General features: G+C 44.8%; 1 protein-coding gene and 2 long non-coding RNA genes across 3 annotated transcripts; 2 read left to right on the top strand and 1 right to left on the bottom strand.

The window, feature by feature from the left end:
• Positions 1 to 14,265: 14,265 nt before the first annotated feature.
• Positions 14,266 to 78,516, top strand: LOC128345392 (uncharacterized). The gene is made up of 3 exons (XR_008316430.1): positions 14,266 to 14,335; positions 77,668 to 77,724; positions 78,362 to 78,516. It is a non-coding gene; the product is annotated as an uncharacterized LOC128345392 (long non-coding RNA).
• LOC128345391 (uncharacterized) lies at positions 22,628 to 48,648 on the bottom strand. Its single transcript, XR_008316429.1, has 4 exons — positions 48,504 to 48,648; positions 47,697 to 47,783; positions 38,984 to 39,084; positions 22,628 to 22,726 (listed from the first exon to the last, which is right to left on the bottom strand). It is a non-coding gene; the product is annotated as an uncharacterized LOC128345391 (long non-coding RNA).
• Positions 78,517 to 108,302: 29,786 nt separating the features above from the next.
• Positions 108,303 to 112,160, top strand: LOC128337189 (uncharacterized). The gene is made up of 2 exons (XM_053277958.1): positions 108,303 to 109,214; positions 111,601 to 112,160. Exons 1-2 carry the CDS (start codon positions 108,776 to 108,778, stop codon positions 112,158 to 112,160), a joined length of 999 nt encoding a protein of 332 aa, XP_053133933.1. The 5' UTR covers positions 108,303 to 108,775.
• Positions 112,161 to 132,670: the final 20,510 nt, after the last annotated feature.

The following is a 132,670-nucleotide window of genomic DNA, read 5'->3' as shown; positions in this document are numbered from 1 at the left end:
TCCCAATTAGCCCTCTGCTCACTGCCTCCCATATGAACCTGCCAGGGCCCTTCATTCAGTAATTCAGGACTTGGTCATGGCCCAGCTACTAACAGAGATCCAGCTGGTGGGGACAAGAAGCAGGGCCTTTTCAGTTGTGCCCCTTTGGTTTGGAAAGCCCTCCCCGAGAAACTTTGTCATGCTACCTTCCTCTGTTTTTAAAGAAACAATTGAAGACATGTCTTGTTAGAGAAGCTTTTAAATATTTTAATCACTGCTATATTTGATAGGTTTCTTTGTTTTTAGCTTTTTACTTATAACTTTTAATTTGAAGCTTTTAAAATTTGTAACAAGCCGACCTGAGGAGTAGTGTAGTGGATGGGCAAGGTATAAATATTTTTAATAATAATAAATTTGTAGGCACCATGGCTCCAGATGTAGGCTCCATGGCACCATTTCACATGCTAACAAAATAATACTCAGGATCATCCAACACAGATTAGAGCCCTATGTGGAAATGGAAATGCTGGATGTTCAAGCTGGTTTCAGAAAAGGCCGAAGAACAAGAGACATCATTGCTGATGCACGCTGGATAATTGAGAAAGCCAAAGAATACCAGAAAGAAGTCAATATGTGCTTTACGACCAGCAGCAAGGTGGATGGACTCAATTATGACAAAAATGAATGCACCACTAAGAGACCTTAAAGAACTAGTTGAAGATAGATCATCCTGGAGAGAATCTATCTATGTGGTCGCTAAGAGTCGACACCGACTTGACGGCACTTAATCAATCACTCAATGGCTCCCTGGTGCCTGAAATTTTTCAAGCTCTGTCTTAAATGATCACCTTTAGACACACAGCAAGGCTATTCACATGACTGGAGGGTGTGCTGGCTGGGTGGGAGAAGGTTGCGCTGAACTTCTCTCACCCCCAGACAATTACTGGCTTGCTTGAGCTGTGCAGCATGGGCATTCACACGCACAGCTCTCCCAGGAGCTGTGCAGCATTGGGTATCCCAGAATGCACCACGCAATGAGCACGGTGCATTGATGGAATCCCCTGGGAGATGAGTGCTCTAGGCAGCCATCTCTGTGTTTACTTCAGCTGCAAGCAGCCCAGGCAGTCACATGAGCAGTTAGCCGGGGTTAAGGGTGAATTCACACCCTTACCTTCATTTACTGTAAAAGCCAGGGCAGAAAGCTGGGTTTGGCGACACAGCACCACCGGGATTGGGCTTGATCTCAGTGGTTCTCAAGCGCAGCCTAACCCAGGCTGGGTTTCAATAGGCTGGGTTAGGCTGCGTGTGAGAACAGCCTCCAAATCTGATGTACAATCTGATGTAGGTCGTTCACAAGATAACAGTAGGTAACTGCAAGGCATGCTTGTTTCAGCAGTTTCCAGAAAGGGTATTCATGAGCAATGTTAATACAACCATTTTGAAGGAAATGCATGTGCAACTATGCATATGTTTCATTAAAAGGCACATGGAATATTGCATCGTATGTCAGCCAGGGTCTTTTCAGTCATGGAACCTTTTGTTGTGTAATTCTCTTTAGGGAGGCCTGTCTGGCTTCCTCATGGATTACCTTCAGCTGCATAGAGCAGGTGTGAGTCTTCCAGAAGACAAAGCATTGTCTCACAATCTGACTTTCCTCACAGCCCATTGTGAAGCTACAATACTGTTCTGAGCTCCTCAGAGGAAGGGTAGGATATAAATCTAACATTTAAACCTAGAAATAGGCCACACCAAAATAAAAAATAAAAAATCCCAACAGTGCTAAACGGACTGTTGCAACATTGTTTCTGGGATCCTTGGGGAAAACTTGTCATTGATCCATCCATCGAACATATCTGGTAAGAATCACTGCAAGGCTAATCCTGTGACTCTTGTATGAAGGAGCCTTCAAGGTGGTGCATTTGAGATGAGAAAAAAGGAGACATTCTTAGTTGGACAGCTGCATACTGTAACTTGTGTCTGCCATGCTACTCTCAGGATAAAGATTGCTTGCACTCCACACTTTATTATTTCTGCCTATCAAATCTTCATGTGCAGATGTAACTGGAATAATAAACAGGATGAACCTTCTTCCTAACATATGGTTTCATAATGAGGTTCTGAATTTTATTTTTTTAACATGATTATAAAAGCACAGACTTCATCTGCAGATTTAGTGTGGCATCCATTGCCTTAGTTTTCTAGCAGGAATGTAAATCTCGGATGGAGGTCTCACTATTGCACATGAGATCATATACAATAATTGCTGTGTGACTATATTTCAGCAAAAGCCTGTAAGGATGAAATACTATGCTATTTTTGCAGTTCTTACTGTTAAGAAATTAACAGTTAGTTTGTTAAGTCAAAAATGCATGATCTGATATGGCAGTCTCTTGATAATTCTGAGAAATTGGAATTGTATTTCATAGTCATCAGTTTGGCCATAGCCATTTCTGATTGAATTCAGGCTGCTGATTTCTCCATTGAGGCAATGCCCGAGAACTTCAATCGCTTCTTGTAAATGTTGAAGCATTCTAGAATTTAATTTCCAGGATCTTTCAATTATTTTTGCATCACCCAAAAAGTCTGCAAGAGAATATGGGGTGTAATTACAAGAAATGGTAAATTCTAAGAACAATCTACCAAATTAACTATAGGAACTATTAGTAACCATTCATAGCTGGTCATTTTATGATTATTATCCTCACACTGTCTCCCCCCCCCACCCTTTATAGCTCCCTCCACTTCATTTGGCCAGCCGCCTTCATGCTCCTCCTTCTAGATGCCTCTTGTTTTCCTCAGTCTGCTATTCGCCAGCTCTTTCTCTGTACTCCACTCCTCTGTATTCACAGACAACCACCACCAGAGGTTTTATATTGCAGCACACCAGTTTTGTGGTAGTAATAAAGTTCCATACATCTTATTCACATCTATGCACATCTATTCAGATTGTAAAAGATAAGAGTTTGTGGGGAGGAGGCCAGTATACCTCGGCAATCTCCATGCAGCAAAGCCATTCCCCCATCTATTATATCAGGATATTGCCACTTTCAGTGACATGTTTTGACCGATCACTTATGTTGTTTCTTTAAACTCGATACAAGAAAATTGGAAAGAGTCACCTGGAGTAGTTTCTCTGCCTAAAAGCTGGGGAAAAGAAATTGTGTGTGTACTTATTTCTTTACTCTGAGCTGCAAACTCCCACAGGAGGGGCTAAGTATCAAAAACCATTTTTACAACCTCTGAAACTTCCCAAGAAAATATGTGTGAAAAAATGGAACATTCCTCATCTCCATTATGTAGGTCACATTCTGATAATATTAAATTAGCGAGGGGGAAAACAAACATACGAGTTACCAATTATTCAGTTAAATTAAAGAGCCCCTACTGCTGTGAGAGTATAAAGAGAAATTGGATAGGTTTTCATTTTTTACAGCCCCTTCAGCGAATGGTCAATTAATCTTGATGATGATAAAACTGCTAAAGTGTAACACATAAGAGTCCTTGCTCAGTGATGTGTGTATTTCACGCGAACCCAGTTCAAACACAGGCTGTTTTGTGACTGATAACTCTGTCCGTTTGTGATTAGGGCCAGATACATCATCACATACTCAATGACAAGTTATCTAGTTCAGTCACAGACAAAACAAACATTTCAGATTAGTCTAAACCAAAATCCTATCAAAGAAGAAAAATACACAAATGTGAGGAAACTGTTTAAAAATAAAAGCATGGAAATCTTGGGAAATGGCTATGATGTCCACCCCACCCCACCCCCGCGATGTAGCAGTAGCTCATTGGCTACCCTGTGTGGAAATTTCAGCAAATGTAACACAGAGAACATTACAGTATAGAAAAATGTGCTTTCATGACAAGCCATGTGCTGGACAGGTTGCACCTCTCTTTGGAAATGGGTGCATTCCATGCAAATAGAAAGCAAACTGCTAGCACATTGGGCTCTGGGCATGCCAATTTTCCATAGGCGAGGAATGTTTATGATGCGGAAGTATTCATGCATACAATACTTCAGGTGGATTCAGAAATGGCCCAGGAGCTTTCCCAGACAGCAAGCTTTACCACAGGTTTACTGAGAGGCCTTCCTGCGAGTTTGAAGTTGCAAAAACCAAACCAAACAAAAAACACCCGATGCAAAAAGTGATTATTTAAACCCTGGATATAAATTGGGCTACACTCTAATCCACAATTTTAAAAAACCTGGATTGTGTGTGAAGTGCTCCTCAATAGCAAACAGGGACTTCAGGGTAAATTTGGCAGATAAGTGAACACACCTGCTCCATCCGGAGGAGATGCAAACTAAAAGTCGGATGTGAAAAACTTCCTGGTGGGCTGTAGCTTACACATTCTTCACTTCCCTGACTGGTGAGAAGTTCTAGGGGCAGCATAATGGATTTTTCTTTCCTTTGAAGGAGAGATTACTGGAGTTTTGTGGTGCCTTTGTAATACTTGGTTTATTTACAAATATACAAGCTGAACACCAGATTAAGATGAACAGCATGCAGGACTTTCAAGCAGCAAGCCTACTATCTCTTATCAGATTGCCAGAGATACACTCATGAAACCCCAAAGGTGTCTTCAGTCAGCTCCTAGCTCAGGCTTTTTGTCTCACATTCAGCCTCAACTCCCTCTGTAAGTAGATGTTTTTGTTCTTTTTTCACACAACCCCTCATATCAGCCCCTTCCCTCAGTTTGGGGATTTACCCCTTCCAAACTCTGATGGATTTCGACATTCTCCTGGATATCTTCCATTAAGGAATTCATCAACAGTGATTAAGAAACATTATCTGAGCCTCCTGGATTAACAAGGAATCACCCTGACAAAGAAATAGTATTCACAACTAATTATATTTCTATATAGTTGATCTTTGTGGTCTTTCACCCCATCACTTTTATACAGTTTCACCAGTAAGCTGTGGATAATTACTTCTTAGTGAGAGCCTAGCCCTGTTCAGGCATGCAGAAGAATAATCAATGAATGCATGTACAGGGCCTGAAATGGGTCGGAAGTCTTGCTCCTTGCCCATCATTCACCTTCCCTGCCCCACTCATCATACTTACTGTAGCATTCATCCAAAGAGACAAACATTGTACACTTGATTGTGAGCCTTGCAATGTTTCCGGTTTCCATGCACCCCTGTCTCCTGATAATGGGAAGGTGCATAATCACGCTTACAGTATTCATCTCTTCAGACAAACTCTGCAGTAAGGGTCAAAAGTGGAGTCAGGAGGGTGAGTGATGGGCAGGAGGTGAGAATTCTGATCCGTTTCAAGCTTCGAAAGCATGTTCAGCGGGCATTCTACTGGAGCCTACAGAGCTCCTGTCCTAGTTATACCAATTCTTCTAGCCAGGTAACTCAGCTACTCTGCCAAACACTTCTGATGGGTGTTGTATATTTAATTTAACTTTTTATTTGCAATGAGTTGGTTTTAGTTTGGTTGAACTCATGACCCTCCTATTTGACCTCCTCCTTGCACATCTATATATATATTTCTCCTGGGTGTGCCAGGGGAAATGAGTCTGATTGGCTGGCACACCCAGGAGGAGGAGAATTGGCCGGCTGCGAGCCATGGCCACTGGTGGGCCCAGCCTGGTGATGGGTGGTGGCTGCTGCGAAGTGGTGGTGGGCCCAGCTGAGGGCTGAGGTGGTGAGGCGGCTAGCCGGCCCTGATAACGGGGCAGAAGGTGGGGGTGGGGGGAGAGGTGGCTGGCCTGCTGCTGGCCACAAAAACTGTCACGCGGCAGCAGCGGCACGGCAGGCCGTGGAGGCAGCACTTGGTGTGGCGGGCCCACCGGCGGGACAGGCCGCAGAGGCGGCTCTTGGCCAGGTGCACTGGCCAGGCCAGGAGGAGCCCGTGGGAGACTGGGGTGGGAGGGAACCGGGTGGTGGGACTTTCCTGTTCGCCGCCCAGGAGGAGGAGTGGTGGTGGCGGCCCGGTAAGTAGAACTTTTAAAAATGCAGGGGGAGGGGGAGGGCAAGAGGGAGGGGGCAGGGGGAGGGCAAAAGAGAGTGGGGCAGGGGGAGGGGGAGGGCAAGAGGGAGTGGGGCAGGGGGGAGGGCAAGAGGGAGTGGGGCGGGGGAGGGCAGGAGAGAGGAGCAGGGGGAGGGGAGGGAGGGCAGGAGAGACTGGGGCAGGAGGGTGAGAGGGAGGGGAGGGTGAGAGAGAAGGGTGGGAGGGGGAGGGAGGGAGGGCAAGAGAGAGTGGGGTGGGAGAGAGGGGAAGAGAGGCAAGAGTGTGGGGCAGAAGGGAGGGAGGGAGAGTGGGGCAGGAGGGAGAAAGGAAGCCAGCCCCAAAGAGCGCACAGATGTTCTGTGCGGGTTGGCTAGTTCTATTTAAGTGCAAAGCAATGGCAGCCTATACAGAGAGGGAGTGAGCGAGCATGGTGCACTAGAAAGAATGAGAGGGAACACGTTTTCCCATTTGTCTGTAGATTTGAGAGATACTAGCTGCCATTGGGCTATATAGAACTCCCCTATCAAACCATTGATTCTGCAGGACCTACTTTTTACTATATTCTGAAATGCAAAAGCAAGGATTATGTAACAACTACACAAAGAGAAAGCAAGCAGTTCATAAAATCTCAGCCAGAACCAAAGATTGCCAAAGTTAACCACATGGCTTACAATGACTAGATGAACTTCACACTCCTAGTCAGGAAAAACTAACAACACTATGTTCCTTTGCTTGTCATATTGATGCCAGATAGTAATCGCAGACCACATTCACACATAACGTGAAACTGGAGGTGGATGGACTCGTGGTTTCAATTTGAAACCGTGAATCACATTGCAGATGTTCGTCCACCCATGGTTTGTCAGCTTCCAGTTTCAGGGAAGGGTGGCTTCTCCCTGTTCTTGGCTGGCAAGGCTGTTTCTCAGGCAGCTGTGAGCCATTCGTGTTCCCAGACTGAGAACAAGGTGTCAGCACGTCATCCGGTTGGCTGCCATTGGCCACAATTCCAAAGGGTGTGTTGATCGCATTTGGCTCCCTCCGGTTTTGCTGGCCAGCTTCCTCTGGCCGATGACAGTTTAACCCCTTTCTAACTGTACTCCCTGCTGAGTGTACAGAATCACTTTGGCTGGCTGGGTCTGGCTTTGGGCTCAACCTAAATGGGTTCAGACTGGTTCGTCCATCAAACTGGTCCGAACTGGTTTGCAGGCTGGCTTGGTGGGTATTCTTGTAAAGGGGAATCCAGCGTGGATTCCCCTTTACCAGTACAGGGCATTCCCTAGAGTAAAGTGGAGGGGGGAAAGGTACTTTTTGCCTTTAAAAGGAGGCAGCAGTGGTGACATTGGTGGTGGCAGGGGCTCCTCCAAACTCCCCACTGGCTTTCCAAATGACAGCCTGGGCTGGCTGCGGCCCACTTTGGGCCTCTGTGCTCACATGGACCCCAATCTCCACGCAGTGCAGAAGCCATTTGCATCACCACATGATTTTCATGGTGACACAGATGAAAATGGTGTCTGCAAGTGTGCAGAGGCCTGAACCAGCTGTCATTTGGGAAGCCAGGGTGGGGTTGGGGTTGGAGGAGCCCCTTCTGCCACTACCAATTTTGCCACTGCCCCCACCACCTGAAATATAAAGGTTAAAAGTACCTTTTCTCCTCTCCTCTTCTGCTTTACTCTAGGGAATGCCCTGTACATGTAAAGAGGAACTCTCACTGGATTCATCTTGACAAGTATACTCCCCGAACTGGCCTGCAAGCCGGTTCTTAGGTGTCAGTCTGGTTCAAACTCAGACTGCCCAAACTGGGCCAGTTCGATGTCAAGCCCAGCTTGAATTGAGCTGACTCACACATCCTTACTTCTTATGTTATCTCAACCCCCCCCCCAAAACCCAGCAGATCATGGGGTCATGCACTAATAACTTGGCATCAGAGGGGCGCATCCCCTTCCCCTAGGGGGTGGGATGGGCACTCATTTGTGTGGGGGCGCTGTATTTTTCAAATCTCCATCCATTTTGCTGCATGTGGGTGGTGTTGAGGTGGAGGGACCCAGGAGAGGGCCGCTTGCCATTACCCTCTCTGTGGTTGCCCAATAACTTGGTTTTCCCTCCACTCTCTCCTGCTCTCTGAACCTGACACACTTCCAGCTGAAATAAAAGAAAGCCCTCTGCACACCATGTTCCCCAAGTGCTGTCCATGCTCTACGCAGTGAGTCTTGGGATGTTGTGTGGGATCCCATGTCCTCCCCTGCCCCATCCTACCCCCCAAACCATTCATCACCCCGCCACTGGTCAGGAAGCTCTCACGCCTGCCCCACTCCATCCAATCCCCCAAAGTGCTTGTCACCCTCCCTGCCACTGTGCAAGTGTGAGGAGGGAGCATAGCACTTGCATTTGAAAAGAGACAGGACGGTTTGATAAAGTATGCTTTCACTTTCTTTGACAGTGATATGGTGCTTGCAATCTCTGATCCTGCTGCTGCCACAGGTACAGGTGATGACCCCGTGCTATCATGACCAACTAAAAGGGTGGCTCTCTGCCTCCCCATGCAACTTCCTGCAGGGAGAGTGCACATCCCAAATAACCTGCACATAGGTGCCATTTGCATGATCAGCAGCACCATTCTGACCACACAAATGGTGCTCGCGCATGCACAGATGCCATGTGCATGCTGGCGCCATGCAGGGTTTACTGGGATGCATGCTGCCCCAGCAGGAAGCTGCATCGGTTGGCGGAGAGCAAGTAAGGACCTGCTCTTTTTCTCAAAGTTCTGTCCCATTTCCCAAAGAGTGCCTGAACTGCAGTGTCTTGCCTTAGCCTTATGCATTTCAAGACAAGCTCTTATGAAGCAAATATTGTGAGGATATGTTTTTTCAGAGACTCTGAAGGAATAACTTTCTCTCTCACTAAAGAAGCACCTTCCTTAATACAGAGAGATCAGTGGGATAGATTCAGCCTCTCCCACTTTTGCTTCTCAGCCAAACAGCAGACCAGTGCTATCCTGAGATAATTATGTGGTACGATGGTGGAATACACAGATGAGCTTCACATGCTGCTCTCCCACTGTAAAATCTAGGTCAGGGATCTGAAAAGTGGGGTGTCAGAAGCAGCTGAGCTCCCACAGCAGGAAAGTGCTTTTGTAATATAGGTTAATTGATAAAGGAGAGTCCAGACTCTTCTATAGGCCCCGATGGCAGTGGTGGCATGTGGTTCCTGGGACTGGGGGGCGGGGAGCAATAGACAGGGCAGGTGATGGGTGGAGCCACAGGTAGTGAGAGGTGGAGCCAATTGTAGGCAGCTGTGGACCTGGAGCCAGGGCTAGGTGGGTGCTTTGGCAATAACTGGTCAAGTGTTGATTTGTAGCTAACATGTGGAATCAAAATACAAAGACACACACACACACACACACACACACACACACACACACAGAGCTCAGTTGCTCAGCAGAGATACAGAGAAATATTGAAAATGTCATTTGCTTTATAGTGCTTAACAGGACTACAGTCATGTGTAGATTTGTCTCAGACACAGCAGGATCAAAACAGAAGCACACGCACAGGGGAAAAATTGTACAAGCCACCAGTAAAAGCACAGATCAGCTACAAAACGCTGCTTCTGTGGAGAGTAAATGCATTCTGAGGTCACCAGGGCAGCTCTGTCTGCCTGATTTAATAAAATGAATACTAATAACAACAAGGAAGAACTCTGAGCCAGAGTGGTACAGTGGTTAGTGTGCTGAACTAGACTGGGGAAATCCAAGTTCAACTCCTCATTCAGCCATGAAACTCACTGGGTGACTCTGGGACAGTCACATATCTCTCAGCATAAACTTCCACATAGGGCTGTTGGGAGGATAAATGTAACTATGTGCACCACTCTGGGTTTCTTGGAGGAAGCACAGGCTATACATGTAAAAGTAAATACAGCTATATAAGCAACAGGTAAAGCAGAGGCCAGCTACAAAAGTGGAAAACAAATACATTCTGAAGTTACAATGCCTATTCAAAAATGCATACTGTACATAAATAATAGAAAAATCACAGCTTTCTCAATGATGCTTGCTGCAGCTATGAACCATCGCCTGTACCTTGGAGGACAACATGAGAAACAAAGATGTATGAGGACACCCTTTCCCTACTCCATACCTGCTGAACAGCTGGGTACCACTCTCTGTCCACATTGGGTGCCCACCGCTTGGCCTGGGTGTCCATCTTAGCAAGCAACACATGTTTTTGGTTTTTTTTTTAAAATGGAGATCACTTCCTTAATCCTTGCCCAATGAACCATAACCCCCAGTGGACATATTAATGTGTTACTAGCAATGCTTTTTCGCAGGCTCCCAGACCACCCCCCCTTGTCTTTTGCAGGCTCCCAGAAACACGGTCCCCACCCTTCATTGTTGACATGCTCAAGAGCCTTGTGAACTCTCTGCTTGCGGCACATGGGGACAGATCACTTAGTTGACAATGGGCCAGTTGCCCCTAGATTTGGCTACTAACAAGCCAGTTGGAAAGAGGAGCAGATACATGCCCTCCCTATGTTGGGATATCCTAAGTAGACCCCAGAAGTTAACTAAAGCAGGTTAACTTCCAGGCAAGTCCACTCTGCATTTGGAGTAAACTGCCTCAGCCCCTCCTCTCCTTTTGCAAAAGATAGCCACCAGCTAATGTGTTGATTAACTCACCAAGAAGAACACAGATAAGGCTCACAGACAGTGGCGTAACTAGGGAAAACGGCGCCCAGGGCAAGCACTGAAATTGCACCCCCCTGCCGCCGCCCCTGCCGCCCCCCCAACATACATCTGACTGACACACATGTTTCAGAAAACTTTTATTTAAAATTTTTAAAAAATTACAAAAATTACCAATATCATACATGTGGTCAAGCTCCTATCTACCACTTCAGATTTATTTTTTAAAACTATCCAAATTGTGGGGCTATCATTAATTTGTTTGGATAGCTCAGGTTAAAATGCTGGAAAACGACAAATTTCAGTATGCTGGGGCTCATGAAACCCCCAAATATTATGCGGAGTTGTACTTGGAAAAACTAAAAGAAGTGCCTGTCTAATTCTCTACTATGCATTGTAGCATCACCATTACATAAGTTTTAAAAATAAATGGAGAATTTGACTTTTCCCAGATACTCTGAAAATAATTAAATGATATGCAGAGTAAACTGTGTCACTGCTTGGAATATATTCTAGTATTTCAGAAAGACAGTAAAAATGAGAGAAAGAGCAAGAAACTCCCAGTGGGCCTTAATACTAAGGATTTCACATTGATTCAAAGACAAACTGACCATTAATAGCCATATTATTAAGACATCACATTTAACTCACTTATCACAAGAAGCAAAGTAAGAGCAAATGGATACAATCTTAGCTCATAAACTTCAGCTTAGTATTCACAAGCCCTTATTCTCTGTACATAGTGCCAATCTGAATATGTGTACAGTGACATATTATATTAATTTTTTTTAATTAAAAAAAATTACCTGTAGCCCCTTCGGGGGACATCTTAAAGGCTGTGGGGGGTCTGCAAAGTTTCCCCCTCCTCCCACTGGCCTCTAGGGCCTCACAGGCACCATTTGAGCATGTGCGATGGTCATTTTTAAAAATATTTTTTTTAAAAAATGGCCGCTGAAAACAAAATGGCCACTGTGAATGCTCAAATGGCCTCTGTGAGGCGTGGCATGCCCTAGGGCCTCACAGAGGCCATTTGAGCACGCCCAGTGGTCATTTTGTTTTTGGTGGCCATTTTAAAAAATTATTTAATTTTAAGAAATTGTGCCCCCCTTCAAGTGGCTCCTGGGGCACGTGCCCCCCTGCCCCCCCTATAGATATGCCCCTGCTCACAGAGGTAACTCTCCCCCCTCACAAAATAGGTTGAGTCAGTAATAAGGATCTTGAGAATGCACCCATTAAAAGTACTGATTGGATTACTGGACCTTCCATCCATGCAGATTTCCCCTTCGCATGTCTATGCACTCTAATCAGCCTTGGTGTGTCTCGGCAATTCTCACATTGTTACACTCAGGAAGAGCGACCAGCAGCAATGGAATCATTGCAGGTTCCACCTGGCACACCTATTCAGCATAGAAAGGCAACAAAAATGTGGCCCCAGGACATGTTTTTGGGTATATCAAGCCCTAATGCCATGATCAAGTGTATCCTTTCAGTACCATCTACCTTGGAGTCACCAACTGCTTGGGCGATTTACTGTTCACGGGCCATCACACCAGGCTGTGCAGTTCTTTGTGACACTTTCCACATCGGCTTTCTTGCATAGCCTGATCTGTCCAGTCTTCCATGCTAACATAGGAAGTTGGTTCCACGGAGGAAGCACCCTCGTGGATTCACCTCTGTCAAATAACTCCTCTGGACTTCGTACCCCTGCCTCTGACTGAGCCATCCCCGAGGAACAAGGTTTTTTGGTTGTTCCAGGAGCCCCGAGGTTTCTTTTAGGGGTGTGCACCGGACCGCGGACCTGCGGTACGGCACTGGGGTGGGGGGTTCCATTAAGGGCGGGGGGCTTTACTCACCCCTCCCATGCTTTGCTGCTTTGGCGCCATAATTCGTTTAAAAAATGCGCCGCAGAATCGCTCTCCGCCCGCTCCGATGGCTCCGGGGCTCCTTCTTGTTTTAAGAATCGGGCGGCAGGATACTTCCCTGCCGCCCCCGAAGCCCCCTCAAGCCATTTTAGCTCTTTAAATCTCGCCCGGACTGAGTCCTATAGCGCTCGGGCGGGCGGCGGGGAGATGTCCGGCCGTCCGCCCGCCCCCTTCCCTGCCTTCTGTGAAGTGCAGGGAGCCTTCTGCGTGCGCGTGCGCAGAAGGCTACCTGCTTCTGCGCACGCGCGCGCAGGAGGCTCCCTGCACCTCGCAGAAGGCAGGGAAGGGGGCGGGCAGATGGACGGACATCTCCCCGCCGCCCGCCCGTGCGCTATAGGACTCGGTCTGGGGCGAGATTTAAAGAGCTAAAATGGCTTGAGGGGGCTTCGGGGGCGGCAGAGAAGTATCCTGCCGCCCGATTTTGAAGACAAGAAGGAGCCCCGGAGCGGCGAGCGGGCGGAGAGCGATTCTGCGGCGCATTTTTTAAACGAATTATGGTGCCAAAGCAGCAAAGCGCAGGAGGGGTGAGTAAAGCACCCCCCACCCTTAATGGAACCCCCCACCCTAACCCTCCAGAACCAAAACCACCCCTTGTCCGGACCGGTTCGGAGGCCAGTAGAATGGCCTCCGAACCGGTCCGTGCACACTACTAGTTTCTTTGTCCAGATCAGTTTGCCCCTTGCTGGGCCCAACTCTATCCCTATTCCCTTTTCTTAAATCCAGCCGCCTCCCTCTCTAAAGCCTTTTTCTCTTGCCTGCCTGAGAATTTATACAATTAGGACTTGAAGCTAAAAAGCCTCTTTGCAGTTGAATGTATGTTTAATAGGAGGATTGCTTTAACCACACATTTCTTTCTGCTGTACCCCTCCCTCCAATAAAAACTCTTTTGATTTTGAAACTTCAACCTTGCCTCAGTCCAGTCATTTCCTGGGTCCACAACTTTGCATGAATGTAATCTAACATGGAACGGTTTCTTTCTGAGCTAATTTCCCCACACAAAGTCTGAACACAATTTTGGGTTCATAATTGTAGTCACACAATTACCAAATGTTACAGATATTGGCCACTATCCAGAGAAAAACCTGGTTCTCTGCATAGCAAATGAATTTTAAAAAACTATTTTCCTTCCAACAGAATCCATTCCTTCTCTACATACATCACACCACACCCACATGGAAAGCCACTTCTGCAATTATTTGAGAAGCAGTTTGGACTCAGAAATCCATGCATATGCCTTATAAGAACTTTTCAGCTTCTTTTGCCAGTTTTTCTAATCTAACTAGTCCAGTCTTACAGTTTGCTGTACCCTCTAATGTTTTATGGCATGTTATTTTGGGAACTAGCCATAATGTTTTGCATACAGATCAGAGCAGATCAGAAAGCAAAGGAGATAAAGCAGAGGTTGCATTCCTCCCCTCCAGACAAACACAAGGAAGCCAGCAAAGGATCAGACTTACTAACAGTGAGCCAGCCAGCCTACTTGCTGTCTAACCAAAACGGTGATTGGATTATTCTAAGAGAAAAAGACTCCCCCATCCTCTGGGCACTCTGATTGGTTGCCTGAGTGGTCAATCAGCCTAGTCCCTCTCTCATTGGTTTAAGGGTGGTCCTAGGACCACCTACTTTGCAAAACAAATGTGAGCATGCTTATTGGCTCCTGCCTTATTAATAATATTTTATAAGATCTGGGGCTTTTCAATTGTGTAGTGTTACTGTCAACAACAGAGGGAGCCAGCAGGCACACTAAAAGGAGTCAGAGACAACATGGCTGACTGAGAAATTTAAGGTGAGCGCTGCTGCCTTCTTTGCTCATAGATAAGATTCACCCCTGCCCAGTGGCTGACTGCAGAGCCTTGTTTGCTGTGTCTAGGGGCTGGAGCAGAGTTTAGCTGTGGAAGAGGTGCTGAGTCAAGCTGTGAAGAGCTAATGTGTGGAGAGAGAGCAAAAAAGAGTTGAGGTTCAGAGTGGAAGAGGCAGAGCCCTGAAGTGAGGTTCCAGTTCATTGCCACTCCATAATATTCATTAACTGTGTTTTATCAGTGTAACTGAAAGTTCACCATTTTGAATTTAATTACAGCCTGCCTCACTTTTGGAAACAACAAGCATCTAGATATATATAATTCTTTAAGGCATACCCGTGCCTAATCTGGTGTGTGGCAGCCCTCATGAGAGTTCGTGAGCAGAAGCACCGGGGTGACTGGGCAGTGGAAATTCCATATGCACATAGGGAGGAGGAGCCTGTGGCACTGTGGTGATTGGGCAATGGGGATTCTATATGCAGATAGGGAGGAGGAGCCTGTGATGGGTAAGGTCAGTTGGAATGCGACTGTTACTGGTTGGAAGATGTGCTTGATTGTAGAGGAGAGGAATATCTATCTATCTATCTATCTATCTATCTATCTATCTATCTAAAAGGACAGTGGGCAGGGGTCTGTGAAGAGAGGGCTCATGAGGGAGGAAAGAGCACCTTCAGGAGAAGGAGGATGCCGTTGTGTGAATTAGATGAGGAAACAAGATGAACAAGATCTGTTAACTCAGGAAGGGAGAGGGGAGGAGGGGAAGAAAGACAGAGGGGAAGAGCGAGTGGAGGAAAGAGAAAGAAAGAAAAAGAAGGGAGGAGAAGAGAGAAAGAAGGGCGAGGGATGGCCCCGAGCCTGTCCGTGGTCTGAGGGGAATGAGTGGCCATTGTGGAAGGGCCCAGACAACAACTACTGCTGTTTGAGGCTGCCGAGGCCATTGGCAGAGGGAGGCAGGCAGGCAATGGACGGGCCTGGGCCTGTCAGCGGCCTGAGGGGAACGAGCAGCCATGGCAGTGGCAGCAGCAAGGAAGGGCCTGGTTAACCACTCCTCCTGCTGCTCCTGTGGGGAGGAGCAGGAGCGGGGCTCAGATGAGATGGGAGCCAGCGTGGTGTAGTGGCTAGAGTGCCAGACTAGGGCCGGGGAGACCCGAGTTCAAATCCCCATTCAGCCATGAAACTAGCTGGGTGACTCTGGGCCAGTCAGTTCTCTCTCAGCCTAACCTACTTCACAGGGTTGTTGTTGTTAAGAGAAATCTAAGTATGTAGTACACCGCTCTGGGCTCCTTGGAGGAAAAGCAGGATATAAAATGTAATAAAATAAAATAAAATAAAATAAAATAAATGAGGGTGAGGAGGTCTCTGGGGGGAGGGGGCTACAGCTTGGCTAACAGGTGCCAGCAATGCTGCAGCTGTGACCAAGAGGGGTGAGGAGGGTGGAGTAAAGGGATGGAGGAGTGATCAAAAGGGGTGAGGGGGGTGAACGCAACCAGATGGAAGAGGAGGAGCAGGAGTATGGCTCAGGTGAGGGTAGAGAGATCGCTGAAGTGAGGGGGGCTGTGACAGGGGGTGCGTGCTAGTACAATCAAGTACTAGCACGCATATGCTCTGCACGGGTTAAGCTAGTATTATCTAACTACTCAATCTTATGCATGCTTGCTCAGAAGTAAGTCCCACTGTGTTCAAGGTGGGGGGCATACTCTCGGGTGTCCTGGTCTTGACCAGTGCTAGGTAAATTAATCTCTGCAGACTGAAGGGAAGCAAGGCAGGTACCAACTCTCCCACCCACTCCCCATTTTGGTATTAAAATCTATATAATTTGTAACACAAAAGCCTTTGATACTTTATCAGGAACGACTCTATAACAAGTAGTCTGGGGGAGCAACAGTGTAGCAAAGAACATTAATAGGCGAGCAAGGTGTAATGATTTAAGCGTTACTGTATCTTTAAATGGTATGGTATCTTAATGCAGGCAAGAGTTCTGTTATTTTAATTTTATTTTAATTGATCCCTTAAGATATGACTACATAGGTTCTGTTTGTTATCTTCAAATAAACATTATTTGCTTATATATATAACTTGTAAAGTTACAGTGACCAACACAAGGATTTTGCTAAAAATTAATGTAATTGAGTTTCCTACCTTCCTGGCTGCACTACATCTGCAGCTTGTTCTGAGGCAAAGCAAACAAGGCTTTTCTAAATAACTATGGCCTTAATATATTATGATCCTATTATTTGGAATTATTTTTAATTATGACTGTGCTGCCTGACACTTTTGCTGTAAAATTCCAGTCTGGTTGATGGGGGCGTGGGAATGTTTTAGGTGGCACAGTGGGGAAATGCTTGTCTAATAAGCAGAAGGTTGCCGGTTTGAATCACTGCTGCTACTATATCAGGCAGCAGCGATATAGGAAGATGCTGAAAGGCATCATCTCATACTGCACGGGAGGAGGCAAGGGTAACCCCCTCCTGTATTCTACCAAAAGAAAATCACAGGGCTCTGTGGGCACCAGGAGTCGAAAATAAACGATCCATTCATTCATTCAAAGTACAACATATAAAACAACAAGCTTGCTAGCCTCCTCTCTCAAGGCCTAGCATGTTCCAGTAGGACCAGCTCCCTCACTGCTACCTTCCCTAGCAGTTTCAGGCTGACTGTACCCTGCTGGTGTTTCAGCCTTCTGGCTCACACAACACTCAGCAGCACACTTTCTCACAGAGCTTTTCTCCCACAGCCCTTCTCCTCCTCCTGACTGTTCAAGCCTTCCTTTTATCCAGTTCCAAAGGGATACATTAGACTATTTGAGTTTCTTCCCTTAGGCAGCCAGAACCTTCTGTCTCTGCCTGGAGACAACCAATCACAACTCATTGTAACTTTTGCCCCAAAACTGTACAGCAGACAACTCATCCCTCACAGTTGTCTGTAAGAGGTTGCTACCCTTTAACCCCTGCAGAGCCTGTAGGGGACACCAAACAGGCCATAAAACATAATGGGAAGGAGTGATTCCTTCACAGATGCCCATTGTTGAAATGGCAAACTCTTTCATTCTCTTTGATACAGTAGCGTAGGGAGGCTGGCGGTGGCCCATGTGTGGCTGCTGCGGCCCCCCCTGCCCCCCGCCCCGTGTCTGAAGTCAGATGCAGGGGATGTGGTCTCCCTCCCAAATGTTGGGCAGAGTGGGCCGGAACAACTTTCCCTGCCTTAAAAGCAGGGAGAGCCATTCCGGCCACGCTGCCAATGCAGCATGAGCCGATCTCTCTCCTAAACGTGGCCACGTAGCCCCATTTGGGAGAGAGACTGATCGGCCCCGTTGTGTTGGCAGCGAGACCAGGAGCGGCTCTCCCTGCCTTTAAGGCAGGGAGAGTCACTCCAGCCGAGCTGCCAATGCAGCGTGGGCTGATTTTGGCTCTAAACGGGGCCGTGCAGCCCCATTTGGGACCAAATTAACGCGCCCCCCCGCTTCTGACATCAGATGCAGGGGGCGTGTCTGGGGCTGCGCTCACGGCCCCTGATTGTTGGCAGCCCGGGTTCTTTGAACCCATTCGCCCAATAGTGGCTTCGCCCCTGCTTTAATAGCACTGCCTTAGTGGAGTATAGAGAATTAATGAGGTTACAACCATCACTTAAAATGACTGCATGTTTGCTCAGATATAAAAATGAAACATGACCAAAACAACTCATTTATACAAGTGTAGGTCATCATCATAGTCACTACTGCTGGGTAAGAAGAGGCTTTTAGCTCTGATCTCTTGATCAGACAGATAAGGATGACACTAATTCAAATGAAATAATGATCCCTTATGTTGTATAGAAAATCTGTACACCAGAAAGTGTGATTTATGTACTGTTTCCAAAAGTTGTGATCTTTATGTATGGTGAAGTGGTGGAGCACCTGTGAGTGAGTGGGCAGTACTGGCAGACTTGGGGTAACCCACATTTATGTAGGTATTCAAAAATATCTGAAGAAAACTATGAAGTTTGCCAAAACTGCCCCCCCCCAACTGTTCCCATGTTAGTCGATAGGACAGAATGTTTGCCTTCAGTGTGCAGTTTAACGGACAAGCAGGTGGGCAGAGCCAATGGAACTCTGTGGTGAGGAGTGGAGGAAGGACGGCTTTAAGAAAAAGAATATTCCCTCAAGATAGTCACAAGGCATTCTGCTTCTGAGGAGGAAAGCTGTCCAACAGTTGCCACAGAAGAAAATGCGGAAACTCTGTGGTTCCCTCACCAATTGGGCAGCCCTGTTCTTTTTATGAAGGTGCAGTTTGTCAAAGTTAATCTCAAGGTATTATGTAGTACTGTCCTTCCAGGTACTGATGGGCAGGTTTTGAGGGAATTTCTTCACAACTCACCAGCTTTATGAAAACACTCTGGAAGTTCAGATAACTGCAGTAAGACTTAGCAGAAGAAATACCATAGACCACTCTCTGGCAGTTACACAAAACTGAAGAGCTCTACTACTTAACATCAACTGTTGAAGCATTAGAGCTGGATGGAAAGGATCATTGCCCTCCTCTCCCACAAAAAACAAACAAACCCAGGGGGAAAAAATTGCACATGAAGTAAGACCCAAGGGAGAGGAGAGACTCCTTTATTGCTAACTTTTGTTTTGTCACCATGGTCAGCCACAGGCTTGGGTAATACTTGCACACCATGGATATTCTCAGGGGTGGAGTCACCATTGTGCAAATGGGTTCAAAGAACCTGGGCCACCAATGGAAAAAGTCACCGAAGACCACAGGGGGGCATGGCTCGGGCTTCGGAAGAGCCCCGAGCGAACTCCCTCTGCCAACACCCAAGCTCTGGAGAGCCCCAAGCAAGCTGTCCCCTGTCCTTTTCGAGCAGCACTGGCACTGCCTGAAATGTCAGGGAGAGAGCTCGCTCGGGCTATCCCAAGCTCAGGTCACGCTGCCTTTGCACTTGATGTGGTGGAGGAAGAGAAAGGGAAATAAAGGCTGTCAGGTAGCAAATGCTGCCTGAAAAGGACAGAAGAGCTCGCTTGGGCTCTCTGGAGCCTGAGCCACGCCCCCATGCACATGACATCATGTGCATGGGACGTTGCTAGAGGAGCTGCCAGGTGGGGCTGGGCCCAGGCCGCCGTTTAGCTGGCTCCGTGCCTGAACATTCTGTAATATTTGTTGCAGGTCCATTCTTCTCTTTATTATGGTAGGACAGGTTGCAGTCAGGCCAGGATCCATTGTGCTAGGCCATGCTCAGGCATGGGAGATTGTACAAATAGTTAAAATGATGGTGGAACTTCAAATCGCATGAAGGTTAACAAAGGGCCAGTATGGATGGCACATTTTCTATACACATGATTTGAAATGTGCTCTGATAGCATGCCCACTGACATCTTCCATGGACATCCCAAAGACCTCGAGAAAATATCTTTATTGCATAGAGAGGCTGTTCATTTGCATGATCACTCTACATGTGCTCCAGATATTTAGAGCACATAGAGAGTGTCCATTTGGATGAACAGCCCACCCCCACGCCAGGATAAAGGGACATGCCTGGAGGACATCAAGATATACATGGAAGATATTATGATGGTCACTCACTCAGCACATTCTCTTTCTAATCACCTGTGTATGGAATGTATCCCCTGTGCTGGCCCATAATAAACATTATATGACATTACTATGAAGTTAGACTTAAAGTGCACTGATTAGAGCCATAGACACAATCCAGCCAAAGTTAAGCCCTTTTAACTTTCATTGATTCACCCTACTAAAATAATTGAGAATTAAAATGACTGGGTTATGCCCAACATGTTTAGTTTTATCTGTAGTATTTGTTCCAGTTCTTTGTAGAAGCAGATTGCAATTCTGATATGCATTATAATGGTAAACTTAGCTTTTTGTACAAGGTCACTCCGCTGTATATGAACTTAAGATGCCAGAAGCCTTACAAGAAATCAACAAACAATTAGTGTTTAAAAATTGCTGATAAGCTATTTTATATATTTTGTTGTTGTTGTTTTAATCTCATGCTGGTCGCTGACCAAAATAAAGAGTTTTGTATATAATTTTGTGAATATATTTTGTTTGAATGCATTCAGGATGTGGGTTACAGCGAGAATTTTACATAAAGAGAAAAAATTGTTCCTGTATTATTTCTTTGATGTGACTAATTGAGAATCCATATATACATACTAAATGCTTGCTGCCAAGCATTTGGCTGGTTATTTAAAATCACTTACTCCCCACCTCTGCATTGGATGGCCATGTAAAGCTCTTTCCATTTCCCTTCTCTTCTTTGGACTAGATGCATTGCAGAAGCAGCATTGACTGACCTATGTTTTCCTCCCCACATTGCCATGTCTGAAGCCTGAAGACCTTCTGAGAGAGATGCATGCTCCCCATATATCCTGAGATGTGGGAAGGCTATTCATGCCACCAGAAAAGATGCAAGCAAAAGCTTCAGTCAAGGCCTCGAAGCATGCACAAGGAAGCATGAGTCACATCAGAAGCCATCATCTGATTCTTCCTTCTGGCCTTCTTTTGTTCATCTAGACATCCACTTCTTGCATTTCAGTCTTCATTTTTTCTTTCCTTTTCCCTTTCCCAGGTCTGGTCTCTTTTCAGGCTCCTGCTTTCCTAACTGCATGCTTCTGCCTAGGCCCTTCTTCCTTTCCTGCCTCTTTCTAAGACCCGAGAAGCTCAGCTCAACCAGAGCTTATTAATCAATGGCATCCAGAGAGCCTTATGACTGTTCCACTTCTGAAGCATTAAAGCTAGGATTGTGCAGATTCAGATTTGAAAAATCAGATTTTATCCGAACGTGTGCAAAATCTGTAAAAATCAATAAAATCAAAATCTGGCTTTCCCCCCAAAATTGGATTGGTAAAGTCTGAATTAATTCCAAAATATAGAAATTAATTTTGGAAATACAACAGAATTTTGGAATTTGCAAAATGCTGCCCATGATGCATTTTGGCGGGATTGTCACCCAGGGTTCAATAAAGTGGCTAAAATAATGTTCTTTTGTGTATTTCCCCCCCTTTTTATTTTAAAAAAGGGGGAAACTTGAAAACATGCAAAAGTTTAAAAATTCAGTGCTTTAGCTTGTGTTTTTTGAAAGGCTGTGGATAACTCCTCTGAATTTTGGGGAGTTTTTTGGGGGGAAAATAGAGAAAATGGCTAACACCGGCTTGTTTCAAGCCAGAACTTTACAAAAATTTCTGGATCTGAAGCCCTCCCTAGCACCATCATTCCACCTCCATATGGAGAAAAAAGGATATTCCTTTGATTTTATATTGATTTTTGTCTTCCCCATTGCAGAAGCATATGGTGAAAGTACATTTTTGTGATTAGAAATAATTTATTTCCCTTCTAGACATTAAGGGATGAAAAGGTGTGAAGTCCTTTTAAACGCTTTAAAAAAGTCTACCTGTTCCTGCAATGGGGAAGAATTTTTTTTAAAACGAATGTCCTTTTTTCCTCCACATGGGGTGGAATGATGGTCCAAGGAGGTACTTTAGATCCAGAACATTTTGTAAAGTTCTGGCTTGAAACATGTCAGATTTCACAATTTTTAAAGAAAAAATCCAAAAATCTCCCCCAAATCATGGAATTGACCAATCACCTTCAAATTAACTAGAGGAGTCCCTGACCCCCTTCCACACATGTGGCAGGTTTCAAAGCTCTAGGTCCAACCAGTGATTTTTCCACTTTCTCCACTGACTGCTATGGGGAAAAATCTGAATTTACATCAGACTATGGATTTGAATTATGAATCTGATTTGATATCCGACATTGCCAGAGCCCATAGAATCTGAATCTGACATGATCAAATCCAGATTGGGTTGGATCCGAATTAGAATTTTCTGAATGTGTACAAGCCTAATTAAAGCAGTTCAGCTCATTATTGCCACAGGCTTCATCATCACCACAAAATCCCCTACTAACTACCTTCCAATAGAAATATAGCTACTTTGTGAACAATCTTTGTTCAGAGTGCCTAGTCAAACAAATACCCTATCCTTCTTGGTTTCCCTTTGCAGTTCATGTTTTTGGAAACAAGCTTTTGGCTTTTTGGAAAGTGAATAGGTGATCAATCTCTACTCACTGGAGGCATGAATAACAATTTTTCTGAAGGTTCGCTCGCATTCTCCAGATTTTCTCTCTCCCCCAATAAAATCACAATGCATAAGGCACTTGCACCAGCACATCTTATTGCTGTCAATGGACCAACTCCAGCATAAGGAATTGAAGATTAACAATCTCCACACCCTTTCACAGCTACACCAAGCACACAAAAATTGTAAAACTGTGAAATCCGATCACTTGCTGACGTATCTTCACTTTACTTTTGAGAAGGCTGTTGAGATCATGTTGCAGGAAGAGACTAATTGGTTCTCTCACCAATGAGTATTACTGTAAAAAGAGTAAGGTCAAACAATTAGATTATGTTATGAGTCACAATTTATGTGCTGGCTTCAGCATTTAGGAACATACATCTGTAGCTGTGAACTTATATAGATCACACACACACACACACACACACACACATACACACACACACACGGGCTTGCAGTTTGCAAGAATATGGACATCTTATCTCTCTGTGACTCTAGTCTTTGTCTATGAAGAATCATTCCCCATGCTTTCCAGTGGGAGAATTTTTCTGCATTTTTCCGGGACATTAATGCTTTTTTGTGGGGTTTTGGATTTTTGTGGTAATGTGGCTGAGGTATGAAAGCTACCTGCAAAAACAGCATCTTTCATAGTTTTACATGGAAGTTTCCTGGCAGTCAGCAAGTGAATCAGTGAGGGCTTGTACTTTGTAAGCATATGCAGGTTTTATCTTGCCGTGACTCTAGTCTTTTTCTAGCTCTATGAGGTCTCATTCCCCATATGTTTCAATGGGGGAGCAGGCCTTTAACCAGCCTAAAAGTCTTGGGGGGGGGGGGTGTCACAAAAGTGGGGATGGGCCAGGTTATATGTTAACAGCCGAAGAGCCAAGGCTGCCCTCCTCCCGTCCCCTCCAGAGCTCACGGGGAGCCCTATTCCTCCCCCAAAGGCCCACCCACACCAACCAGCAGGCAGCAGCTTGGGCAGTAGGCGGTGCAAGGCTGCAAGCCAGCCAACCACCAACAAGCAGCCAGCCTCCCACCACAGTGAAGATGATGAGCACAATGATGATGGTTGGAGTGGCACACTGAGGGCCTGACCCCACCACCCCTGTCTCACACACGCATGCACAGGTAGGCAATCGTGCACTAGTCTTTTTGCTCCCTTTCTCCCTTCCCCCCATTATATACTGCCTCCCCCATACTGCCAGTCACCTCCCAGCAACTCCACTGCCCGCCACGGGCAACACTGCCACCTTCCCCAGCCACGCCAAGTCCCCAGGTGTCCAAGCAATAGGAGGCAATGAAGCACCAACCCCAGATGGCCTTCCCTTTTGCCTAGCGTGGGGTGTGGGGGCAAAAAGAGAAATCCTATTTCTGGCACCTTAAGGAGCAGCAGCACATGGAGAGGCGGCTGTGGGAAGAGGGAACAGAGCAGGGGACAAGCTCAGCGTGGTGCATCCCTGGCAGGTTGGCAGCTAGCCCTTTTTGCTTGGATGGGGCCAGGCTGGCAGAACAGGATTTGTCTTCATCCTCACTTCCAGACCTGTGATCAGGTTCACCCATAGGAGCCTCATCTCTGGCAGTCAGTAGAATCATCCCCCAGCTTTGGGTCCAGCGTGTGAGCGAGGATGCGAAAGCCAGAGCCGCTGATTGGCAGGCTACTTGCTGCTGACACATGCACAGGAGCAGGCTAGCAGCCACTGCCAACCTGGTCAAATGGGGGAAAAGAAGAACCTGCATGCAGCGCTGACAAGGTCAGCCCATGCTGGCAGGGGATTTATGGCAGGGGGAGGACACCACAGGACACCCCCTGGCTACGAGCCTGTAGAGGAGTTTTCCCAGATTTTTCTGGGACATTAATTTTTCCAAGTTTTTGGATTTTTTGGGTACTTTGGGTGAGGCCTGGACTCTACCTGTGAAAATAGCATGGTTTTTTATTTTTCATGGTTTGGTTTGGGATTTCATGTGAGTCAGTCAGGGTGGCCCAAGCAGCTTTATATTACAGATATAATTTTGTTTTAACAACAACAACAAAGTTCTCAAAGTGTTTTGTGTAGCAAAAGGTATGAGAAAATAGTGAAGTGTGCCGTCGAGTCGATGTCGACTCCTGGCGACCACAGAGCCTTGGGGTTGTCTTTGGTAGAATACAGGAGGGCTTTATCATTGCCATCTCCTGCGCAGTTTGAGATGATGCCTTTCAGCATCTGCCTATATCACTGCTGCCCGATATAGGTGTTTCCCATAGTCTGGGAGACATATCAGCAGGGATTTGAACCGGCAACCTCTGGCTTGCTAATCAAGTCATTTCCCCACTGCGCCATTAAGTAGTATCCTGTCCCATAATCTAAAACAACAACAAAAAAGGAGACACCAGCAACATCCACTGGAGAGATCCTATGCTGGACTGAATAGGGATAGTTGCCCTTTCCCTTCTAAATATAAGAGGACCACCACTTTAAACAGGGCCTCTTTGCCCAGTTAGGATGGTTTTCTAAAAAAAGTTCTTCTCTATAATTTTTTTACCAGTTCTAAAGAACATTAGTGTCTATAGGATGATTATATACTTGAAGAGAATAAACAGGTAGATCAAACTGAGGGCCTTCAGGATAAAGAAGCGGACATCTACAGTTACCACACTATGCTAGGGTTAATTTCTAGATTTCAGAATCTGAAAGAGAGATTCTGTCAATTTAAAGTGGATAGGGAGAGATCCAGAATCATACTAGTAGCTCTGTTATCCCTGTGACAATTTATTTTGAAACATTATGTACATAAGCATTGGATTACCTGTATAACTACAGACAACTTCAGGCAAGGCCAAGTCCTTTAACCAAATCCCTTCAAAACAAGGCTAAGAGATTGGTTAATCAGTTGTGACTGTACCAACAACTTGTGTACCTTCCTTACAAAGCTACTTAGTAACACAAATCAGTGCCAAAACAGTGTAAACAGGGCCATCCATTCCCTGAGCTCCAATGAGGCAGTTACCTCAGAATGCAAACTAGAGGTAGTGGCGTTGGAGGCACCCTGAGGCACCTGTGCTGCCACTCCACTGCCTCACTGGGCTGCCATCAGTCAGCCCAGATCTGGCTCATCCTTGTCTTCCTTGCAGCTTCTAAATTTTTCTCTTTCCCTGCCTGTCTAGAGCAACAGGAAATAAGGACTCACATCTTCTGTTACTCCACCCCACACCCCCTGTAGTAGGGATATGCAGAACATTCCGAGCTCGGAATGTGCAGTTTCAAGTGTTCCAAGCTCAGAACAGAACACTCTTCAAATAAAAGGCCTGTTCTAAGCTCAGGATGGAACAACCCCATTCCAAGTCGGAATGTTCTGAGTGCTCCGATTGCCATTTTGGACTCCAAAATGGCATTCTTCTGGCTTCTGCGTATGTGCAGCAGCCATTTGCGTGGTCAGCACTGCCATGCATGTGCAGAGGGCAGAAGAGCACTATTTTGGAGTCCAAAATAGCGCTTGAAACATTTTGGGTATTCTGAACTCATTCTTTTGGAACAACTGGCTTGACTGGTGGTTCTACCAGAACATTCTGGACATTTGCATTCTGTTCTGACCTTGGAAGAAATGCTAATGTCTTTCCACACACATCCCTACCCTCTAGACAGGGAGAGTGGATGAATTAGATGCCAGTGAGGGAGAAGACGATGAGTCTAAGCAGTGGTGGCAGCTGTGGAGGCCTCCACACTAGTTAAGGTGGGGGTGATGACAAAGGCTTGAGGTTATATTGCGGGGCTGATGGGGAAGTGCTCCTCAGCATGTTGTGTGCCGAGGAGAAAAGAAATATCAGCTGGGCTTGCGGGGAGGGAATTGCGGCCATGAGATCGGGAGATGGTGGCTTGGTCTGTTGCTTCATTGGTTATATCATTTGTGTTCAAAGATTGGAACAATATTAATTCTGACAAATAACCCTTCTGGGAATCTTAACTACTCTAAAATGGAATAGTATTTTTCTTGATTTTAAAAGGAATGCTTAATGATATCAAATGGGTCCATTCTCACTATGTTTGGTCAGATGCAAGTCCCATTGATCTAACGAAAGAGACTTTAAGATGCTTAGGTTAAGCAATTCTGAAGTTAAATTATTCTGATGTCATGCAAGCAAGTGGATTAGCAAGCAGAAGATATTCAAGGAAATTATTCTGTGAATTATTTCAAAACAATGCCCTTTAGCCCTATATGGGTTTCACTTCAGCACTTGTGAAGCTTCCAAGGTTGGAGTGTAAGAACTTGTGCATTTTGACTTTGCTGCACATCAATTTACCTACCAAAGTATACTATAAGGATATTCACATGGGGAAGGATGGAGGACGGGGAGGCAAAATCCAGCTAACCTTCCCTCCAGAAACCGCCACACACCCACATGATTTGTTCTCAATGGAGCAGTGTGGATCAATAGAGGCTGGGACTCATTTTCCTGGCCTCCAGATATCCCACAAGGCACTGCACAACAAGTGTGGTGCTTTGGAGGAGTGCCCCATCAGATGGGTGCTCTAGGAGACCATCTCTGTGTCTCAAGCACACAGTCCCAGCACTGGGATTAAGGGTGCCCTTAACCTTGGCTAAGAGCTGGGACAAAAAGCAGGATTAGGCTGAGTGGGAGCCCTGGGATTGAGAGCAATGCCAGCATTCAGCATAAGCAGCCTAATCCAGGCTGGGTTTCCCTAGCCTGGGTTAGACTGCTCATGAGAAACACCTCTGTGAGTGACATTTTTCTAAAGAAAGGCAACTTTTTCTGATGCCTCTCTCAAGCAAAAGACATAATATATGCAAGTGTTTCATTTGTGCATGTTGGTGGGGCATTCTTGCTTTTGTTTTGTCAATAATGAATTCCATACTTTATAGGGTGTCTAAAGTGCTGTACTTTGGGTGACCCTTTGAATCCATGACATCTCATAATTTATTCCATAGAAAACTTTGAGCACACTGCCCCTGTGTCTCCCTGAAAAGTTGACCCTTGCCCTGTCCAAGCAAGAAGCTGACTAGCACAGTCTAATAATAATAATAATAGTCCACCTCTTCTGCCATCATGCACCTGCTTTTGAAAAGATCACATCAGTGATTAGACTATAATATTTTAAGATTCAGACCTTTCCGGAAGGTTGCAATTGCAAGCAAAAAAACAAAAACCTTGTTTGGATTCAGTAATATGTCACAATATCAAAAAAGGATCCAAATGATATAATACTGATGTTTAATAGAACAACTATATATGATACGGTATCCTGATTGGATATGATTCCTCAAAGTAAATATAATATGTTCATATCAAAATTGAGTTCATGAAAGATAATAGATGAGGTCTCATAAGAATATTCACTGTGTATCCAGTTGAGAAAATTAAATCCAAGAGTATATTCAATGATTCATTTCCAAACTATCATACTGTCAGCTTGTGGGAGAAGTGTGAACAAATATCCCCATATGATTACAGTGCCAATCTCAACTGGAAGACAGAGTATCCAGTCAGTCGTATGGTTTTGCCAGAGGGAGTTGACTGAATGCAGTCTTCCTTGGTGGCAATCTTGGAAAGATCATACCATAATAGCCACTCAAATATATATGCATAATTTTTATATTATAATATGTCCAACAAAAAGTCACTCTAGGGCTGACCAAAATATCCTTATCTCTAAAACGCTTGGTGTCCGTCCGTGGATGGACACCAAGCGTGTGTCCGTGCCTCCCTGGCCTCTTCTGGGCATGCGCGAAGCGCATGGCCAGAACAGAGCCAGGGAGCCAGGACCGCCAGCACCCAGCGGCCATCTTGGGCGGCCAGAAGCGGCCACCCCGAAGAAGCCGGGTAAGCGGCGGCGGGGGACACTGGCCGAGGTGGCGGCAAAGCCGCCGCCTCGGCCAGAGGAGACAGCGCGGCCAAGGAGGCAGCAGAGCCATGGCCGAGGCCTGGCCGTGCTGCCGCTTACCCGGCTTCTTCGGGGCGGCCACTTCTGGCCGCCCAGGATGGCCGCCGGACGAGGCGGCGGAGAAGAATGCGGCGGTGGGCCCGGGCAGCGGTGGACCAGGCCGGAGCCGCGGGCGGCGGTGGGTGGCGGGCCCGGCTGGAGCCTCGGGCGGCGGTGAGTGGCGGGCCCGGCCAGAGCCGCGGGTGGGAGGGGTAATGGCGGTGGTGGTCTGGAGCGCAGAGCTCCCCTAGGCCCGTTATCCAACGGGCTACAAAACCACTAGTATATTATAATATGCCACAATGAAGACTAATATCCCAAATAATATTATATGAGCATACATTTCAAATTCTAGTATCATCGAAGTCCACAACTCTAAAAATATGTAAATTCTCCTAAAGTGATCTGTAACACTGTCAAGAAGATTCTCACTTCCATTTGTGGACTTCTGTTCCTTCATAGGGATTGAACTAACAGATCCTTCAGTTCTCCTTGTGAACTGAATTCTAATGACTTAAATAGGTTCCATCTACCCTTCTTCATTAAGGTATTAAATACACCTGGATTCACAACTAAACTCCCCATAGCTAAGCAGGGTCTGCCCTGGTTGCATCTGAATGGGAGACTTGATTTGTGAGCACTGCAAGATATTCCCCTCAGGGGATGAAGCCACTCTGGGAAGAACAGAAGGTTCCAAGTCCCCTCTCTGGCTTCTCCAAGATAGGGCTGAGAGAGATTCCTGCCTGCAACCTTGGAGAAGCCGCTGCCAGTCTGTGAAGACAATACTGAGCTAGATAGACCAATGGTCTGACTCAGTATATGGCAGTTTCCTATGTTTCCTATGTTGACTTACTCCCATATATTGCAACACAATAAAATATATATTAAAACCATGTATTGTTCCTTTAAAAAAGTTAAAATGAAGCTAAATATCCAATGGGATTTGTAATTGCAACAATTCTATCACCATATATTATTTGCAAAAAAAAAAAATCTAACAGGTAGAGATGCTATAATTAAAACCAGCAAATTCATATAAACTAAAAATATCCATGTGCACATATAAAGGCAAGGCAACATGTTCACATTATTTGGGGAGATGGACAGAAAGGCATGCATGTGAAATATCTACCTCTCAACTGATGATGATTACATTTATATTCCAAGCTCTCTCAGAAGCTCAGGGCAGGACATGGTTCTCCCACACCCGCATGTTATCCCTCCAAAGAACCCAGTGAGATAGACTGAGATGAAAGAAAAGTCCTATTATGTTCAACACAAGTAAAATCTTGTGTACAGTGTATACGTGTACAGAATTGTACACATATACAGTTATTCACACACTATGTTCATCAAGGGCAGAGCCGCCACAGAACCCGAGCCGCCCCGAAGCAGGGACTGTGAGCGTGGCCTTAGACACGCCCCTCGCATTTGACGTCAGACGTGGGGGTGTTATTTCGGTCCCAAATGGGACCGTGTGACCCCGTTTGGAGCCGAAATCAGCCCGCGCTGCATTGGCAGCGTGGCTGGAGTGACTCTCCCTGCTCCTCCAGGCCCAAAGTCAGTCCAACAAGTTGTGAGTATGCCTAACAACTTTACCTAGGGGAAGATACTACGTATTTTAGCCTGGGTCTTCCTGCTAGAGATGTGCACAAACCACTTCGACATTCCATTCAAGGAATAGGTTTGGAACAGGTTCGGAACCCCCATGTTCGAACCGGTTCAAACGTAGGGGTGGGGTGACTTTAAGGCACGGGGAAGGTGCTCTTACCTCCCCTGCTGCGTTTTGCCCTCTGGCGCTGCTTTAAAAAATGCTGGTGCAGGGTGGCTGTCTTGTTGCCCCGGTCAGTGTAAAACCGGAAGTGGTGGGTGCGTATGTGCCACTTTCAGTTTTATGCTGACTGGGGCAGCAAGAGGGTATTCAGCCACCCTGTGCCAGCATTTTTTAAAGCAGTGCCAGAGGGCAAAACGTGGCGGGGGAGGTAAGAGCACCCTCCCTGCACCTTAAAGTCACCCCACCCCCCAGCCACCTGGGTTTGCACGGAACCAGTTCCATGCACAGCCCTACTTCCTGCTACTAGTCCAACATTCTAACCACTATACCATACTGTTTCTCAATGTATGTATAAAGTGCTAATTGCTTCAGGGCAGCTTACTTAAAAGAGATGGGAAACTGCAGTTTTGCATCCATGGGCTACAGGCCAACATTTCAGTCGCATCAGATTTGCTGACAGGGCACAATTCTGCCCAGAGCAATCCTAAGCAGGCATATTGAATGAGGTTTTTTGCTCTTGTCCAGGTTCCATTCATTTCAATTTGGCTCGCACATATGATTCTCCCCCTTAACACATTGTTTTAAATACTGTGAGATAGTTAAGAGTATCCCTTTAAAAATAAGGTTATTATATTTCCCAGCGTTTCAATATGGTTAACATGATTCTCGCCACCGCCACCATGCAAATAAACATGTTAATTCTGCATATTATAGATAAGAATTTCAAACACCTACTTCAAATAACTTCTGGCAAACCATTTCTGTATCCTTGCGAGTGCAAAAAGCACTGAGGGAATAAACTAGATTATTTATTCCCTCTGTGTCTCTCTATGTTTTGGATTAAGCATGCTTAAACTGGAGTCATTGCTAGTTTAGTGTCTCCATATTTGTGGCATGAGTGAACAAGAGGAGACGAGTCTTCAGCTTTGGAAAAAGCTGAGGAGTTATTCAAAAGGGCATTTTATTGTTCTGTATTCTGCAGAACGAAATCCAAGCTTACAAGGGTTCTGTTTTCCTTGAATTTAACTGCAGCTCAAATTTTCAGCCACAGTTAGGGCTACCTTCTGTCATGCTTAATATGGAGCTAATTCTATAATTGTAACTCAATGGTAGAGCCTGTACTTTGCATGACAAAGGCTGTGAGTTCAGTCTCTGGCATCTCCAGGGAAGGCAAGGAGGTTCCTTCTTTGAAATCCCAGAGACCTGGTGCCCAACAACACTGAGCTAGATGGACCAAAGGGTAAAAAGCAGCTGCATATGCTCAAAATTTGACCACATATACTTTTTCTTAGTAATTCTGATCCTTGATATGAAGTTATGGTCATCGTTTCTTGCAATGGAAAAAAAATCTGTTGCCCTGAATAATTCAGAAAAGGTTTCTGTGGGTGAGGTAATATATGTGAGTCTATTACTTGGTGGCTGTGACATCAAGGGATGATCTGGCTTGCAAAGCAAGCACAATGGATCAAGCACCTTTAGAGCTCAGTTTCTACTTAATCTTAGGCAATACATATAAATGGAGCCCATGATGAGTCACTGAGGAGATTGTCACGATTGGCCAAAAGTGGGCTAAGGGAGCCTAGCCCTCTTGTAGGCAAACGTGAGAACCACCGGGCTTGCAGGCGAGCCCAGTGTCCTCAAAGCAGGTAACCTGCTTAGGTAGCCCTCCCCTTAGATGAGGTGAACGCTCCGCTAACCCTATCTATTTGATTGTGTATTACTGCACCGTGGCAACACACGAGGAGACCCCCGTCGGGAGGCTGAAACAAGCCTCCCAGCTCTGGGGGTCTCTCCAGGATGCCCCCCGCACTTGCGCGGGGCATCCTGGAACTTCCAGTCCCCGATCCTCGCAGCCCCTGCCGGCTCCGCGATGGAGTTGGCAGTCATTTGGGCGGTCAATCTGGCCGCCTAGGGCTGCCGGCCTGCTAACCCCATCTGGCCCACTCTCCCTGCTAACCCCATTCAGGTGAGTATCATTGATCATGAGTCTCACCTCACTGAATGATCAGTCCTCCCTAGTGATTATGCTGTTTGTTGGGGGAAGGACTGTAACTCCGTGGAAGAACATCTGCTTTTCAGGCAAGGTCCCAAGTTCCATCTCTGGCACCTCCAGATAGGGTTGGGAAAGACTCGTGCCTGAAACCTTGGAGAATTGTTGCTTGCCAGTGTAGACAATACTTCACAATACTAAGCTAGATGGACCAGTGGTCTGACTCAGTATAAGGCAGCTTCCTATGTAGCCTGTGCATTGAGAAGAAAATGTATGCAGAAGGTTCCTTGATCATTTCTTCTGGTGGGCTGATGTCTCCCAGTACAGGATTGTGCAACCAGAATTACAATAACTTGTTAGGTTTGTGACCTAGGTCTAGAGTAGTAGTTTGGATGAATGAAATAATTTTATAACATTATTTAATAAAGGTATGAGCATAGGCAAAAAAAGAACAGATGTCTTAAAGTGCAGGATGCTGTTGTGGCGTTTTTGATTCATCCATTCCTTGATCCAGGGCAGCCTTTGAATGGGGCTTTAGTTACTTTTAACCCAGTCCTGGAGCAGAGGTGGGGCTAACAAACAGCCAGCAGCGAAAGCACAGAAAAGCAGGCTGCACTTGCCTCTCTGTACATAATATCTATTTCATTCAACTATTCATATTTCTGATTCCACTCCATGGCCTTGTCCTTGCATACCACAACTCTTTCCCTTGGATTCTGCAGTTGTGACCCTATGTTGGCAGAAAACTTGAAACAAACAATCCAGAGCCATTGTCTGCCTTATTTAATTTCACTTTAATTAAACAGTATAGTCCCGGTAACTGCTTTGCTGTTTGTCAAAACTCATGGAAAACATTAGAAAATATCTTTTACAAAGCACTGGCCTGTAAATGTTTCATTAGAGAAGTATCCACCACTGAAAATAATAGGTTTATAGGTGTATTTCAGCTGCATTAATGCCCCTATCTGATTGCCTCAGAGTATATGAAAGAACTTTTCTCCTTATTGGGATTCCTTGGTTTGAGGCTATGTTAAAATGAGACTGCAGTATTCGGTGGTAGTATTGTTTGCCCTTCTGGCTGAAGATAACTATATTTAATTTTGAACTGTTTTTCTTATATTTGAGCCTTTAATACATCGAGTCCTGAGGAGTGATTGCTGGTTTGGATTACTGGTTTGGGTACCTGTGTAAACTTACTTAGAATTACGTTGCATTGAAACCAGTGGGGCCGACATCTAAGTCAATGTGTTCAGAACTGAGGTGTTGAGGTTACTTGCCATGAAGTCCTTCCCCTTCCCCTCCCCCTGCCCCACCCCACCCCACTTCCTCTTGCTAGTGCACCAGCTTCCTGATTTCCAGAGTTTTTATTTAAAGGACACTGTGAAAACTAGTTTATTTTCAGAGAGTTACAATTTTCTTAACAAATGTAGTTCCTCAATAGCTGTTCTGAAAGGACATTGATCTGGAAAAGATGGCGGAGGGATCTGATATCTCCTTTAGTACAGACAGGTTAATGAGAAAATCATTACTCCAGCGCACTCCATGTTTTATATAGTCAGAGGCTTTGGGTGGTCAACAGCTGCATAAAAGATGTACAGCTCAACAGAAGGAACTGTTTTCTTTCACGCAGTTTCTGTGTCCACGATCAGAACAGTTCACCTGTTATGCAGCTCTCAATGGTTGATTTCTGTCCCTTTCTACCATTAAAGCCATGGAGCATCTGCTTATAAAATGCTGGCAACCTTTCACAAATGAGCACGTTCCTAAACCACTGTGACACTAAAGACCCTCACAAAACTGTACCTTTTACTCCACATTCTGCTAATGGGCAGTAGAATTCTGCCTATAAGCACGCATCACTCTTTGCCCACACCTTAATCATTGGACTATAATGACTTAAAAGATAAATGGAGAGAGGACTGATCCCCGAACAGCTTATATTATAGTTTGGGCAATGGATGATAAAGAAGCTGTTCCCACTCAGTGGTGTTGTGGCAGCAAGCCTGCTTACGGAGCCTGCTGCTTAACCCGGGTTTCGGGTGTGAGAGCCCCCAAAAAGCCCGTTAGAAGATTGTTTGTCTCTGCAGTACGGTGAAATGCCGTAGTGACTCACGAGTGAGTAGCCTCCCAAGCGGGGGGCTACAACAAGCATCCCAGCTTCAGGAGGCTCCCCACAAGGCACCACACACTCACATGGTGTCTTATGGAACTTCTATGGGCCAGGAGGCCCCGAACCTCACCACCCCAACCAGCTCCACAATGGAGCCGATAATCGTCTTGGCAGCCGATCTGGTCACCCCGGAAGGGCTGGCTGATAGTCTGCGGGGAGAACGGATCAAGTCCGCTCTCCCCGCAGACCCCATTTTGGTTCTACACACGGTGTAGGAGCCCTGTCAGGGAAGACGCACTTCTTCCCTTGGTGGAAGCAGAGGGGAGATGACAGCTGCTATCCTAGTCAGGTTCCCCTCCCCACACTGAACTCCCCTCCCAGTGTGAACTGCACCCATCCTGAGACTGAGGAGGAGGAGGAGGAAGTCATTCTGTAGCATCTGGACCTTCTCAGCCATGGACAATGGAGGGCAGTGGGGGTGCTGGTGGTGGCCAACCAGCAGGCCCAGTAGTACTGCCAGCACCCAAGCAGTCCAGTACCATTGGCAGCACTGTGTGGGACCACTTTGAGCACTGCCAACGTGAGCCTGCGCATGCTATCTGCACCCCCTGCAGGGCATAGGGCAGCAGGGGAAAGGACGCCAAGCATCTGGGGACGTCATTGATGTGGAGGCACATTGAATGGCGTCATCTGGGTGTCCTCGCTCCTGCTGGTGGTGCTAGGCCACCTGTTGTGCCCTTGACTAGCAGTGGCAAGGGATGTGCTCCTGCTCTCAAGCAGGGCACCTTGCCTGTCATGCAGTGGGTGTAGTCAGTGGGCAAGTGGTCTGGTCGCCCAGAGCATGCTGCATAACCCAGGATGTTGGAGAGATGATAGCTCTGGATGACCAGCTGTCCAAATGGTGGAGAATGCCAGCTTCCACTGGCTGCTCCAGCTGCTTGGCCCCAAGTACCACATCCCCATACGCACCACCTTCAGTAGGAGGGTGGTGCCCTCCCTATATTGGGCATGCAGGGAGCTTGTGTTGGGGCTGCTGAAGTCAGCAGGGGCCGTTACCAGTTTGCACTTCGCTACAGATGTTTGGATCAGCTTTAGTGGAGTGCAGAGACAGCTTTCCTGTCCCTCACTGCACACTGGTGGGGGTAGGAGAGGGAAGGGATGACACCTGATGAAGGGCAATCACCAGCCCTTGGTTTTCTCCAGTCTGTAAAGTTAGAAACATAGGAAGCTGCCACATACTGAGTCAGACCATAGGTCCATCTAGTTCAGTATTGTCTACAAACACAGACTGGCAGTGGCTTCTCCAAGGTTGCAGGCAGGAATCTCTCTCAGCCTTATCTTGGAGATGCCAGAGAGGGAACTTGAAACCTTCTGCTCTTCCCAGAGTGGCTCCATCCCCTAAGGAGAATATTTTTCAGTGCTCACACATCAAGTCTCTCATTCATATGCAACCAGGGCGGACCCTGCTTAGCTAAGGGGATAAGTCATGCTTGCTACCACAAAACCAGCTCTCCTCTCACAAGTTGTTTACTTGTGTCAACCAAAATCTTTATCATTCATACTAGCACTTGGCAGCTAGCTGTTAAGTGCTAAACACACCCCTCGTTTGTGGAAAGTAGCAATGCCCCCCTCCTGTCCCTAGGCCACTTCTTCCCCTTAGCAACTCCATCCCTTCTATCAGCGATGCCTCCATTTCTCCCCCTCCTTGCAGTCTCAGCCCTCTCCTCACTCCCCATGCAGGACTAGGCTAAGACCACCTGAAGAGAGAGAGAGAGAGCGTGAGAGAGAGTGAGTGTGTGTGTGTGTTTGATTCTTGAGTACCTTTTTGTAGTTTTACTGGGTTTTTTCCAAGTTTCACAGTGCTTGAAATTACTACAAGGTATTTGTCCCCACCCGCACACACAGGGCCAGACTAGGGGCACTGAGAGGGTGGTGGAATGTATGTGGGAAGGGTGCCGGGTTTGAGCAGAATAGTTAATTAAGTGTGGGGGTATTCATTGCTGCCGAGTGCAGCAAGGCATAGGGGCGCACCGGGAATATGCCCTGTTGCCCTGTGGGCCAGTCTGAGACTGCGTACACACAGAGCCCACCAGTTTCCTTTGTTCTCACAAATATGCACATGTATACTTTAAAAAACACACACACATACCCCAAGCCTTTTTTTCTCCCTCTCTCACAATATAAACATTTCTGGGATATGTCCTTAGGCTGCAATCCTGTGCACATAACAATTACTTGGGAGTAAGCCCCCATGACTTCATTAAGGCTTCACTTGGAAACTGTATAGAATTGGCTGCAATTCTATGCCACATTTTCTTTATGAGATTTGAAAATTAAGCCATATAGATCACAAAACTGATTACATTTCAGCAAATATTCTTGGCATCACTAAATTAAACTAAATCATACTATGCATTGCCAAGACACCTGCATACTTGTACAACACAGGCTTCCAAGATGCATGGTGCACCTGTATACCCTTCCAGTGGGGTACTCCTACACCGCTTGTCTTTTCTAATATGTATTTTCACGAAACCTGTGCAGTAGTGTTGAGAATTACCAATAACAAACCAGCCTTGGGGAACTGAGAGAACTGGTATAATTTGCTCTGACATTTTTACAAGTGACTACATAATATGTAGCTGTTGCATGCTTGTTTGATACAGGCAGGTATCTAGGGGAGGCAATTGTTTAATATAGAGTAATCAGGAGTGAATGTCACTTCTGTTTTGTTGAAGGAAAACATAAATACAAAATTAACTGGCTGAAACAGAATCTGATAAAGTACTCAGTGCTTTTCTGTTTGTTTGTTTTTGCTGAATATGATCCAGTTCAAAGTTTTAGGCAATGACTGTGGTATAACTGAGCAGAACCCTAATGATTTTGGAGAGAAGGAAAGTGTTGCACCTGTAAATGTGTCCCTCTGGAAATGCATGAGACAGAACAGACAAGTTTGGTGCTGGAGAGACAGCAGGAAAAAACAAATGAAGAAACTTGTGCCTGGGTAATGGCAATGGGAGACAGACAAGTGGCAAAGCTGGATGCATGCAGCCTGCAACAGCAAGAGCTGTGGTAGCAGCAGGAGGGCAGAGCATACCCCATAAGGGCGAGACTAGTGAGGGGGAGGAGGAACTATGTCAGCTCCAGGTTCCAGGCTAGAGGGTCAGCTGGTAAGGGGAAGAGAGGAAAAGGATCCCAGAACAGGGGCAGTGGCAGTGAAGAGGAGCAGGTGTGGCAACAGTGAGCCAAGAGCAGACTGATGTGGTGATGCCCACGATGCCACCTCATTTGGTCTCATGGGAGATCCGCCCTTGCTTACCACCCATGTAGTGTATGATCAGGGTCATCATTGCCCAGCAACTGAATGGCTCCATGCAATTTGATTTTGCTCTGATGTTTTTAGGAAACAACAATGACCACACTGGCAGAAATGATCATATAAACACACAAGAGCTAGTGATGAAAACCACGATAGCTTACTCCTCCTGATAGATCTGCTCCTTATGGTTTCACTTAGATCCTTTTCTTTCTCCAAGGAGCTCAGACCAGTTTATGCATTTCATATTGCTTCCTGGTTGTTTCCCATCCCGGGGCCAAACGTCCTTCGCTTCAGCAGCCAAACTGCATCAAGTGCCTTGAGACTATCCTCCAGGATGCTGACGGGAACATTCTGCATACCTACTGCCAGCAAAGTACAGAGCTTCTACTGTTCAGAAGACAGAATATAGCACTTGCAGAGACACACATTGTACTTGGGGAAAGATCTGCTGGTGTTTTTAATCACAGAGAGAATCTTGCTTTGCATGCAGTGGGGCATGGTTAAGGAGCACATCAGTGCAGGGTGGTGGGGCTTGCTATGTATGTACATATTTTATTTTATTTATTAGATTTATATACTGCCTTGCATTAAAGTAATCTCAAGGTGGTTTACAATAAAATTTTAAAAATACAAGACGATTAAACAGTTAAAACGATATTGAATTGGAATATAAGGGGAAAAAATACAAGTCTATTTATAAAGTTTAACAAAATAAACACAGCACAGAAGCAGCACCAGCAGTAAGAAAACACCACTCACATAAAAGCCTGGGTAAAAAGACATGATTTCTAAAAACTGTAATGGAGACTGAGGAGGAGTGGATGCCCACCAGGAGGGTATTCCAAAGTCGGGGGCAGTATAGTTAAAAGTGTTGGGAATTCTCTCTGGTAAGAGATACCCTGCTATTACAGCAGAGTGCACTGAGGCACAACACAGAGGAGTTTGCCTGGGCATGCATGTATGCTGAGAGTAAAATAACTTGGAGCCAGTTCATAGTTTCCAATCAATATAAGGATTCTTTATTAGTGAACTCCATTGTAGATAGTAAAGTGGAGAGATAGGATCTCTAATCTAGCTATCTAGCTGAATGCATATGGATTCTGCATCTCCGCACACACAGTGCAGGGAGAGATGAGCGTGGGTGTTGCAAGGGAGAAGAAAAGGAAAAGCAGAAGAGGAAGTGGCAGGAAGTAAGTAAGTTCCTAAGAGTAACAATCTACATACCAAAGGGATATTGTCAGAGCAGTAGAGACGGGATGGCCAATGTCCTGACCCCTCTAGCCCTCTGATTCACTAGTCTGTCCCCCTCTGTCATTGACATGAGACAGCACAGAGTCCTTCACTTCCAACAAAAAGGTCAATTTGACTAACAGCAATCTGCCAATTCTGGGCCAAGCTACAACAAAAACAGCTGCTAGCATGCTCTTCTCAAGCCTTGGCTACTCACAATGTTAGTGACCCTGATGTGCATCTCGTAGTTGTTCAGCTCGCCTTGTGTCACCTGTGTCACTTGTGTTTCTTCTTCCGTCTTTGCCGTCTTGGTGATCTCTGTGAAGTTATACATGATGGACTTGATGTCACCTTTCATCCTCTCATTATAGAACTGAAATGGTTAATATGCTGCTCTTGCTACTGCAACTGAGTGTACATAGTCCCATAAAGGCTGAAAAGAACTCTACTGAGGGCCAAACTACATGTTACACAAAGAGGTCCTTTGCTTGGTCTCCTGATTTTATTTAAATAAATGCAGCAGGGAGGGAATATTTTTTTTAAACAGAGACACTGAACAAGGACTCTGAATGCTTCACCCTTTCCCCTGTGCCATTCTCCTGATCCAAATAATCTAATTCACTCAGATTACATCAATATCCTTTCACTGTTGACAGCAAAAAAACACCAGTACTAATGGCGCAGCGGGGAAATGCTTGACTAACAAGCAGATGGTTGCTGGTTCGAATCACCGCTGGTATGTTTTCCAGACTATGGAAAATACCTATATCAGGCAGCAGCGATACAGTCTCATACTGTGCAGGAGGAGGCAATGGTAAACCCCTTCTGTATTCTACCAAAGAAAACCACAGGGCTCTGTGGGTGCCAGGAGTCGTAATCGACTTGATGGCACACTTTACCTTTTACTTTACTTGTATGTTGGCATATTTCAAGGCTGAATTGTGTATATATGCCCATTCCCTGCAGCTTCCATTGAGATTTGTTCGTGGTTCTAATCTTAAAGTGCAACTGAGTTTTAGCAAAACTTACTTGCGGCAAACAAGCTAACTTGCAGAGAAGCTGGACACTTGCAAGGAGTTGTGGTTTGATCCAGCAGCTGAGTTCTTGCAAAAACTCTTGTTTATCTTAATAACCAATAATATGTATCTTTTAACCTATTTTTATACCTCAGTTGAGACAAAAACTCTTGGTAGCACATCAGATTAAAATGACCAGAACAAAAGCAATACGCAACATGTTATATAAAACCCAGAAGAGCTAGAGAAGTTCAGTCATATTCATTTGATTGGAATTTGAATGATCTGGAAAGTATATTTAAAATGTTTTATGGCTCATTAGGGCTGATAGTTTTCTACAGTTGCAGTTTTTCGGCTTGAACCATGTGGTTCCCATTTCTTTTTCAGATGGAGCATAAAATCATATCTCTCTCTCTCTCTCTCTCTCTCTCTCTCTCTCTCTCTCTCTCTCTCTCTCTCTCACACTCACACACACACACACACACACACACACACACACACACACACACTCTCCCTCTCTCTCTCACACACACACACAGCTGTTTCTCAGGTATGGGGCATGTTATTTCTTTTTTATAATGTATTTCTGCTCATGGAATCTCTTCTGGGAGTTTTACTGAATGACTGACATCCACATTTTTTTAACACTTGAAGCTTAGTGAGATTTTTTTTAAAAAGCATCTCTAGAGCTTTTCCATTACCCTGTTCCCAGATCCATTCTAACATCTTTTAAAAAGCATTTCCCTTAGGAATGCTGCATGTTCTGATATATTATGTTTTCATAGGACAACTCGGCTAGAAACATATCCCATTTTCAGGGATGGTGCATCACGCTATTTATTTACTTACATTCATTATAGGATCAAATATACAACTGGATCATATCATTTTACTTCTTTAAAATTTATCCTCCATCTAGAATAGATTACAAGGCCTTTAATTCTTTGAAGAGAAAGGGAGATCCAGCAGCAGTGGTTGGTTGGTTGGTTGGTTGGTTGTTGTTGTTGATGGGTTAAGGGGAAGATATTGGGATTAAGAAATAGTAATGAGATCTAGATTAAATAAATAAATAAATAAATAAGTTTATAGATATTTGTATTTGGCTCTTAGGTTTTAAAAAGTTGGTGCTGTGCAACATTTTAACATTTTTAAAGTACATCTAATTTATCATCTAATCTTACCTAAGGCTGCAATCCTATGCTCACTGATTTGGGATTAAGTTGCCAAGAAACAGCAGATGTCAGGCACCCTGGGAAATTTAGTTTCCCAGGGATTCTGTAATGCTCAAGCCAGGTGCCCAAAAGAGATGGTGTAGGGGAAAGCAAGTGAGTTCCCTTCCTGCTGCCACTAAGGAAAAGAAACCCCTCATCAGCCACCAAGTCAGGGAATTAGGAAGCTCATCTTGGAGGAGGTTTTTAGATTTCATGTTGGGCAGCAATAAGAGAGAATTTAGGACTCCTGGGAAAAGGATCTCTTTTCTGAACATTGCCCATGTCTGCTTGCAATTGCTGGCTCTGACCCAAATTACCTCTGGGAGCGTGCATCCATTATAAAGACACACATTAGTATGTGAATGGAATGGAAGTCACTAATGGCTCACAGAAAACCAGTTAACATTTCTGGGCAAGAACAGGTGGGCCCATGGACCTGGCAATGACATACAGTAGGCTTGGGGCTGTACTCCTGCCAGCCTTTCCAGTGCTGTGTCCCTGCTGCCTGTTCCTTGTTTCAGTAGACTAGAGGCAAAACCTCGGAGACTGGAGGTAGTGGTGATGGGAGGGTTTTATGTACTACAGCACTCTCAAGAGTGGCGCTGTCTCAGAGTTTGGCCTTGTCTTGTTTTACACTTACCCACAGGTTGGTCACCACTGATACAGGAGGACTGCTGGGGAAATATCCTGCTGATTCAGTGATCATCTTATTCCAGGATTTTAAACCACAGAGATGAAACTGTTAAGCTTAATACCCTCCAGATCAAGGCTTGCTTAAAGGTTTTTAAGATCAAAGCAAGATCAAAGGAGGAGGCATCTTTATTGATTGAGAGTATTTGAGAATGTCTGTCCTGCATTTCCCATATACAGGGGGGCTATTCTGATGATCTTCAAGAATCGGGCTAGGAGAACCTAGCTCAATTTTTGCAGATCATCAGAACCACCGGGCTCGGCTGTAAGCCCGGTGGCTCTAGAGTGGTTAACCCGCTCAAGAACCCCTGCCCCAAAACCAGGTTTGTGGAGCGAGCGCTCCGCAAACCTGGTTTTCAAAATCATGAGTAGCCGCGGCACGGCGCGGATTCGTGCCATGCCTACTCACGAGTGGGCCCCCGGAGGGGAGGCGAAAAGCCGCCTCCCAACTCCGGGGGTCTCCCCAGTATGCCCTGTGCGCTCGTGCAGGGCATACTGGGGCTTCCGGGGGCTGCATGGCCCTTGAGCTCCCCAGTCCCTGCGGGCTCCATCGTGGAGCCAGCAATCATGTGGGCGGCTGATCCAGCCACCCAGGGCTCGTTCACCACCCCATTGTGAGACCTGGTCCAGGAAGTGCTTAAGGAAGTGTCTACCATTTAGCAAGAACACTATTTTTTTACTCGTGGTATGATTTCTCATTACCATATATTGCCAAATATGAGGGTTGAAAATTTAGTATTTTTTCCTTGAACAAAATGTAATCTAGAAATTACGTATGTAATTCATGCTCTTGGAGAGAGTACTATGGGTTTGGTGAGGCAGGGGGCAAACCTCTGTGCCACTCCAGAAGGAGTAGTGTGGGCAATGTGTGCTATGTGGGCAATGTGTCACCCTTGTTTTTGAGAGGAAAGAAAGAACTGCCCAGATACAGCATATGCTCCATTCCACTCATAATATAATGGCTGACATGTCCCACAGTGTCATGCAGGTGTGCCAGTTCTGCCCATGCTGTTGCAGGGCTATAACACATATGTACCAATACTGCTGACTCTTGTGCAATTGCTTCCATGGAGTTGTGCACCACTTCCATGGAGTACACCACATGTATTTACGCAAGAGTCAGCAGTACTGGTGCTGTCCTCTCGTGCAGCAGTGTGACTGTTCAACAGTGGTGCATGACTCCTTTGTCCCTTCATGCATGCAGAATTCTTTGTTCAGTGAATGTGCAAACTCACCCTTAGACTCCTGCAACAGCATTTTTCCTTTGCCCTATGACAATATGTTGCCTCTCTCACAATTGTTTGTATATTCTTGACACTGAGCCACATACAGACTGAATGATGAATCCCCTGCCTACTTTTTTCTTAGGGGTTCCTTTTCTTTGTTAACCACTGTTCCTTCCTTCCACAAGGAGGGAGAATAAACATTGCCTTCTGAAGCTGCAGATCTGTTTATTTAATAGTAGCAATACTGTCCAATAAATTCACAAACATGATAGACATGAAGGTCTACCAGACATTTATCCCCACTGGAGTTATTTGCAATAATTGCTCTTAACAGCAGTTATTCCCTCCATTGCACAATGCATCACTATGTCAAAAGATCTTCCCGTCTTCCTCTGAGCAGAACATAGACGTATATCTTTGACAAATAATTTGCCTGGAGTTATCCTCTTGGAGTCCTGGCACTTGAGTATGTTCCTTCATTATCCTCCTTGATTGCTGATTTCCCATGCACAGATCTGGTTTTTCTCTCCCCAGTCTGTTTGAGTTGAATGGTACTTGTCAACGTTGCACATCATTTGTATTTAACTTCAGGCAGGCCTTGCTGCCCTGGAGATGCTTATGGTTTATTCAAGGGTGAGAGGATTTTTTTTTAAAAAAGAGAGAGTCTCTTTGTGACAGACAATAGTGCTAAAAGTTGTTTGAATTATCACATATTGTGCAGTAATTCACAGCCATCCTTCACCTGATCACCACCTGGGTGCCTGGTTCAGGGTTACATGGACATTGATTTGGGGGACTGAGCCATGTCGAGAGCTGCCTTTTGCTGATGCAAAAGCTCCCTAGGAGTGACTGCCACTGCTGCTTTTGAAAAACACAAGCTTAATCGGCAGGGTGGGTGTTCCAAAGAGACTAGATTGCCTCTTCCTAACTTTCACACTACCGTGAACGATAGCCACGTTTTCAAAATTCTAGTCATGTCTGCAGAAGCATTTTTAGTTTTCCAGCACTCCATGTGTCGCTAAGGTGAGTTCACAAGATTCTTTGAAGGGCTGCAGCTTGCTGATTGGAGCCATGGAAATTCTCTTCTACCATTTTTTTAAAAAGCAGACACCTGAGTGTTTTTGATTAACTATGGAAAAGCTACATGTAAGCACTGGAGAGATTTTTTTTTTTTTTAAGGTAATCCACAGAAGATGGAAACAAGTGTCTGCAACAACTGATAAAAATAATATAAAGGCTGCCGGGTAACACATGAAGGTGCTCTTTTTTGATTATGTATGCGCACAACAAACTTTTGAATTTGGAAATTGTATGGCAGGTTTTATTGCATGCTTCCTTGTAAATATTCTATTTTTTTATGGTTGCATATTATAGTAATGACGTCTTGCTTTGTGGATGGGGTGTGTGTGTCTTCCAAGCATTTATTTTGGATTGAGAGAGCAGTTCTAGTGTGAATGTTTTATCTTTTAAAAATCTATATATTGTAGATGTGTTTTCTTTTATAGCATGTAAGTGTCAAATATATAAACCTTAGGGAAACTTAAACCACAGTGCCTTGAAGTACCGCTTAAAATGGGCAGTTAAAACTCCGCCTGTTGCAAGGCAGATTCTGTGATTCATATTTGCAAGAGAGATTTAATAAGAACAAGGCAGTCTCGCCGGCACAGAACAGTAAGAACAGTGGACCTAGTTCTAGGACTAGCATATTTTAAAATGAGCAAGAAAGCCATGTGTTCAAGCTCACTTGTCTTTGGCATGCCAGTGAGGTGCTTCACACAAGCAGTGTGTGGAGTGCCAAAAGGAGGTCTGCGGGGAGAGCGGGTTTTCCCGACCCTCCCCACAGACGATCTCTTACCCTTCCCTGGGTGGGCGGATTGCCCACCCAGACGAGCAGTGGCTCTCCTGCAGGCCGCCTGCGGCTCGCCCAGCAGCTCTGGGGGTCGGGTGCGGGGAAGTGCTGCTACGTGGCACCCTGCCCCCCCCGGAGCCCCAATAAAGTACTGCGTGAGTGTGTGGTGCGTTACTGGGAGCCCCCCTCCCCCTACAATCACGTAGCCCAGTTTGGGGGCATGCTTGCCCCCCAAATCTGGGTTAGGTGGCAGGCTACTTAAGACGGCTCACTGCCGCGCCACAGCTGGGAGCCATGCAGCTCCTGGCGGTTCTCATGGGCAGCGGAAACCAGGTTGGGCTTCCTTAGCCTGGTTTTTGCTGCTCGTGAGAATGGCTTCAGTGTTTGATTTTAAACTGACCACAGTGCCACATTTTTATTATTTATTTTTATTTATTTGATTTATCTACCGCCCTTCCAAAATGGCACACGTCATCTGAACTTGGAGAACTGGGAGTAGTTTGAACTTCGAGTTGTGTACACTACACTGTACACTGGGGGGGGGAGGAAAAAGCGTACCCCATGATTTAAAAAAGTTTACCCCAAGCGGCAGCGCGCACGGCGGGGGGCGGGGGGAGAGATGTCCTCTCGATTCGCATATGCACCGACCTTTCTGCAAGTTATACTGGAAAACAGTAGAAATTATTCCTTCACGCTTGCTTTCCCTCCAGCCTTTTGAATAGCTACCATTTAGCCTTGTGCTCATGGTGAACCACTTCACTGAACCAAACTGACAACCTGGGTGCTTTCCAGATTACACTCTGTTCAGCATAAAATGCTTCAGCTTGGCAGGATCATTTTGACAACGTAAATATTTTGCACAACCGTCCTACAACAGGAAAATACAGCTCTTTATTTGTGATGTACATGCAACCATTGTAGAACTAAAACGAAAGGATAAAATCCGAAAGAAGGCATCGGAAATGTGAATGGCACCTTGCTGACAGTGCAGGGACTGCTATGTTGGAACACAGGCAGTACAGAGGCACACTTAACGAACAGTAGTGACACTGTTGTAAGAGTGTAATCTGGAAAGCACCCAGGCTTCTTTCACCATATTCCCTATTATGCTTAAAGTGCAGTATAAGATATTGACCCTTAATTTCATGATTCTTATGTATCTAACCCCCTGAAGTTACTGGGATTATTTGTGAGGGCAAGAATTAAATACCTGATGTGTTCTTGGAATGCATTGAGTGATATGTTCCTAACGCTTCGTTCATCATTCTTTTACTAGCAAGGTGAGTTATCCATGTGGGTTATAGTGAGGAATAAAGTTCAGGAGATCTCACTCTGGGTATGTTCTTTTCGCACCTCAGATACATAGTACAATAAACACTGCCATATACAAGTGTAGAATTTGGCCTGCAGGAATATGGCACCCTCTTAAAAGTGACAGAGGAGGAGACACACAGTTTTGCCTTCAGAGTAATTACTTTTTTCATTTTGTCCTTCTGGAGTAATAAGGTTCTTCATTTCCTCAGCACTGCAGATAGTAGCCGCAGGTATTGACGCAATCCATATTGCATTCCACTCTATGCACCTATTGTATATCAATCCTAATTAATATTGACTCAGCCTGCCAGAAGCCCTCCCTCTTGTAGGATTTATTCATCCTCTGATGCACAATTTTAAATCTGTTGGTTTTAGAAAAGCAAAGGCCTAAGCCCTCTGGTGTATGCTGCAGTTCTGTGCCTGCTACCTGCTCCTGTTTACTTCAACCCCAGTGTTATGACAAGTCACTAAAAGATTGCGCACACTTTCCAAACCCAGTAGTGCTGGGGCCACTGAAATGAGGAGGAAAAACTGATGCCTTTCTGAATATCACTCAATTTCTCCCCCACTGAGCCCCCCAGTGTATCTACTTTCTTCAGCTACTAGCAGCACACTATTCTGATCTGCTGTTGTCTTGGACTCTATCTACATCAGCTCCTCTAAAACATCTTCTGTGCTGAGATTTGTGGAAGAGATCAAAGGAAGCACCTTTGCCCCTTCAATTTTTCAAATATCTCACACGCACAATTTAGCTTTGCGCTTGTTGCCTGGAAGCCTCAGTTGCTGAGGAAAGCAACAATCTGTCTCCAGAGGCGAGGGAGTTGCCTGGAGGGTCCCAGCATCTTGACTCAGTCCTCCTTCTGTTCCTTGCACCATTTAAAGTACTAGTTTTGGCCCATTAAGGTCCATCATGCCAATGATGTTCTGCTTGGAATCCCTCTCATCAAATCTTCTGTTTTAACCCAGCATGCTGACAGTATGATTAGGACACCAATAGCACAATGCCATGCATGTTAACTAGGAAATAATTCCCAAAGGCTCACATCCTGACTAATGAAGCACTGGTGCTTCTGAAAAATCCAATTTACTCAGTTCCACTGCTGGCTCAGTTGTGGGGACAAATATTGATGACCTTCCTCAAGAAGTGCTCTGTGCCACCTGAAAATATGTTCCTGAGGGTTGCACAGCCTTTGGAGACATATTCTCAAGTGACACAGGGGGCTTCCAGGGGAAGGGGAGGTCCTTGGAATTTGTCCCCCCACTGAGCAAGTTGTACCTTTTAGAAACACGTGCTTCATTAGTCAGGATGTCAGCCTGTGGGAATTACTTCCTAGTAAACATGCATAGAATTGTGCTGTCAGTGCCACTGATGTTAGGGTGCCAGGCACTGAGTTCATCAGGGCTTATTTCCTGTTAACTATGCATAGAATTGCAGTCGAAGGGTATATAAAGAAGTATTATTTGTAATACAAAACAAAACACATGCACATGAACACTATGCAAAAACAGCTGGGTCTGAAAAGCTAGCTCTTTGGGGAGAAGGGTTCTGAATCTTCTTTTTCTTTGAGATTTACCTTTATTTTTTTAATTGAAATTTGTATTAAAATATAAAGTATAGACATACTTGCAACCAATCCAAATGAAAAGGTCTTGCACTTCTGGAATGCATGTAGCTGTTGATAGGTCTCCATGGAAAGGGAGTTCCACAGATCTGGGCCGGAGCCAATTCAAATATTCAGAAAAAGCACATTCAAGATTACATTTAGCTTAAAATTTACATGGTAGCAGTACCTTTTTTTTTTTTTAAAGGTATGGCTCATATATACAGATTATACTTATTTTGTTTTTAATTTTTTTATGAAGTTTATTTTGAATATTTTTAAATATGTTTTAAAATATGTTGTATACCACTCTGGATACTTCTTTTTTGTAGAAAGGCATACATTTTTGAATAAGCAAAAAAACCCCACAAAAAACCCTTGCATTGGCATTTATACATACGAGCCCCAATTCACATCCAAGGTTTTACATGTGGAGGTTCCAGTTGGCATTTAAAGCTCTCCATGTAGTGGGCAAAGGTGTATAAGCCCTGTTGTGTGTAAAGTTTACATGCTGCAAACATGTGTGGACCAACATAAAAACCTCAGCAAAACCAGGTTTTCAAGTTTTTCATGCTGTACGTAGCAAAAGCATAAAACCTCCCAGAAGTAAGACTAACATGCTGCAACTGATGTGTATACATTTTGGAGACTGCTATTCATGCATATTGGATAGCACCCATAAAGAGAAAAGCATGCATGTGCATGCATGCATGCATGCTCTCTCTCTGCTTAGAACTGTTTCCAAACACATTTAAAAAAAACAAATTTATCTAGCTTTTCAAAGGAATAGGCCACCTTCGGACATAATGGGGCACCTAAGGCAAACTCACCTCAGGTTCGCCTGCCAGGTTGTCTGAATGATCGGAACAGCAGTTCCTGGACCCAACCGTGGTTCTGATTTTGCTGGAAATGAAACCTTGGAATGAACCTCAGTCTGTAGTGAGTTTCACTCACCCAACCGAGAGTCCGTTCCCTCCTCCGTGTCATCTGGATTGGGATTCTATCCCAAACCAGAGTTAATAGAAAAAGCTCCTCCCATAGGCTTCCCTCCCATTGGCAGGCACAGGCTGTCCTTCCAGGATTGGAGGAAGCCCAGGCACCCAGTTCCCATTGTTGGCTCCCAGATTGTGATTGTGATAATAGAGTACATAAGGTTTTCCTTAGGAGCTAAATTTAACCAGAGGCTGATCGGGTCAATTGCATATCCTCATTGAAATGTGTGGCTGTGATGAGAAAACTGGAATGATATTTCAAAATAGGAGCTGTGGAAACAAAATCTTGTGGCACCTTAACAACTAAACAGTTATCATAGCATAAGGTGCTGCTGTCTGCTGTAGTTTATTTCTCAGGCACTGACAGCACCTAGAGATTGTATATATGGAATGTATGGAAATCTGAATATGTATCAATTTCTTGAAATATTGTGACTGGATTTAACACTTAGTCCTCACACACGGCACACAAGTGTCTTGTGAGTCTCACTTCAGGCATCTCATCAGAAGCACAAGTGAAGGCACCAGCAGATTGTTCACCCAGCTTTTTCGCCCTGTGGTGTTCTGGGTTGTGCACATTTGGGTTCTTTTCTCAAGGTTGCTGCAGTCTGGGTTAAATGTGTGCATGCTATGTATTAGAGATTATACAAAAAACCCTAGGATTTTATTTTAAATGTATTTATTTATATTCCATTCTTCCTCAAAGGATTTCAAAGCAGCATTTATAGTATATTAGCAGGCCCAGAACAGCTGGGCTTCAGAAACTGAATCTGAGGTAAATCTCAGACCCAGTGCCATATTTTAAATGACTGTGGAAATGCCTAATGGAGTACCATTATTTTATCAGGACTGCTTGTGACTACTTTCTAGCTTTCCCTTTTTACAGTGACTTAAATAATCTGAATGTAGTTTAAGTAAAAGAACTTTTCAAAATTCAGCAGACCACAATTTGTTGCCAAAACATTACCACCACGACCACTGTTAAACTTTAGATCTCAGTGAACCAAATGTCCACAGAAGCAAGAATTTGGAACATCCTGGCTCTGGATTTTGTTTTGGATCAATGTGCATTCAGAACCATATAGAAGCCTCAGGTAATAGTATCTAAAATGGTCAACTCAATGGAATAATATGAGATGTACCGGTAGCTTCACTTTTACAACTTTCTGTGAGACCTTCAGAAAATGTTCCTTGAACGTAAAAAGCAAACGATTTGTGCAGGATATGTTCCAGTTCCTATTCAGATGTTGTTGGGCCACATCTCCATTTTGATTTTGAGTTTTCTTCCTGTCTCTTAGGGGACCTCAGGAATTGCCAGAGCTAATCAGAATGTGGGGTCATGTAGAGTTTCCTTGGGGATTATGGGTTTTTACTCAAGTCCTGCTTGATCGGCATCGACAATAGAAAGGTATTTTCTCGCAAGTTAGGATGAGTCCTGATGCAAGCCCCTCCCCCCTTATCTTGCAGCACTGGGTTTTGCTTTCTTGCTCTGCAGGTATGTTGTCAGGGGTGCTCTTGTTCTCTGTTTGCAGCACACTGTGAGTTGATCTGGGAGAGGTGGTTGGCTAGATCATGGCTGTGGCTTGTGTGGCAGATGGCTGAGTTAGAGATCAGGCATTTCCAAACTGTTTCAAGGGACCGTTGCGGGGTGAGTGTGTCTATGGAAGCTAGGCAAAGGTTCTGTGACTGCAAATGCAGACAAGCAGTTTGAAAGACAGCTTTTCTGCCTTAATGTCATAAATATGGCTGGTCGTTCACATGAATGCCTCCAGCAGAGAGACCATTCAACCATTTGCATCCTCAGCATGTGGTTGGGCCTCCAGGAAGACTTGCACTCCCAAGCACCCTTATGCATCCCCAGTACTTTGCCACCAATTCTAGATATCAATTTTAAATAGCCAAGGGGGGGGGGAGGGGGGAGAGTTATTACCCAATATGGTCACAAGATGGCAGTGTTTCTCCACAGTGCCTCTCTCAATCTCTTGCCCAGCCCTGAGAAAACACTTCTTGAAGTTCAGATATGTCTGTAGAATGTGTCAAAACAAGTCTTCTAATCATTTAATTATAGGGTAAAGACTCACCACGGTTCAGAATGCTGCCCTTTCTCATTTAGAAATAAGAAAATTTGAGATAGATGGACAGCCTTTACTTATATATTTTAAAAGTCTGGGTTTTTTTAAAACTGCAACACCTTTGGAAAAACTTAATCAGTTAAACTTTTTTGTAATGTGAAGTATATTTGGTTATTTTTTTTTAAAGAAAGCAAACTCCCCTTAAGGCTAAGCAAGAACAGAGGTGAGATGTAATTTACAATCTATATGTACAACATACCTTGGTTAGAAAAGAGGGGGAGCTACAGCATCAAATGTCAAACATTTCACTCCACAGTAAACTCAGATTTCCTACAACATCCCATGACAATTGTGGCTATAACTCAATGAAGAAATGGATTGTGACAGCCTATAGATTGTTAACTTTCTTCCAAACTTGTGTCTAAAATTTCTGTGGTTAATGGGGAAAGCATTAAGACTAGTAAGTTTAACCAGTGAAAGACATTCTCTTCTCATGATTTCCCAAAGGATTATGGTTACTGACTCCTCAGGTTTGATTAATTCAGCAAATGTGTATTACCTAGCAAAGGCAGACTCTCAATTGCTCATCCAGGACTTACAGAACTCTGCATTCTGTAACGTTCAGTGGGAGTGATGAGATTCTGACCCAATGAGGCCTTCATTCCCTGCCAGCAAGAGCCTATGGGAGGTCACAGTGATGGCAAAGATGGAAATCAAAGCACTCAGCTGAACAGGGCAATTCAAACACTTTTCTTTATTATGAAGAATGTTTGCAGAACTTTTCACATGTCTTTGCCCTAAGGCCTTCTAGCACTTGCCTTGCAATGCTAGGAGCCAATGAGGCTGTTCTCATGAGCAGCCAAGAACGGGATAGGGCAGCTAAGGCTGGGCTTGGCTGCCTGGTAGAACCTGCTGGGAAGCCCGCCTCTTAAACAGGGTTAAGGGAGTGAGAATTCCCTTAGCCACATTTACTTGACCATGTGTCAGATGGGCTGCTTTCAGTCAGTGCTGACACACTGATGGGCACCCATCCATCTCTGAGGGGATCCCCACAATTGGGATGACACATCTTGGCCACCGTGCCTCCATGCTCCCTGGGGCAGCGGCAGACCATCTGGTCATGCAGTGCGTGCCCAGACAGCCCTCGTGATCATCTGTGGGGAAGGCTGGCTTCTGCAGCCTTCCCTGCCACCCACCCGCCACACTGCCTGCCTGGTTGTGAGAAGGACTTCAGTGAGTACCCATGGTACTCTGTCAAAGCTCTGGTTGCCCTCTAATATAGAGATTTGGAGAGACAACCCAGGGTGCTGGTATGGTTGTTCCTAAGAGCTCTCTCTGACTTTGTGGAGTCAAATCAACTCCCTGGTTTTCTCGGTGAAACAACCAAATGATGGTTAGAATTATCATCCAGGCTGCTGGAGGAAGGCTCATAATGGATCTGACCAAACAAAGGCTAGAGCCCATTTCAGGGGCTACTCCATGATGGTGGCAAAGCTTACATTTTTGTGATTGCTCAGTGCAGGCCTGCAAAGCTGTTCTGAATGGCAAGGTCATTGTTATATACTGTTCCTCAAGTGATTGAGGAAAAGCCCTTGATTGGCGGAGTTTGCTTATCATTTTGCAGATAAAATCTCTCGTATCTGTACCAAGTTGTACTCCAGGTATTATGCAGTACCTAGTAACTTGCCAAAGGCTCCTTGTTTTCTTGTGTTGGATACCTTTTCAGCTTCTGGGGCTTTAGAACGTGGACATGATCCTTGGGAGCATGTGGACATCATGATGCACATCTTATCCTTGCCCTTCTTGGCTGGTAAAAGATGCTAACAAAGTGGGGACACCTTGGTGGTTGTAGGTTATACTTAATGCTTCATTGAGAGAGGATAAATTGTCATCTGTTCTGAAAAAGGTTGTGTTAAGACTGCTATCAAAGAATCCATCTCTCAGCACCTCTGCACTTGAAAATTACCAGTTGGATTTTTTTAACCTCCTCTTTTTGGACAAGGTAATAAAATGTGTGGTTGACAGTCTTGAATGACACAGATCATCTAGACTCATTTCAATCTGCCTTCTTCTCCAGTTATGCGACTAAAACCATCTTGGTCACCCTGGTAGACCTGATGCAACACAAACGAGACAAGTGGAGTTTGTTCTTGTTAGTTATACTGGATCTCAGTGGCTTTTGATACCAGTGACTATGATATCCTTCTGGTCTACCTCTCTGAGTTGGGGCTGGTGGGTTGGTTTTGGACTGGTTTTGGTCCTACTTGGGGGGTTGGGGAAACTATTGTTAGGTGACTACCGCTTGATCCCAAGTCTGCTGGCCTGTGCGGTCCCACAGAGATTGAATTTGTCATCCTTGTTGCTGAACATCCAACTGAAACTGCTGGGAGATGATCCAGAGATTTCTGCTGCAAGACTTGAGATCTGCAGATGTCACTCTGCTCAATATGCAGATGGCACCCTGCTCTATCTTGCTATGTCATCTGATACCAGGGAGGCATTGAAGGTTCTGAGGTTAGGGGCTATGATGTGCTGTTTATGGGCCAACAACCTGAAATGTATTTCAGATAAGTCAGAGTGGTTAGTAGAGGGACCAGACAGGAAAAGGGAATTTCAGTTTGTTCTGGATGGGGCTGTGCTCCCTCTGAAGGAAAATATTTGCAGCTTGAGGGTTCTCCTGGATCCAGCTTCTGGAGAATCAGCTGCTGGTGGCAACCATAAATGCCTTTGCACAACTTTGACTGGTGCACCAGCTGGTTCATCAACTTTATTTGATGAACCAAATAAAAGATAGAGGTTTGTCTTTGAAGTCATTCACACAATCAAAAACTCTGTTCTACCTGGGCTTGGGAGCTGTGTGTGTTCCCAACTTTTGGTTGTGTGGAAGCAAGGTAGGAGGAAAACCTGGGTAGCTTTTCCTCCTACCTTGCTTCCACACAACCAAAAATTGGGAGCACACATAGCTCCCAATCCTGGGTAGAACACAGTTTGTGTGAATTACTTCCTTGTGTATCTTGTTTGGACGTCATGTTCCAGTTTCAGAAGTGAAGTGAAAGCTAGGTGCCAAGTCAGATTTACCTCCCATTGCCTACCCACCTGATTTCTCCACCAGAAATTCTGCCTAGTATTCTTCTCTCAGCTGGCACAGCTTTTTGTGTTTCGAGCTCCACTGGCATCAAACCACCTTGATTTCAACCCCTCAAATTTGAATCTCATAAGGTGTTCCAAAAATCACCCCAGTTATGGCACCTTGCAGATGGTATTAAATTTAGGAGTTATGAATAAAAGTCTACCTTGCTTCTTGATTAGCCAATTCCCCTACTGTAGATGGGCTCAATCCTGGTTCAACCCACTGAAATACCAGTGAGGGCTCAGATCTTGCAGCGTAAAACAGACTCTCTTATAGGAACATTAGTGAAGGATCTCTCTCCTGAGTGAAGTGTTGGAGATGGAGTTCCAGTGCATCGACCTTTTGCACCAAGTATCCTAATGACCACTAGGGGCATTGGGAGTAGAGGTAGCTAGTGAGGGTCTCCTTACCTGTCCCTGCTTGCCTCTACTCTATGACCCCTGCTTGAACTCCTCAGGTACTCTGTAGTGAGTCAGTCCTCTTTCTTTCATCCTACAGATGGAGACTAGGGATGTGCACAAAACCAGTTTGCCTGGTTCAGTTTGAATTCAAACTGGGTTTGAACTGGGGTGGGGAGGTTTGGTTTTGGTTTTGCTCGAACTCCCCTTTGGTTTGGTTCAAATTTGAACCTGGTTCAAACTGGTTTGAACTTGTTTGAGCTTCCAAAACTGGGTTGGGTGGTAGGCAGCCATGGGTGCCAACAACCACCCAAACCCCAAAGCAATTGGAAACTCCTATGATTTTTAATTTTTTTTTTTGAAATTTTTATTATTGCCTATTATACTCTATGTGGAGTACCTAGGGGCAAAAACCTAGGGTGGGTGGTAGGCACCCAGGGGTGCCTACCACCCACTGAATGGCAAAGCAATCAGAGACTCCTGTTATTATTTGTGAATTTTTGAGGTTTTTTCATTTTTAATTCCTCCCATAGAGAATAATGGGGATTCCAGCAAATGTATTGCTTCACGTTGGGAGGAAAGGGGTGGCCCAGAGCAGAGTGTGTTGGGTGGTAGTGCCCAATGGGGGAAATGAAACTACCACGATTTATTTCAAAGGAATTGGACAAAGGGCTAATTTTTAAATGATTTTTGTAGTTTAAGCATCTTTAAGATTTTCCCCATAGGGAATAATGGAGGTTTCAGCAAATGTATCGCTTCCCGTCAGAGGGAAAAAGGTGGCCCAGAGTGGAGTGAGGTGGGTGGTAGTGCCCAATGAGGGCAAGGAAACTACCAGAATTATTTCAAAGTAATTGGACAAAGGGCTGATTTTTTGTGATTTGTTGAAGTTTATGCGTCTTTAAGGTTTTTCTCCATAGGGAATAATGGATGTTTCAGCAGCTCCATAACTGCACTTGGGGGCACTGGGCTGGCCCAGAGCGAGTGGTGGTGTAATGTATAGAGGGTGCCAACCACCTCCATGGGTTGTTAACCCATGGGGTACTAGGTTTTGTTGTTTCTGAGGTGTTCTGAGTGTAGATTCTCTGGTGGCAAATGAAAGTGGATTCATGGTTTATCATTGAAAATCTCATATGCTGCCAGATAATCTACACTCAGAACACCTCAGAAACAACAAAACCCAGTACCCCATGGGTTAGCAATCCACGGGGTGGTTGGCACCCTCTGTGCACTACACCACCACTCACTTTGGGCCCCCCAGCACCCCCCCAAGTGCAGTTATGGGGCTGCTGAAACCTCCATTATTCCCTATGGGAAAACCTTAAAGACACATAAACTTCAACAAATCACCAAAAAAATAAAAATAAAAATAAAAATCAACCCTTTGCCTAATTCCTTTGAAATAATTCTGGTAGCTTCCTTGCCCCCTTTGGGCACTACTCCCCACAACACTCCGCTCTGGGCCACCCCTTTCCCCATGACGTGAAGTGATACATTTGCTGGAATCCCCATTATTCCTTATGGGAGGAATTAAAAAATAAAAGAACTTCACAACTTCACAAATTATTGCAGGAGTCTCCAATTGTTTTGCTGTTCAGTGGTAATAGACACCCCTGGATGCCTACCACCTACCCTAGGTTTTTGCTCCTAGGTACTCCACATAGGGAATAATGCAATAATATAACAATTTCAAAAATTCATTAAATATCACAGGAGTTTCCGATTGCTTTGGGGTTTGGGTGGTAGTTGGCACCCATCGGTGACTACCACCCAATCCAGTTTTGGAGGCTCAAACCAGTTCAAACCAGTTTGAACTGGTTTAAAATGAACCAGGCTCAGTTCGGTTTGAATTTGAACCGGCAGGTTGAACCCAATGCCTGGTTTGGTTTGAATTCGAACCGTTGAACCAAACCGGTTTGAATTTGAACTGGTTCGAATTCGAACCGGTTTGCACATCCCTAATGGAGACATCTCTCTCTCTCCCTGCCTATTCATTATGTAACTGATAGATAAGATAGGTCTCTCCTATCTCAAATGTACTTCACCAATAAATCGATTTAGTTTAGACTTTGCTGCAACAACTAAACTCTGCACTCTGTAACTGGAGTGGTAGCTTCCTTGGTGCTCTGCTAAATAATCACAAACCCCAACAGGAAGGCCATTGCCTATCTTCATGGTTTCTACACAAGATGTTCCTGCTGAGATTCTTCTCATGTTTGGCACAGCTTTCTGTGTTTCAGGGCTCCACTGCCCTCAGACCACCTTGATTTCAACTCCCCAAATTTGAATCTTATAAGGCATGCCAAACATCACCTCAGTTAACCCTAACTGAGTTATGGAACCTTGCAGATAGCACTCACTTCACCTAAATGTTTGACAACTTCCAACATTGTAAGTTTTCACTGCTGGCCTACCTACCAGTGCATTTCCTATCTGTACCATGCATTTGAGGGGCCTGTACACAGGTTTACATTTAAAAAGAATACAGGTACAATCATTCACTGAAAAGCATGTGTGCGTGTACAGACATCTCTACACTTGTACAACATAATGACTGAAAAGTACTCTTGTGTGGTCAGAATATGACTCATCGGTTTTTTATTTATTTGACATATTTATATCCTGAAACGTATGTCTCTGGGCAGCTCACAATAAAATACAAATTACAAAAAATAAAAAGGATAAAATCATAATTTAAAATTTAAACAATGTTAAAAACTATCAAAACAGTATCTAATTAAAAGCCTGGGTGAACAAACATATCTTGTCTGCCTTTTAAAAAGTTGTCAGAGATGGGGAGGCTCTTATTTAGGCAGGGAGTGCATTCCAGAGCCACCAGGCAGCAACAGAGAATGCCTGTCCCTGAGTAGCCACCAGACGAGCCGGTGGCAACTGGAGATGAACCTCCCCTGATGATCTTAATGGGAGGTGGGGTTCATAGTGAAGACAATGTTCTCTTAAATACTCAGGGTCTAAGCTGTTTAGGGCTTTATAGGTTATAACCAGCAACGTGTATTTTGCCTGGAAACCTATCTCTCTTCTGTGACAAGGTACTCCCCTGCATACAAACCAATATAATGCTTTTGTCCATTTACTTGATGGTCCTTTTATTTCTTTTCCAGGGGCATTGCTGAAGGTGGGAAAAACAGAGCCCTACAGTTACCTTGCAACTTCTTGCTTGGACACTTCATTCCAATGAAATGCATTGCTATTTATTGCCCTTTTGTGTTTACTGGTTGTTAATAGGCTCGCCAGCCACTCCAGGATCCATTTCAATTTAATGTATCCAATATATCCTATGACCTCCAATATACTATGCTCTGCTGAAATCCAGTCCCAGGTAGCTCATTATATTCCCTTTAGCCACTTAAGAGAAGAAGCTGAAGTAGTCGAAGTTATGATGTTGTGCAATGTCACAAATTGTGCTAGCTTGCAACTGTTACAATTGTGCTCACCCTTCATGCACCCACACTTCTCTTGGTTTTTGAGGTCCAATTGAAGATAGGGAGGATGGAGTACCTGGCAAAGCTTCCCCCCCTTGGATGGCCCACGTTGCTCATGTGGGCGCATGGAGGGCAAGTTTGTAAGCCTGTACAATTTGTGCTACTGCACAACATCAGTACTGACCATGGGGCATATCTGTGAAGGCATCAGCCTTCGACTCCAGTTTCCCGGCTTTTGTGGAGCTTGAACCAAAATGTGATAGCTTCAGTGCCAGATTTAGGCACAAGAAGTAAGCTACAGCTTAGGTCCTCACACAGTGTCTAGATAGACTGTTAGGCGGTGCTGGGGAGGAGACAGCTGTCGTGGTGCATGTCGGCATCAATTATGTGGGAAAATGTAGTCAGGAGGTCCTGGAAACCAAATTTAGGCTGATAGGTAGCATATTGAAGTCCAGGACCCCCAAGGTAGCATTCTCAGAAATGCTGCCTGTTCCATGCGCAGGTACAGTAAGACAGGCAGAGCTGAGGGGTTTCGATGCATGAAAGAGATATTGGTGCCAGGAGGAGGGTTTTAGATTTCTTAGGCACTGGGATACATTTTGAGGCAAGCAAGGCCTGTACCAAAGGGATGGGCTGCACTTGAACCAAGATGGAACCAGACTGCTGGCGCTTCAAATCAAAAAGGTTGCAGAGCAGCTTTTAAAATGGCGCCTGGGGAAGAGTGAACAGGAGCTGGGCAGTATCCGGTTCAGTAAATGCCATCCTTTAAAGTGCAAGGGTGCAAAGGATTCAGATAAAACAGAAGGAGACAGGACAGAACCACATAAAGAGCAGACAGAAGGCTATTCCAGCTGGTCAAAGAGTCACAAGGAAGATAGCATATACCAGGGAAGAGATTCAGCGTATAGGTGCTTATATGCCAATGCCAGAAGCCTCCGGGCCAAGATGGGTGAGCTGGAGTGTTTGGTTGCTAACACAGATATAGATATAGTGGGCATAACAGAAACATGGTGGAACAGTGAGAACCAGTGGGACACTGTTATCCCTGGATATAAACTCTAGAAAGCACAGGGAGGGACACCTTGGAGGTGGAGTTGCACTGTATGTTAAAGAAGGGGTAGAATCTAACAAGGTAGAAAACGTAGGATGACTGGAGTCCTCCAGAAACCCTGTGGTTGACAATACAAGGCCTGAAATGAAATGTGCTACTGGGGACATGCTATTGCCCTCCGGATCAAAATGCTGACAGTGACTGGGAGTTGCAGGAGGAAATCAGAGAGGCATCAAGGAGAGGCAGGGCAGTGATAATTGGTGACTTCAATTACCCACACATAGACTGGGTAAATTTACAGTCAGGTAATGACATGGAAATCAGATTTCTAGATACGCTGAATGACTGTGCCCTAGAACAGTTGGTCTTGAAACCAACCAGAGAGAAGATGACCTTGGACTTAATCCTGAGTGGCACCCAGGACCTGGTGCGGGATGTCTGTGTCATCGACCTTTTAGGCAACAGTGACCCTAGTGTGATCAAATTCAGCATACATGCGCTGAGAGAATCACCAAGGAAGTCTAACATAGACATTTTGAATTTCAGAAGAGGAAACTTCTCCAAAATGAGGAGTATGGTGAAAAGAAAGCTGAAAGGGAAAATCAAGAGAATAACTTTGCTCCAGAATGCATGGAGTTTACTCAAAACCACAATACTGGAAGCCCAGTTAGGTTGTATACCCAAATGGAGGAAAGGTACCACTAAGTCCAGGAGGATGCCAGCATGGTTAACAGGTAGCGTCAAGGAAGCCATAAAAGGGAAGAAGACTTTATTGGCATTATATACCAACCGAAATGGGAAGGCCTGTCCAAATGAAGAGAACAGAAAGGAATACAAACTCTGGCAAAAGAAATGCAAGGTGACAACAAGGGAGGCAAAAAGAGAGTTTGAAGAACATTTAGCCAAAAGCATCAAGGAGAATAACAAAAACTTCTTTAAATACATCAGAAGCAGGAAACCTCCCAGGGAGGTGGTTGAACCATTAGACAATGAGGGAGTGAAAGGGGTTATTAAGGATGATATGGACGTTGCAGAGAAGCTAAATGAGTTCTTTGCATCCGTCTTCACGGCAGAGGATACTGAGCACATACCTGTTCCTGAACCAGGCTTTTTGGGGATGGAGGCTAATGAACTGAGTCAGACAGAAGTGTCAAGAGATGATGTTCTAAACTGTCTGAAAAAACTTAAAATAAGCAAATCACCAGGGCCGGATGGCATCCATTCAAGAGTCCTCAAAGAACAAAAATGTGAAATTGCTGACCTCCTTGCTAAAATCTATAACTTATCCCTGCAATCAGGCTCTATACCAGAGGACTGAAACATAGCCAATGTAACACCAATTTTCAAAACGGGATCTAGGGGCGATCCGGGAAATTACAGGCCAGTTAGCTTAACGTCCGTTCCAGACAAATTGATGGAAAGTATCCTCAAGGATAAAATTGTAAAGCACATAGAAGAACAGGCCCTGCTGAGAGAGAACTAGCAAGGTTTCTGCAAAGGGAAATCTTGCCTCACAAACCTTTTGGAGTTCTTTGAGAGTGTCAACAAGTGTGTGGATCAAGGCAATCCAGTTGACATAGTATACCTGGATTTCCAAAAAGCTTTTGACAAAGTTCCTCATCAAAGACTCTTGAGAAAAATAGCAGTCATGGGATAAGGGGACAAGTACATGTGTGGATTGCTAACTGGTTGAACGACAGGAAACAGAGGGTAGGTATAAATGGAGAGTTTTTACAATGGAGGGAAGTAAGAAGTGAGGTCCCCCAGGGATCTGTACTGGGAGCAGTGCTTTTTAATTTATTCATAAATGATCTAGAAGTAGGGGTAATCAGAGAAGTGGCCAAATTTGTAGGTGATACCAAACTCTTTTGGGTAGTGAAATCCAAAACAGATTGTGAGGAGCGCCAAAAGGATCTCACCAAACTTGGTGAGTGGGCAACAAAATGGTAAATGCGGTTCAGTGTTGGCAAGTGTAAAGTGATGCACATTGGGACGAAAACCCCCAACTTCAAGTATATGTTGATGGGAACTGCGCTGTCGGTGACTGACCAGGAGATGGATCTTGGGGTTGTGGTGGACAGGTTGTTGAAAGTGTCGACTCAATGTGCAGCAGCTGTGAAAAAGGCCAATTCTGTGCTAGGGATCATTAGGAAGGGGATTGAAAATAAAACGGCTAATATTATAATGCCCTTATACAAAACTATAGTGCAGCCACACCTGGAGTACTGCATACAATTCTGGTCACCACATCTAAAATTTTGGTCACCACATTGTGGAACTGGAAAAGGTGCAGAGGAGGGCAACCAAGATGATCAGGGGCCTACGGCAAGTTTTAGTTAATTGGATGAAAAATAAAGGAGAAAGGAAATACTCTCAAACAGATATTGTTCTGCTAAGACAAATAATTATTTATCATATTGAATTTATAAATCTGTGCTGAAATTACTGTAAGTTATATCAAGATTTCATTAGACCAGGGCTTGGTTTAAACCCCTTCAGACAAACACTGCTCTGACTGTGAGCAGCACGACAGGTAAGGGTGTGTGTGTGTGTGTGTGTGTGTGTGTGTGTGTGTGTGTGTGTGTGTGTGTGTGTAAGTGATGAACTGGGGCAGGACAGGTACATCGTCCCTTTTAAAAAATGTTTGAATAAGGCTAGAATGTTTGTGTTCAACAGACCATGTGAATAGGGCTAGACAGGAATCTGTCTGTGACTGCTCCCTGCCACTAGTTAGCCCTTCCCATTTCACAAAGGAAAGAATGTGTTTGCTGGCAAAGTCAAGGGAAGAAACTCAGAAGGGAGGAAGGCTATTAAGCCATTTGTTGTTGTTGTTGTTTTGAGACTTCTCCCAAAGCTTGAATACTACTTCCCCTTGAGATTTTTCAAGCATTTCAAGGGGACACTTGAAAAGTCAAATGGAATTTGGAGCAAGAGAAAAAGATTTTCAGATCATTGTGGATAAGAAATTTTGGAAAAGGCTGTGAATTTCTGGGAAAAGAGAAGAGACAGAAAGGTAAAACTATTTTATGACCTAGCCAGCTTCATGCCCCATGGTTTCTGGGAATCAGCTACTGTGCGCTCAGCTCCTTAATTTTATGAGCACAAAAAACTTACCAAGAAGGAAACTGGGAATGTTAAAGTGATTAAAACAACTGCTTCTTTATTAGTCTACATGGTACTAGTTTTGTATAATGAGCTGCATAATTATACAGTGCAAAACCCCTGAAGCCTTATATTATATGAATTAGATACTTAAATTGTAAAATAGATCTGATCACTGTTAGGGAAAAATGCATGCACAATTTGCAAAATCTTTTTTTTTTTTTTTAAATAGGCTTTTCATGAAGTCAGAAGAATAAATTTTGTGGGGTTGAATTTGTGTGAGTTCCAACCCTTTTGGCACCTACCACTTTAGTTCAAATCATAGTTGTAGATTCCTGATGTCAGAAGTGCTGAGAACTTCATTTCCCAGTGCTGCTAATACATTTGATACACCAGCCCCTGGTGGTGCAGTGGTAAAACTGCCGCCCTGTAACCAGAAGGTTGCAAGTTCGATCCTGACCAGGGGCTCAAGGTTGACTCAGCCTTCCATCCTTCCGAGGTCGGTAAAATGAGTACCCAGAATGTTGGGGGCAATATGCTAAAACATTGTAAACCGCTTAGAGAGCTTCCAGCTATAGAAGCAGCAGCAGCAACATAGCTGGGCAGGACACATGATAAGCTGAACTGAATGAGGACAACAATCCAAGCTGGAAAAGAATATGGAGAGTCATAATGCTTGTATTTGAGCTGCCAGTAGTAGAAATCAGTCTGATTATGAATCTCAGCAACATTCCTAGCAATCTCTTTCTGGAACTGATGCTCCCTTAGTTATTCATACTGAACGCATATTAAATTTCTGTTTTCTTAACCTTGGTCCATCTGCCACCATTTTGGAAGCATTGAACTAATCATGGATGAATGAATGTTAGTTTACTGTACCATCATATTTCAAATTTGCAGTTTTCAGGCATAAGAAAATACTAAGAGGGATGACAAAACTAGAAAAATGATTTTCATAATATGAGGGAGGGGATGATCTATATCCCTTCCTAGGGATATATGGACTGTTATCACTGTTCCCTTGGTGAACTGATTATTTTGGTTTACGAGAGTCAATTCACGTGTAGCCACTCCAAATAATATAGGGGGTGATTATCTCTGTTTTTGGCAAATTTGAGATAACCCTGTACTTGGGATTTTCTCACAGGCAACCTAAAACATTTTGAGGTCCATGCAGTTTCACTCTAAGGACCAAACTGCATGGTATGTTAAATACGTAGCTTAGTCCTACATTTAAAAAAAGCTACTTTCCAGTAGGCACATGAAATCACCTGGCATTCTGTGTGCGTGTGTCTGTCTGTGTGTCCATCCCCCCAATGTGTGTCCATCCCCGCAATCAACCTCACAATGCTTGGACCAGTATGAACCAAATCGGGTACAGTTATAGGGACACCTCAACAGCATAGTTTGTGATGATGTCATCTACCCCAATTCATGAATGTTTGAGGTGCAAGTGGGCTAACTTGTGAACTGCCTACGTGTTTTGGACCAAATTTAGTCCAGTTGTAGGGATAGTGAAAGGAAAATAGGTGGATTAGTTCTTACTAGAACTTGTTCTTCTTAAGTTCAACTAGTGGGCCACTGACTTTGATTGGGACCATGGGAATGCATTATTTAGCCATTTTCCTTCATGTCATGGTTATGACAAAAATTGTTCCTCTAAGCTGCTAATTATCTCCAGCAGGAAAGTTGGGAGCAATGGAAGCTTCCTTCTTGGGGCAAATAGAGGCCTGTGGGGGCAATTTTTGTTGGGACCACAACACGAGAAAGGGATAAGTATACCTGTTGGAATCTTTACCGTGTAACTAAGCATTATTGTTCTTCTTGCCTAAGGCATACTTACCTCTGTATGTATGTGTCTATGTTGGGTCCTTGGGGTGGAGTCAGTCTTCAGTTCTGTTGGTTGGCTGTCTTATCAGCTCAGTTGGTTTTGCTCTCCCCCTATTACAAAAGTTACTGCTACCTTGTTCGCTAGTGTTAAGAAATAATAAATTAAGATGTTCCTGCAACTAAAGTTAAACCTCTTGATTAATTCTTATAAATCAAGGAATCATTCTGCAACAATACCCTCCCTACATGCCACTGAAGCTATTCACATGTCCAGGAGAAAAAGGGAGCCTAGAAAGAGTATTCACATTAGAAGGAATCATTCACCCTCCCGCTTTTTAAGTCAATTACACACTAAGTCCCAGAGTCCACATTCCAGAGACCAACACAGAAATGAATTCAGAGGCAATGAAAAGTAATCATATGCCATTAAACAATAATTATAAATCTATCAGCACAAGATAGATACCACCCCCCCATCACACACCCCCACAACACACATAAACACTGACCTTTATTTCCCTCATAAAGGTGTTTTTTATGAGGATGGAAGCAAACCAGTTCCAAAGAAGGAGATTCATGAAGGTTTGCATTCCACAAGATAGAAGATGAAGCAGATGACTCTCAGCTCTATCACTCCTTATCACCCAATGCTTAGGAGGTGGTGGATGTCCTGAATTGGGGGTTAGAGGCAGTGATAGGCTAAATCAGGCCTGCTCAACTTTGCCCCCCCAGTGTTGTTGTTTTTTTGGACTACAACTCCCATAGTCCCCAGCCATGGTGAGCAGTAGCCAAGGATTATGGGAGTTGTAGGCCAACATCTGCAGGAGGGCCAAAGTTGAGCAGCTCTGGGCTAGATGCTTGAATCTTGAGCACTTGTTTCACACTGCTTGAAAATACCCCAATGCATTTGGCTATAAACAGAACCCACTAGTTTCTTTTCTTCTCACAAATATGGACATGCATTTTTTTTAAAAAAGAAGTAAGCCTTATTTTTCCCTTCCTCACAATATTAAAAAACAAACAAACCACCTTTATTTTAAGATGGAAATGCCGCTCTTTGCGGTGGCTCGCAACCATACATGTTCAGTTACAGGAAAGACCATTTTAAACTCAAAACTTAGTACAATAAAACAGTTTAAAAAAAAAAAAAAAGTTCAAAGGAACTGACAGACCTAGTATTCTACATGAACCCCTTAGAACCCCCTCTGAAGTCTAATATGTCTTCATACATTCTTCTCCATACAGGGACAGAAAAAGAGTTGCTAGGAAACAAGCAGTATCACAATGTAAATATGTTGGCGCGAAGGCAGCTCCCCTCAAGGCTCCAGAGGGCTGATGGGAAGCTCAGGAAAGACTACTGGAGTTGGGGAAGACCTTAGTGGCAGAAAAGCAAGGAAGGGCCCAGCTGCCCCCCCTCCACTGGACCTGCACACCTGCCGCAACTCATCAACTCATGGTTTCCCTCCTCTCTCACAATATAAACATTTCTGGGATGTGTCCTTGGCCTGCAATCCTATGCACACAGGATTAAGCCCCAATGAGAATAAACGGTATAGAATTGGCTGCAGTTCTGTGCAACATTTACTTGAGAGAATCCTTTATCAGATTTGAAAATTAAGCCATGTCAATCAAAAACCTGCTCAAAGAACTGACACTGAGAACCACTCCTTTCAATACTATTACCACTCACCCACCGCAAAAGGTAACACACAAAATAACCAACCAACAGCAAACAAAAAACGGACATAAGGACTATAGAGTGGTGGAGCTACTGGACTATTTTGGACTGGCCTGGCTTCCAAGCTGTGCCTGTTAGGTTGCCCATGAAGAGAAGGCAATAATCTCAGAATTCTTAAAAACAGCAACACATATTTCTGCATTAAACACACACATTTCAAACAGGATAAGTTTGAAGTTGTCCAATTAGTAATTTCAGTTAAAATGCCTTGTTTTATTTGGAAGCTCTTTAACCCTCAGGAGAGGTGAGAGAGTAATAAAAAGAGAAAGGAGCTAGCACAAACCGTTTAAAAAAAAAGTTTCCTTAAAGTCACAGAAGAGGGAAGGTGGGTTGGTGGGGGGTGGCTGCTTTCTTCTTTGTTAAGTAAGAACTAATTTAATTAAGTAAGAACTAATTAACTTTGTTAAGTAAGAACTAATCAGCCTACTTTCCTTTCACTGTCTCTACATCTGGACTACATTTGTTGCAAATTGAGGTACACAAATTAGATCTCTTGTGCCTTAAATGTTCATGTGTCCGCCATCTTGGATTGGGGTGGATGGCATCATTACAAACTGCACCATTGAGGTGTCCCTGTCTGACATGCACTGCAGCTGTTCCAAATTTGGTTCAAATCAGTTAGACTGAAGTTAAGTCTAACCTCATGTTAGTGCACTTGTGCCTCAAAAGTTTATGCACCCACCATCTTGGATCGGGGTGGGTGACATAGTCACAATCTTCGCCATTGAGGTGTCCCTAGAGCTGTAGCAAATTTGGTTCAAATCGGTTAAGCCGATTCACAAGTTAGCTCACTTGCGCCTCAAAGGTTTATGCTTACGTCATCTTGAATCAGGGTGAATGACATCATCACAAACTACACCACTGAGGTATCCCTGTGTGTTACTTACTACAACTGTACCTGATTCGGTTCAGATAAGTTAGACAGTCCACAAGTTAGCCCACTTGCACCTCAGATGTTCACACGCCCACCACCTTGGATTGGGGTGGATGACATCATCACAAACTATTTTTTTTAATTTATATCCTGCTTTTATATTTATATAAAATATTTATATAAAATATTTAAATATAAATATAAATTTACAATATTGATATTTATATCCCACTTTTCTTCCAAGGAGCCCAGAGCGGTGTACATGGTTATGTTTATCCTCACGACAACCCTGTGAGGTAGGTTAGGCTGAAAGATGCATGACTGGCCCAGAGTAACCCAGTGAGTTTCTTGGCTGAGTGGGGATCTCCTCGGTCCTAGTCCCACACTCTAACCACTGCACCACACTGGCATTGTGTACCACTGCACCCTCCAATGCCATTGAGGTGTCCCTATGTGTCAAATCAAATCCCTATGTAGCAAATTTGGTTCAAATCAGTAAAGTGCTTCACAAGTTAGCCCACTTGTTCCTCAAAAGTTTACGCATCTGCCATCTTGATTCCGTGTGGATGACATCATCACAAACTATGCCACTGAGGTGTCTCTATGTATCATTCAATGCAACTGTACCTAATTTGGTTCAAATGGGTTAAGCAGTCCACAAATTAGCCTGCTTGTGCCTCAGAAGTTCACATGGCTGCCATCTTGAATTGGAGACATCATCACACACACCACACCATTTGAGCATCCCTATGTGTCTCTGCAACTGTAGTATATGTGCATCTGCCATCTTGGATCTTGGTGGATGACATCATCTCAAACTATGCCATTTACGTGTCCCTATGTGTCTGTAGAACTGTACCTGATTTTGTTCATATTGTTCTAGGCATTGCGAAGTTGATGGGGGTGGGGAGACACACACACACAGAATGCCGGGTGATCTCATAAGTCTACTGGAAAGTAGGCTAAAAAGACCAAGTACCTGCACCATCTATTGCCAAGAAGTAAAAAAAGCAAAAAACCACATTTAAGCAAGAGAGACAGACACACTGAAGGAAAGACAGAAAGGAAGAGATGGCATGTTTGAGAGAATGGGGGGCTGGCAAGAATGTGGGCTGGCAAGCTGGGGCACACCCCCTTTGCCCCAAATGAGGAGCCTCCTCTGGGTTAAATACAGGTTTTACCTACATTTACTCGAAAGGAACAGGATTTGAATATAAGATGACCTCCTGATTTCTAATATCAATCAACTTGGGAAAAACCTAGTCTTGGATTCAGGTAAATACAAGCTTGCAGTGGATATTAGCATGCTTTAGGCTTTGGGTATATAATGTTCTCCCAAGGCACCTTCAATTTAGGCAGTCTGATAAGACACAAGAGTACTTCAAAAATAAAGTATTCAAGCACTCTGTCTTGGTTAGAAATGGAATGGAATGCTGAAAATCTAATCCACACTTCTGCCTCTTAAACTAGGAGATAAGTATTGAGGAAGACATACAAAATCATAGCAGAGGAACATATATGATTGGGGCATGATACACTTTACACAAGATACAAAATGGATAGGTAAGAGTTCCTCTGATTTTGCTTAGGGATTTGCTGAAATTGCCTGATAAACACTTTAAATACCTCAGATGTGTTCACTTAAGGAGGGAACTCAACATTCATTTTGAATCCTGCTTCAAGTGAAATCTAATGACAACCTAGGGATAGGATGGGCTGAGTTTTTTGGTTTTTTTACTTCAAACTTTCTGAGGTGTTTTGCCTGAGAGGTGGGGGTGGCTTCCCCTTGAGGAAAAGTGAGTGCTGGCAGCCTCAGGAAGCAAGGGCAGGCACCCTGCCTCCTACTGCTGGCATCACGGTTGTTGCCACCATTCCAGGCAAACACTGTTGTGACCGTGAGCAGCACAAGTAAGGGTGTGTGTGTGTGTGTGTGTGTGTGTGTGTGTAAGTGATGGGACAGGACTTCCAAACCATTTTGTAATGTTATGGGGCCTTCTATGCTTGCCTTAGCTTAGGGCCTCAGCATGTCATAGGAACATAGGAAGCTGCCATATACTGAGTCAGACCTTTGGTCCATCTAGCTCAGTCTTGTCTACACAGACTGGCAGCGGCTTCTCCAAGGTTGCAGGCAGGAATCTCTCTCAGCTCTATCTTGGAGGTGCCAGAGAGAGAACCTGGAACTTAGATGCTCTTCCCAGAGCGGCTCCATCCTCTAAGAGGAATATCTTCCAGTGCTCACACTTCTAGTCTCCCATTCATATGCAACCAGGGTGGACCCTGCTTAGCTAAGGGGGACAAGTCATGCTAGCGACCACAAGACCAGCTCTCCTTTCTTTTTCAACCATCCTTATTTCAACCATCGCAGACACTCTCCCTCTCCCCACCGCCCTGGACTTGTTTTCGGCACACGCTGCCCTCTTTGCTGTACACAGTGCCAGCTTGTTGCACTGACTGGCCTTGCTTCATTGTTGCTGCTTATTTCAAAGATTCTGAAGTGAAAGGCCATCGATTCAGTACCTTAGGAGAAACCAGAAACAATGAAGCAAGTCAGCCAGTGGGGTGAGCAGGAGGTATAAACAGCCATGAGGGCAAAGTGTGTTGAAGGTGAGGCCAGTACAGGGGGAAGAGAGGCAGCATCTGAGCTGGTTCAAGTGTGGGGCCACGGGGAGGGTGGGATGATGTCAGTACTAGCTCCAGGCACAGGGGCAGGCAACAAGCTGGTCTTGTTGAGGAAGACCACCCAAATTTGCTTTGGATTTCGCAAAAGATCAAATTTCATTGGCATCTCTAATTTTGTTCCATCTGGTTTTCTTTTTAAAGAGAGCCAGCATGGTGAATTAGTTAGAGTGCCGGACTAGGACCAGGGAGACATGAGTTCAAATCCCCATTCAGCCATGAAACTAGCTGGGTGACTCTGGGCCAGTCACTTCTCTCTCAGCCCAACCTACTTCACAGGGTTGTTGTGAAAGTGAAACTCAAGTATGTAGTACACTGCTCTGGGCTCCTTGGAGGAAGAGCGGGATATAAATGTAATAATAATAATAAACTTTAGTTCAGAATTCATTTTTGTGTTTCAATCTATTGAGGTTTTTTTCTTTGTTTGTTTTAAAGTGTTGAACATTTTAATTTTTTTTAGCTATAAAATTTGTATACTGCTCCAAACTTTCATCTCTGGGTGCTTTACAGCAACATTGTATTTTGTGTCTTAATCTATTGAATTTTTAATTTTTAAAAAAAACAGCATTAGTTTAACTCCTAACACAAAAATTGCAACCTTTTCTCACACACAAGCAGAATGTGAGCCACAAATTTAGAGAACAGTCTGTGGTACCAAGTTATCAGGATTGGCTCTCAGAAGCCAGATCTGTACTCCCTACTGTAGGTCTAATTTTGATATTTTATAGCATTTATATGTGTGAGAAAGGGGCTCCCCAGCCTGCCTTCAGCACTCCTTAAAGCATGTTCTGCCCCCCCCCCCCGGCCCGGGTTTTAGGTTATTAGACCCAAGTGCATTTCCACAAAAGTCTCAAATGGAGCAGATAAAAGGCCAAGCAATGATTTTTATTTTTATTTTTATTTTTTTAAAAAAATTTCAACTTGCTACCTGGCAAAAAAAAAGGGGGTTGGTGATTTTGTGGCTGTTGATTTCACAAATCATTAAACATTACAGCAAATATAAAGAGAATGTTTCCTGCCTGGTTTTGAAATGTAATGTCATAGGGTAACGTTGTAATGTTCCCTGTGAGTGGTCATTAGATTGAGCATTACACAGGGGGCTCGTGCATAATTGTTCCTGTGGTGTCATCCTCAAATAGCAGATGCAGCTGGTTATAGCTCCAGGGGCAAAAACCACAAGTACTTACTTTGATTGCTGTCAAAGGTCTTATCTGTGTCCAGATTATTCATTTCTTTTTCTTTTTCCAAGAGTGAACTACAGTGAATCAGCTCCCAGGAAGATGAACCACATTTTTTATTACACAGGGACAGGAGTGCCTGTGTATTAAGGGTTGAGAGGTAAAACAGCATTCTGTCATGTTATTTCAACCTTCTGTGGGTTCTCGATGCTTTCTGCTTCCACTATTCATGCTAGAAGGGGCATTGTTACACTCAGATTCACCTGCTCAACAACCATAATAGGGTTTTTATTTTTATTTATTTTTTAAAAAATCAAATACTTGGAAAAATGGCTAAGTTATGAGTAAAAGCTGAAAAGCAGACATGAAAGCTCAAGACCACGGTTGGGTCTTTTCCCACTCCTATCTTTATAATGGGATTTTTTGGATCAATATACAGAAGCATAGACTAACAACTGCAGTGGCTCCCTCCCCCCCAGACTTCTGTGTGGAAGTCCAGTCTCCAGCAGGCCTTGTGGGCCCCCATATTCTGTTTGACAGGCTGCCATTGGCCCACCTGTGTGGCACCATGCCGGGTGACTGAGCACAAGTTGCTGCCAACCTCCTGCCTGCCTGCCATGCGGGCAGCAGCCACATCAATCTCCAGCCATGTGTGCGGCTGTGGGGTTGGGTGAGGGGAGAAGGGAAGGCTTCTGAACAGCAGACAGCCACTTCTGCCCGGCCACCCAGCGTGGGTCCTGCCCTTTGTGTGTGCTAGCTGCACGTGTCAGGGACAGCATGCACTGAGTCAAGTAAAGAGAAGAGTGACAGAGTGGGGCAGGAGCCGGTGAGCTACCTCAAGGCTTGGTCGGAGCCCTAAGCAAGTGGCAAGATTCTGTGGGCAGCATATTCAGAGCAACTGAGTGAGATGCGTGAGTGGCGATGGCAGAAGTGGCCACAGCTAGCCTGGTGAGGCTACCAGTGGCGGCAGCACCACTTTTCAACTTGGATTCACCACTTGCAGGGGCAAGAGCTGGATCAAGAGTGTGCTGCTGCAGGAGGATGTGGAGGAAGCGGTGGAAACTGCTTCTGCCGCTGCCTCCCACGTCGTCCCTTGCGTGCAGCCTAGGCATTGTGTGGATTGCAGCCTTAAAGACCAGTCATAGGAAGATCTCAGAAGTACACCCTGCTGAGTTCAGTGGGGTTTAAAGGTAAAGTGTTTCACTGAGTCGATTTCAACTCCTGGCACCCACAGACTCCTGGCGCCCGCCAGTGGTTTTCTTTGGTAGAATACAGGAGGGGTTTACCTTTGCTTCCTTACTCCCATGCAAATATGTGTAGGATTTTCATCCTTCTTAGTGCAGAAAGAAAAGTGCCTCTCCTAAGGGGGGCCGTTGACTCATGAGAGGCCCCACAGAATCCAGCAAGGTGCTCTGGAACGAACGAAAGGTTTTTGTTTCCTTTAAAAAAAAAATTCCTGCTTAGTTTTTGTTTGTGCATTGTGTGTTTGGGTGAGGGGGTGGTGAAGTTGATGCTGTTTCTGACTTCTGCAGGGCTGGACTCTGCTTTTGCAGCTTTGAGCAAACCCACCGAAGCTTCCACCAACTAACAAAGTTTGCATGATGATTATAGGGATGTTTTTGTGTCTGTGTGACTGATAGAGAAATCCCACCCCCACTGCTGCCACCCTTGAGCTGCTCTCTATGTGTGTTTCTCTGAGAGTGAGGGAGAGGGGGAGAGAGAGAGCAAGGGGTGAGAGAGGATCTTCCCTTCCCAGCCAGGACCTCCGCAGTCTGCCAGCCCCAGTCGGGGCTGGCAGACAATTGGTAAAACGGGGTTAGGAGAATGCTCACTCTCCTAACCTCATTCTGGAGGGTGGCTCTGTAGGTGGGTTTGCCACTGTGGTGCCGCCGGGATTGGGCCCGATCCTGGCAGCACACACATGCATGCAAAACTGGGCTGGGTTTCCTTAGCCTGATTTTAACTGCTTTTCAACAACAACCCAAAATTACACGTTGAAATGTTCTGCTAATGCATATCTGCTCAAAGAGTCTTGTTCATCATTGAGGCTATTCACACGATGGGGTGAAATCGGGCTAGCAGAGGCTAGCCCGATTTTGCCCCATTATGTGAACCACTGGGCCTGACTGCGAGCCTGGTGGTTCCTAGGCAGGTAACCCGCTTAACTACCCCTGCCCTAAAACCAGGTTTGTGGAGTGAGCGCTCCACAAACCTGGTTTTAAAGATTGTGAGTAGCCGCAATGCGGGTCCACGCCATGGTTACTCATGAGTAGACCCCGGCGGGGAGGCAAAAAGCCACTTCCTGGCTCCAGGGATCTCCCCAGTGTGCCCTGCGCTCTTGCACAGGGTATACTGGAGCTTCTGGGGGCTGTGCGACCCCCACTCCCCCCAGCCCCCGCCAGCTCTGTCACGGAGCTGGCAATCGTGTGGGCAGCCGATCCGGCCACCCAGGGCTCCCGCTCTGCTCGTGTGCGGGGAGGGTGGGCTTAGCCCTTCCCGCTCACCCTTCCAAACCGGGTCTCACTGATCGTGAGACCCGGCTCATTATGTTCTTGCAAATTCATTTGCTTAAATATTGGATCCTTTAGGGATAGAGGTGGAAGTGGGGAATGGAATATGTGGGATGGGAATATGTTAAGGTGTGTGTTGAAATGTTTCTGCTAATGCATATTTTCATAAATATACTTGTTCTACATCTGTACATTCTTTTGAGTTCAGTTGCTCTTAGTGCCCTCAAGAACCCATGTGTTAAAAATACAGCGTGTGTCATGGGGTGTGTAGGGCGTATGTGTGTGTAGGGCGATCAGGGGTCCACCTAGGTAATTTGAGTGCCCAGCTGTGAGCCCCCCCCACATGGGAGGCCCCCCCATGCAAGACCCCACAAAACCTCCTTTGGGGGGGCCTGTCACCAAACCTCTGTGTGTGTTTTTATTACAGCTTCCGCGCTGTAATATCCAAGACTAGGAATGTGTTCCCCGGGATAGCACTCACCACGTCTGCATGTGAGAAACCATCCTCGCTCTATTTAGAGGCACCCATGGCCTGACACTCTTGTGAGGAAGGTGTTAGGCGGAAAAGGGGATGTATTGCCCTTTTGAATCAGCTATGCTTTCCCTAGGCAAATTACTTCTTTCCTCTCTACTCTGATGGTCCTTCTCCTGAGCTGTTCAGGGGTGTCCCCATGGCCTGTCATTCTCTTGCCTGGCTACTGAACCATGGGTTGGGTGGTGGGATCCTTGAAAAAAATTTCAGCTGGCCCATGGCTGTCCTCATTGATCTGTCCCACTCATGTGCCTGCATCTGTGGGCATGAACCCCCAAAAGGGGAAGTGGTTGGCTCCCCCTTCCCCAACTTTTGTGTCTGAAAAAATAGAACATGGCTGCTCTGGATTCCCTTCCAAGGGTCTGCCTTTAAGTACCTACCAATAACGCCCCCCCCCATACATAAAACATTCACATGGATGGTGCGGGGAGTGGGCTGCAGAGCGGACCCTTCCAGCCATTCATAACTCCTGGGCCGGGGCCTGCATTGCGGTATATGAAGATCTCAAGGTGCATTGATTCCTGGGATTAGAGGGCCCCGGTCTCCAGCCATCCCAAGATGGCTGCATTGCCCATTGGGGGCTGTGGGTAGTGGTGCACATCTCCACGTTGGCGGGTGGGTTGGCAGTGTGCAGGGTTTGATGGTAGCTTTGCGGCAGTCACCGAGACCAGGAAAGCATTTGCCCAAGTGCCTGTCCCTGCCGCTTTCTCGCATGGAGCTTCCTCCCTTGCTCCCCTTAGTCTGCCACTCTGTGTGGGGTAATGGGGTGCTCTTCATCATACCTTGAGAGCACCACCTCATACAACATGAGTATCATCTTGTTCATTTTGCATTCGTGACCCATGGACAATTCTTCTTATGAGTAAGACTTGGGGAGCAAATATCCCCATCCGAGAAGGGGCTGGGCCCCCTCCCTCACCCTTTCTGTGTGAAAAATAGAACTTGTCTGCTCCAGCTCCCCTGCTTGTGTCTGCCTTTTGGCTTCCCCCTCCCAGCGCCATGAAGGGGTACCCTGCTTGTGGTGCCTCTCGGGGTCTTTGTGCATGTGGACACCCATGACTGTTGCCCCTGAGCAGTTATGCAGCTTGACAGGCTGGCCAGTCTGGGCTGGGGCATGTTGGTGTCCCTGTGGCCTGGCAACTCCATAACTGTATGGCTGACAGGAGGGGCGTGGCCTTTTTTCCAAGTGGCTGCCAGATAGAAGTGTCGAAAGCATGGAACAGCCGTGTCCTCAGGCAGGTCTGCGCCACCACCTCTATGACTGGAAATGGGCACTTAGAGGCAATTATGGGTGAGTCTGCCTTCAGGTGTGTGATGAGACTATATAGGAGCTGGTGAATGAGTGTGTGAGTGTGTGTAGGTTACCCTAATAACCAGGCACAGAAGGTTCAGGGGGGAGGGATTTTTAAAAAGGCAGTTGATACAGAGAGAAGAGAAAGAGAGTTGGATTGAGTTGCATGGGAGTAGGAGGTTGAGAGTTTGTGGTGTGTGTTCTAAACAGGAGAGATTGTTCAGATGGGTTGTGTAGAACTTGAAGGGTGAATGTGTGGAGGCTGGAGAACCAGCAGTGTTCTGGGCAGCTTCTAGTAACAGACAAGAAGGTCTAGAGGAATTCACTATGTTTACAAACCCAAGTTTAATTACCTCTGTCTCAGTTATCTTACCTCCCTATATGCTACATTTTATCCAGAACAGCTGATGTACCTAATAACTTGGTAGAGAGGTTTGTGTGCCCTGCTTTGCAGAGATCTTTATTCTAATCAGTAAAATAATAAATCTATTCTTGTTTTTTGTTTTATACCGCAAGTTTTGTTTTATTTTATGTTCTGAACATATACGCCTATCCTGCACTCACGGGGTTACACAGCCAAAGGTATTGAGTACCGAGAGCAGGGTAACAAGAATGTATGTGGTGGCAGTGAGGGAAAGTAAAAGCTGAATAAATTCCCAGAACCTGGAGACTAAATAAAAATGAATCACCTCCCTGGAATTGAGAGGAGCATCAGGGTGGGACCCTGACAGGCTATAGTTCAGCAGTGAAACTGTGGTTGTCGGTGGCGAAGCTTAGAGAAAACCTCAGGTTCCAATTGGAGTTTGGCAGGGCAAACTGGAGTTAACTTCAGACCCTCAACTGTGGTTTTGTTTGGTTGGGCATACTACAGTTACAAATTCTGGCAGCTTTAACTGCAGTTAATGTGTACATATGAACTGGGCCTTAGTATAGGCAGTCCTGAGCTAGATGGACCAATGGTCTGACTTAGGGATGTGCAAACCAGCTCAAAATTGAGCTGGTTCGAGTTTGATCTTGTTCAATTTGAAGGTTCAGCCTCGAGCCAAACTGGACCCAGTTTGGTTTAAGCTCAAACCGAACCAGGTTTGGACAGTTTGTGCCGACTTGATGCTCTACTGGTAAAGGTGCAGAGGGGGCTTCCCTAAGCACAGAGGGGAGTAAAAGTACTTACAACTCACATTGGTGCCGGCTACGGGTGTGGGGGGAAGAACCACTGCTGGCGCAGGGCTTCGAGCCAATCCGAACTGGCTTGTGCTCAAACCGGGGACTGGTTTGAGGAAGCAAAACTGAGCCAGCCTGGTTCGGTTCGAGTCCAATTTGGATTCAAACCTAACTGGGGAAACCGGTTTTGTGCATATCCCTAGACTGACTTGATATAAGGCAGCTTCCTATCTTCCTATGAAATGTTTTTTGATAGTTCATCTACATTTTCATTAGATTTCTACTCTTATTCTTAATTATACTTCTTGTCCTAACCTCAATAGTTTGAAGAAATCTTCGGTATCTCCATTCTTCAGATGATATGATACAATTATATTTCCAACAGCAAAGTCAGTCAATAAATTCTATGGATGGTATGAATCAGTCATATAAGAACTTCATTAAAAATAACAGGGGTTTTAGCTTCTTGAAATAGCTGCCACATCTTAGGCTGTTAGGTTTTCTTTATTCTTTTGTCTGACTACACTTTTCAATAATTATTAGGTTTGTTAATGTAAAGCCTGTTATTAAAACTGTTTAGCTTGTGTTCATGCTTTTAACACTGTTCCTTATTCATTTAAGTATTCACTAATACTTAACACAGTAACAGTAAGTAGACATTTTAGAAACAGCATATGGATACCCCATATTCTAGAGAAATTTATTCTGGAGAAACATTATATCATGTCTCTACCATGTGTAATTTGTCCTTGCTTTTACTAATTTGTTAAAAATATAAATATCAATTTTTCAAGTTTGTCATTTGCTCTATAAATGATTTAATAACACTGGAGAGAGAAATGTGTTTTCTACTGAAGTACAATAATTTTCCAAGGAGGAGAAAGTCCTGAAAATACTTGCTAGTCTTGCAATTTATAACTTAAGCAAAATATTAATTGTGAAAAAATGAAGGCTGCAAAGTTTAATAAATTAACTGGTGCAATTTATCAACTAAAGCTTTAACCACAGATTAAAACTTGTCCCCTGGTTAATCAATGGGATTGATGACAAGCAGGGGTTCTGGGACTTGGAAATCAAGAAGGACATGTCACCATATTGGTCACACCCATGTATCTTCTCTTAGACTTCACAAATATTAACAAACAGGTAATCTTGAAATCTAAGTTTTGGAATTCCAGGTCAATGACAGAACAGGAAAATATTGTCAGCTGTTTTGCAGTTTTACAGACAAATGTGTGGTTCCATTTTATACTAGTATTTTTAGTGGAAAAACGAAAGGAATATTTTCATTCTATTAATGGTTTTGGCAATATGTTAATATATGCAAATTGAGCAATTAAATTTGACTGTTTTTACAACCAGATTATTAATAGACTCAAAAACTATTTAATTGGTTGACAGTCTGAGAAAAACTGCTTCCACTTGTTGTCAGCCAAAGCCAGACAAAAGGAGAGACGGAGAGGCTAACTATCTACTTAGTTTGCACAAATGTGTGTAATGGAGTCCCAATGCCATTTTTAAAAATAAAAAAAAGAGGAGGGAAGGCTTCAAGATAGGAGGTGGTGATTTTGAGTGGAGAGGTGGCGGATGGCAGTGGTTAAATCTTTTCCCACTTTCAGTTCTTTGTTCTAATTTGCCTTCCCAGTGGCTGCTTCTGATGAGGTTTAAAACACAAGTAAAGACAGATTTTGAACCCTTTTTGTGGGGGAAAGACACACAGGGTGTGACTTGTAGTAGAGAAACAGTGGACAGAACAGTATTAAACATCTTGCTGCTGCTTGACTTAAAATCATCCCCTCCTAAAATTGTTCTTCTTTTAAAGGAAAAATAAGAATAGGCTATGCTACAAGTGTTTTGACATGATTTTAGTTAGCCCCTTAAAAGAGTCTTTTAGACACTTCCAACCTTCTCACAGCTATCTACAACAGAAAGTGAAAATGACTAGAAAAAACCCACTGGATGTGCAGCTCATATGTTTCCTGTCTTCTTTCCTTCCTCTCCGTCTCCATCAATAAGCAGCAGAGTGGTTTCGGGTCTCTCCTTCACAAGAATGGCGTGGCCTCTCCTACACAAGAGGTGAGGCTGGTTTGGAAAATTGTATTCTGGCATATGTAATCAGAATGTAGTTGTGCCCAGAGCATGCCAGTGTTGACATCACTGCAGGACACACTCTTGAGGCACAGTCATCTGAATCTTCTCTCTACACCTGTTCCAAAACTCTTGAGTGTGATGGAAGCTGCCCCCTCTCACATGATTAAAGGCTGCCCCAGCAACATGTTGGGATGTCTTACAGTGATGTTAGGATAGGTATGCTCTCAGTGCAATCCCATCTTGGTTGTGTGATAAAGCCGGTGATCATCTGAACTAGCCCAAGCGTGAAGCACATTCTGGAGTAGAATAAAAGTATCATAGAAGTTGTAGGGCATCTACTCCAATCCCTTACTCTGGAAAACATCCAGAGCTAGAGCTTCTCCAGCAGGTGGCTGAGAAAGTCTCTGCTTTAAGACCTCCAGTGAAAGAGAGCCCACCAGTAACTAACTGGTTCAATTGTCAAATTGATCTCACTATTAAGGATCTCCTAAGGTTCCTCCTCAGTCCCTATCCAACCCCAGTACAGCATACCTTCAGTGGTTGTTGCTGTTGTCTACCTTGTTAATGTGTGAGCCCTTTGGAAAGAGGAACCATCCTATCTATCTGTCTATCTCTCTTTCAGGGATGGAGTCACCATTGGGTGAATGGTTTCAAAGAACCTCAGCCACTGCTGTACCTCAGGGGCCGTGCCTTGCAGCCCCAGACATGCTCCCTGTATCTGATGTCAGATGCGGGGGTGTGTGTGATTTCGCTCCCAAACAGGGCTGCACTGGCAAATCAGACTGACAACTATTTTATCAGTTCATCAATATAATAAAAGTCCTATTTAGGCTAATTCAGGTGTGATTTCTTTGTAGCAATGTTTACTACATGGTCAACCCACAACTATGCCTCCTAAGATTGGCATTTTTAGAGCTTATGAGATCACCCGGCATTCCGTGTATGTGTACCCCCCATTAACTTTGCAATGCCTGGACCAATCATATGAACCAAATTGGGTACAGTTGTAGGAACACATAGGGACACCTCAATGCCCAGATCAAGATGGTGGATGCATAAACATTAGAGGTGCAAGTGGGCTAACTTATGAACCACCTAACCGATTTGAACCAAATTTGTTACCATTGTAGGGACACATAGGGATGCCCCGATGGCATAGTTTGTGGTGATGTCATCCACCCCGATCCAGGATGGCGGACATGTGAACAGTTGAGGAGCAAGAGATCTAACTTGTGGACCTTGATTTGAACCAAATTTAATCTAGTTGTAGAGATCATGAAAGGCAAGTAGGCAGATTAATTCTTACTAGAACAACTTGTTCATTTACTGGATATGGGCTGGCTGGGGATACCTGTTCACAAGAGTGCCAATCCCTTGTGAGGTGATAGTAAATGTGGTGCTGTGAATCCAACCATATTCTAGAAAGCTAACAATTGGATTGATATCCTCACAGAGTTCCTCCTCTCACATACGCTGTCCATTCACTTCAATAAAGGAAAAGTTTGATATGTGTAAAAGAATGTCTGCATGAAGCTGCTTCCTCATTTAAAGGGAGTGGAGGAACCTGCTCATGCAAGAGTTGATTGGTATGTATCAGAGCACAAATGGAGCTCTGGATTAGAGGCTATGTCTCACTTTTGGAATAGCACATTTTTGACACTGAGAGGCTTTGCCAACCAGAAAGAGAAAGAACCATATTTATATGCTGTAATGCAACTTGACCTAGAATACAGATTGAGGTGCACAAAATACAACCTTGTCCATGGGGCTCTCTCCCATATTAGTGTGCTAGGGATTGTAAACTTTAAGCCCCAAATTGCTTTGGGTTTGGGTAAACTTAGCCTTGTTGTGAGCCACCCTGAGCAGCAGTGTACTGGAAGGGTGGGTATAAGTATTTTTAATAACAACAACAACAATAATCCCCAGTGAGGCACTACCTTGGCGTGGTTGTGGGGCAACCCCCAGTGAGGCACTACCTTGGCGTGGTTGTGGGGCTTGTGTGCTCTGATGAAGGTGAGAGCTATGCCAGAGGTCCAACCATACTGGACAGGTCTCACCAGAGGAGCCAGACAAAGAGTGCCTCTCCCATCAACAATATGGTGAGACGTAACTTTAATAAATCTATACCGGATCGGTCGTTGCCCGGGTCAACAAGGACCGCGCCAGGTGCTATAGTTCCTGGACATCTGGTGGCAAGTGGGCAACAGGACTCAGAATCTTCAGTTGAGCAACCAGGGCTGGAGGTGGCAAGGTTACTGGAAGAAACGTCGCTTAACCGAAAAAAATATACGAAAGATGCCAACAAGGAAATAATGATCTGCTATTCCAAGTCTAGTCCAACTAGAAGAGGTTATTTAAAAAGAATGTACCAAATTTGGAAGGAGAAGCATCCAGACACAGAAATCACAGAATAAAGGCTAGCAGACCAGAGAAGATTCATAATAAGAAATAAAGTATTCACAGGAGTTGAGCTGGAAGAACTGCAAAGAGCAGCAAAGGCTCAAGATATGGAAGAAGAATTATCACTAATTGAAGAAGTTGCTCAGGCGCAGGTGGAGGAGGTATTGGAAATCGAGGATGCCACTGTTGCTGAACTGTTCCAAAATAAAAACCAGGCAACCTCCCCTTTGCCTTCACCTCAAAACCCCAAATGCCGTTTAACAGAAAAGCAACAAGAACTAAAGCAAAAAATAACTGAGCACATGAACCAAACAACCACCAGGGTTTGACTTCAAGCTCTAAAAACAGTTGCCAAAAAACAACTTGCTCAGGCATTAAAAGATATCAATGCTGCACTTGCAGAAATGATAACAAATAATTTGCAAGAAACAAACCAACTAATGTACAGTGCAGCAACAATAACAACACAAGAGCTCGGATATAAGATCAGTGGACCTGTAAAAAAAGAAAGCAGTACATCACCTAAATGGAAGATTCGATTAGAAAATAAAATCTCCAGGCTTAGATCAGATGCTAGTAAATTGAAAGATATGAAAGACAAGAAGCTGAAGAATGAAAACACCAAACAGTATCTGATCCAAAAATACCACCTAGATTCAAGGAGAATTAGAGAAGTCCTGGAAATAATAAAGCAGCAGATTACAGCAGTGTCAAAGAAGATAAGCAGATACGAAGCCAGAATTACACAGCAGAGGCAGAATCTCCAATTCCAGTCGAATCAGAGACGTTTCTACCAAAGCATAAAAGGAGAAACTGCAAGAAACGTAGAAACACCAAATAAAGAAGAAACAGTGCAATTCTGGGGGAAATTATGGGACAATCCAATAGATTGTAATAAAAAAGCAGGCTGGATGAAAGAGGTCAAAAATGTAACCAACAAATGGAAGATCTAATAATAAAACCAGAATTAATAAGTGGAAGAGCAAAGAAAATTAAAAATTGGACTCCACCAGGCTACAATGAACTGCATGGCTATTGGCTTAAACACCTAACAAGCCTTCATAAACAACTATCAAAACAGTTCAATCACATTATGCAAGGCGGTGATATTGAACAATGGCTAACAACTGGGAAAACCCATCTCATCATGAAAGACCCAGCAAAAGGTGCAGTTCCAAGTAATTATAGACCGATAACCTGCCTGCCAACCATGTTCAAATTATTAACTGGAATAATAGCAGATGAAGTGATGCAACACTTATTAACTAACAAACAGCTTCCAGTTGAACAGAAAGGAAATTGCCCGAACACCAGAGGCACAAAAGACCAGCTGATTTTAGAAAACTGCAAGAGAAGAAAAACCAATCTAAGTGTTGCATGGATTGACTACAAGAAAGCCTTCGATTCATTGCCTCACACATGGATACTAAAATGTTTAGAAACAACTGGTGTCAGCAAAAACATTCAGATATTTATATAAAAAAGCAATGAGCATGTGGAGTACATAGTTAACAATCAATGGTGAGACACTTGGACAGGTTAGCATTATAAGAAGCATTTTCCAAGGGGACTCACTATCCCCTCTATTGTTTGTAATCGCCATGACCCTACTTTCACAAATACTAAACAAAAAACAGGCCTCAGATACCAAACATCTAAAACATCCAGTAAAATCAACCATCTGCTGTACATGGACGATCTGAAGTTGTATGAAAAGTCCCAGTCAGAAATTGAATCACTGCTAAACACTGTCCGTATATTCAGTAGTGATATAGCAATGGAGTTTGGACTAGACAAGTGTGCTGCATTAATAATGAACAGAGGAAAAATAAGAAAAACAGAAGGAATAGAACTGCCCAATGGAAGCAAGATCAAGAACCTGGAAGAGAAAGAACATTACAAATACTTGGGCATTCTCCAGGCTGATAACATCGCACACACTGAAGTTAAAAGAAAAATTGGAAATGAATACATCAGGAGAGTTAGAAAAATCCCCAAGTCCAAACTCAATGGCGGGAACACCATACAAGCCATAAATACCTGGGCTATACCTGATACACTGCAGGAATAATAGACTGGACCCAGGCAGAGCTAGAGACGCTGGATCGTAAGACCAGGCAAATAATGACCATCAATCATGCTCTGCACCCCCGCAGTGATGTCGATAGGCTATACCTCCCTCGCAGCTCAGGCGGAAGAGGAATGCTGCCAGTCCATCAAACAGCAGAGGAGGAGAAAAGAGGCCTTGAAGAATATATCAAGGACAGTGAAGAAGATGCACTTCAAATGGTCAATAACGCAAAACTATTCAACACCAATGAAACAAAGCAGGCCTACAAGAAAGAACAAGTCAAGAACCTAGCAGAAAAATGGAGAAATAAGCCACTGCATGGTCAATATTTGCACAATATAAGTGGAAAATCAGACATCACCAAGACCTGGCAATGGCTTAAGAATGGCAACTTGAAGAAAGAAACAGAGGGTTTAATACTGGCTGCACAAGAACAGGCACTGAGAACAAATACAATAAGAGCAAAAGTAGAAAAATCCACAACAAACAGCAAGTGCCGCCTTTGTAAAGAAGCAGATGAAACCGTGGACCACCTAATCAGCTGTTGTAAAAAGATCGCACAGACTGACTACAAGCAAAGGCATGACAAGGTAGCAGGGATGATACACTGGGACATCTGCAAAAAATACAAGCTACCTGTAGCCATACATTGGTGGGGCCATTGGTGGGACCAAGAAAGAACAAGTTAAGAACCGAGCAGAAAAATGGAAACATAAGCCACTGCATGGTCAATTTTTGCACAATATAACTGGAAAATCAAACATCACCAAGACCTGGCAACTTAAGAATGGCAACTTAAGAACTTAAGAATTTAAGTGGCTTAAGAATGGCAACTTGAAGAAAGAAATTGAGGGTTTAATACTGGCTACACAAGAACAGGTACTAAGAACAAATGCAATAAGAGCAAAAGCAGAAAAATCAACAACAAACAGCAAGTGCCGCCTTTGTAAAGAAGCAGATGAAACAGTGGACCACCTAATCAGCTGTTGTAAAAAGATCGCACAGACTGACTACAAACAAAGACATGACAAGGTAGTAGCAATGATACACTGGAACATCTGCAAAAAATATAAGCTACCTGTATGTAGCCAAGAATTGGTGGGACCATAAAATTGAAAAAGTTGTAGAAAATGAAGATCCAAAAATATTATGGGACTTCTGACTAGAAACAGATAAATATCTGCCTCACAATACACCAGATATAACTGTAGTGGAGAAGAAAGAAAAACAAGTTAAAATAATTGACATAGCAATACCAGATGATAGCCGAATAGAAGAAAAAGAAATAGAAAAAATCACAAAATATAAAGATCTACAATTTGAAATTGAAAGGCTGTGGCAGAAGAAGACCAAAATAATCCCAGTGGTAATTGGCGCCCTAGGTGCAATTCCAAAAGACCTTGAAGAGCACCTCAACACCATAGGGGCCACAGAAATCACCATCAGCCAATTACGAAAAGCAACTTTACTAGGGACAGCCTATATTCTGCGACGATATCTATAGTAACAACAGCAAGAATATTGATAATAAAATTCAGCCATCCAAGGTCCTTCGGAAGGACTCAATATCTGGATAAATCAAACCAGTCAATAACACCTGTCTGACTGTGTAAACAGTAATAATAATATAATATGTCCTCCCCATCAATTATAAGAATGTCCAATTTTTGTGAGCAGCATCATATACCAGCATGAGCTACTCAGTGTGCACGAAATGTTTGAAGTTGAACTGCTTCACCCTGAACCAGGCAGGTTTGGTGGCTTGATTGTGAACCAAACCAGGGTGTTTAGTGTGAGATCGAATTGGACCAAGCATGGTTCATCTTTGAAGGGTGGTGGGTGGTGGTGGGGAAGCAGCAAGAAAGATTATTTAAGGTTCTTGCTACTCTCCACTCGCTGCTGCTCCCCGCCTCTCACCGGCCCACTGTACTGTTGGAGATGAACTTCCAGTGCATCGACATTTTGCACCAACTGTCCTAATGACCATTAGGGGCATTGGTAGTAGAGACAGTGAGTCAGGGTCTCCCTATCTGTCCCTACTCTATGACCCCTGAACTGACTCTGCAGCGCTTCCTGTGCTGAGTCACAATCCTTCCTTTCCTCCTAGAGAGCAGATGGAAACACCTCTCTCTCTCCTTACCTATCCACTATGTAGTCCTTTAGATTAGAGATAGGTTTTTCCTATCTAAGTGTATTTAACCAATAAATATTTAGTGTTTAGTCATACAAGGATCTCCATGTGTTTTCTCTAAACAGCTGTAATATCCGAACCATTCTCTGCTACCTACTCTGTAACTGGAGTGTGTGCTCATTCCTTAGTGCTCTGCTGTTTTACCTATTGTGGGTAAAAATCAACAACCTCTAACATGTACACCCCAATCACCTCTGGAAATCTATTTTAACAGGCTGCCCACATGGCAGTTTGGTTCCAGCCTCTGGTGATGTGTGGAGGCGGCTTGCTTAAATAGATTTCTGGAGGCGTTTGGGCTGTACTGGGGGCTGGTGTGTGGCTGCAAGCACCGTAAACAACCTTTCTCGCTGCTCTCCCGCCACCCTTTGGTGGATTCTGCCACCCCTTTACTTGTAAAGAGGAATCCTCAATGGATTCCCCTTTACCGCCTGAACCAGGTCGATGAACGGACTGGACCAGCCAGTTGCTTTGATTGAACTGGTTCAGCAGAACGTGGTCCAGTTCGAATTTGAATTCAAAACAAATCACATTTTGGGGTTTGTGCACACCCCTAGCTGGTGAAACACCCTAGCTGGTGTTTGGTTGGGAGGGAGATGTCACAAGTTGTAGGATGATGTAGATAACTGTATTTAGTTGACAGGAATGCTGTGAGGATAAATATTAATTTGTGAGGTGACTGGATATTACAGCAATGTGTACCACATAAGTAACTTTCCTTGGGGGAAACCCCCAAATAAACAGTGAAGTACTGTGACTGTCTTCTTCGTTAATGTTTCCTCTGCTGTTTCCAGGATTAGTCATTAAAACATATATTTTTTTAAAGAAACCCATCGGCCATAAAAATTAAGCCTCTCTGTGACGAATTGGCCTGTAGAATATAGGCATAATATATTGGAGGGGGAAAAATGACATTTACTGTTTTAATCATGTTATCACCCTAGTGGTAAAACAAACAGGAGTGTAAAATTATAATCTTGATTGTTCAGGTCTCAAGCCTTCTATAAAAACACAGAAACTATGCAGCTGTGTTAATGGTTTTAGAATGCCAGCAGACATTCACAGGGGAAGACAGAGGAAGAAAGCACTACTAAATGTCACTTTTATTGACAAGAAGGAAATAATATCTTTAAACACTCCACCAAAAGCTTGACTTCAAAGACTTTAATTAATATGCTGCAGAGGTGCCACACTGGAAAAGTTTCCACACAAAACAATTACTTTATCCAACTGTCTCATTACAAAACCACTCTTCTAATATCTACATTAAATTCCATTTGCACAAGCGGACATGTGCTCTTGAAGCTAACCGTGAACTTCAATTTAGTTTGAATGCTAGCTTCTGCCTTTGCTGGCAGCTCTGAACTTGTAATCCAATGTTGCCCCCGAAAGCCATGGGGAAAAGCCCATTGAATGTAACATAGAAGTATTGAGGCTGTTCTCATAAGCAGTCAAGCCCAGGCTCAGGCACTGAACTAAGCCCAGGCTTAGCCCACGCAGATCTTGGCGATGCCTCAGCACCAAACCCTGTGCCGAAGCCTAACTCATAGCTGAGGTTAAGGGGGAAAACGTGCCCCTAACCCTGCTCCCGGGATCATGTGTCAGTGCACGCTATTTGCAGCTTGCCCTGACACAGAGATGGGCACTTAGGGTGCCCGTACCCTGTGTGAATCCCCAGTACACTGTGCTCGGCGTGTGTTGCACTGTGGAATACTCAGAGGCTGCTCTGCACTCCCACTAGGCCAGTGATTCTCAACGTTGGGTCCCCAGATGTTATTGGACTTCAACTCCCATAATCTCCAACCAAAGGCTGGGGATTATGGGAGATGAAGTTCAATAACATCTGGTGACCCAACATTGAGAATCACTGGCCTAGTGGGAGTGCAGAGCAGCCTCTGAGTATTCCACAGTGCAACACATGCTGAGCACAGTGTACTGGGGGATTCACACAGCGTACGGGCACTCTAGGTGAGAATCCCTGCATTAGGCAATAAATTGAGAATTTATTGAGAATCTCTGCATTAGGCAATAAATGATCATCGGGTGGTGGGGGGGAGGCAAGGTTTGTGAAGCTTTCCCCACCACTGCTAGGTCCTGTGAATGGCCCCATTGTGTGTTTTCTGAATCATTAGAAGGGGAGGGGAGGGACATGGCTCAGTGGCACAGCACATGCTTTGCAAGCATATGGTCCAGGTGCAATCCATGTCATTGCCGGTCAATGGTAGCCATTCTAGAAAAGTCCTTTCCTTGATACCCTGGAGAGCTGATGCTGATCAGAGCAAACATTACCGGGCTGGACATATAAGGCAGATGTCTATGTTCATACATATAATGTATGTGATGTGGTGGTGTTGGAGGAGGCCTTAGCAAAGGAGGGGCTGCTGCTTCATACCATCCAGGAGTTTCTGCACGGTGAATGCACAAGCCAAGCAGAAGGGAGACAGAACAGCTTTTTAACTCAACACAGAACAGCTTTTTAGCATGCCTTCCAAGTGCCCAGGAGGAGAGGCGGTGAACTGACTCACAGCAAGGGTTGGGTGGGGAGAAGCTTAACTAAAGAGAGCAAGTTCTGGGGATGGGGAAAGGAAAGAGAGAGGAGGCTAGAAATGCAAAAGAAGCACAACTCAATCAGCCTGTCTAGTCCAAGGTAACTCTTCCTCTCCTTTCCCTGTGCCTTTGATTTCTCCCTCCTGTCCTGCAGCCTCTCTCATTTCCCTGGAGGCTTTCCCAGACCAGCTGTTTAAGGCAGGGCTTCTCAAGCTTGGCTCCCCAGATGGACCACAACTCCCATCATCCCCAGCAACTGTGGCTGCAAGTAATGGGAGTTGTAGTCCAACATCCAGTTCGAATCCCCGCTGGTATGTTTCCCAGACTATAGGAAACACCTATATTGGGCAGCAGCAATATAGGAAGATGCTAAAAGGCATCATCTCATACTGCACGGGAGATGGTAATAGTAAACCCCTCCTGTATTCTATCAAAGACAACCACAGGGCTCTGTGGTTGCCAGGAGTCGACACCGACTCGGCAGCACACTTTACCTACAAATATTCTGGAAACTTTAAGAACCATGCTATCCAGTGAATGTCTGTTAGGATTGTATACTATTTAATATGTAATATGTAATGTCTGTTAGGATTGTATACTATTTAATATGTAATTCTCATAACCTTCTAAATGATGATTGAATTTCTATGTTATTTTCCCTCAGTGTGAACTGAGTTTTGAAGTTGTCATGTGTTGAGAATCATGGAGTTGTCGAATCATTACCAGTTGCAGAGGAGTCACAGCAGGAGAGAGGGCATGCCCTCAACTCCTGCCTACAGGCTTCCAGTGGCATCTGGTGGGCCATTGTGTGAAACAGGATGCTGGACTAGATGGGCCTTGGGCCTGATCCAGCAGGGCTGTTCTTATGGAGCTATTCTGCTGAAACAATCCATTCCATGATGGACTTTGCAGCCAAAGTCCAGCTTCAAAATAAAATCTATTTAGTCCATGGACTGGTAACTCCAGGGTCTATTGTGTATTGTATAGGCTTAGCTCCTTCAGAGAAGCTTGATTCTAAATATATGGCAATATGAAAGTCAACACATGTTAGGAACATTTATTTAATCAACAATTGCAGACATTATGTCCCCTTCAAATATTCAGAAGGAGTAATACATGATACAAGCTATACTCACAATAAGAAAATCTCAACAGTGGTGCCACAATACAGGATGATACACGACTCTTTCACAAGTCACTATTTAAGGATCATATCAGTTTCTGGCAATCTCTTTCAACATTTCAGTGTTTCAACAGGACAATCCACACCTATCATTTGGGCAAGTAGCTCAAGAAGACAGAAGAACCCTGAAATGATTAATAGTAAATTTGACACCATGTGCAAACTTGAAACAGGAAACATTGTTATTTACCATCTTTCATCTTACCTGAGCCTAGATGCTCAGGGTTTCCCCTCTTTCTCTCTGGATTTCCCCTTAGAAACAAACTTGCAGCAACACCAGTAACATGTAAAAAATAAAAGCAGAAAGCCATGAAACCAGGAAAGTCCTATTGCGTATGAGCAACTTGGCTGATTCAGGCGACACACACTTTGCCCACTCAGCCCACCACACAAGAGAAAGAGATTTGTTCTCAGTGAATGCACACATCCTCCCTCCCACCCGGGTGTGCAGGGGTTTGTCCACATCTACAAGCAATTCCGGGAGGGAGGGAAGGATGTGTGCGCTCATGGTTAAGACGTGTCCATTTTGCATGTGGTGGGCTGTTCAGATGAAGTATCGTCCGAACTGGCCCACTAGGGTGCTCCTGCCCCTTCCATTTTAAATTCAAAGAGACATACACCAGTGCCACAGGAGGGCTGCTACTTTTCTAGTATGACAAAGAACATACTCACACTATAGTCTTAAATTGGTTTGACTGCTTTCCCCATGCAACCCTGGGAATTATAATTTTGTGAGCCAAGGGCAAGCAGTCTCTAATTGAGAATTCTCAAATCCCCACCATACTAAAATTCTCATGGTTCTTGGGCTAAAGTGATATGAAATGGTTATAATTTGTATTCATATACACACCTGGTTATTTTTTTCTTTCAATCAGTGATTTCCCCTCTCTCCTTATGAGTCAATAATGCTACGAATGTGTTCAAGCTTCTTTCAGATCCCAACATACCAAACATTTGAAACAGTTTGCTTCTATATATACTGGTTCATTTAACACATCACACCCAAGGTGTTTTCATGCTTGTATATTTTGAAGATCCCACAAACATCACCTGAAATGAAATATCATGCAGTTTTATGGGAAGGGTACACTAAAGACTCATGATCGCTTTTTTGAGGATTATGGCCTTGATGTTAGAAGCTGGTGATTTATAAGACACTATCATACTTGAGCTCATAATTATATTTGCCAATAAATTTCTCAGGCAAGAATCATTTGTAATTTTCATGTTCATTTTATAACAAGTGTTGTCATAAATGGCACTCCCCCCACCTCCCAAAATGAGAGACTGGCTTGTCAGGATGATCTAACATAATATAAAAATGAAAACCACCCCTTGAGACAATTACCACTCAAATGATACACAGCAAAAGGCATTTTGGCCTTTATGGGTTTGTGGGATATAGGAAGTTACATTTCTCTTTAAATGCCAAGATGGTTTTGTTATTGTTAGTATTCCTAGGGCTTTCATTAGAGTTATTAAAACGAGGTAAATATTTCCTCTGAATCTGTATACATTTAATGGGAGAGAAAATGAAGGATTGTGAATTACTTTGCGTTTTTCAAGATTTTTAATCACCTTTGAAATGTAATCCCAACCATGAAAAGTAGTTCTATATTACATTCCAGGAAGGGTTTACTTTTTAAAAGAACTGTGAATTTCAAGAAGAATGGTAATTGCATATTGTTTAAAGAACAATTGTTTCTAAATCAGGAGAAATATTTTCTGGAGCTTAGAAGGAGAACATCTTTCAACCTTTAGTACACATGTGTCACATCAATACATTTGAGCTCAAGTGTTGAGGTGTTATAAAGATCAAAAGTTTGAGTCACATAAAAATGTGCAGAAGGTCCCAGGTTCAGGAGGTGGCATTGCTGAGTAAAGTGACTCAGGTAGCAGAACTGGGCAAGATCTCTGTCACAGACTCTAGCAGAACATCAGGACCATCCAAATAAGAGTGATTAGCAGCATTTTTAGAATGGGCAGAGGAAGCAGGGGAAGTAGTGAGGTACCTGGGCATGATCAGAATTGCACATGATATAGCCACCTTGCTGAAACTCAGCAGGTCTAGGGTGTTGTGCAAAAGAAAAGGTTTAGCAGAAAAGGTGGGTTTTGAGGAGGGAATGAAGGAAGTGTGAAAGGAGGCATCATGCAGGTGATCTAGGAGGGAGTTTCAGCTATAAGGGGCAGCAATGGGGAAAGGAAGCCATCATCTGAGGCAACAGGAGACCTTTGGACAGTGGAATATAGTGTTGCTGCAGAGGCAAAGATCACAGGCAGGAGTGAAACAGGATATGGAAACAGAGAGATAAGGAGTAAAGCCATGATAGGCTTTGAAGTTAAGGACCAGGAGTTTCTGTTGGATCCAGGAGTGGGCAGGAATCCAATGAAGGGATTTAAGGAGTGGGGTGACAAGATCAGAATGACAGGAGAAGTGAACGATTTTGGCAGCAGAATGCTGGTTTGAGGTGAGGGGGCTGAGCTGAGGTGAAAAAACAGAAGGCCAGAGAGAAGGCTGCAGTTGTCAGGGCAAGACATAAGCAGGGCATGAAGCAGAGTTTTTTGCTGAGAGGGCAGAGGAATGTATTTTTGCATGAATAAATACTGTTTGAAACCATAAGTCTTTAGCTTATGGACTTCACTGCCACAGGATGTTGGGGTGGCCACTGGCTTAGAAGGCTTCAAAACCAAGTCTTTTCAAAAAAGGTTAGACCAATTTATGGAGGATAAGGCTATCAATAACTGGTAGCCATGTTAGTGAAATAGAGCCTTCATGTGAAGAAGTAACATATAGCAATGGGCAAACTGATTGGGGTACAAATCAATTTGTACCCAAATCTAGCAGATTTGGGTGATTTGTAGAGCAAACAAATCACCCCTGTGGTCCATTGGCTAGATTCAAGTACAAATCAAATTGTGCCTGATTCAATTTGAATCGATTCGAGATTCGGATCCCTCCTATTAATTCCCCCAGATCCCCAGCTTTCATTAAAAAAAGAAGCTAAGCTCTAGCCCTTGTAGAAGTGGAGTTACGGAGCAAAATGTGTGGTCACTATTTTCCAAGTATTTGGATTATTTGGTGTATAATAACTTTCCCTCAATGAATCCCTATGAAGATTCATTACACACCTTCATTTCTTCTATTCATTTTGACTGTCTTTTCGACAGTGCCATCTGTCAACTGCCATGTGCCAACTACACCCCACTCCCACCCGCAAGGCAATGGGGTACTACTCAGTTTATGTTCTGGGATTTTTTTCAAGTGTTTAGGCTCTTTGGTGTCTAATAACCTTTCTTCATAATGAATCCCTATGAGGATTCATTACACACCAAAGAGTTTAAACACCTCAAACATTCCTAAAATATAAACTGAGTACCCAGTGGCTTGTGGGTTGCGGGGTAGCTGGAACATGGGATGACACTAATTCCCCACCCCCAGCTGCAAAGCAGTGGGGTCAAAATGAACAGAAGACATGAAGGTGTGTAATGCAGACACAAAGGAATCTAAACACTTCAAAAATACCTAAAAAATAAACTGAGTACCCCAGTGTGTGTGTGTGTGTGTGTGTGTGTATGTGTGTGTGTGTAGTTGATACATGGCAGTTGACAGTTGGCACTGTCCAATGATAGTCAAAATGAACAGAAGAAACGAAGGCGTATAATCAATCCTCATGGGGATTCATTATGAGGAAAAGTTATTACACACCAAAGAATCTAAACATTTCAATATTCCTAAAAATTAAAATGAATGCCCTACTGCCTTGCAGGGAGGTGGGCGGTGTAGTTGGCACATGGCAGTTGACAGTTGGCACTGTCCAGTGACAGTCGAAATGAAGGTGTGCAATGAATACTCATAGGGATTCATAATGAGGAAAAGTTATTATTATATACCAAAGAGTCCAAACACTTGAAATATGACTGCACATTTTGCTCCATAATTCCACTTCCACAAGGGCTAGAGCTTAGCTTTTTTAAAAAAATGAAAGCTGAGGATCTGTGTTAGGTTAGGATATGGCAACTTCAAATCCTCATTGTTTCCTATGGCAGAAATGTTCAAATCAGTAAAAATTAATAAATCCATTAAAAACCAACCAAATGCCCCACTGCCTTGAAATCTGGATAGTAGGTGGCACTCATGGGGCCCTACCCACCAGCCAAATCTGGTGCCCCTTGTTAAGTGGTCCAAACTGGTCCAAATCCAAATTGAATCAAAGCAAATACAAATCAAATCTGGGGTGATTTGGAGGGGGTAGATTTGGATACAAAACAAATCAGGGGTGATTTGTTTTGGGCACAAATCAAATGAAATTTTTTGATTTGTACACATCCCTAGTAGCATACCTCTCTATAGAAGATGCTGAAGGACAAATAATGTGGGGGTGGATTTCTTGCCTACAGCTCATCTGGTAGCTACTCAGGCATGGGCCTTCTCCATTACCACCCCAAAGCTTTGGAATGCGCTCCCTGCCAAAATAGGACCCTCCCCATCTCTGATAGCTTTTAAAAGAGCTGTTAAGAAGCATTTATTCATCCAGGCTTTTAATTATAGAACTCATCATTGTTTTAAATTGTTTTTTAAAAAATATTTATTTAGTGAGTTATTTAAAAAACTTATATACTTCCCAAACTTTCATCTCTGGGTGGTTAACATAAAACAGTTAAAACACATATACAAGTTAAAACAAATCAACAGTTTAAAAACAAGCATAAAATTAAAATGGACAATTTTAAAAAGCTGAGAAAGCTTGGGCGAAAAGATGGGTTTTCAGGGTTTTTAAAAAAATTGCCAGAGATGGGGAGGATCGTATCTCAGCAGGGAGGGCATTCCACAATCTTGGGGCAGCAGCCGAGAAGGCCCGTCTCTGTGTAGCCACCAAACGAGTTGGTGGTAACTGGAGATGGACCTCCTCAGATGACCTCAGTGGGTAGTGGGGCTTATAGTGAAGAAGACGCTCTCTTAAATATCCAGAGCCTAAGCCGTTTAGGGCTTTATAAGTTATAACTAGCACTTTGTATTTTGTCTGGAAACCTATTGGCAGCCAGCGGAGCTCCATCAGTAAAGGAGTAATGTGTTCTCTTCGAGATGACCCAGAGACCAACCTGGTTGCCGCATTCTGAACCAACTGAAGTTTCTGGACTACGTACAAAGGCAGCCCCATGTAGAGCGCATTACAGAACTCAAGTCTGGAGGTTACCAACAGATATACCACTGTTTTGAGGTCATGGATCTTGAGAAATGGGTGCAGCTGGTGTATCAGCCGGAGCTGATAGAAAACACCCCTGGCCACCGCCTTAACCTGAGAAATCATGGAAAGGTGTGAATCCAGAAGTACTTCCAGACTGCAAACCTGTTCCTTTTGGGGAAGTGTGACCTCATCTAGAACAGGCAGATCAAAATCATCTCTAGAGTTCTGACCCCGCAGAATAAGTACCTCCGTCTTATCTAGATTCAGCTTCAGTCTATTCTTCCTCATCCAGCCCATTACTGCTTCCAGGAAGGCATTTAGGGAGGATATGCGAGCTCCTGAAGAAGTTGACATGGAGAAGTAGATCTGGGTGTCATCAGCATACTGGTAACACCCAGCTCCAAATTTCGTGATGATCTCTCCCAGTGGTTTCATGTAGATGTTAAAAAGCATTGGAGAAAGTATGGAGCCTTGAGGGACGTCATACTTAAGCTCTTCAGATCTCGAAGAGCAACAATATCCAGTTGACAACATCTGGAATCTGTCTGAGAGGTAGGAGAGGAACCACTGTAAAACAGTGCATCCCACCCCCAACACTCTCAGACGTTCCAAAAGGATACTATGGTCGATAGTATCAAAAGCCGTCAAGAGATCTAAGAGGACCAACAGAGTCACACTTCCTCTGTCGATACCCAATTGGAGATAATCCACCAGGCCGACACGGCAGTCTTCACCCCATAGCCTGCCCAAAACCCAGTTTGAAATGGGTCTAGATAATTAGTTTCCTCCAAGACTGCCTGGAGCTGAGAGGCCACCACCCTCTCAGTTACCATGCCCAGCCATGGGAGGTTGGAAACAGGCCTATAATTGCTCAACTCTGAGGGATCTAATACAGGCTCCTTTAGAGGATGATTAGTCTAATGATTGCCTCCTTAAGACAAGGAGGCATCCTGCCCTCCCTCAGAGAAGCATTTATGATTTCCACCAGGCTGTCTACAACAGTCACCCTGCTAGATAGAACAAGCCATGTTGGACAAGGGTCAAGAGAACAAGTGGTAGGCCTCACCACTCCAAGCAGCTTGTCCACATCCTCAGGAGTCACAAACTGAAACCGATCCAGTCGAATCACATAAGAGGAGTTGTTGGGCACCTCCAGTTCAGACATCAAATTAATTGTGGAGTCTTCATCTAGGTCGGCCCGAAACTGAGAGATTTTATCTGTGAAAAACTCTTTAAACACATCACAGCAGGTAACTGATGCTTCCAAATTCTGGTTCAAGGGAGCGGGGGCAGATACTAGTCCCCTCACAACCCTGAACAACTCCGCTGGATGTGAACTCGTAGAGGCAATATGGGTAGAAAACTACTTCTTTGCCACACGTATTGCCTGAGCATAGATCTTTAAATGTGTTCCATGTCGTAATCTGTCGGATTCGAGTCAAGTCTTTCTCCACTTGTGCTCCAGTCACCTGCCTTGCCACTTCAGCCCCCATAGATCTTCCGTATACCCAGGGGCCAATTTTGAAGTGGGTCGGAGGGGATGCTTGGGAGCAATCGTGTGAGCTGCCCTGGTGAGCAAGTTGTTCAAGTTGTTATTGGATCCAATAACCTCTTCGGGTGGACTATTCTAATAGGCCCCTCGCCTCTGCGGAGGTGGGAAGTGGTTGTAAGTCCAACCTTAACCAGATGGTGGTCCGTCCATGACAATGGGGAAATCACAGGAATTCCCACTCATGGAACACCACTCTGATCAGAATAAAAGACCAAATCAAGCGTATGACCTGCAGTATGTGTCGGTCCAGAGACCACTTGAGATAGGCCCATAGTTGTCATGGCTGCTATGAATTCCTGAGCTGCCCTGGACAGATTGGTCCAGAAATGAACATTGAATCCCACAGCACCAAGAGTCCGGGAGACTCCAACGTGAGTTTCACGACCAAGCCCGTGAGCTCAGTAAGGGATTCCTCTGGGCAGAGGGGTGATCGGTACATCAACAGAAGCCCCAATCTATCCTTGGTCCCCAAACTTAAGTACACACAGTCAATATGGTCTGATATCCTAACAGGGACCCTGGTAAGGGAGATGTGATCCTTATAGATGTGATCCTTATATTTGTTTTACTCTGTGTCATTTTATTGTAAGCTGCCCAGATATGTGAATTTTGGGAGGTACCTGTATATAAGTATGCCACATGCATACATACATTCACTGCTTGTGGGCTTTCAGCAGGCATCTAACTGGCCACTCTTGGAAGCACGTTGCTAGAGTAAGCAGATCTTAAGTTTGATCCAGCAGGGTTCTTGTTCTTCTTTTTAATGGTTTTGTGAGCCATTGTCAGAGTGAACAGCAAGGAGCTGGACAGAGCAACAACCTCATTTAAGTATATTGAAGGTCCTGTATGCTTATACCTGTATGTAACAGTGTGAGATGAAACTAAAAGAAGCAGGAACATCAACACTTTGATCACAGATCATATCCAATAGTTGCCTGTGACACACAGGCAACCAAATTTCAGTCACAATAGCAATGAAAACGCTGCTGGAGGGGTGACCTTTCAAGGTCGTCCCCACATTTTTCAAGGAACAACATACATCAGTGCTCTAAATAATCCATATAACAGAAACACACTCTTGAGGTTGCCTATGGAGTATGTACAACACATAAGAAGCAAATGGTCATTTTCTCTATACAAAAGAACTCATTTCATGGAGAGGCCCTAGGATTAATTAGGCTCTTGAAGCCAATTTCGACCTGTTGGAAATCTGGCCCTTCATCTTTTTTAAAAAAATAAATAAATAAATAGAAATTTGTTGACATTATGGACTGATTTATTTTATTCTGAAGAAGAAAAATAAAGCCCTTGTTTTTGCACCCACACAAACTTTGCCTCATAACATTTTAGGAGCCTTGCACCCTACTGCCATTATGTGTGATAATTATGTAATTGCACTTCATTACACATTCTGGTGACATGATCATGCATGGTTTCCACTAATTGTGTAATTAGACCTAATTACAGCAATTGTGAAAATACATGGTAATGAGCAAGGGGGAAAAAACTCATAAAAGGCACAAAAAGTGAAACAAAAAACCCCTTCCAGGTGTCATGACTATATATATGAATGCACAAGAAAGATAAGCCCATTCTAAAAAGGAGAGCTTCCTGTTGATCCAGTGTGTTTTTTGATATATAGGTACTTCCAAGGCGGGTGACACTGAAAGCTCCAACATCGTCAGTATCTGAAACACCCTGGCTTGCATTTTGTGCAGCCTTAGTAGGGTGGCAGAGAACAGCATGGATGCAAATGCCCTGTCTTGGAGCTCAGCCTAGAGCATTGCCAAGCAGGCAATGCTCTATACTCCCACCGAAAAGCACTTTCTGGCTTCAGAAATATGCCCCCAAGGGTCATGCAGCCCTCAGGGACATGTTTATGAAGCCAAAATGTCTTTTTGGAGGGAGCAGCAAAAACCACTTCTTCCTCTGCACACATTTGCCTGCTCAGCAGTGAGCTCCGCTGGGCTCTGAGACAGCATTTTTGTAGCTACGCTGCTCTCTGCCATTTTATGAATGCTGAGCACAATGTGAGCCTCTGCATTTATTAACAGGAAAACTTCAGAATGGCTTATTCAAGGGAAAGAGCAGGTCAGGTCTAATTTTGAACATTTTATATGTTCAAGTTCTCTTCTGAGCCTCCTAATCTATTGGATCCAGGCTCTACACAACAGGACAACTTGAGATCTGCACAAAATGTTGCAGCCTTAAGGGGATTGCTTGTGTGTATCGCTCCAGTCAGCCTAGAAAAGGAGACTTGTAGTGATGTTCAGTTTTTGCAGTGCTAAAAAATGGTTTCGGGAGTAGGAAACATAAATTGACATCTCTTTTTCTCCCAAACTCCCTTAAGGCCTTCTCCAACTGTGTAATATAGTTGTAAAGGGGCAGTTTTGGAGATGGCTACCAGCTTTGCACCTGATTTTTGCCACCCCTCCGCCGCCCCAGGTATAGCTGTATATGGGTTCTGGAAAGTATGAAGAGGGAAAGATGTCACAAAAAAGGTCTTTAAGAAGAAAAGATGTCTCTAAGAAGATATGTATTCTTACAGAGGTGAGAATGCCTTGTTGTTTTAATCTAATTTTAATTGCATCTTCTGCCGGAGACTCAACAAAATAGTTGGTTTAATTTCCTGGAGGAGCATATCCTAGCATATGGAAAATGTCTCCTGCCTGATTGTATTGGCTAGGAAATGAGAAGATTTAATTCCTCTGGTAGGCGCTTTCCTTCTCTCTCCTCATTAAGCTTAGTCAGGAAATCTAGCTGTGAATGCCTTGGCTTCTAATTTATCTGCCCTAAGCAGGTGACATGGTAAAATCTGCCAGTGAGGAAATGTAACCTTTGTAGGGCCCATCATTAGCCTGCTCTGCAACATTTTGTCCTGGTTTCCATTTTGTGCGTATGACAGAATGTGAGCGTGTGGCTCTTCCACTTCATTATAGCCAGAGGAGAGGGAACCACAGGCCAAAATACCTCCTTGGTGTAAGCTCAGCAACATCAGTGGAGTTACAGCAGGGATTAATTGGGCTCCCTGTATTGTAATTTAGCTCTCTCACTCCCTACTGTGTTGGAGTGGAAGTTCTTGGTGCCTTTATTTAGAAGCTGCATTTTCCATTAAATTTAATTACTTCTCCTTGTGGCTGCAAATAGAAGGTGGCTCTGGTTACATTTAATTCCTTTCCTTGGCAGTTGGCGTGATAAAGGTGTGGCAGGCTTCTAAAAGAGGGTGCCTTCGAAAAAGAAATAGCAAATATGCACCAAGGACGTCTAATGTCCAGGTAAAGCTGACATTTGATCGATAGAAATGAACCGTGACAAAATCATGAGATGTCCTGGCTTTTTGTTATTTGCTGTGTTTAAAAAAAAAAGGGGGGGGGGCTCTATGTTTTCTTTCATGAGATTCAGATGGGGATTAGTGGCCAGCCTGAGTGTGCTGCGATGATGCTTTCCTTCTAAACCAGTCAAAGAATGTGAAAACCAAGTCTAGGCATATGAAGTGAGCACCCAGCCCCAAGATGCATAAATGTGCACTTACAGAACCAGAAGGATCATACAATGTGGAGACAAAAAGGGGGATCAGGCCTTGGCTGATAGACTGATGGTCTGTGAAGGAAAGCAGGATAATATAAAACAAATCTGAAATATGTTTGCCCTCTTGAGTGTTTGTAAAAATGACTGAAGAATTAGATGCATGCACTCGTTATAGCATGGGTAAGGCACAGTTCTTTTATTTCTCCATATAACGTAAATAAAATACATGTAATGTATTGTAATAAAATACACATACCCATTAGTTAAGCCCTGTGGTGATTCTCTTTATATTTAGCAGGGGGAGAGCAACTGGCCCTATCCAACCCCAGTACAGCATCCCTCCAGTGGCTGTTTTTGCTAGCTGCCTTATATTTCTTTTTAGATTGTGAGCCCTTTTGGGACAGGAGACCATCTTCTTGAAGTATTATTTATTTCCCCCTGCAGTGATCTGATTTTATCCCTCATAGTGGGTTGTGTTCGTATATCATGCCTCAGGAAGACGGGAAATGATGTTTGAAATTTGCATGCCAGATCCGGGAGCTAGGTAGGCGGAGCCCCAATCCCCAGTTCCGTTCCCGTCTCGCCTCAGGCACCACACTGCTCCTAGAGTTCTGTCTTCCTTCGGCTTCTTGGGCTGGTTGGTTGTATTTCCTTTCTCCCTCACCCTCTTTCTAGTGTGCAAGGGTGGGAAGGGAGCCTATTACTTATTATTTTCTAAATCCCAAATACTTTTTATTTTTCTTGGTTCGACCATTGGCTGTTTGTTTACGTTATTTCTGTTTGTTTCTTCTGGGGTTTCCTCAGTTTTTTCTGAGATGGATCCCTCACATGCTGGGGAGTTGCTAGAAGGCTCCTTCTCGGAGGGACGCGCTTCTGAGTCCAGGGCTCTGGCGGGCTCTGGGGAAAGCTGCAAAAAGGGTTCCAAGGACGGCAAATGCTCAGCTCCCAACCCTCCCAGTGATGCAATTCGCGCCTCATCATCTTCTGGGCTTGATTTGCCCCCCGCCCCGCTGTGCAAGCTATTGAGGTGGAGGCTGTGCCTCGTAAATCCTCTAAAAAGAGTAAGAAGCGCAAGGTGGAAAGTGCTAAGGAGGCAAACAAACAAAACTTGAGAGGAGAGAAACATAAACGCCACAAAAGGAAAGCAAAACTGCCAGGCGCGTGCCTGAGTGAACGTTTGTTATTGAAAGCTGTTTGCCAACAGAGGCTGCCGAAACGCCTCCCTCCTGTTCAGGGGCGTAACTACTATTAGGCAAGGGGAGGCAGCTGCCTGGGGGCCCCCACGCCTCAAGGGCCCCCCCAGAGGCAAGTCATGTGTCACCCCTCGCTGATACACAAACACAAACTACTATTGTGAAGTGTGTGTGTGTGTGTGTGTGTGTGTGTGTGTGTGTGTGTATCAGCGAGGGGCCCATTTTAAAATTTTGTATCTGGGCCCACTCCAGCCTTGTTATGCCCCTGCTCCTGCTGTTCTGCAAACACAAGGAGGTGCTTTAACCTAGATTATGGGGACAGGAGGTGGTTCTGCCCCTCCAAATGCGATAGCTGGTGAGCACTCAGGGGGAAGGGAACCCAGCTCCACCAACAACTCGGTCACTGCTACTAGCCCCAGCTCTGTGCCAACTGGGTCCAGTATAACTCCGGCATCCCAGCTTCTTCCAACCGTGAGTCACCCTAATCCTTCTCTGGATGGGAAATTTAAGCAGCCTGCCCCTGCATTTGAATCCTGGCTTAGAAATTTTATTTGGACTGAGTTAACAGCTACAGTAAGTCTACTAGTACTGCTAAGACTGCAGAAAATCCACCCTCTAAGCCTATTTTCCTTTCATCGTCCCCTGGGTCCAGCCCTACTAGGGGTGTTATTCCACCTAATGAGAAGGGGAGGTTTGTACCAGCACCACCCAAGATGCACATTCATAAGAGACCAACAATTCCCCTGATCCCGGGCTCTTCTTCTGATGAGGGTGCTCTGCCCCCACCCCCCAAAAAGCCTCACCTGCCAGCTCCTTCCCCCACTCCTCAGCTCCCCTCTATTCCTCCCCCTCTTCCTCCCCCTTCCAATCCTCTGCCTTCTCAATCTGAGGACTCCTCTGCCTCATCTTCCACAGAAGAGGGGGAATTATCTCAGGAGGAACAGCAGGCCACTCACACCACCTCCTTTAGACTTTTTCAACAGGTGGATTTTGAACTCCTTCTTTTTAAGGCACGGCGTGCTGTTAAAGACGTCGCGCCAGAGGCTATCATGCCACCCCAGCCTTCCCTTGACCAGGAAGTGTTTCCCTCCACCTCCTCCTCCTCTTCCCCTCCTCTTCCCTTCCCTCCTCTTTTCAAGGATACCATGTTGGCAGAATGGAAGGTGCCCTTCGCTTCCAAGCCTACTAGCTCATACCCCCAAAAGCTGTATAATTTGCCCGAGGACGTTATGTCTCTTCTAGTTCCTCCTATTGTAGATGCCCCCATCGTGCAATTGGTCTCTGGATCGGTGATGAATAATGCTTCTCCCTCCCAGTATTGTCTTCTTCAGGCTTGGGCATGTCCCACTATGAGGGATAAAATCAGATCACTGTGGAAAAAGAAACGTTGGGTCTTACCTGTGAAAGGTTCTTTTTCGCAGTGTCTGATTTCATCCAGCCCTCCTGCGGACTCTCTCTCTCTCTTTAAGGTTTGGGCATAGTTGGGGAGGCGGTGGCTCCTGGGGTTCAGAAACTCCTTCCTACTTCGGTATCCTAGTGTACCACCTGAATTCTTTCAACTCCTTAATGACTGCCTTTCTATATCTTTTATTCGCTCATGTAATTTCCTTTCAAGTTGTCTTCCCTCTTCTAGAGGATGTGTCTGCCTGGCTCAACAGTCTGAAACTGGGGATTGGGGCTCCGCCTACCTAGCTACCAGATATGGCATGCAAATTTCAAACATCATTTCCTGTCTTCCTGAGGCATGATATGCGAACACAACCCACTATGAGGGATAAAATCAGACACTGTGAAAAAGAACCTTTCACAGGTAAGACCCAACGTTTCTTTCTATGTAAACTACCTTGAGAACTTTGGTTGATGAGCAGTATATAAATATTGTAATTGTAGTAGTTAGTAGTAGTAGTAGATCATAATGAGCATTAGAGATGCCTTCTATCATACACTGTCCTTGCAGATGTTTGCAAAAGCCCCCAGTTTTACCAACTAGGCTACAATCAATGCATGATTTTGTTTATTGATCCTATATATGCACTGAGCAGGACTGTCTGCTGTGAAACCCACCAGAATGGCAAACACCTGACCCATCAGGCTTTGAGTACCTCCTTGCAAGCAATCTTGTGGGAAGATGCTACTGAAGAGGCTACTCAGCAAACTGCCTTCCACAGACACCCACACCCCCCAGCTGGGCAGGGGTGCAGACTGAGCAGCAGCTCCTCACTTATATTTTTTTGGGGGAAACAGAAGACACTTGTAGGGGGAGAAAAATATGTTTTCTGGATTGAAGGCATGGGTTTTTAGGTTTGGTGATGGGAGTTCAGCAAAATGAGGGGGAACACTTCAAATGGTCTGGGGAGGATCTGCACCCCTGTGTCTGCGTGGGCCCTGATAGAGACTCTCTGCAACCACCACATGAAGGCGATGGACACAGAGGTGGGTCTTGGGAATTAGCAGTGGGCCCTTCACAGGACCTTGTGCCTGACAATGTCAGCCCCTGAGGCAGGCCCTGAAGTATGCACGAGGCCCTTTTATGGGCCTCCAAACAGGTTTGAAAGACTGGTGGTTTGGCCGGTTTGAAGGAGGGAGGGAGTATCTTTAAGGACCGGGGAGAGAGCAAACCCCCCCACCCCGGCATGTCTCCCCTGCCAGTGCTGCAGTTTAAAAGTGTCTGGCAGGGCAGCCCTCTGTTGGTTCCATGCACATCCCTAACCTGAAGCTACTGTGTGATAGATCCACATGTTCGAAGGCAGTCCTGGCAGCAGTTTGAAGTGGAAAGTTGATGGGGAGCATGTTCTTTGCATCCTGGAAGTAAGCCGTAATCTGTGATGTCACTGGGGACCAAGTGCAGACTGCATCAGCTGTTTTTGGTATGTCTTATTGGCAGTGGAACACTGCAATAAAAGGGGTCTGTTCTAGGAAAAAACCACACACACAAACACCATGCAAATACATTCTAATGTATGCACTAAGTAGTAATATACGGTACAAGGCCGAATAAAAGCTGCCTTTAATAGTTCTCACTGGAGAAGAGATGGACAGTCACTGAAAATATGTGAAATCCATATTTCATTATTTGTGATTTTTCCTTGAGCACTTTAGAAGAAATATGTGGCCGTGTGGCTCGAAAGGGTAGAGCTTATGCTCTGATCAACTCAGTCTTGAAGTGGGCATTAGTGTAAACTCTCCTTCCTTCCAGCTTTATCTATTTACATTCTTGGGCCAGCCACCTCAGGGGTTTTATAACAGGGTTAGTCTTGTAAAGTAGCCAGTTGTAGTTGAATTATAGTTCTGCCAATCCAGACAAAATCTTATTGCTCCAAACTGAATTTTCAGCAGTAAATCATCATAAATATTCCAGGACATGCTATCCATTGGCAGTAATACAAGAGTAACATGGTTATTTTTTTTTTAATGAGACTAGCAAAAAATTGTTCTTTGCTAGTGAAACACAGAAAATGTGGAATTATTCTTTGTTATAAATTGTGCTTGAGCTGATTGACATTTTGTCATATCTAAATCCATAACATACAGCTGCTGAAAGAAACAGATTTATAACTGATGCTAAAAAAAATGAAATTATGGAAGTACTTGACAAACTTTACATAAATCAACTTCAGAGCAAGAACAAAAACAAGAAAGAGTATTGGGGCACCTTAAAGACTAGCACATGTATTGTGCCAATAAGCCTGTTTTAGTAGATGTAGCACAGCCAGAGGAAAGAATTTAAATGCATGTCCTATTTGTCTGCAAAGCCTGTATTAGTGCCTTGTGAAGAAGTTCATGTAATCATAAGAGCACAAACAGCTCCCTCTCTCAATTTCTAGTTTAGACAGATTTTGGATGCTTATGTCAGCCAGAGATTTAGTGTTTAACCAATTAGGTTATTACAAGACTTAGATGCAAATAGATAAAATTAAAAAAAAATTAAATCACGGACATAAATAATTTTTCATTTTATATACATTCAATGACTCACATACCGCAAAATGCTGCGCAGATGTGCTGCTGCTACACATGTATGAATACTGTCAATGGCATTCCACACAGGGCAGCTCTGCTCCAGTGTATAGTTCTACATATGCAGTTGCGCCACACGGTGTCCACTGGAAAGAATGCCAGAGTGGAGCTGCCCTGGTGTGCAACTCCATTGATGGTGTTTACACATGCACAGCAACACCGGGGTGTGGACCTTCTTCTGCCTTTGGATCATTGCAGAATATGAGGACCATTCATTTTGTATTCAGAATGTTCTGAATTCAGAACTGCTTTCCACCCACCCATCCACCGACCCCAAGTATGCTGAGAGTTCGGAGCACTCTGATGTATATTTACACCTGATTGATATCAGGAGCACTGCACATATATATTTATCATCATTGTTTTATCATTTTTGGAGCAACTTTGGTTGCATTCTTTAGGATTGTAATGCAAACTGCAAGAGGTCCATGAATGGACTTCAGAGATTGCCCTGTCCTCTAACTAGGACTTCAAGGTAAGATGTTTTTGCTATACAAAGATAATCTATATATGTTGGGGAAGAATGGTACCGATGTTTATTTTGCTGCCAGTGCTTGGGTTAGGAAGTAAGTGTCTTGGGAAACAGCCTAGCAGCAAAGCCTGGGCATACTAGGTCGCTTGGCACACTTCTTAGGGGCATTGGTTATGTTGTATTATTATACAGTTAAATATAAGAACATGAACATTTTTCTAAATTGAAGAGGGGGGGAAATCCCAGCAGGTTTATTGCCAGGGAAAATGTATGCAGCACAAAGCTGCTTAATATACCCACATGGCTTCTCTTTCTCTAATTAAGCAGATTTGCAACATACCCAGAAGGAGCAAATATTTGTATCGATATGTACCGATTCTTTTAATTGTAAACCGCCCTGAGCCATTTTGGAAGGGCGGTATATAAATCAAATAAATAAATAATAAATAAATAATAGATTACTAATACAATTCCTTTCAAATGATTGCTAGTTCAGCTCATAGTTAGTAACCCATTAATATAGTTCCTTTATAATGATTTGTAGTACAATTCATAGTTTGACAGCTTTTGAAATTCTAATACAGCATTGGAAACTATTTCTTATGTAGAATTTACTACTACTACTACTAGCTGCCATCCAGACTGACATTGTGCATGCTGATTACATTTCACATGCACAATGGAGGAGGGCTAGTTTTCACTGATGTTTCCATTCCTATCAACCCTCTGTTGCTCCTGAAAATATGTCCATGCGGGTTCCACAACCCTCAGGGACATATTTTTTAGACTATACAGAGACCTACAGAGGGAAAGGAGGATCCGTGAAAACTGCCCCTTTCTGTTGCATTCCCAAAATGTTATTTGACAAATGCAATGTTAGTCTGTATGTAAGCCATTATTGTTTTTGCTTAGAACATTTGTGTACCACTTTTCAATAAGAAGTTCACAAAGTAGTTTTGTGGTTTCTTCATCCCAAAGGGGTTCACAATCTAAAGAAAAATACAAGGGAGACAGAAGTAATAGCTATTGCAGGGATGATAAGCTGGGATGAATCGGATATTTGGTCTCCCCTAGTTAAATATAAGACACACACTTTAAAAGTTGTCTCTCTTTGCCCATCTAGCAGGGTAAGTACCACTAATGCTTTACTCTTGAGCTGCTTTACTGGGAAATAAATACACCACTTCTAGATGAATGTATTATTTAGCTATTATTGTGAGTAGACAGCCTCCCTGACCCCAGTTCCATTGGGAACCTCTGACTTTTTGCAAGAGTGCAGCATAAGCCCTACATAGATAGCCCCTTGGTGCCACCACAGAGGAAATTATCCTCTGCCTGGATCAAGCAGCAATACAATACAGAGAAACTAGACCAGTGGGAAAGCTGCCTGAAAAATGGGAAAGTACCCCCTCTGGAATAATGTGTGCCCTTGAATAAGTCTGAGTTGCTGACAAAGGTATAGGAGGCTGAAGAGCCTTTAACGTATTCAGATACCCCAGAATGCAATGGTTAGGTATTCAAACTAATTATGCAGATTGAATACAATAAAGCCCCTTTTTCCTGTGGATCCTCGGACTAGACACAGCTGTACCCAAATCGTTCCTTTTGCCTGGACCCCTTGAGTTTTCCTGTCTTTAGAGGCCAGGACCTTATAAAAGGTCTTGTTTCCCCACTTCTAGTCTGTGTGTCTGTCTGTGTCCCCTGGAAGAACCATTGCCTTTACTGATGTGAAAGTTTGGTAGCACCTTCTGTCAGCTACTGCTTTAGAGTACAAATACGACAAGTATTTATATACCACTTTTTAACAAAAGTTCCCAAAGCTTGATTCCCATAGAAATCAGTCAATCAATCAATCAATAAAATGGCTCCCTGTGCCCAAAGGGCTCACAATCTTTCCCCCCTTTCCTTTCCATTTTTAAAGACAGACACCAACAACAGCCACTGGAGGGATGCTGTGCTGGGGATGGATAGGGCCAGTTACTCTCCCCCTGCTAAATAAAGAGAATCACCACTTTAAAAAGATGCCTCTTTGCTCAGTTAGCAGGGGACTAACTGAGCAAAATACTGAGTACCCACCCAGTGGAGTGCCTACCTTGACCTCACACCCTTTCTCCTTCTAAGTTGAATAACTGGGCTTCTGAGCCCCTGACCGGCAACATTGGATTGCGAAGCCCAGAATTGTCAGCTGAATTGTAAGCTGAAACCACTAGCCTTGAGCACTCTTTGTGTGAGACAGCTGAGGGAACAACTTGCTCTGAAATGGATGTTCTTGGAAACCAGAGTCTTTGGATTATTTCTGCATGGGATTGTCATAGGATTATCCCAAAACTTTATTATCCTCTGCTAACTTGGCAAATTCCCCTGCTAATTTGGCAAAGAGGCACCTTTTAATGTGGTGATTCTCTTTATTTAGCAGGGGGAGAGTAACTGGCCCTATCCACCCCCAGCACAGACAAAATCTAAAACCTGCTCCCTCAAACAAACTGGCATCACCAAAGACAGATTTAACCCCAACTCTGAAGTTATCCCAAAGTACACCTCTTTACTCTCTCCTGAATAAGTGAATGTATGCCATTGGGAAAAGTGGGGTGTTTCATCTGGTCCCTAGTGAGGTGGGAACAAAACCTTCCAACAGACCCTGATACTTCGCTAGTTCAATATAAACACAATTTCCCTGAAACATTATTTCCATCCCCTGTTAGCCACCCTCCATCCAAAAAATATTTACACTAACTTGACTATTTAAGGTTTGGTTGATTTTTTTTTAAAAAATGTGATTAGTGAAAATGCTGGATACAGATACCATGCAGTCAAATATCTATAACTCTGCCCTCTTTTGACAGCTACAAAAGTATGATTAATTACTGGTAGAAAGAGAGAGCTATTCCCTGATTAAATTATTTGACATTTTCTCATTTCCCTCCCTTTAAAATGCAGATATCTGAGTGATTAATAAACAGAGAATCAAGTAATTAAATAATGTTTTATCATTCACAGAGCCTCTGAAGCAGGTGCAAAGCAATTTACAAATCCTGCTTTGCTAGCTAAAGTTCCCAGGGGCAAACCTAGAGCCACTTCCTGTCACTTTAAGAGCTCACTAACAGAGACAGGGAGACAGCACATAGCAGTAGAATAGTAGGGAGGAAAGGAGGCCATTTGAGAAGTGGGCAGAGCAGCAGGCACCATTGCTCTGCAGCATATGCTCTTTGCTTGCAGCCTGTTAAAGTGGCAGGCAGTCTTTCTGAATTGCATGTGGCACCTCACGGTACCCTTGAAAGATAGGATTTCCAAGTTTCATATAGCCAGACACCTGGGTTTATTAGCTGTCTTGAATTTGAAATTGGATGTCTGTGTTTTTGCCTGCTGCCTACTGAAACACATTGGTTATTTCAAATCCACTTGCCAGCTCACCTGTGGCATGGTGAGTATCTCCAACTTTCGGATGAGCAGGATACCCAACACCACACAGATCTCTTCACCAGAGGTCTCACGTCCATGGACATTTCTGAGAAAGAAAGAAACAGAGGCCTTTTCCCTGAGCAGTAGGAGAGGATTCCCACTGTTTCTTACCAACTGCATATCCCTGTGCAAATGACAGAATAAAGCTGCTTGCCGCTCTTCCGCGGCACGGCTCGCTTGTCCCAGGCCCCTCTGCAAGGAGCACACGGGGCTGGGAGCTGATGGGGATTGGCCCCGACCACTTCCGTGGATTGGCCCCGACCACTTCCTGCGCTGGCTCAGTCCTCCTCTAGCAGGCAGAGGGGAAGGACGTGCCATGCTCGAGCTCCAGCCAGGCTGCGAGCATGTGGCCTGGCCCTAGGGAGCGAGCTGGCGAAGGGGGCAAGAGCGGAGAATCAGGCCAGAGGCCCGCCCGCTCATTGCTAGCCCAGCGCTTACGAGCGCGCGGGCGGAGTACGGCCGGCACGGCGGACGCTGGGCGCCATTTTGCGGCACCCGCGTGGCCCGATCGGCACCGCCAATGGGATGTCAGTGCGGCCTGGCTTCAGTTGCCGGGGGGCCATCGTCCGGGGCCTCTTCGGGCCTTCCCTGCCTCCTGCCTGGGGGCTGTGGCCTTAAGCCCTCCTTCCCCCTGGGCAGCGGGGGAGCGCGGGCGGGAGCAAGGCACCATTTTCGTCGCCCCTGCGGCCTGAGAAGCATGACCCAGGTGGCTCCCGCGCGGCCTGGCTCACGTCTCTGGGGCCCTGCCGCCTCAGAGTCTGGGCGTCGATGCCCGCCCTCCTGGGGTGCCTTACCCCTGCCTGGGGAGCTTCAGCTTCGGCCCTCCCCCCCATAGGTGGCGGGGCCTAGTGGAGAGTCGGGCCTTTGGCACCCGCCCACTTGACGGCCACTTCTGCCTCAGCCCGCCACAGCAACAGTGTTTTTCGTGGGCAGCGCAGACCCTTCAGAGGACAGCGAGAGGTGCTGGCCGGGCCCTACCCAGCCTAGGTTTGGAGGACGCAGCGCGGGTGGTTGGGGACAGGCCGGGATAAGGCCTGGGAGGGCAGGTTGGGGGACTCGGGCCCTAGCATAAGACACCGCTTAGCAGGGGCGGTCCGTGGGGGGAGGGACCCTCCAACTTGCGGGTTCGTACCCCACCCCCACAGCGCTTGGGCACGCGCCGACCCCTTATTCGCACTCGGGCCTCAGTTTAAACCCCCCCGCACCCCTCGGCAGCGTCCCGCTAGGGAGCGCTCACATCATGGCCCCCAAGAAGGCACCGTCGGGGAAGGGAAAAAGGCCCGCCGTGGCGTCCAAGGTATGCACAGCCCAACCGGACTCCTCCTCAGAGGATGAGCGCGATATGGAATTGAGTGCCATTAGGGCCCTCATCGCGCGGCTGGAGGCTATTGCTGGGGGTCAGGAGGCATTGCAGGGTTATGGAGGGGCCCCATCGGGGGCAGCAACTCCCAGGGAGAGGGAAACCCCTACCCCTGCGAACCCGCATAGGATGACTCGGGCTGCGAAGCGGACTAAACTGATGCAAGGTTTCACTGACCGTCTAGCAGCGCTCGAAGCAGCCATGGCATCCATTCTCGCCGCAAGCGGCACCAGGGATGCGGAGGGACTCAGCGGAGACGGTGGGACAGCGTCAGGATCTACATCAGGAGCCGTCTCCGAGGACCAGGCCGGACAAGGTGGTGAGTCCCCACAAGGGGTCTGGCCGTGGGGTTTGCCATGGAACCCCCCTGGTGGCCCCCTAGGGTGGTTCCCAGGCCTGATTAATTGGGCTTCCCCACACACAACATGCAATCGGGTCTGGAAAGGGGGGGCAGGTCAGTCGGGGGCTCGCGTCACGGGTGCAACCAGCCAGCAACCAGCCGGCCTGGACAGTGGTCTGGTCCCCCTGGGCAACCACCTGCTGCCGCATGTAAAGGAACACTTCTGGAAGGGGGAATATATAGATGTCTTCCAGCTGCTGTTCAAGGAGCCTGAGCTGGTTGGGAAGGACAGGGAGCAAGAGAGGGAGAAGGAAAGGACCAAGAGGAAACCCATAGAGCGTAATTGGAACAACTGGGTGTCTGGGTTCACCATATATATGGGGGTGGTCACAGAGAGGTACCTGGAAAGAGGCCCTGCCCACATTAAGTACTTCGATACCATTCATAGGGCGTTCATGGATTTCGTAGGCAACTCCAGGGAGGCCTATGACCAAGCATTTAGGGAGCGCGCATCCAACTACCCAGGGATCTCGTGGGAGAAGCAACATTCTGAGCTGTGGCTTAGAATCATGACCCCTTCCAGGCCTCTTACTGGGGAACGCACGGAAAGCGGCCACCTAATTTCCAAGACCCCGGCGGCATCAGCGGCTTCCTCCGCTGGCGCCCAGGGGGTTCAAAGTCCCCTGGTGTGCTGGGAATACAACAGGAGTGGGAAATGCATGCGGTCCCCCTGCAAATCTAGGCACGACTATGGCTTTTGCGGGGGCAGGCACCCCCGCCTTAGCTGCCCTCGCACAAAGGGCTTCAGAGGGGGTGGCGGGGGCCACCAGGCTAGTGGGGGCAAAGGCCCTTCAATGGCCCAGGGAGGGTGGCCCTGGAAAGGGGCCCCACTCCAATTAAGATCTTGGTGCTGTGGGGGCTGCTGCGTGACTACCCAAATAGAGAGCGCGTGCGGTACTTGGAAGCTGGATTCTCGGAAGGTTTTAGGATTCTGTGCCAGCTCCCAAGCAAATTTAGTTTGGCCAACAACCTAAGATCGGTAAATGGGATGGAGCAGGTAGTGTTCAGGAAGATTAACAAGGAGGTGGCTTTAGGCCAGGTTTTAGGCCCATTTGACGAGCCCCCCCTGCAAACTCTGAGAATATCCCCTTTAGGCATAGTGCCTAAGAAAGCTCCTGGTGAGTATAGGCTGATTCACCACCTGTCCTACCCCAAGGGCTGCTCGGTCAATGACGGCATACCGGCTGAGCTGTGCTCAGTCCGCTATACTTCATTTGATGAAGCAACAGCAATGGTCCAGGCCTTCGGGCCTGGGGCATTGCTAGCCAAGTGCGACATCAGCGTCTACCGGTCCATCCCGACAACTTTGATCTGTTGGAGCTTTGGGGGGAAGTATTACATTGACAGGGCACTCCCCATGGGCTGCTCGGTGTCATGCGCGGCCTTTGAGGCCTTCAGCATGATGCTGGAGTGGGCGCTGCACCGGAGGGCGCAGCTTAGCTCCTCGGCTCATTTCCTTGACGATTATCTTTTCGGAGGCCGGGCAGGCTCAGATCAATGCTCCACGCTATTGGACACGTTCCCTCTGTGCCAGGAGCTTGGGGTACCCCTGGCCAAGGACAAGACGGAGGGGCCTGCCACCAGGATCACGTTTCTGGGCATAGAATTGGACACGCAGGGGCAGCTGTCGCGACTACCCTTGGATAAGCTGGAGGCACTTAAGGCTCTCTTGAGGGCCTGCTCACAGGTCAAAAAGATTACACTGCGCCAGCTGCAATCGCTGATCGGGCATCTTAATTTCACCTGCCGGGTGGTGGCTCCTGGCTGCCTATTCTTGCGGCGTCTCTGTGACGCCACGGCGGGCTGGAGGCTGCCGCACTTTCGAATTAGGGTGACCGCGGCCATGAAGGAGGACATGAGGCTATGGTTGGGCTTCCTGGACTCCTTCAATGGGGTTTCCTTCTGGCGGGTGTCACAACTCCTGGAGGCGGACTTTCAAGTGCAGTCCCATGCAGCTGGTGGCCTCGGCTTCAGACTATACCTAAGGGGCAGGTGGTGCGCTGAGCGATGGCCAGGTGGCTGGGCCGAGCGGGGAATCACAAGAGACCTCACCTTCCTCGAGCTATTCCCAATAGTGGTTGCCGTTCACATCTGGGCTGACCAGTTTCACAACTCAGCCATGCGCTTCTGGTGCGACAATATGGCAATGGTGCAGGTCGTCAACCGACAAACCTCCAAGTCCCCAAGGGTCATGAGGTTAGTCCGGGCTTTGGTGCTGGCTTGCCTGCAGAATAACATACTGTTCACAGCACAGCACGTGCCGGGGGCGCAGAACGATATCGCAGATGCTCTATCTCGTTTTCAGATGCAGCGCTTTTGGCAGCTGGCTCCCGACGCTTTCCCAAGGCCCGAGAAGATGCCTGTTGGGTTATGGAGCCTTGGAGTGTAGAGGCACTCAGGGCAATCGAGGCCTCAATAGCACCTAGGACACGGGTAGCTTATGGCAGGAGGGTTGAAGCCTTCCAACACTTCAGATCGCAGGCAGGGATCGGTCAGGCCTGGCCGGCCCCACCCGAGCACCTGATGCGGTACTTGGTACACCTCCGTGCAGGCGGGCTTGCAGTGAGCACCATGTCCGGGCACTTGGCAGCGCTGGCCTTCTATGCGAAGGCCAGGGGTCTGCCTGACCACTCAGGCAATTTCAGAGTCTGGCACATGCTGGAGGGCTGGGCCAGGAAGTCGCCAGCCCAGCCAGATCAACACAGGCCCATTACACCAGACGCGCTGCAGCGTGCCGTGCAGGGCCCGGGGGAAGTGTGCTCATCCCCCCATGAGGTGATGTTGTTCTGGGCCGCGTTGCTGGTGGCCTTCTATGGGGCCTTCAGGGTTGGGGAGCTGTTCCCCGGGGGCCCCGAGACGCAGTAGGAAGAGTCGTGCAGAAGCGCAACCTAGCTGTGGACTCAGCCTCGGTGACACTGGTTGCACTTCTCTAAGACTGACCAGCGGGGCAGGGGGCATCTGGTTACACTTCACAGGGCAGATGATCCCCACATGTGCCCAGTGAGCGCCCTGATGGCCTACATGGCAGCCAGAGGCAAGGTGGAGGGGTGCCTATTTGTGCATGCTAATGGCTGCCATTTGTCCCAGTACCAATTTTGGACAGTTATGAGGAGAGCCTTTAATGTGGCTGGGGTTTCCACACGACACCTGTCAGCGCACTCCTTCAGAAGAGGGGCAGCCTCGGCGGCCGCTGGCCTCAGCTATTCGGGCACCGCAATCCAGAGCCTGGGCCGTTGGCGGTCTGCGGTTTACCGCAGATATGTGCGCTGAGAGCAACGAAGTTCTCTCTCCTGCACAGAGGTGAAGCCTCCGATGAAGCGGGCCAGGGTTGTTGGACCACCACCGAGTGGCTCGGGCGGAGGGGAATGCGAAGAGCACAGCTGCTGCCGATGCTGCGGGAGTACCTGGAGGAGAATCCAGAGGCGGATAGCCTGCTCTTGCATTTCGGGGGGAATGACCTGACAAGCCAGTCAGGTATTTCACTTGCACGGCAGATTGAGCAGGATCTCGGCGTGGTGCTGTCATGGTGCCCCGGGGTGGTCATTCTTTGGTCCGACATCACTCAGCGCAGGGTCTAGCGGGGGGCACTCAAACAGAACAAGGTGGACAGGGCTAGATGGGGGGTTAACGCAGCTATTGCACACTTCCTGGCCTCCAATGGAGGCGGGTGCATCCCGCATGACAACATTGCGTTCTCACAGCCCGGGCTCTATCGAGGCGGTGGGGTCCACCTGTCAGCCACGGGCATGCGGTTTTTTATAGACGATTTGAGGCTGGGATTGGCGGTAGTGATACTGGGTCTTTGGGGTGCAGGGCATTAAGTGAGGCTAACGCCCGCTATGGCAGGTACAGTGCGGTGGGAAAATGCTAATTAGAATGGGTGTGGCACCTTAGGTAAAGTAAATCTAGGAGGGCGAGCCGATCCCTTGAGGCTTGACAGATCAGGGATGCGGCTTGGCCCATGCCTTGCTACAGGCGGCATCCTCCCCATATGGCTGTGCAGTGTCGGTGGGATGATGTGCTGTTTGTTAAATGCCTTACCTTAGGTTGGCAAAGAAGGGCACCTCCACTACTGGTGGAGGACTTGCCTGGAGCCAAGGTGCTATCGCCACGGTCGTTTAGGCGGTGGCAGCCACAGTGTGGCCGGCCCACTAGGCACCGCACTGCATGGGGGGCTAGCCAATCCCAGCCGATACAGTTGTAACCAAAACCTCAATAAACATTTGACCGTTCCACCATAGCAATGTCTCTGTGTCTCCTTGGGGTCTGGGGACAAGGCCTGCTTCTCTTCTAAGACTTCTGCCTGTGCCAAAATAGGATCTGGGGAAAGAAAGGGGATTGGTAGTGACCACAAACAATGGCTGACTAATTTTTTTTATTTTACATTTTATATCCCGCTGTTCCTCCAAGGAGCCCAGAGTGGTGTACTACATACTTAGGCTTCTGCTCAGAACAACCCTGTGAAGTAGGTTAGGCTGAGAGAGAACTGACTGGCCCAGAGTCACCCAGCTAGTTTCATGGCTGAATGGGGATTTGAACTCAGGTCTCTTCAGTCCTAGTCCAGCACTCTAACCACATTTGTGGATCTCTGGTTATTTTTGCAGTCTTTCTGAGTAAATTAGTGATCACATTCTATGCATGTGAAGTGTTCTACATGATACTCACGGGTAATGATAACTCTTACCAAGCCAGGGTCAAATGATAAATTATCTCAATAAATACAGACATTGAGCAATTGGAAAGAAGAGTTTTCCACATTAAGTAGGCATGTTCATACACACAAAGCCTGTCACCTGTTTTTGATCATGTAAAATGTATTCAAGGTGAGCCTGGGATCCTTTATATCCTGCTGTGACCCAGTAATTCTTTATAAATCAGACTCTGGCCCTAAATTTTTATTGTTTTATGCCATAAGGGGAAGTCATTTCTTGAGGTGTTAATGTGATAAAACAGTATGGGGAAAATTCAATCTCAAGTTTACTAACAGATGGACATTCTTCTGAAGCCAAGCTGCTGTACCAATTTGCTTTGGATGGAAATCAGCTTTCCTTACTATCTCAAACATCGTTTTGATTCAACAGAGAAAATGAGAATAACTTCCAAATATTGCTATCAAAAGTGCACTTTGTTTTAGCTGCTTCAGATATTCCACACACAAACATCCCTCGGGTAGCATCGCGACTTTTGGAGCAGGAAGTGTGTCATTGACAGAAGGTCCTTCCATGATCAGAAGGAGAGTTCTGCTTGTGCAATAACTCTTGCATGAGCACAACTCTCTTTCCATGTACTTATGCTGATGACACACTCCTGTAGCCGGGATGCCACCCTCTCCTCATCTCAGATGAAAGTGAGATGATTATAGAGACATGATGCACAATACCACTTCATTTCCCTGAAGAAAATGGCTGCTAACTTGACTAGCACAGCATGTATGTGCCAAGAAGATGCATCTGCACTGTGGAGAGCTCCCCCACTGCCTTCATGCCTGTGCAGGCAGCATGGGAAGCAAATTTTGACAACCTACTCTGCATCCAGAAGTGCATGTGGCGATTCTTGGGGATCATAACATGAGCCTCGTCTTCAAGAGGAGCTTTTGAGGCTGTAGATGCAGAAGACTTTAGTGGTACTGAGGTCTTTGTTGTGGTGTGGATCTAGAGTAAGCATGTTGTTCTTGGGACACTCTGGATGGCCAATGAGGGGTAATTCCTGGCATGGTCCTGGAAGGAGAGCTGGTGCAGGGATTCCTGACTCCGAGAGTACTGGAGTGATGCTTGGGGGCTCCTCAAGTGGGGTTCCCTTCTCGGAGGGTGCTGGGGTTAATCTCGGGGATTCCTCCAGTAGGACTTCATCTTCTGAGGACATATCAGCCTCCTCTGAGTGGGAGTTATTGGTTTGGGCCCTTTCCCAGGGTAGATCCTGACATGTCTGCACTATTGCAGGTGACTAAAATAACAGCCACACATTGCCGGGCCGGGCAGTTTTGCTAACATTTAAAACTGCACAGTTGCAGTTGCATGAGGCTACGTCTATTATTCCCAATGGAAGAAGCATATTGCTGTGTGATCACACAATGCTCTAAGGGAGCAGAACACCCTACCTCTGCAAGCAGCTTGGGCATGTGTTTTAAAACTATGTATCAGCGAGAACAGCATATCTCACCATCAGCATTGCACTGTGCAGTATGTGAACCATTTATTTATGTATTTATTTATTACATAGGAACTCCTCAAAGCGGATTAATTTTTAAAGGTGCCTCTTGCTGCCACTCTGGCACTGTCCTCACCAGAGGCTACTGGCTAAAACTGGTACTATGTTTTAGAGCAATCCCTGTTTTGTGCATGTTGTCACTGCAAAATGTGGAAGACCCATGCAGGTCAGATGTTCATTACAGTGTAGATATGGAAGTTGGATGTTTGTTGTATATTTGTTGCATATACCCTAATTAGTATTGACCTTGTTAAACAGCTTACACCTATGTCTTCTTTGTGAAGCATAATTAATAGATTTAGTTTGGGCATGGGTTCAAAAACTGAGTGCTAGGATAGCCATATTTCCCAGAAATACAGGATCCAGCTGCTCCACCACGTGCCAATTCAATGCCACAGCTTGTCCAAAATTTAGCTTTTTCAAATGGTAATTCTAAAACTTATGAATTTAGATAAATGCATAGACTATGTTGCCAGAGATGTTTCTTTATTGCTTGACACCGATCTGTTACTGTCAGCTTCAAGGTCAAGGGAAGGGACAGTCAACGAACCAAAAAGATAGTGGTCCAAGGGATCCAACAGTGGAAACTGGGGAAAGGGAATCAGTCAGAGTTTTATGTGATCTCTTTCCCTTTGTCCTTAAACTTGATGGTAACAGAGCTTCTGTAGACTATAGAATCTGATACTTAATTCAGTCAACAGATACCTGGGGATTCCAATTTTAACATATAAGGTTGCAAATACCTTGCCCACATGAGCTACAATTTATTTTTTATTTTTTTATACTGCCTCACCCAGATGGCTCTAGGTGGTTCACAACTGAGTCTGAGTAGGAGCAGGAAGCCTGTCTAAAGTCTATCCACTCCCTGTGGCCAGACACAGATCCATAAAATTTAAAGGTTAGAATTTAATAAATCTCCCATTTATTTTTCCATTTCCATAAATTACCGAGTGAGGGAGATGGACGTCTGCCAAAAGCTAAGTTCTTAGAGGTTGTAGAATAGTTTACAGTCCACCTGACTCTAGTTTGGGGCAGACATTTAAAAATCTGAGTTTGGGCTACACTGTGTTTTTGTGCTTCACAAAACTTCCTTGCAACCTCCAGAGCTTTAGGATCACAGGTATTGGTCTCAGTCCTGCTAACATTGATGGGATTATACAATGGCTTTCCCTTCTAACCAGAGCTAAACTATATAGCTCCATTCGTGGAACTGAAGGTCCAATGGGGGGGGGTCCCTCTCTCTGCTCTCCCATCTGCATTCAGATGACAGGGAGCGCTGCCTCTCTGCAGTCAGCAAAACTGCAGAGAGGCAGGGGAGCTGGCTGTGCGTGTTTCCTTCTTGACAGGAGGACAGCCCGCACAGCCAATCATGCAGGAGTGAAGGAGGAGCTTCCTCCCTCAACTCCAATTCTGTGGGGCCAAAACTGCAGTGTCAGAGTTCGGATGTAATGCTGGAACCACAAAATCAGAGTCAAGGGTGGCAAAACTACACTCTGACTGAAGGTTCAGAGTGGAATTTGGCAAGGCAAACAGCAGGAACCTTTTCGCCTTTAACTCCATTTTGTTGAATTCGGATCTGCGGCTTCAGAAACCAGAAGTGAAGGAACCTACGGTTCCTATTACATCCAAATCCTGTCTATGAGAAAATGTGCTTCTTTCTTCACATGCCTATCCTGAAAGGCACAAAACTCATGAGGATGTTAATTTTTTTTAAGGGATTTTCTTCCTCCATGCTTAAAAGTCTTCCTTTCATTTGAATTGAGGAGTGATTTGAATGAGCAGCATAGTTAAAGGAAATGGAGAAGAGACTGTGGGACAGTGCAGTTTGTACAGTCCTAAGCTTGCATTTCTGTACGCTTGTGGAAGTGAAGCAGAACTGATCTGAGACACTCACTCCCCTCTTCTCTCTTGATACTTTGACAGTGAAAAACAGTTAGGTACAACCACCTTCCCTCACTTCCTCCTGTACATGGCAGCAGCAGAGATGAAGTACCTCCTGGCAATTACACAAATTAGCTATGCTAATGTAGCATAGCTGAGTTCCATAATTAGCATTTAAGGGTTTTGCATATGGCAACCCTGCTGGCTGTATTTGGACCACAAGTGTCTTTTGCAAAGAAAAAAGTAGTTCATAATATTGGCTTATGTTAGGGATCACTTTGCACCACAGTCTGCAAACACTTAGAGTCTCTTCGTCAACTGACTTATTTATGCCCAAATCCAGCAATCTGTCTTGGGTGCAGGAGCTGACCTTAAAACCTGCCCCCCTTCCCAGATGTATGTGCTATGCTGCTTGAAAAGTTAACAACAGTCTCTCTGCACAGGAACAGAGCTCTGCTACATCCCCAGATTGCTGCTCTGGATGTCGGCCATCATGTTTTATAACTTTCCTGAGCCCCTGAAAAGGGTGACCTGCTGTTTAACATGTAGGGCATGTAAGATTGGATCCTGAACATGCACAAGAACTTCCCATTGATATCTCAGTCTTCAGAGCAGATAGTGAGGCTATCCCACGACCAGCCGAAATCGGGCTAGGGGAGCCTAGCTGATTGTGGGAGCAACCGGGCTCACAGGGAGCCTGGTGGCCTCCTGGCGGTTAACCCACCAAACAACCCCTCTCCTTAAACCGGGTTTGCAGAACGAGTGCTCCACAAACCTGGTTTTTTTAATCGTGAGTAGCTGCAGCTACTCACGAGTAGACCCCTGGAGGGGAGGCGAAAAGCCGCCTCCCTGCTCCGGGGGTCTCTCCAGGGCATACTGGAGCTTCTGGGGGCCGCATGGCCCCCGATCCTCCCAGCCCCCACTGGCTCCGTCATGGAGCCAGCAGTCATGTGGGCGGCCACTGTGGAGCAGAGCAGACTGGCTGGTTGTCCCCCATAGAGGCTCTTCTCTGTGATCACCTGTCACTGGGGAGATCCCCACAACACACTGTACTCATCGAATTTCCATGGGCTGGGATGATGCGTCCCAGCCTCCACGTTGCCTAGGGCAGTGGCAGACCATCTGGGCGCATGATCCACACATCCAGACAGATCTCAAAGATTGTCTGCGGGGAAGGCAGGCTTTTGCAGCCTTCCCCGCTGCCCACCAGCTAGCCCTCTCACACAATCATGAGAAAGGGCTCAACGAACTCCCATCATCCCTGACTATTGTCCATTGTAACTGGGGATGATGGGAGTTGTAGTCCAACAAGAGCTGGAGGGCTGAAGTTGTGCACCCTGGGTTCAAACCAAAGGTTTTTCTTTGCTTGGCCAAGTACTTCATTTTTTTCTGAGGTGTGAATTCTCATTCTATCATAGCAAATGAGATTTTTTTTAATTAAACAACTCTCATGACCCCACTTTCACTTTTTCACACTCTCAATTACTATGAATATGAGGAAGTAATCAATTTAGCACACTTCACCTTATGAAGACAAACCTCAGAAATTCACCAAAATTCACCCCTCTGCCCAATCACTCTGAAATTGGGGACGGGTGGTAGCCTCCACCCATTAGGCACTATCTACCAGCCCACCCCACTCCTTTGGGGCAGATCCACTTTCTGCCCCCAATCTGCCCCAAGACACCAAAACTTCAAATATTCCCAAAAAAACAGCCCTCTGCCCAATCCCCCTGAAATTGGGGTGGTAGCCTCCACCCATTAGGCACTACCACTGCACCCCACTCTTTTGGGGCAGATCCACTTTCTGCCCCCAATCTGCCCCAAAGTCACTAAAACTTCAAAAATTCTCAAAAAATCAGCCCTTTGTCCAATCCCCCTGAAATTGGGGAGGTAGCCTCCACCCATTAGGCACTACCACCCCACCCCACTCCACTATTCTGCCCCAGGCCCCACTTTCTGCCCCAATCTGCCCCAAAGACATGAAAAATTCAGAAATTTCCCAAAAATCAGCCCTTTGCCCGATCCCCCTGAAATTGGGGTGGTAGCCTGCACCCATTAGGCACTACCACCCCACCCCACTCTTTTTGCCCAGATCCCATGCTATGCCCCCGAACTGCCCCAAAGTCACTAAAACTTCAAAAAATCCCCCAAAATCAACCATGAACCAAATCACCCGAATTTTTTGGGCCCGAAATTCGGGTGATTCGGCTCGGGCCTGAAAAATATCGGGGGACATCGGGGGTGATTTGGTTCGGCCCCGAATCACCCGAAATTGCTCGTTTTGGGCACAGATCGTTCTGTGCCCGAAATTTTTTGCACATCCCTAGTTTGAATTCTGGGTCCTGGCTCAAAGCCATACCATAGCATAGTCCTGGCTTTAGAATTTGCTCCCTACTGAAATAAGAGCATCTCCTTCTCTGTTTGTTTTCAGGAAGAACCTAAAAACTCTCCTGTTTCCACAGACTTTTTATTAGAATGAATTTTAATAATTTTAAAACTTGTTTTAACACACACACACACACATCATTTATTTTAATTTGTAACTTTTAACTATTTTTAATTTTGTACACCGCCTAGAGATGTACATATCAGGCAGTATAGAAATATGATACATACATACATACATACCAGGGTTTCAAAGGAAACACTTGTAGGGCTTTCATAAGGTTGTTCTCTGTAACTATACTAATTGGGGCAGATAATTAGGCAGATCTGAAATAGGCATCTAGCCAGACTGGGGCAATTGCGATAATCAAGTATGCAGTTTTAGGTGCAGCTCCACTGCACTAGCTCTGTCCATTTTAAGGAGGAAAAAAAAGGTCAAGATGTTTCTGCCTGCACCAAAAATTCACAGGGGTGGGGAGGATGGATTCTTTGCTCTGAATTTTGGACAGATATATGTATTATAAAATAGACCACATCATTTTAAATTTAAAAATAGAGAACAGAAAGAAGAACAGGTGCCCAGGTGTCATGGGCCATTAACAGTAATCTCCAGTGCATTATGAAGGATGTGGCAAAGTTGGATGAGTTCATTCACCAGTAACGGCAATTATGGTTCATTATGACAGCATGGGAAAATCATCACAAAATATTAAACAGGAGCATCACAGACTGTACATTTACCACCTGGATCCAAGCTAAGTATTTGCTGATTATTGTCGTGTTTTCATTTTGTGAACTATGCAGTAAGAAAACAATGGTGGGATGAAAACCAGTGTTGACATTTCTCACACTTGCACAGTGAAACCATTATAGGAGCAGATGAGTCCCATGCTACACCAATGCACTTGCTTTTCAAGGATCTAATAGTGTTGTGAGCTGGTGCATAGGCACAGCCCTGATAGCCTTGAAATGAAATACAGATTTTGTGGCAGCTTTCACTAGAAATGTGAGGAGTTTACTTAGAATAGCTGACATGGGCACTTTGCAGATTAAACCCTACAACAGTGTCACTGTGGAGCTGCTAAGTGTGCTTCCACACTTCCTGTGTTGTGACAGTGCAGTCCCTTCACTGACAGCAAGGTGCTGTTCACATTTATGATGCCTTCTTTTGGATTTTATCTTTGCATTACCATGCTACCACGTTGGATGCGTGTCGCAAAAAAGTAGTTGTATTTTCCCGTTGAAGGAGTTTGAGATTCTGGGGATCATTTTCAATACAATCCTGCCAAGCCGAAGCATTTTACCCCTGTTGCAGCTTGTAATCTGGAAAGCGCCATGATGTGCAGTATTTATGGCTCCAGAAGACCTTGGTGCATCTGCTGCTGGAGACCTGGGACCTCTGAGAACCGGCAGTAGCGCTATGAGGATTACCATATTTATTTCCATTCTTGTAAATGGGAAAAACTACAGTAATGCTCATAGCACTACCACCAGTTCTCTCAGCAGTCCTGCTTCTTCCTAGTCTTCAGCAGTAGTGGCACAGATATCATCAGAGCCGTAAAAACTATGCACCATGTCAGCCAATGTAATCTTTGTATACCTCAATTAATCTTCCTTTTTCTTATTGCTACCCTTTTCCCTTGTGTAGGATCATTCCATTCATCATTCCAGCATGCTCCAGAGAGGGCAGGACATATTCAAATTAATCTAAGCCTTTAAGAGACTTGGGAGGATAACCCCTCCCAGTTTAATGTGTCCTGCAGAACTCCAGAGAGGACGACCTCGCCTAGCTTCTTCTCTACCACTCTTTCACAGCCTTTTAAAAAAAAAAAAATTCTGCCTTACTCCTCTCTCTTGCCCTTCCAGTTTTACCCACCTTACAACCCTTCTACTTCTCAGATTTCAAAAAAACAAATAAAATTAAAAAATAATAATAATATCCCCTCCTTTGCTATCCCCTTCTTCCCTCTTTCTTGTGCCCTGCCGATGAATAGTACACCCAAATGTTTTTTGTCTGTGTAAAGAATATGATCCAGTTCTGGATGGGGATGTCAAAGTTAATATTGGAGGAAGGAGCCCCCAGACTAGAGCGGACAGGGGACTATAAGATGGCTACTGGTGTTACAGTTGTTGGCTCTGACACCACTGTTGTAGTTATCTTTAAAGATAAGCTGTTGGTGCTCTCTACATGTGTTGTTCCTGTGAAAGTCTAGAGCATCCCTACACAAATTATAGCTGTCTGTTAGACAGCAATGAAATTGCTGCTGTGGATGCTTGTTCTTCTGTTGCTGTCTCTGATCTTGCAATTTAGTTTCTCTGGCAGGTACAATGCTGCAGAGGATGCTGGAGTCAGTCTTTTCTCACTTGTGGCAAAATTCCAACCCAGGATTTCTCTGGCATTATTTTTCTGACTTTTGATCATAAGACATCTTACTGACCATAGAAAAGCAAATTCTAGAACCCCCTGTGCAAATGTGGGTTATGTTTTTCTGGTTCACCAAATCTATTTCTAATTATATGATTAGATTAGATTAGATTAGCTGTTTAAGAAGGACCGTCCTGGAGAAGAAGGCAAAGCATTCTGATGCTGGTCTGTGTTTCTGAGCAATGACCATTTCTTCATCCTTTAGCACGGGTATTTCAAACTGGTTTTGTCCATTCTGTGCTTTAGAATTTGAGATTATTTTAGCTACAGGGGTGTGGATGGTAACCGTTCCCACCATATGATCATTATTAATTAATTAATTAATTATATTTATATACCACCTAAAACATATGTCTCTGGGTGGTTTACAATAAAACAATACAAGTTAAAACAAAATTTAAATATTAAAATATTAAAATAAATTTAAAATTTAACACAACACACTGTTTAAAACTATAAGTCTAATTAAAAGCCTGGGTAAACAGACATTGGAACATTATGCCAACCATTCAGGGTTTACTCAGATTTTCTGACTTCTAGCTTTTCCTGTCACTACATGACTTCTGCAACAAGATTCCCAAAATGTAAAGGGACCAGGTAATTATAACTGCCTCGACCAACCACTTGATTTTCAGTCCATCATGTTCTTCTCAACCTTTCTCAAGTACCCAGGCGCCAGACTTGAGGAACCCTGCTTTAGTTTGTTACCATGTATTCTTACATTTTAAATCAAGTAATTTCATCCCAAACTACAGAGGTACATACAGTACTGAAGCTTGGAGGATCACCAAGCAGTTATTGTGAAGCATCATTATACAGTCTGTTCTGCATTATAACTACAGCTATCTGGTTTCACTTAATCTGGTGCTAACAATAACAAGGCCCTAGAATGGGCATTTTTCTTGACCATGGCTAATTGGCTGTCAGAAAGTAACGAGGAGTCCTAATGAACATGACTTGAGCTGTTGTTTGTCTTAATTATAGGAGTACACTCTTGCTCAAGGGTATTTCTGTGGTAGAGGATGTTCTTTGTGTTTCTCTATCTTCACCAGTATCACCCCACTGTTTACAGGATTTGGCTTCAACAAGAAGCTCTTCACCCATATTTGGACACCAAGGGGGCTATATTGTCTGACTCTGAAAAATCAATACTGCATATATCATGCATGTTTAGATTAGATGCTCTGTATGGTTGTCATGGCTACACTTCAAAGTATTGATTCATCCATAGGATTGGATAGTGCTTGTATTGAGGCAGGACTCCTTTGTCCTGAAAAGCCAAGTATGCATTTTCCACAGATTCCTGCATGAGTTACTTTTCTTTGTCAAGTGCCTGCTGCTAAAGCGACAATATCTTGTTGCTATTCTCTAGACCTTTAGATATAACTCCCTCCAGACATCCAGGTTTTAAAAATTATATCTTATCCATGTTTATGTGTTCTGGTAATAGAATATTATTCTGGGAACGAAATGCATTCAATTAACTAGTAAGAATATGTAATGAAAGTCCACAACCGTAGTCACTATGGTGATTGTTAATTTTATTCTAGTGATGAAAATTGGGGAGCACTTTATTGTTCCCTTAAGAAAAGGTAAAGGGGTTTGTGTGTAAAGCATTTTCCTTACTGAGCAGGTAAAATAGGCTGCCATACCTGCTGCTGTGCCATTAATCCTGCCATGCTCTTGAAATCTTCTGATTGACTGAACAGCAGCCGGCTGTGCTATTTTTAAACTCAGTTTTACTACCCACTTCCACGCATGCCCTTTCCCAAAGTGTGCTGCTCCCCTTCTCTCAGAAGAGTCCTGCTCCCCTTCTCCCAAACCATTCATTTCATCCTTGCAGCAGAGTGCACTTGCAGGTGCAAAGGAAGAACTGCCTCCACTGCTGGTCTCTCTTTCCCCACATCTCTCCTACTTATCTTCAAAAAGAAAACATCTTGCTGCCCCTTTCACAGGCAGTGAAAATGGGAGGGGGTTAACAGGTTCATGGGGAACATTTTAAAAAATGTCCAGGGGTTGGGGGAGCAGTGTACCTGTGGTGTAAGCAGTGGTGTGTTCTTTCTTTTACAGAAAATGTTGTATCTCTGAGGGCGACAGTGGCTGCAGCGCCTGAAATGGTGCTGCTTTTCCTGGTGGCTGGTTCCTGCCAACTGCCATTCCCTCTCTGGTATGCACCAGAAAATGACAATTATTGTTTTAAAGAGGACACTAGCACAAAAAGTCCCCCTGAAATCTGACAAAATTCTTCTCCCCCTGAAATTTGACAAAATTCTCCCTCCTCTGAATAATTTTGTCAAACAGTTCAGGTCAACTTCAGTTTACAATTATTGCTTTTCACACATATATGTAATATGGAGAACTATACTCAAAGCGACATAATTTATGTCAAAGTGATATAAATTACATAATGAAAAGAAGCAAAAATATGATTAAAAACTAACAGTCTAAAACATCTAACATAATTTTCAAATGTGTGCCATGGGTTGGTTGCTCACACTCCAAAGACCATACTTCCTTTCACTTTCTGCAACATGTAGGGTTAAAAAAAAATCAGACCTGATGTACATCCCATCTCTCTACTGAAAACAGCCACATCAGCAGCTTAATTACATTCAAATAAGTGTTTTTGTTTTCAATGGAAGGCCAGGCTTCTGGCGAGGCAAGCAGACTACAGTGTTCAGCGTTTCTGTGTTTCACTTTGCCACCTGCTTTCCTTTTCACAATGCTCATGTCAACTAGTGACACCTACTGGCCTCCTAAAAAACTCCAACACAAATGTTCCAAATCACAGTTTAAAATATAACTGTCCACAATAGGGGGGGGGGGGACTGCAAAAACTATGGCACATAAAACCCAAAACCGCCACCAACAGCAAAAGGGAATGCTGGGAAGGAAGAAATGCTGGGAAAGATAGGGTGGAAGCAAATAAACAAAAACGGAGAGGAGGAGGGCCAGCCAGAAAAACACGTGCAGAGGAGGAAAAGGAGGAGGAGAGGACTTCTCCAGGCACAAAGAAAGGAAACATAATAAAGTAGGGAAGCTAACATAAGTGGAAATGGAGAAAGGTGACACACAAAACTAGCAACCATTCTTTATTCTGCTTGTCATTTCTGACAGGCCTTCAACTAGTAAAACTATAACGAATTGGATGAAAGCAGCTATTAACAAAAAAATTTACATCGACAAGAGGACAGGAACCCACACACAAATAATACTTTTTCATCCACTTGGGAAAGGAAACCAAAGATATCTCCTGGAAGATTTGCCTGGGCAGAACATTTCATAAAGTGAATGTCAGCACAGAAAAAGCTCTCCTCCGTGTACACATAGATCTCACCTTAGTAGACAGGGGATCATGGAAGAAGGAACACGCAACTCTTAAAGGATGAGGAAGAACACACATAAATAAGCATTCCCAAAGGAATGTGGAATATACATTTGATTTACAGTATATCCAGTCTCAGCAATATTCACACAAGGCACATATAGGAGGCAAGAGACTTTTTAGCAGCACATATGTAAATATTCTCACTCCAGTTTCTATACCCTAGAAAGGAATGAAAATTGTGTATATGGAGACAGTGGATGAAAACTCAGCATTTATTATGGAGAGTGTCCTTATACTCTCATATACACACACTTTCTTGTTACGAGGGTCTTTTATGCACAGCAGGTTTTACTGTGTGTTTACGGGGAGGCTTTACTGTGAATTGGAAGTTGTCCCCCCAAACCAACACAAATAGTGGATTTTTTCTACCCTGGATATAAATTGGGCTACACTTTAACGCACTGTGAAAAATCCAAATTGTGTGTGAACTGCTCCCCGATAACTCGCAGGGACTTTGGGGTAAATCTAGCTGAAATGTGAACACACACCCTCCATTCTGGAGGAGATGCAAATTAAAGGGCTTTAAAAGCCCCATTTGAAAAACTTCCTGGTATCTCTGCTTAAACAGTACTGCAATGTGGAATTAAATTTCAAAAACCTGCCTAATTTCTTTGAATATATATCCATAGCTGTGAATTGTAGACATGAGCAGAGAGCTGTAGTCATTAATCTGTTATGCAAGTTGTCTAAGGCGGTGGGGTGGGGAAATCCCTCAAATAAGGTCCACACTTCAGTTCTTTGCAATTTAACTAAAAACGGGAAAGTTTCAATCATATAGAACTAGTTTGCTTTCTAGCTTAAGATTGGTACAAAAGAAAGTGCAAAGTGCACTATTAATATTATTCATAATGTACTGCTTTTCAACAAAAAAGTTCTCGAAGCAATTTACTAAACAACTCATGGTCAACAGGCATTTGCTTTGTATAAATCTGTTTTCCCCATAAATTTGCCAGTTCACAAGCATCATCCTAAAATGTAGGAGGCTTGAAACATGCTGATCTAAAATGTCTTAATTTTTGCTACTGAATTTGCTGATAGTTAAAATAGAGGGGGATGTCTGTCACAGTTGTGTTATGGGTGGGTTCCCTTTCAAGTGATGAAAAGTTGGGTAGTGGCTTACTGGGACAGTGATAATACTTTTTTGTTAAAAAAAAAGAAAAAAGAAGACACTGCTGTTGAGGATGGTGGTACCAACAGCATTTCACAATGCTGCCTGCCATTTCCCCCCCAAGATGCATGAGGAAAACATAATTCACTGGTACTATTACTGAACATCAAGCAATTTCAGATAGCTTTACTTGAGCAGACAAACATCCAATAACTTTTTAATTGATTTTATTATCTTTGAACATGCAAATGACAAGTCTGAAGCAGTCTTATGGAGTTTGTAAAACGTTTTGTAAGACTGGTGATTGAGTTTGAATGCTGAAGTCTAATCTGCTAGGTTAAAGGACCATAGCTTTGCCTGGGTTCTGAGTCTGGATATACTGTAAGCTCTGGGTTTCTCAGAGAGACTCCATTCATTCTGCTCATGGGTAGAAAGAAAGGGGAATAGCCAAGGAAGATCCACTTGAGTAGAAGATTGGGGAACTGACAGAGGCAGACCTGTCTAGGTGATCTCCTATACAATGATTGCTGGATAGACTCTGTTTGCAGACCTCTGTTTACGTGATCAGATTTCCTGACTAATGCCTAAGGATCCCCTAGGGTTGACATAGACTTTACATGCATACTAAACCTTTGGTATTCTTATGGCAGCACAGCTACGTTCTGCACAAAAAATGGTGACTGGCTGCCACCAGAAAGACAGGCACTGCAGCCATCCACTGAGACACCAAGGTTTTCATTTTTTAAAAAAAGATTGTTACTGTACCACTGCCATTAATAAACTGCCCTTAGCCCTCAAAAATATTTAATACATATTTAATACTTTGATTGGCACTTTGATACAAAAGTATCAGTGTTTCTGTCCCTCCCCCCCGACCGCTGAATGTCTTCAGCACTTTGAACTTCACAGAAAGTGCTGAGGGTTTAAAAAAAATTTTAAAAAGCTCCAGCAATAGCTTAAATGTAGGTCTCACATAAATAAAGGGACGGCAGCTAGAGATCTAAGCATCAGGATCAATTTATGGAGTATTAGTCAAATGCAATTCTGTACCCTATAACATCCTTCATATACTATGCCTTTCATTTTGGATCAGCTTTATGCATCCAGAGCAATGTAATACATAAAAAAGCTTTTACAAAAATTGACACCCCCCTGCCCCTATCCCCGCTATTCACACATGCATGTTTGAATAGCCTTCCTATATTGCTATTAAACAATGGGTTTCTGTACTTCTCCTACCTAGCAAGCTAGTTAAAAATACATTGTTGACAGAATACTAATGAATGACTGAAAACCAAACCTGTCTTATTAGGTGAAACAATAAATAATTGGCTTATAGAGTACTATCAAGAATCATACTCCAAACTGTGCTGGTGAGAAGACATTGGGCAGGTTTGGACAATAACTTTCTGTCCCACATTATTAAAAAAGGGACACCCTGAGAATGGGCCTGTTATGATGTCTTTTGTGGATGACCCAATGCCCTCCCAGTGTATTCCTTTATCGCACGAGGAGGTGGACCATCCTATCTTCTAGATGTATTTGGAGCAAATGAAGTGGTTGTGCATATGACGAGTGGGGTGGGAGGGAGGGAGGGAGGGTTGAACCTACCTTACCCTCAGATGAATGCCAGTCTCATCTTTGGCATGCGATGGCGTGACCAAATGATCTGTGCTGCTCCAAGCATCATGGATCACTTGAGGCTGGGAAAATTAATCCCAGCCTCTAGGAATCCCAAAAGGCTTGTAAGGCATGAACAGTGTAATGCATTGGGGGATTCCCCTGTGAGTCAGGTGCTCTAGGCATCAACTCTGTGGCACTTGGGCTGCATGCAGCTCGAAGACACACACAAACCCAGACCTGGGGTTGAGGGCACACTTGTGCCCCCTAACCCTGGTTAAGAACCAGTTCAGAAGGTTGGGCTGTGGGGGCGGAAGCACCAGGATCGGGATAGGTCCTGATGCTCCCCAAGAGCAGCCTAACCTAGGCTAGGCTGCTTGTGTGAATAGCCTAGTAGAGTGGTGGCTCAGATTATCTGTGCCCTGATGAGATAAAGCACAGTTCTGGTCACCATATCTAAAAAAAGACATTTTAGAACTGGAAAAGGTGCAGAAGAGGGCAGCCAAGATGATCAGGGGCCTAGATCATCTTTCTTATGAGGCAGGATGCTGGACTAGATGGACCTTGGTCCTGATACAGCAGGGCTGTTCTTATGTTCTTAAAAGAATGCAGTGAGAGGGCATCAAGATGTCTGCAGAAGATGTCATGACAGGCACACTCATAGTGTGTTTCCTTTTTAATCACATAGGCTTTTTTTTTTTTTTTTTTTTGCGGGGCATGGAGAGCATTGTCCAAAGTGACCAATGTGCATAAAGTCAGACATAACTACCGAACATACTCTACATATCATATTTAAGTACCTACCATGTTTTGTTCCTGTCTTAGAGCTGTTCATTTGATTTTTATACAAACACGTTTTATAACTTCAAAGTAGACTGTGATGCTTCAATCAGCTATGTACCTCTTCCTTTTTGTGTAGACATTTGTAGCTTTTTACTCAGTCCTATTGGCTGGTTAATATGTGACTAGTTGACAACAGTTATGATTGATAATTGACAACAGTTAACATGTTCTAATTCCTTCCTCCAACTGTCCTAAGTTTAGTAGAGGTTATCCTGAGCTGATTTCAATGTTAGGTCTACCAGCCCTTCAGAATAATGTGGGGAAGGAGTGTATGCATGCCATTGTTCCTCTGTATTATTGCATGGGAAGAGTTTGCCTGAATCGCCACTAGCTGCACAATGTGAAGTAGTATTTAAATTGTGAGGTGAGGAATTAAGTGATGGAATGATGGTTTGCCTGTGTGTGAGGGAAGACATCATTTCAAGGGGCCAGTGAATGTATTGCTCCATGTGTTTTGCATGACAATGTGATGTCATAAGGCACATGCTACTAGACATTATGGAGGGGGATGGGAAGAAATACACATGCAGTGACATTTGACTTGAGACCCACTTCCCCATCCTTCCAGTTTCTTCCTGGAGGACAGAATCACTATGGGGTTTGTTTCACACAGGAATTGCATAGAGAAGGAGTAAGCAACCTTGATTCTACAGCTGTTGTTGAACCACAATTCCTATCATTCTCAGCCACAATAAACTGTGGCTGGGGATGACTGGAGTTGTAGCTCAACAGCTGGAGACAGAGGCGTAGCAAGGTTGGAGTGGGCCTGGGGACGAGACTTTAAAATGGCCCCCTCACTGCAGATTATCGAAGGAGACATTCAACAAAAGTTTTTGTAATTTTCTGCCCAAGGGCATAGCAAGATTGGAGTGGGCCCAGAGATGAGATTTTAGCTCAAAGTCCAGGGCCTCCGCACACCCCAGGCCCCCAAGGATTTAAGTCTATTTCAAAATATGTATGCTGCCTGGAAATACATTTCATTGAATACACATATGCACACTTCACAATATATAGTGATATACATTGAATACTATATACTTGTGCTAATTTTAATGCCTAGAACACACTAGAAACACTAATTATTAAAATGGGCCCTTCACTGCAGATTAGCAAAGGAGATTTTCAACCATGCAATGTGAGCTTATGTATGTTTTCTCAGAATTCTGAACAAATTCAGTAAAGTTTGATTCCAGGAGGTTTTTCACACGAGGCTTTTAAAGCCCTTTAACACACCTCTCCTCTGGAATGGAGGTGCTGCATTCACATGTTGGCCAGATTTACCCTGAAGTCCTTGAGAGTTATTGGGGAGCAGTTCACAAGCAATTCAGGTTTTTCATTGCTCGTTAGAGTGTAGCCTGATTTATATCCAGATTTTTAAAAAAATCCATTATTTTGCATTGGTTCTTTGGGACAACTTCAATTTCTCAGTAAAGCCTCCCAGTAAACTTGCAGTAAAGCCTCCTGTTGTAAAAGTCCCAGGTAAGTGTGTGGAGAATTGCAGCCTCAGGCAGCAAATCTAACCACATTTAACTGGAAGTACATTTCATTGAAACCTAAAGGACTTACTAGCAAGGAAAGCATGTCTACTTAAAAATAAACTCCATTGCATTCAACTGTCTGAGATCCTTCCCTGGTAAGTGCGTATAGGATTGCACATGCTCAGGGATGTAAAGCAAACCAAACTAATTTGTGCTCCCAGCATATTCTGCTCCCTATAAGAGACCAGTAAGTCCCACTGAAGCAAGGAAGATAGGTGGGGAGAAATAGAGAAAAGAGCAAGAATTAGCACCATTCCTCAGGAGAAAAAAAGAGAGGGATGAGGAATCTGCCTCTTCTTGGTAAAATTTTAAGATAGATGAGACATGCCAGGGCTCAAGGAGCTCCTGAAGTTATGCCCTAGTCTGTCCTAAAAGTCATTCTCCATGATCTCCAATGTGGAAGTAGGGCTGGTTGTGGTCTCTCACTGTACTGAGATAAAAACCACTCTCTGCAGGTGCTCAGAAGCAGGGTCATCCCTAGTAGGGTGCGGGGCTGGGGGGCAAATCAGCATGTCCAGGGCCTCCTTAACATTTCATATCATTACAAAATCATACTGATTGGTGACATACAATTTAAGTAGTGTGAGTGAGGTTTTTGGACATGTACAACCAGCTTGGCACTTCTAAAGAAAAATAAAATAAAATAAAATAAAATAAAAGCACAACACATGCTTCACAGTTCTCACTCAGACCTTCTGGGTTGCAAAACAACTTGAACATAAGTGCATTTATAAATGAATGAACGAACGAATAAATATAAATATAATATTGTTTGTTCCAGATGTTTTTGTAATTTTTTGCCATGAAACAAGCCACTGATAAGACTTTTTAGATAGTTTTTTTTAAAGCCAGCAAATTTTCCAATCTGTTTTAAATTAAATATTCAGAGACTTCTCAGTCTCCCCCCACCCCACACCATCAAAGCCCTATGGCAGGGGTGGGGAACCTTGGCTCTTCAGCTGTTGTTGAACTACAACTCCCACCATCCCCAGCCACAATAATTGTGGCTGGGGGTGATGGGAGTTGCAGTTCAACAACAGCTGGAGAGCCAAGGTTCCCCACCCCTGCCCTATGGCAAGCAGATCCCTATATATCTGGGAGTGGGGTATCCACAAAAAGGAATTCACATTCTACCTGGCAAAGACTGAATTAGCTGGCCTGGGCAGAGGTTCTGCAGAGAGCTGTGGTGGCCACTCTGCCTGCCTCCTTCCTTCCTTGCTTGGAGAGCTTCAGGCTTCAGCGAGGCCTACATGGAGGCCTCTCTGCAAGCCCCTGCCCACCCGCCGATCAGCTGAGAGGCGGAGAGAGAAGGAGCTCTAGCAGCTTGCAGGCTGCTTAGATTGCGGGCTAGGAAGGCAAGCAAGAGAGAGAGCGAACAGGGCAAGTGGCTGAGCAGCCTTGGGGCTGGGCAGGTGAGCAATGGGGAGTCATATGATGTGTCTCTGGGGCGTCCCCTCAAGGCAGGGGGCCCCAAGACAACTGTCTCCCCTTGCCTAATCATAGTTCTGCCCATGTTGCTGCCATGAAACAAGCCACATTGGACTTTTTAGATAGCCTTAAAAAAAAAAAGCCAGCAAATTTTCCAATCTGTATTCTCAGTACCCCCCCCCCAAATATCAAAGCCCTATGGCAAGCCAATCCCTATATATCCGGGAGGAGGGGGGTAACCACAAAAAGGAATTCACATTCTACCTCCATTATTTATTGTTATTATTATTATTACATTTATATCCGACTCTTCCTCCAAGGAGCCCAGAGCGGTGTACTACATACTTGAGTTTCTCTTTCACAACAACCCTGTGAAGTAGGTTAGGCTGAGAGAGAAGTGACTGGCCCAGAGTCACCCAGCTAGTTTCATGGCTGAATGGGGATTTGAACTTGGGTCTCCCCGGTCCTAGTCTAGCACTCTAACCACTATACCACACTGGCCCTCATTACTGGCAAAGGCTGAACTGACTGGGTCTGCAGAGAGCTGTG

This window comes from Hemicordylus capensis, chromosome 1 (assembly GCF_027244095.1).
Source record: "Hemicordylus capensis ecotype Gifberg chromosome 1, rHemCap1.1.pri, whole genome shotgun sequence".
NCBI classification, from domain to species: domain Eukaryota; kingdom Metazoa; phylum Chordata; class Lepidosauria; order Squamata; family Cordylidae; genus Hemicordylus; species Hemicordylus capensis.
This window is presented reverse-complemented; position numbering and strand designations above follow the sequence as displayed.

Excerpts from the sequence above, each read along its gene's own strand:
- LOC128337189 (XM_053277958.1), top strand. The coding sequence starts at position 108,776 with ATGGCCCCCAAGAAGGCACCGTCGGGGAAGGGAAAAAGGCCCGCCGTG. Across the intron at positions 109,215-111,600 it reads GGACCAGGCCGGACAAGGTG|ATGCAGCGCTTTTGGCAGCT; the intron begins GTGAGTCCCCAC and ends TCTCGTTTTCAG.